The sequence below is a fragment of the Mastacembelus armatus genome, chromosome 12, assembly GCF_900324485.2.
Source record: "Mastacembelus armatus chromosome 12, fMasArm1.2, whole genome shotgun sequence".
NCBI lineage: Eukaryota > Metazoa > Chordata > Actinopteri > Synbranchiformes > Mastacembelidae > Mastacembelus > Mastacembelus armatus.
Window position 1 is genome coordinate 5,067,106 of NC_046644.1, and position 144,179 is coordinate 5,211,284.

At 40.9% G+C, this 144,179-nt stretch overlaps 1 protein-coding gene across 1 annotated transcript; it reads right to left on the reverse strand.

The window, feature by feature from the left end:
• Positions 1-11,662: 11,662 nt before the first annotated feature.
• On the reverse strand, positions 11,663-79,530 carry LOC113125038 (ephrin-A5b-like). Its single transcript, XM_026298294.1, has 5 exons — positions 78,732-79,530; positions 22,057-22,349; positions 14,447-14,512; positions 14,231-14,311; positions 11,663-13,771 (listed from the first exon to the last, which is right to left on the reverse strand). The coding sequence occupies exons 1-5, from the start codon at positions 78,857-78,859 to the stop codon at positions 13,647-13,649; spliced, it is 693 nt and encodes a 230-aa protein (XP_026154079.1). The 5' UTR covers positions 78,860-79,530; the 3' UTR covers positions 11,663-13,646.
• Between the last annotated feature and the right edge of the window lie 64,649 nt (positions 79,531-144,179).

The following is a 144,179-nucleotide window of genomic DNA, read 5'->3' on the forward strand; positions in this document are numbered from 1 at the left end:
CCACAGTTACTCATTCATCAAATCACGCAAGCAGGCATATAGGCCACCTCACGACGATACACTTCTGATCCCCAGGCTTGGTTAGTGGCACTATACTGTACATGGGAAACAAACCACATGTTGATTCACTGTAAAGCTATGCTAATAAGCCAAGCAATAAATCCATTCAGGCTAATTAACAAAGAAAAGGCAAATAAAAGGGAAGAATGTCAAACAGAAGGGAAGGAGGGGGCAACTCAAACTGCGACACACAAAGGAAGGAATGTAGAGGACCAAGCACCAGCTGAGAAGTGGGGGATTGTGGGGTTATTATATTACTCTGTGTGTGTGTGTGTGTGTGTGTGTGTGTGTGTGTGTGTGTGTGTGTGTGTGTGTGTGTGTGTGTGTGTGTGTGTGTATGTTTGTATATGAGTTAGAGGTCACAATGTCTGAGAATATGCACTTTATTGGCTAATCACAGCCTCTGCCATGTTGGGTACATCATTCAGCCTTTTTTTTTTTGTTATGTGTCTGTTTTCTTGATTCCTCTGTCCTTATATTTTTCCCCTTGCATCCTAGTCCTACCTATGTAAGAAGGAAGTGAGGGAAATGTGGATGCAATTGACCTTCACATATTTCTGTTTTCTCTACTTTTATTTCACTTGGCATTGACTCCTCACCATTTCAATAATCGTTATGAAAGTGTGGAAACGTCCCACACTAACTACCTTCCTACAGTAATTGACATTTGCTGACAGGCAGAAGACTTTTCTCCAGGCTTTTTGAATTTTCAGGCCTTGAATTTTCACTGGGTCACAGAGAGCTAGACACATAGAGAGAGGTGATAAATTCCAGCAACCAGACTCAAGACACAAACCGTGGACTGGCTGTTCTTGTGAATATGGTGAGCCCTAAAGCCAGGCTGATATCGGTAAAGCAACAGACAAAGCTTTGGAACAATCAGTTCCTGTCATGGCCATAAGTGCGTGAGAAATGCCTGTTTTGTGCATTTTTTCCAATCCAGTAATCACTATCACTTTATTGAAATTACCTGGTTTAAATACAGTGCAAATGAGCTGTTGCAACTGTTATGCCAGAGTGTGTTATTGAAAGGCCAAAGTGATTTGGACTAATTCTCTAAGGACAATGAACATATGTAGAACATTTACTGAGATTTAACCTTTTGGTTGTCGTAGAATACCCTTTATGTTATCATCTTTATGTTATCTAGTAACATTTTACGTCTCCATTTTCACAACATTTGGAGCATCTGCCAAACGTGTGAAGTAAATCTGGAGCAGCCGATTTCATCATATCATCAACTTTGCGATTTTGCTTATTTTTACAGGTTACAATGCATTACCTCTTCAGTTTTATTTTACCCAACAGAAGTTGTGACAGGACAGTGTTTCTCCTCCAGATATCACACTTTAAACCAACGGTCCAGCAAAGTTCGCTGTTGGCATGCTTTCCTGTCAGAAAGCTTCCTGAGGCCAAACCCAAACCAGAACAAGCCCAGCTGTAACAATGTAAAGTAGTAAAAAAAGATTATAAAACGTAAAAACAGGAAGAACCTCAAGATTCCAGCAGAAAAGTGTTTACCAGAATTGGGGTAAAGACCGAAAATACCAGTGTCAGACTGTTACACAGCATCAGACAAACAGGCTTTTAAGGCCACACCCATTGTAATTCACCTGTGTGGCCAGAGAACACGTTGGGAATCAGTGCAGCTTTTTCTCCAGCATGTTAATCATTATCGGTCACATTAGGCCATTTAGAGCGCTGCTCATAAAAACTTTCAGCCTGTTATTTGAAATGAGGCATTGCGACAGATAACATGAAACTTTATGAAATGCAAGAAGCATAAAAGCTATATTCCTGCCTCAGATTGTTTTGCTCTTGAAATATACAATATATAGGGAAAGATAAGAGAAATGAGATAAAAACATGCAGACACATAGTTATGTCTCGTCTTCTATGATGACAATTGCAACCACTCCAGTTTATCTTGCCACCTCATAGTGCCTCCTAATCCCCAGATCAGGGACCACTGATTCACACATTATCAGATGAATGTGACATACAGGAGAAAAAAAATATAACTGAGTTCAACTTCAAGTTTGAGCTACAACTCTCTAAGAGAAGGAAGAGCTGGTGGTGCAAACCAGACTAGACTATCAGGGCCTTTACCTGTGCCACCATTCATTTTTATATTGCCCTGCTGGTGGGTACACAAAAGACGTATGTTTAGCAGAGAGTTACGAGACAAGAGTCAAATATATTGTTTACCAAAACATTTCAAACAGTAAGTCTCCAGACACACCTGTGATCACTTACCATGACTGCAGTTGTTTGCCTGCAGGTGTGGCCTGTTTGCTTCCTGCTTTGTAAACCAGCACTGTGCTGTTTAGGACTTGTGTAAACTCTCTAATAAACTCAAACATGTGCCGAGTGTTAGATTCACGTTCTCTGAAAGTCTTTTTTAAACTGTGTTGCTCTCAAAGAGAAATATGTTGCATGAGGTATCACTGCACAACCAGAAAAACCTATTCAAACAGGAGTAAACCCTTTTACAGCGAACAACACCCTCTTTATTCATGTTGATTCTTTCCTGCAGCTCACAAGGACCTGTGGAGCTGTTAAGATCCTGAAGTGCCCTTAGAGTTTTGTCTTTCTATTACAGGGAAAATAAATGAACTCCAAATGGAAACAAGCATTAGTCCTAATGAGGCTTAAACAGTTAGAGACAGAACAAACACAACTGTTGAAGAAGGAGCTGGCGTTGGAGTGATGTAATTGCCAGTTTGAAAGCAGCGGCACGACGGGCCAGCTGGGGCAGCATTTATGCTAATGTAACCCACTGAGTTTTTGTGCATTTACACAACTAGAATCCTGTGTTTAACGCGAATGTTTACATATTTAAGAAGCTTTATTTCCACAAAGTGCACAGTCACTGACAAAGACCAGTACGAAGTGTGTAGTGCTATGTTCATGCAGATCCTGCACAGTGTTACAGCAGCTCAGTACATCTTCAGTGGCTCAATCCTTTTTTCTGTGGTCTCCCTGACAGATGAAGACCTCACTAGCAAATAGTCTGCCAAATATTTAAATGTAGGCTAAAACTGTTCTTTTCCAAACTGAATTTTTGAGACGATGATACTTTAGACATTGACAAATCTTATGTTGACTGCTCCTGTTAACAATAACATGAAATTGAAACCGTGTCACTGCAAATTTGATTATGTCGCTGCAATATTATTATTGTAGCCATAATGCTAAACTGTATCATTATAATATTCAAGCTTTTCAGAAGTACTTCAGTTAGAGTCACCAAGCAACCTAATCACTTACAGGTCAGTTGTTTGGTTTGACAATATTAGTCAAGTTCCATTTGAAGGCAGCAGCTACCTCAATTAAGGTAAGAAATATGTGTCAAGTTTTTTTTTAGTGCATGAATAACTTACAAAGCACTTCCAGATGACTGATCCAGTTACTTTGCACCACTGTGTACTAATTCTACCAGTGCAGAGGACGACTCCTCAGCGATAGGTTGTGAATGCGTGTATGTTCAAATGTGTGTTATTGAGCTGCCCTGTCTGTGAACTGGCTCCTGGGATATAATACACTGACATTGTTACGACATGTGTGCCTGCACACAGTAACTGTGTGCATAGGTGTGTGTGTGTGTGTGTGTGTGTGTGTGTACCTGAGTGCCAGGTGGTCTCATGGGGCTCCGGGCTGGGAGAACACCTGCCTCTGCACCACCTGCAGCACCATATGTCCCATGTGTGTCAGCTTTATGTTGTTGTTGTGTAACAGTTACTGTAACATGCAGGCAAACCATCACTTGCTTATACTTCATAAACCCTGATGCCACTAGAGGTAAAACTGTTTCTATCATTAACATTTCTCATTTTCAATGTAACGTCATTTGAAGGACGTGCCTCCGTGGATGATCTAGACCTAATTATGGACAGTTTGTTAAGCGATGAACTTAAATGTTTTATACATACTGTGCATGCAAAAAAGTAGGTTGTCCATTTCATATGAATTATTGGTGTGATGGTCATTAGATTTGACAGGCAGTGACAATGTTGTTCTACAGTTGGTGGTTCCAGATCAGTACCAGAACACTCAGAGGGGAAGCTGCAGTAATTTAGCTCTTTTGTTGTTTAGGTGGGAGGAGATGCTGTCCTACTTATGGCAGATGTCTGATAAAAACACAAGTAAGCAGCTACAGCAGGAATGCTATTGTATGATTGGTTTAAGTTACATGGTGATGTCCACCACAACTAACCTTAGATAGTTAGTACATAGCAGAGGCTACTGGCTACAGACTATTTTGTTTGGCTATATAAAGCTACAGGACTGTCCTACCATATTAGCTAGTTAACAAGAGTTAAGTAGTTAACAAATTTCCCTTCTTACCATTTAAAGTAACGTTAGCTAAACTTAAATTAGCTCACCTTTTCTATCCACATCGACAGAAAAATGTTCCTTTCGCTGTCTCCTTCAGTTTCTCCTCAGCTTTCTGCTGTGTCTCTTTGTTTGGCATCTTCTCCACAGTAAAACTCGTGTCTGGGTCATGACGGAACCAAACTCTCAGCAGTAAAACAGGTTGCTAATTCGGCATGCATTTTGGTATAATTTCATGTCACAGTAAATTGCACCAAATATTTTTTTTTTGCACAGGGTCCTTACCAGCAATTAGCCTATTTTCGAATATATTGTGTTGCCAACAGTAGTAGAAGGTTAATTGGAGGGGGGGCACTTATTAATTACAGTAGATTTATCTCTTACACAGTTTGGCTTGGGAGGCCTAAACACCTGACCCATTTTCTTAACTTTATCTTTAGTACAGATGTGCTGCTTTAGTCGCAGGTTGCTGTAAGACTATGTTGTTTCAGCCCCAATGTTTAAAGCTTGCTGTGTTAAAACCACAGCAGCATCTCTCACTACAAAACACATCCACTGCATCAAGACATATTGCACTTATCCTGGACATATACATAGAAGTGGCTCAACTGGCTTAACTGTTTGTATTGAAGTATCCCATAAAATAAAATAATGAGACTGATGACAGCCATAATAACATTGTTTGGGGGCACTATTGTAGAGAGGGTTAATGAATAATCACAATGCTGATATGCTGCACTAGTACAAGAGGCCATTTTGCTAATAGTGATTTTTTCCCTAAAGTACGGCCTTTATCCTACAATGTGTGTATGTGTCTGAATAATAGATTTAGCCCATTTTAACGGCCTTGAGTCAATCACAGAGCAGTGCTCTGTGTTTTCCCTGGCTCAGCTCTCTCCTTTCAGAGATCCTATTCAGCTTGGAGCCATCTACAGTGAGAGCAGAGAGCAATGAATATGTTCTATTCCACTCAGTCTTTATTTTTAGGTTTGAGTAGACTTACAGATGGCCTACATAAAATTGAATAGGGCTTCATTTTAACAGCGGGGCAGAGAATTGGCCGGCATGCCATTGTGTGGTCTCTATTATGGGAATACGGGGGTGTTCGGTAATACAGCCTGTCCTTCTCTGTCCACACACACCGCCAACATGATTTTCCATGATGATTTCTGAAATGGGTTTGTCCTCGGGGTTTGTGGCTGTGCCGCCACACGGTCGAAGGTCATCGCCTCCAAAGAGGTGGTGCAATTGTTTGGCTGCCGTTATAACATCTTACTCCACCAAAGACGATTCATTTACTGTGGCTCGTTGACCATTTCCATCTGTTCAAGCCTTCAGCTAAATTGAAGAGGACATAAAGAAACGTTTTGAAGAGGAAGCATCGAGAATTAAAGTGAAGATATTACAGGGGGCTCTTCCTGTGAGAGCAAAATAACATGATACTCATGAGATGTTCCTAAGACCAAGATAACAGGAAATTAATCAGGAAAATGAAGGATTATGAGTTAGGTGTCAAACTGGTAACATACAAGTTTATTAAGTGTGCTGGGTTTCAGCTCAGTCTTACACATTTTGACCACAGTGCCAGTCAAACTAAGCTCTGATCCTGAAATCCACATCTATCATCTGTCTGATTTCCCCACTACCTTTCTCCTGATACCTGAACTACACTACACAATATTTTTGTCTTGGTTATTGTGTGAGATCAGGTGATCATACATTCAGTTCTTGCTATGTGTTGGCGGACAGACACAGACTGACCAGTCATGGCTTGCTTGCCTATTATAACTTGCATTGTATAAATAGCCTAGTTAAGGTGGTAGTTGCCAATGCAATTAACCATATTCCTACAACCACTAGAAGAGCAGGAGACAGTGTCCACACAGTTATGGACTTAGTGTATCAGACCCACTGAGCTCCTACAGTAGATCTACAGTTTTCCCCCTGCTCTCCCAGATCAAACAGCAGCAGCAAACAGACTGCACTTCCTGCAGCTGACATTTTCTCAAGGTGGCAGGTTTCTTCACAGCTGAGTTAATGAAAGTGACGCGCCTCTCACCTCCCACTAAGGCATCTGCTGCGTGAGGCGCACTGCAGATGGAAAAGCTGACAGAAAACAGCTTCTAGGCTTTTACTGTTGTAAAGAAAATGATGATCCTTCTCACCCTAACTCTCTCAGGTGAGTTAATGCAGGATTACACACAGATGATAAAGCATAATAGTCCCATGATGTCACACCAGGAAAACCATGTATCTCCCAATTAGGTGATTTTAGAAAGGATTAAATAGTTGGTGTTGTTTTTATGGGAATTAAAACATATTCAGAGGGTAACAAAACCCTTAAAACATCTAAATCTATTGCAGTCTTTCTTAAAGTTGGTGTATTGAAGTCTTAAACTGAACAGCAGAGCAGACACAATGACTCTGTCTGCGACTAATCCTGAGGCTGTGAACAGGTTTCTGGCTTTATCCTCCATAATCTTACATTAGAAGTTTAAACAGGAAAGGAATCCCTCTTGATTATATCCTCCAGAGAGAGCATGTTTACTTTATGACACTATATTCATAAAGGTTTACTGACATCACTACAGACAAGGCCACAAAATCATGAGTAGAGCAGAGACAACAGGAAGTGGACGTGTCCGACAGATACATTTCCCTCAGACCCAAAACACAGATAACAGGAGACTGGTTATCAGTGGGAAGTCTAATTTGAGACATTCCCACAATCAACCATCTGTCAACATGAAACATGGACAAGAGGGAGCCAAAATAAGAGAAATGGCTCAGGGTTAAAAGACTGTGACTCCAAAGCAGCTTGGTGCCATACAAACTCATCTCTAAAGGTGTGTTAGTATGACAAAAACCAATTAGGAGGCCAATTCTGTTGTTTGACAGGTCCGACAATCAGTGATTTACCAAGGGAGTTTCCATAACAACAGGGGACAAAAGTTTAAAGTCCTTCCATCCATTATTTATACCTGCTTAGGCTCACAGGGATCTGCTGGAGCCTATCCCAGCTCTCTCTGGGTGAAAGGCATGGGTCCACCCTGGACTGGTCACCAGTCCATCACAGGGCCACATAGAGACAAACAACCTCACACACTCACACTCACTCCTATGGGCAATTTAGAGTCACCAATCAACCTGACATACATGTTTTTGGACTGTGGGAGGAAACCAGAGTACCTGGAGAAAACCCACACAAGCACAGGGGGAACATGCAGACTCCACACAGAAAGGCCCCTGATGGGTTTAGAACCAGGAACCTTCTTGCTGTGAGGCAACAGTGCTAACCACCAAGACACCGTGCTGCCCAAAGTTTAAAGTAAAAACTGTAAAACATTTAAAATGTCAGAGTGAATATTGTTTGCTATTTTATGGTTGCATATTAAATAAATTTGAAAGGAAAGAATTTATACATAAATTCTTCCCTTTTATAATTTTATACTTTATATTAATGTGTATCTTCATCTTTTTCTGTGTCTTTGCACATGGCAAATGGTATATTTTAAATTCACTATATAATTGTTTCTGGTTAAAAATATACATTTAAAGTAACTTTAATGCACCACTATAGTGTGCTGCTTCTCTGTATGTGGATATTGAATGTAGTGTGCATGATTTCATCCAGCTATTTTCTGAAGTGCAGGCAAACAGTAAGACCCTGAAATGATTGGCTTTAGTGCTGGTCTAAATTAGGTTTTGACCATCTTTTTCCATAATCCCAGGTAACCCTGCCTCCTAATAACGACATTTATACACAGCCACATTTCAACAGAAAATACATTTTAAAAGAAATGTAATGCTGTAATGCTGATTATGTTTTCTATTGAAATTATTAGGAAATCTAGCAGCAATGTTGCAAAAACCTTAATAGTCAGTGTAATAGTAAAATGTTAACTGATAATGTATTTCACATTATATGATCTTTCCCTAGGAAAGGAAAGGAAAGATGATGCAATTAAGACAGAAAAAGGCTTTTGTGACTTCAGACATCCAAAACCATGATGTTTGCCTAACATTAACCAAAGTGCTTTTATTGCCACAGCCTCTGGTGTGACAGCCCTGCATCTTGTCTGTGTCTCTGGTGTGATACATAAATACTGCCTCACTCATACAACATTGCCTGTGAACATAGTCCAGACAGCACTGATGTTTGTCAGCACAACATAACTGGCAGAACAATTTATTGTAGTAATGTGTAAACCTAATTTCTATGAGATAGGGTACTCACAGAATATTGGGGTAATACTTAATCCCCCTTCTCTTAGTTTAATGCAATCAGATTTACAGATGTTTAGTCTAGCACTAAGCCCTTTCTACTACAAATTATGTTTTACAGAACTGTACTGTTAATTAGCTTTTAAAAGAAAACATACTTGCTTCCTCTATTAGATTCTGTGGCAGTATCCATCAGAGCTCAGTGGGCGGTGAATGGTGGTCAAAGCAGAAAACAGGAGTCAAGTCCTTTGTCACATGTCTTTGGGCAACTGAAATACTTAAGGTTAAGATTACTGCTTAAAGTCAACACGTCATGGCTGGTGCTTCAAGTCTGATTTCAAGTGAAACCATCTTTCCCACAGTGCCTAAACATAACCATAAGGAGGTTCAGTAATGCTGTAGTTTGTAGAAAAACTAATAACATGATCAAAACTTTGCTAGTGAATGAATTTGCAGATTGGTTTGGTACCAACCTTGTGCAACTTATGTTAAACATTTTGTTACTGTCCTAGAAACACAATCTGTCATAAACATGAGTTCTATATAAACATAATTTCTAGGGGACATGGTTACAAGTATCTAAGGCCTCTCATCATCCTCCTTTAACTCCTGTTGTATTGTACTGTGGACTGAGGTATCACCAGTTAATGATCAATCACAAGGGGAAAAGCTGCACCCTCCAGCACCTTCTCCACTTCCTCCTCACCTTCTCTCTACTTGCCTTCACCTACAGGACATTTTTCAGTTTCACACACCTCAGTTGCACATTATTGCTGTTGATAAAACAGGTTATTGTATTTGACCAGCAAAAAGTGTCCCTGACCCTTCTTTCTGAAAATCTCCTACCGTGTTGCCGACAACGCAGCCTAAGTGCGTTGATATATCTCAAGGTTTTTGCACCAGTTCAGTGAAAGGTGGAGAAGTCACAGAAGAGACAGAGGGAGGGAAAGAAACATTGAGACAAAAAGTGAGAAATTGAAGCAGACAGCAGGAGAAGGAGAGTGGAGCGAGGAGCAAAAGAGCGTGTGAGACGGAGTTTTCTTGGCAGCGATCCCTGAAGCGCTGCACATTCTCGCAAGATTAATTGAAGCCGTATCTGTTTTTGTTTTTTCAGCCTGTGAATTACCACCAGATCACAGAGAAACAGCTGTTCGCCCACTTTCCCCGGATTCAGCCAGTATGATTATGCATCGAGTGACAACCAAGACAAACATGAAGCGCTCGCTCGGGCTGCTCCGACAAAGCCTTCACGCCTTTTTGATGTTCTTTCCATTTCACAAACTGTCACTCATTTACATAAAGATTAATAAAACAAATCAGACATGATAATTACAACGACAAAGAAATATTTATTAAATCTTTTTTTGTTGTTGTTGTTTCTTTAGTTAGTCATAGCTGCTCCAACACGTGTATTTACAAAGAAATAGCCTTTTTGTAGAAAAGTTGAGTGAGGGCTTGAGCAGGAAACAGACGTTAGAATAGTTCAGTTGAGTACAGGAGAGGATGGGACTCATATAGGCACAAGGTACAGTTACTACAATGATCAAGAAATGTGCAGTTTTGTGGCACATCCATATCTAGTTTAGGGGGAAAAAAAACACCCACACACACACACACACACTGCTGTGACTAAAGTAATAGAACTTTCCCAATGCAAGATGCGCTGACAAAATTGCACATCCTTTTGTAAGATACAGAAGACAGACAATGCAAACCAGGGACACGGTGGTGTTAGCGTCAGGCTACATGGTACCAAAATCCTGCAAATAGGACATCCTTAGCCCTCTCTCTAGCACAGTTTGTTCAAAAAACATGAAACATCAAAATTTGACACAAACACACTGATCTTCTACACCAATAAAAATCAATTCTGAACCCTCCAACGGTATTGTGACCACCATGTTGCCCACAGCTTGGCTTGGAAACAGCTGGAAGTGAGGGTTAGCGAAAGACTGCAAACAGAAATGAAAGCACATCCTGCACCTTACAGACACTTTGGATGTGATGATACAATAAACAAAAGGAGAGAAAAAACTATTTTCTAGCTCTTGGAGATCCATCTGTTCTTCCTTCAGGCCCTTTGATTCATGATTGTGACCCGAACCACACTGCATGTTTGATATGTGCCATGTTTGCACAAATACATTTACATATAGAGGGTGCACTGTTTCTTGTATTTTATATAAAAGACATATAAAATGAAATAAATCATTTTTATATCAAACATTGACTTTTTTCTTGTTAAAGAACATTAATGTGTCAGTTCAAAAAAGGTGTGGAAAAACAGAGAAAGTATCTAACACTGTATGTTACAACAGGCAAATTGTTGGATACACAGTATCCACAGAACTGATTGGTTTTTTCTTATTGTGGTGTGGCTAAAGGCAATCATTTCAAAAACAGGAGACTTTTAATGTTGGCGGAACCCAACTGTACGGAGGCTGAAAGGTGTCAGGAGGAAAAGATGAGTATTATCAGCATTCCCTAAAACTAATCAACGTTCTAAATGTTCACTCAAAAAAAAAACAAAAACAAACAAAACAAAAAAAAAAAAACTGAGCAGTTCTTAGTTCTTACTATCTACCTACTTAATTTGTTTATTATTAAGTGATTAATTATTCCCTCAAATGATACACTAAGTTTCCACAAAGGACAAAGTTTCCTCAATGCTACGAGTTTTGGGTGGGGTTGAACTGTAAGTCCCGAACTTTACACATGTGACCCTTAATAGCAGTAAATCCAGAGGTTTTCCTCCCTGACATCAAGCAGTCTCAGTACTGTTACAGAGCAGTAGAGCCACAGATAAAGGAAATAAAATTTGAGATTTCAAGAAATGAGAATACACTTGTAATACTGTAAAATATTTTTTGTAAACGTGCAGTTTTAATTTTGATTTTCTTCTAAAGTGAATATTTAATTCTAATATTATCATAGTTATTCAGACAATATGACTTCGATCCCCTATGACTTGTTTATAAAAATATGAGAACATTACATTCATATAGATTTCTCTTAATTAAATATGACTTTTTTACAATTATGCCTTTTCTCATTATAACTTTTTATACTAAAATGATTAGTTATTCTTGAGCTCTGATGTTTATCCCTCCAACTGTGGCTCTACACTTCTCTGCACTCTACCAAATGAGCAGGTCCCTATAGGGCTTCTGTTTCAGCGTAAAACTAGCAGGGCTGTAGTTTAATTTGGCAGTGAGTGCATGTGAAGGTAACGGTGCTTTTGAGAGTGACGGGTGGAAAGGATATGTTTACTGCATGTTCCTGCTTTAAAAAAAAAAAACAAGAAGAAGAACATGGGTATTGATCTCAGCAGGAGCACTACAAAGCTTTACATCTCACTCTCCTTTTTCCCCCTCTCGGTTCCACCGGTGGTAGAATTTCAGCTCGCCTCCCAGAGAACAGGACACCTCGCTCTGTTTATTCCATCTCTCCTGGTGGTCGATTTTTCATTCCAGAAATAACCAGCATGAGGCTGCCCCCAGTGTATTTTCTGTACAGACGCCACTTTACACGACATCAAAGAATGCAACTGAATCGCACCCAACCCTCCACCCGACCCCGCACACACCACTACCACCTGCTCTGTAACTCTGTTACTGTCTCATTGAAACATCTTCAGCCATAGAAATCTTGTGCTGATTTATTCAAGGAACCCTACTCCACCCCCCAATTAAAAAAAGACTAAAATAATTTTTTAAACCACGTTAGGCATGGACACATCCCTGAACTTTGTAGGACATTCGCCTCTATGTACAATAGTTATGTTATGACAGTGATTCACAAAAGCAATAGTGTAATCGTAAAACTACATTTGTGACATTTGTTAAAGACAAATTTCTTCTATTTCTACACCCTGATAGCACATCAGTCGTTTTTCTTCCTACACATTGTTAAAAAAAATAAACAAGTAAAAACCATCATCAGCGATCGATCCAAGCAATACATAAACCGTGAGTGTTTTTGTATGATTGTATCAAATGGTGTGTAATATGAGCTAAAGTAATGGGTAAGTGTCGCTGTTTTTTTTAAATTGCATTTCTACTGTAATTACAGACTAAACCAGAACAGAAAAAAGCACAAGGACTTCACAATAAATAGGAAAATACATTTTGCCTGGCAAAATATCATATCCACTCCCACACTGCCTTCAAATATTTTACTGTACACCTGTGTTGACTGCTATATTGAATTATGTGATTTACATTTAAAAAAAAATACATTAATCGATCATTAAATCCAAACACCTCTTTTAACTTCCTTTTTTTTTGTCAACATGGGTCCTCCATAGACTGAGACGACGCGTCCTTTTTAACCTGAGAGAAAGGTTAAGTCATCAGAGGCCCACCCTGTACCTCCACTTGGCAACAGTCTCCTAGCAACAACATCCTTCTTGTTTTCCTTTACGTTGGGCCATATGTGATGGTTCATTACCCGGATGTTCTTAGAAATCTCTTCCAGTGTGACATGAGATTTAATCATGCTACATGTTGGGGGGGTCACGTGATGTTCATGAACATAAAAAAATGTTGCATGCAGTAAAATGCAGTATGTAAACCTCTGAGGGATCCTGCTGTGCTTCTGTGCCATTCGAGCTAAAAACTGTGCTGATTGTGTTCAATGTGTGTATATGTTTAAAAGCATGAATGTGTGCATGTCTTGAACACAAATAAATGTTTAACATCTGCATACTGTGAACACTAGTGAGGCAAAAAGCAAGAGATACTTTCACCTCTGGGTGCCTTGACTATCAGCACCCACTGGAAAGTCAAGAATCACGAGTTGGCATTTTGCAAACTCAAATAACAACAAAGGCTTCAGTGTTGAAGTCCACTCCTCTCTCTTTTCACATAGAGAGATTATCATTGTTTGTTTTTGTTTTGTTTTTGTTGTTTTTTTGTTGTTTTTTTTTTTTTTTTTAAAAAGTGCTCCTTGAGGGGAGGGGTTGCAGGGTAGAGCGGCTTGTGGTCCAATCAGGACAGTCCATTCTTGCAGATTTCTCACAGTGGGCGCTATAAAGAGAAGATGTAAGCCAGAAGGATGAGAGCGGAGCTAAGCAGAAGGACTGAAGTCTGGTGCAGACCAGCAGAGTTCACATCCCTTCGAGCTGGCTCTGGAGACTCATGACCGATACCGTCTGGAGGGTGAACAGATGAGCATTATCATTAACAGGAAAACCAGCAGAAATACATGAAACAAAACAGTGGTTCTTCAGTAACTGAATCAAACTTGTCAATCACACACAGCAATAAATGAACTCAGAAAAACACAGACATTCAGAATTGTACAGCAAGGCTGGCTTACCAATCAGGAAATGCCTGCAACTGCCCCCAAGCCCCAGACTTTCACATTAATAACAATTTCTAATAATATGCGAGTCAGTTTGGGGTGAATTGAATAAATTTGCTTGGGCTGGTGCTTAAACTGAAATTAAAAGGGCCTTAAAGAGCAATACAACCCCCACTTGACTCCCAGCAAAATAGTGAAAAGAGAGGATAATACCAGCATTTATGAAATATTAAAATTCTATTTGAATCCCACCCCCAAAACACACACACACACACATACATACAGGTTGTACTGTTTTGCCACCAACCTCTGGGTTCAAGGGAGTTAGGGCTGTTGTCGTCAAAGTCGACCCCTTCCTGCACACTCCCAGGGTTTTTCACACAATTGTCTTTGAAAAACAAAAAGCAGAGAGGAGATATAAAGATTATAGAAGTCAAACATCATTTATCTGCAGGCCGATCACAAGCCACTGCACCACAGCATGGAAAAATGGACAGAGTAGACAAAACAATCTGAGACTCACTCTGAGGCCGGACGAAGACTTTGAGTCGAAGGCAGCTCCTTCTTCCCTTGTCGTCAGTGATGGAGGCTGTGGAAGCAGGAATAACACGCTTAAACATGTTACCTACACTTTTCCATTTCAAAGTGTTTTCCTTGATCCAGTCAATAATGAGATCATGATAATCCATTCATATTTGAAAACATAACAGTATTACTGCACTTTAACAATTCAATTTGCCAGGATTGTCTTAATTTCCACACTTGACTTCATACACATACAGTGTAAAAGTGAAGTGCTTCAGTTGTTCAAACCTATAAATGCAACGTAGGTATTCTGCAGCGTTAGCATCTCATCTAAAACCTTTGGTCACCAGTCTGATTTTCATAGTTACTCACACATTAATTTCTGTGAACTGAGATTAAACAATAATTACAAATAACATGAGCTACGATTCACCCCAGGAACATGTTAATCATGTTAACCACCTACAAATGTAGAAACAAGGCAAGGCACATAGAAAGATCCAGCTACCTGACTGCCAAACAAAAACTCTTCAGCTGAGGACTCAGACGTGAGCTGGATGGGCCTTAAGTGGAACTGACTGTTGATTGGTCAGAAACCAAATACTTATTAACTTTCAGATCAGTTGGTGCTGCTTTCGCAAATTTTTGATTTGATTTGAAGAATTTTATGTTACTGAGGCAAAATTTTTGTGCTGTTGCTTGTGTTAGGACAACTTTTGGTTTTTCAGACAGTCCAGAATCACCACAGGCACTTACATTACTGGCCTGGCGGTAATGCAAGTGCCTGTAATGTAATGTAAAACCCTGGTTTTCCAACGATCCCTGCCCTTCCAGTTTCTGATTGGCTGAACACACCTGATACAGGTAATTAGCAGTGGGTAGGGCAGGGATATCTGGAAAACAAGCAGGACAGTAGCTCCTGAGGACCAGGGTTGGAGACCACTGCTCTAAAATGTCACAAGTCTAATTCCACCATAATCCAGCATTGTGGTCCTTGCTTTGCAAACCCATTCAAGAGTCTCACTTTCACTTCCCTACTTCACCTGAGACCTCTTCACACTCTGAAATATACCTTCATTCATAAACATCAGCTCAACAGCAGAAACATATAATCTGACAAGGTCAATTTGTTTCTTCATCAGTGGTATTCCACACTTACATCTTTTAAATACAGTCTGAAGAGCTTTATCTCACTGAATTTCACACTCATCCTGATATAAAAATGTGCTCCATATCTTATGTCAATGTCACCTTCTTATTTCCAATCATGATTCACCCATGGGCAGTCATTTCACCAGTTGTGTGGTGTGGCATTAAGCTCACTTCCAAAATTTCATTTCCTCTGTTTCCTGATTTTAAAATGCAAAGATATGTGGTGGCGGTGGTGGATTGTTTTGCAGAGCTAACAAAACTAATTAGTTTTCAAGTAGTGCTGGGGACCATGTTGTTAATAAAGCAGTGAGGGGGTGTCCAGCTGTGACAAATTATTGCAACTTCTTCCTGCATTCTCCTGAAGACTATTTTCATGTTTTATCTGGCCTTATCGTCATCCCACAATAGGTTCTCCTCATTTCCCTCAATACTCTGACCTCAGTCTTTCCTGTAGCCTGCCAGGTCCCTCAAGTCTCTCCATACACAGCCTTGAGTGTGTTTGGATATTCATGTCCATGTGTTGGGTATGTGGGCGTGCATGTATGTGGTTGTGGTTTGCCGAGTATGCCCATCTGTGCAAAGACGTGTCCCTGGTTTGTTCACAGACACACCTCTATGCTTTCACCCAGATGCTTTGTGTGATGGATTCTGGCCCAGCGGTGAATTCCTGATAAAAGTATACCATGTCAATGTTTCCACTGTGTGCCGATGACTCAGGCTCTTATTTCAAAAGGCACTTTATCAGATGCCATGTGGCAGTGAGAGGAGATAAAAATCATCTTTAAAACTTCGGCATGAGAGGAATATTGGAAATAAACGCGAGAGAAACGGTGTCAATCACGCTGCTTCTGTCTGTGTCAGCGGGTATCAGGTAACTTACCTCACACCCCGACAGCAGTGGCAGGAACAGACAGGAGAACTCCCTGTCTCAGTATCTATCGCTGAAATCGACTGGCCAAAACTCTGTCTTTCTCTTTCTTTATGTCTCTCATGCTCCTTCTGTCTCTGCTTCTTAGGCTGTTGTTATCTTTCTTTAATTTTTTGTGTACTAAAAGTACTTCTGCACTCTGGCAAGGCATTATTGGTAATAAGAACCAGATTTCTGGCTAATCTGTCATTTAGTTTATAAAATTTGACTTTGGTGACCAGTTAGCAACACTGGTCACCAAAGTCAAATTAGATTTCTTCAGTCACAGCCGTTTATCTGCAATGGGGCAGGCTGTACGCTCCAGTTCTCCAATCAGATTTAAACAAACCTTGCACATATGCAACGTTTCTTAATGTCAGTCTATCTCTCTATCTCTCTATCTATCTCTCTATCTATCTATCTATCTATCTATCTATCTATCTATCTATCTATCTATCTATCTATCTATCTATGTCAAAAAGGTGAACCACAAAAACCAAAATGCTTGGTGATTTTTTTCTGCCAGTACTTTTTTTTTTACTAAATCAGTGACTCAGACCAAGATACAGTATATTAAACAGAGTAACCAAAGCAACAATACATATGCTTCACACTACATTGCCAATTAACACCCCGCTGAAAAAGATGTTTTAAACTGTGTATGTTAAATGGCAACATATTGAAATTGCAGCCACAACAAACAACAGCCTGCTCTAATTATCTTAATGAATAATTATGAATGATGAAAAAATGAACTACAGTTAACAGCCATTGACTTGATACTAAATTGGATTCTGTAACTGATCTGTGTTATTGATAAAATCATTACTACTGACAAAAAACTGAATCCAAAGTTGTTGAATGTGCTGACGCCAGGCTTTTTGAGTCAATCTGCTAAATCAGACCTGCATTTGAGTCTGTGCTGCCAAAACAGCCATCATGCAGCGACATTAACAGCAACACTGGCAGTGAGTGTTTTTAAATGGCACAAATGTTTAAATTTAAAGTATAAAATGACTTCATCGTCCAGAGAGATAAACCACAGCTGCTCTTGTTTTCCTAAAGCAACCATGGTATAAGCATGATAATGCACCCTGAGGCGTCATATTACTAGAGATCATCATGCTGCATACTGATTTTAGTGGCTGGGAGCAGTTCTTCAATGTGTTTGGTAGATTAATTATACATTTTAGTATGTGTTCAATATTTATTGTGGTTATGCTTATGTTGGCCCATAGTTTGTTTTTGGGGACGTATACTATGTTGGACCTGAGGAAGAACCATCACCTTCCAGACATGTTAATAAAAATGTTCTTGCGGAATCCTTTCTTCCTTCTTTCTCTGGTTTTTCCTTCTCACTCTTCTTCTCCTGTTACATTGTGTCACACTGTCTTTTCTCTCATCTCACTTTCTCATCCTCTCCCCGTACCACTATCCCTTTGCCAACACACACACACACACACGCACACACACACACACACACACACGACTACCCAAATGTCTTTTCTCCTTTCTCTCATGTTTGCCACTGAGGTCAGAGTCTGGGTTTTCTATCCTCAAGCAACACAGCCGTGCTTCACTGTGACTGTAACTCCAGCTCTGCCTGCAACTCTAGACCCCAGCATTAGTCAGGTCATCTGGCCGCCGCCTCAACATGATGGTGGGACGACAATAAACCCTCAGTTCACACACTCAGACACACTTTACACATTTGGTCATGTGCTGCGGGGACTTGTAATTGTCGCAATCGCATATTTGGCAACGTTGTCAAGTAAACAGGCTGGGACGCCGATAAGGCTAGGGTTTAGTGTGACTGTGAATCAGACAGATCTTGATATAAACACAGGAGTGTCAGATGATTTTCTTGTAATGATCAGTTTATCCTGTGGAACAAAGTGCTTTGTCTTTGCCCAGCTGTGAGAAGCTAAAGGGAAATTGTTGGGACACTGTGCAGGCGAAGATTGTGCCACTATTGATGTAGATCTGCACTGGCTGTGCTGAGCGGGACCCGGGTGTGTGAAGCGCAGGGGTTTTACAGGGAGACAGCAATCGCTCTCACACAGGGAGAACCAGACTCTTAACTGTCTCCTCTGAAAATTGGATTTCTATCCCCTGAGATTAGGATCAGGCTTTCCCTTCTCCACTGTGACTCTATTAGAAAAACATGCTGCCCTCTGAGGCCATGAGTAGCTCACTGCGCAGACCTCTTCGTCATCTCCATGACCTTTGACCTTCTATGACAAACCACAATCTTGATCCTCAATCAGGGTGGCTTGCCTTCGGGTGTCTGTCTGCCAGACGGACAGGCTCACAGCCAACTGCAGGTGTCATCTTTTTGACATGGCCAACCCTCTTTTCCCCCTGCCCGGGGCAAATGATGATCAGCACAAAGAAGCACAAAGGAGTGTCTATCTTCACTGAGGCAAGCTCTCATAAACCCATCTTCAATATACAATTTATGTGGCCACTTAATAGATTCCCAAACCATATTATGTACAACACTATTAACTATCAGCTATTGTTAGGGTTTTGTTAGAGCAAGACACTGTCAACATGCAATTTGACACTAATACCAGCAGCTGATAAAACATACAGTAGTTTGCTGTAATGCAACCAGAATTCCTGGATGTGGATGTTGCTACGGGCAAAAAGTACAAGGGCCCAGCTGGAAAAATATGTTTTCATGTGGGTCAGCTATACTTACATTCTTAAATCAATATTAGTCTCAAGGCTCCAAGAAAGACTCATTAGGAAAGTGATGAAATAAGCATTCAATAAAAATAAATTAAAATGAGACAGAAATGATTATTTTTTCTTTCTTTTCTGAGAGACAGTTGGAGCACCTCAAGGCTTAGACTGGCATGAAACCCAAGTAAGCAGCTGCCTTTCTTACACAAGTCACAGGTTAAGTCTGTGGTGAAAGCACATGAAAGCGTTTTTGGTGCATTCGGTCACTAATAGTCACTTCTAACAGTGAGCTAAAGCTGTTTAAAACTGCACTGATCAGCATTTTCTTTAATTAACAAATTAAGCCGCTAATGTGAAATAGGTCGCTCACAATGAGAAATACGCAAAGAATTATCAACAATTATGCAGCTGTAGCAATAGCAGAAGTGTTTTAGCGTCTTTTAGATAATTGTTTTATTTTTTCAGTTACATAGGTGGCATATAAACTAGCTAATGTCACTACAGGTGTTTTCAGATGAACCAGTTCTAGGAACTACCCCACAAAGGAACCGGCCCATGATTATACAGTCCTTAAGGTTCTTTTGTCTCTTTGTATTCACACCGCCAGTAGAACCGTTGAAGTAACGTGAACCATTTAATGGCTGGCATAGCAAAGTCAGTTCGACACAACAATCAACAGCAGCGAAAGAATTGTTACATTTCACTTTGATCAATCAAGATCTCTCTGAATTTTCTCCATCATGTAGGCTCAATAAAATGTGGACATGGAGTTGATCCATTTGAGAGTTTTTTTCCATGTTGAAAGCTACATTAGTTGCAATTTACTTTTAAAAATGGTGGTGGCTGGTTGTACACTGGCTTAGTGTTTGATGAATCAATGTAAACATAGGTCGCTCATGGTTCCTATTGTACTGTAAATGACCTACTCTGAAGTGGGAGCAAAGCAAAGAAACAAGTCCGTGTGTCATAACTATACTTCTTATAGTTCTCAGTTCTGCAGCTACACAAAACATGGGAACTTGGGAAGAAATATGAAAAATTCCTCTTGTCTGAAAGGCCTTATAGTGTAGTAGAATTCAGCTGCTAAAGATTTGCATATTTCCCTCTAAATTTTAATGTTATCCAGGTGACTCCATTATTGTTCTGTTGAGAAACGCAGGTAATATAAATAAAAGAAAACAACATTTAGAAACTATATATGATGAGGACAGACAGTATTATGTGAAATTCTGTGACTAAAAGACTTTGGTATGTTCCTGGAGGTGCATTTTTCTTTTGTTATTTCATCCTGTGCTCAGATCCTCAGATCCCTAAGTGTCTTTGGTGAACAAGGGTCTGATGGATGAGTCAAGAATCTGAGTCAGCGAGAGATAGTCCATATGGCCTGAAACTGCTTGAAGCCATATGGACTGCCTCTCTGCCTCTCTCTTTGGATGATCGTCATTAAAGTCTACAGGAACATTGTCTTCACTCTATTTCACATCAGTCAGTGATTGCCTAATTCTACTTTATTTGGTCAGTGAATTTATCTATCCATTATTTTTCCTATCAACGTCCAAGGAGTTGTAAAAAATATCAGCAGTTCCCTGGCATGGCTAACAATTTCCTTATACAGTGCAGTCACACTCTATGCAACAGAGCCAACTACACTAGCCAACAAACAGAGAGATCCAACAGAAACATCTAGTGAAGGGTGATACATCACAGCACAAAATAGTGCAACAAAAACACACATTTACTGTTGGTTAAACTCGCATGAGGACTATCTTGATGATCTTGTCATCCCAGATGCTAAGCTTGAGGCTGGAAGACCAGAGAGGCAAAGACAAATATGTTGATTTGGTGAACTTAAACCAGCCCGTCTCAGTCATTACAAACCCATTACAAGCCATTTTAGTTTTTAGTGGACTTTTTCAGACAGAATGCTATTTGCTGAGCTAGATATAAGATGATGCACATCACATGTAGAATACAACCATCAAATCTGTTGTGCAGTCGTTTTGTACTTTTTAAGATACCTCAAGGGTGTCTTCAAATGGTTAAATAAGGGATCAGCCCCCTTTGAGATTGGTCAGATGCCACAAACTGTCTATATTTCAAATTTTCAGGCAGCTTTCCGAAACACCTGCTCCTAGAGCTGGAGCCCAAAAATCTTCATGGAGAAAAACTACACATTTCCCCTAGATCAGATATCTTGATGTACTTTGTTGTAACGCCAAAAAATTACTCTCTTCTCACTGACTTTGGACTTTTTATTTTTTGGTTTGTGTTAATACCTATGTATCTCATTTAGTCCTGCTCTTCTGCCCCTGCAGGGCACTGACTTCACTTACAAAAACATGGCTTTCCAGCTGTGTGTTTTCCAGAGTCTTCTCACGACGAGGCGAAAGCTGAGCTCAGCCTGTCAGCAACAATAGACACTTCAGACAAGACCTCGACAGTAAAGATGTTTTGCTCCCTCTGGCTCGTGTTTTGGCTTGGCCCTCTTTCCAACGACTTGCAAAACACACTGCTGCTGTCTTCTTGCAATACTCCAAGATGTAACTGATACTGATCTTTTGATGTAATTCATAGTTAACTTTATACATTTTTCTACATGGCACCTCAATTATACCAAAAGGAAGAGAAATCAAACATTTTTTCAACAATATCCCTTCATCTAGCAAAAAAAAAAAGCCAGTGCTATATAGTGGTTGAAAGGTTTGATTTATCTGATCAAAACCAAGTAAAAACATTACAAATCTGACCATACGATGCCAGCTTTCTATGGTTCAGTGAGTTTTCTACACCAAATTGAGTTGGATCAAAACCATACCAAAACCATTTCTGTAAATTATGCAGGAAAGTAAATGCATACTCACAGATGTAATAATACTCTCTGCCAGGGCGAAACTCAAAGCCTAGGGAGAATGGAGTAAATAGCTGGAACTTCTCTGAGAATTTGAGTGGTCCGTTTGGCGACAGAGGCCTGTTGCACTCCCAGCGTTTGAAGCCCTTGGCAGTGTGGTCACAGGAGCTGTAGCCATCATAGTTTACCATGTAAAGGACATAGCGCTCGGCCCTCTCGTCGGAGACCGGGCCACTGTAGTGTGGACAGTAGACATCAAGGTAGTCATTGATGCAGACGTCAATGTGGTAATCACCCCGATAAAACCTGAAAGGAAGAGAGAGTGAGAGAGGAGGAAAATTAGAATATATCCAGACCGGTTTGTTCAGAAAAACACTGAATATACATATACAAATAGCAGAGCTGTTTTTGTGGAGCAAATTCAAACTATGTCTCAGCTTTTTTATTGTTGCAGATTGTAAAAGGTCAAATTACAGTTTGAATGTTTTTGTTTTCAATTATTAAGTGAGTCTCAAGTCTAAAAGGCCTTGTAACTTAAAGATGCCATCAGGAGAATTTCACTACTAGTAGCTATGGAGCAGTATTTTTATGTGTGGGTCACTGTTCTGTTTTTGTAGACATACAATCATGTGGGTGACACAACGCACATTCCTGACAACGATTTCACACTGTTACTCTGATTGACAAGTTGGCAGTAAAGTGCACAAAAAATGCAGCTGTAAACAAACACAACATGAAAATACCACAGGGCAGCTTTAATTTTATATTCAGCTAAGGCCCGCAACTTTCTGAGATACGTGAATAACATTGTGTTTCGTTTTGTTCAAGTTTATACCACAGAAACATGTGACCAATGCATACAACTGATGATAACCATTCTACTTCACAAAGATAAATCCTACAACAGCATCATCATCAGATCTGAATGAATGTGATCATTCATTCATTGACCTTTGACCATTCATTGAGTATGCATGCTCTCTGCAGTCTGCTTTGTGGTTTGCACACATTTAACATTCAGATCCTCCTGAAGCAGCACCTTGCTCAAGGGTACATCAGTAGCAGCTGCTTAAGTGGAAAGAAAGTTATTCATTACTTTGTTTGGGGGAGTCTCTCACCATTGTGCTCCTTGAAGATGTGCTCTCTACGGAGCTATGAGTGCTCCAGAGCCAAATGACAACAGATAATACTTTGGGCATATTAGCGAGGCCACAGCTGAGGAAAAAGTTACCATATGTGCTCAGAAACAGAGGCTGAACTGTGAAAGACACATCCAGGATACAGCTCGTATGGTTTTGTTCACAGGATCTCATCATGTCATTTTGACAGTCTGAACCTCTTGTGAGACTCCACCAAATCCCCCTGCAACACACACACCTCAACAGAAACCTCCTAGGACATGCACTAGCCAGTCCTAAGCCATATATCAATGCTAGGGCTCTGCAGTGATGACTTATGCCAGTGCTGAAATTAAAGTCTCCTAGTGTTGCGGGGCTAATCCCCTGGTTAGCATGTGCCTTTTGCAGCTTTAGGAGGATCCCATTGTAGAATGAGATTTTCATTAGCCCACTATGACAGCTTGACGTAGGAGCCCTTGTGGAAACTCTGGAGTCTGGGAAAAAGGGGCACATTCTCAAGCCTTGACTTGAAACATCCCCAACATTTTTCGGCTGGTATTTACTATAAACTGAGTGGACTGAGGGGCAAAAATGTGCAAGATATGCCAGGTATTCATTCCTAAGGAGTGTGATTGGAAATACATATTCCCATAGGCGCTGTATAAGGTTGCAGTAGTGAGGCTTTTAACAGAGAGAAAAAGCTAAGACGGCTGGTTGTGTCTCTGTAGCTGCTAATGGCCTGCGGTGCAATATCACTGACATACTGCGGATGTCTTCAATACTCCACCATTGTTCAGTGACACAGCAAGAGCCACCAAGGGAGACAAGGCCAGGGACTATGTTAGAGCATGCAGCAGTGTTACAGAATGGCCACGGATCAGATATTATGCCTATATTTGCTCCTTCTTGAGTGTGTTGGAGTACCAGTCAGCTGATCTGAGGGCGGGTGAGACAGAATGGGGTGGGGATGGTGTGGCTGAGAGACAGCTGTTGTCACTGACATGTACATGATGGGGCTTTTGGAGGCATGAGTAGCAGAAAGGGAGATGTGTGCTTGCCACGGCCTGCTGGGGGTATCAGGTTGTAGTTACACAGATTGTAAATGTGCAGCAGGATTAGTGACCATCCTACTGGGTTTGCGGGGGCCACATATAAGGAGATGTGTCTGTCTGTGTGCACGATAGTGGGGTGTGTTGGGGTCTTGTGAAATTGTCAGCTCAGCCATATTCTAATCTTTTTCTGTCTCTAATTATACTCTGGTCAAACAGGAAACCAAATCTCTTGTTTTCTCACCCAGTTTTTTCACTACGAGGTGAGGGCTTTGGCTGCAGGCAGGCACATCATGGCCTCTCGCCTCAGTTACAGAGCCGCTGGCTGATGTTATGACTACCACGGGTCAACCAGCTCCACAGTATCATGTGATCAGCCTCTGTCCACTTGTGTCTTGCACTAAGTGTTGCTGGCTGTCAATCACACATCAGTACAAGAGTAAAAGCTTAGTCAGGATTACAGACAGTTTCAAACTAATCCCTTAGTGGGAAAAAGTTTGTGGAAGTGACAATGACCATGTTCATACCTGGACACCATACATACAGTATACATATGTACGTGTACTGCCATAGATTTAGATTGTGCCAAGGGTTTGGACATAAAATTTAAAAAAAAAAAAAAAAAAAAAAGTCAGTAACCATTTCTGACTGGATTCTAATTCCACAAAAATACATAAAACATATTCATCCAACATTTTAATTTGAGTTGTTCTTAAAACTTGCAATTAAGAAAGAAGTTGTTCTTCTCGCTGACATACATCAATGCTGTAGGATTACTCATAGAAACTGCAGCACTTTACTCCAAGTGTGCTTTAACTTGAAAGCTCTAAATGGGATGGAGGGAAGATTCTCAAAGATGGTTATCTCCAGGCCTGGGCTGTCCCTGTTGACACCAGGGATACAGGAAAAATGGAGCATTTGACATATAGACAGTTTCACACTTACCATGTTTAAATATTAATGAAAATGATGGTGAACGTAATGTAACTTTATGTATTTTATTAGAGGCTGCTGTACCTGCTGCATTATAATTGTTATGCATAACGTGATTATTCATTCTTGTTAAACCAATTTATATGTGAAATGTTTTTATGATATAGCCAATAAAACTACAGCATCACACTACATTTTTGCTCAAGGTTTTCATAATGTGCTTGTAACATAAGCTGCTAAAATACGAAATAATACGCTGTGATAATACGAAAATAGCGTAGTGAGGATAACACAAGATATACTAACACACTGACAGGAAAGAGTTGCCCCTAATGACAGTAGTACTACACTTTTTATCTTTGGCTGATAGCTACATTTAAACTTTAAACGTTATGGAGAGGTTGTCAGAGCTGGGTCCTAACCTTCCTGCAACACCAGATCAATACAGACAAATAACTGCAGGACACTATACAAAAGAGTATAGGAAGCCATGTGGAAAGTTGGTGTCACTTACAATAATTACAATGAAAGAGATGGAGGCAGCTGGGGGCAGAGAGAGGTGGTCTGTACGTGACAGATAAAAAAAAAAAAAAAATACAACTACTGCTCAGCCAGCAGGGGGTAGGGGTGCTTTGTGCTTTGAGAAGGGATCCATGATACCCACCCCATGAAAGTGAGCCAAAGTCCCCTGCTTTGTGACAGGCCTTAAAACAATATGCATCCCCTTTTGAGCTTATTCTTTCCTTAGACACATCATTTTTGCTGCTCATTTGTGATCAACCCACTGGATATAGATTTGGGTGGTGGTCCTGAAGAGGGCCAAATGTGACAAAACATATGCAGAAAAGAGGTTGCATATGGGTTGTGTGCGTTTAGTACAAAATACAATAAAATGAGAATAGCAAGACAGTTCCAGATGTTTATCCGGATGGACGCTAAAAGGAAGTCTCTGAGTGACTGAAAAGAAATATTGATACAGTCAGACACAGTGACATAAATGTACAGCCTGACTCAAGATGTCATTGAATAGATGACTTTTCAACTCTCTCTGCCTTCTGGTTTCTAGTTTAGAGCAGACTGACCAGAAACTTTTCCCTGTTGATCTCTATTATCTTCACACTGAGGCTCTGGGCCTATCCGTTAAAACCACTCCAACCTGCCTCCGCCCCGTCCCGCCATGGGCTGGACTGAAGCGTGAGAAACTTCATTCATTTACCATGCTATAAACCTTCGGAAGCATTTGCAATCTTCAGCATCAGTGTTTCTACATTTTCATTACCAGCAAGATTTATTCATGTGCTTTTCCTAAATGGCTTTGTTGTTATAGGCTATTTAGTGAGTCATTAAGCCTTCACAGGCCTGATCGAGGCAATTTCAACAGTTGTGTTTTTCTTTTGGACCAGAGCAGCAGGAGGTGGTGAAGGCTGATCGAGGTTAGAGGTTTTGATAGCAGGAGCCAGAAAGAACAAACCATTGCCCAACTCAAAATAAATAAATAAATAAATGCATAAAACAGCAAAGTTTAGCAGTCTCAGTTATAAATGTGCTATTAACAAAATAAAGGCACGTAAATCCTAAATCCATTCATCTTGGGGATTAATGATCCCTGATTGGCTGAATTACTCACGGCCAGTTAGAGGGGCTTATCAATGAATCAGTAACTGGAGCTCTTAACAAAGCACACATCTATGGATAATCCCTCTTTTCAGTCAGCTTCCCCCACTTGTTTGCTTTCTTTATCCCCATCTGGTGTGTTTGACCTGGCACAATTAAGGTAAGCCATAACCAGCATGCAGAGTAACCGACAGAGAGAGAGTTCGGTGATACGGTTTGTGTGCATTCACAGCAGCAGATATGAAAGACAACTAAAGGAGGAGAGTAAAGAGTGGGAGTGAGTAGATGAAAACAGGCAGAGAACTATACTTTTTAATTATTCAAAATTTTTGTATTTAACACATGTATTTATTTGTTCAGTTTTATTTTCTGCTGTTTTCTTTTGAAATCAGCAGGTACTAATCTCAACATAAATCCCTTAACTCCAACGAAAAGGGCTTTGTTTTTATTTACCCTGTATTTAGTGCCAGATTGCAAAGCTCTTTCCAAGAAAATCTTAAAGGAAATTATTGGGAAACCGTGGAACTTCATTTCTTAAAATGAAGGTCTAAATGCTGTTTTAAAGCCCTCTTATTGTTGCCAAGAATTAAATTTAGTGAAGAAATACAGAATTTTTTTATGTATTTATTTTTTCAAAATTTTGTTGGCATGAATAAAAAATGAAAACCTCCAGCACAATGTCTTAGTTACTGCTAGTATTTTTTTTAATCTTCTTTAAAATGGTTTATCTGTTCAACCTTCATCACATACCTGACATAATTGTGCTGTTCTCCAAAATGTTCAAGAAAGAAGAGAAGAGACGAGGAGAGAAGAAAAAAGAGAATAGAAGACAAAAGAAAATGGAAGAGAGGAGAAAAACACAGGTCAGTAGAAAAAGGAACAGAAAATGAGAGAAAGAGGTGAATACAAGAAAAAGGGAGAAGAGGATGGACATGACAGGAGGGAATAATGAGAGCAAAGGAAACAAAAGTGGATAAGTGAGGAACAAGTGGTAGAAGGGGAACATAGACAAAACAACAGGGTTGAAAAAAGTAAGATGGATCAGAAGAGGATAAAATCTTTCTGTTATTTTCTTCATGAACACAGTCGGGTCAGACAAGGGGCAGCTTCCCAGGGTTATTCCAGAAAGAGAGAAAATAAGAGATGCTTTCAACCCACAGAAACACATGATGGTTACACACACATACACACATACAATGATAATGCCTGCACTGACAGGCTAAAGAACACACAAACCACAGACTGCAGACCTCATGCTACTTCTATATCAAATCCCTCAAATTTACTCCTCCACAAACTTCATATGTACAGATTTTTAAAATCACACCACTGAAATCTGCAGTTCCTGACATCAGCCTCTAGGGGGAACTCTTTACGGGGCCAAAAAAGGGTTATCAGACCCTAGTAATTTGATGTGATGTCACCAGATGGGGGTCTGTCCATCCCGTTGCCCTCGGGTTGGGAGGTCCTGATTACCCTCCCTCCACCTGTCCCATCATTCATAGCGTTTTGCCGCTGGGAAGTTAAAGCCATTATTACTTAGCTGGTTAATTATATACACACGTCTGTCCATGGACTCAAACACACACATACACGCAAAATGCATTTAAACATATAGTGTGTTTGCCAGGGGGCTGAGGCGGACTGGGTGCTGACAGCAGAGATGGGAAAAATGGAGCCTGTGATGTATAGACAGTTCCATGTTACTGTGTTTTTTCTGCTGAGAATAAAACCAGGGGAAGTGAATAATTGGTCTCAGATTGAAAACATATTGGCGCTTGTAAGAAGGTACCTCAGATAGTTGAAAAATAAAATAGGAGGCAGAGACCAGTAGAATAAGAGTGGGAGGCCTACTTCAGGATCCTGGTGGTCCTGACTGTGCCAATCGCTAACTCGTCCTTTGATGCAGCTGCAGACACACTGTGTGCCAGGCTAACAGACAGACAGAGAGCGTGTTATGTAAAGCTTCATGTATATTCTGATGTCTGTCCATTTGCAAATTAGGTCCTATTGTTCCTATACATCGTGTGCCAGTATGCAGAGAAACTACTGTAGAAAATGACTAAAGTGTTTCTCAGCAACTTACTGTTTCTTATTTCTCAAATGTTAAACACAACATTTTTTAGTTTAGTAAGACTTTATTACCAGAGTTTCCTGAAAAGATTAAAGTTTAGTGGTAAACAAAATTTCCTTGAAAAAAAAGATGCACGCAAAGTCCAGCAAACTCAGTATTGTATATAAAGCCTGCTGATTCGAGTGAAAGAGAAATAGTCAAAATAAAAACCCAGATAACATCACTATGACATCTGAGTTTAGACAGTTCCTACAGAGCCACTAAAGACATTATACAACTGCTTTCACAGGCTGACCAGTACTAATCATGACAAAATCCCTTTAAAAAAGTACAGGTCTAGTCAATATTCATTTACTATTGGAAACTTTGCCATATATGTTAAAGTGTATGCTAACCTGTAAAATTCACAATCTTACACATCCAATTGATGTACTGTTTACTGAACAAACATGATTCGTTTTAAGGCTCAGTACTACTGATATCACGATTGCAGTAAAACCTTGTAAAACCTAACTTTACAGCTATAAAACAAATGAACTGTTAATTCCTACTGGACTGACACTGTGAAGCACTACATCTACTTAAAAGGCTGTGATCAGGCTGTGAATAACTTGGTTTGAGTGGACTGACCCTTTTTGGATATTTTTGACAGTGTGCAGACTGAATGAGACAAGTGATTCTCTGCCTGTCTTACATGAAGAGGCCAGGTTAATTACTGACAGCCCTATTCGGGTGTCAAGGAGGTCAAAGCAGCAACAGCAGCATGGGGGTGGTGTCAGTCAACACACACACACACACACACACACACACACACACAGCAAGGCTCCATCATTCAGTCGGTGTAAAACCCCGAGGGGTTGACAGACTGACTCTTAAACCCACTCTGTGCCAAAGATAGTTGTTCAAGTTGCCATGACACCGGTTTACAACACAATGATCCGACCACAGAATTGGCACTTTCGACACAATGCATAATGTTCGTACCTGCGGGAGAATGCGAGCAGGCACACATATACATGAGCCCAGACTTTCAAGAACACACACATTCCTTTTTGACCACCTCATGAATCCAGGAGGCCCAGAGCAGACCCTGTTAAAAAAACCTCACTGAAATATGTCCCATCAGCACCTGCTGGGCAAGTGTCCCGAAGATCAAACAGTAGTATGCTGCAGTGCACTACGTATACATGTGATTCTGGTAATGATCATAAATATGATCAATTCATTTTTGATTTAACTTAGAATTCAAACAGAGCACACCGCCAGTGTACCCCCTGGGACAAGCTGAACATCCCAGGTGACTCCTGTCAGACGAGTGGCTTACTGTGCTTGGCTGATATTGATCTGACACCTAAGACTCTGTGCTGAGGTCAGGGGTTAGTGACAGCCCAATTATTCAACCTGAGAGCCAGTGTTTGGCCAGTGTCTGAGCCCAGGTGACAAACTGACCTTGCTGTCGTCCATTGTAGGAACTGCTGGAAGGTGAAGTTTAGAAAGTCTGTTAAAAAACACAATTCCTCATTTAATGCTTCATGAATCTCTTTTTCAGACTCTGTATTTTCTTTCTGTAACCCAGAGCCCTACTCTGTGTCTTTCTGCTCAGCTTGCATCTCATCACCACTAAGAACTACTCAAGCTTTTTTTTCAACATGTAGATCATTTCAATCAATTGTCCCACAGGAATGGGTGGACAAAATCCTCTCACAGTAAATGTCATTTTATTTAATTAATTGATTTGATCTTATTCATAAATACTGTGATATGCTGCAGTTCCAGCTCATGGATAAAATAATCCAGTACATTCAATACCTTAATTAACACTAAGACAAGAATCCATTACACTGACGCAATGAAACAGTGCTGCTCACTGATTTGCTGCAGCACCTATCATATACCAACACAACCAGATATATTAACCTGATAACTACCACTTGTCTGACAAATGTCATGTGTTATCATCATATTGCCCAACACTACATTTCCATTTATCGGTTCAGATTCCTGCAAAGAACCCTGTTATCTGCAGAGCCAGTGAAGAGGAAAATATAGCAACAAAAACCTGAAAGGAAAGAAGAAAACAGTTGCTGTAGTAATTATGAAAACAAAAATGTCAGGTTCCATTAAAACTGTGGCATCATTAATTTATTTTCAAACCAGAGTTTGTCTTTAATTTACTGTTATTTACTTGTGAAAACAAATATATTTTTCTTTCATACGTGTCCTTGCCAATGACCATGTTCAGTTGAGTCTTGCTGTGCTGGTGCACCACAGCTCCATGTTGCTCTGTATACCTTCTTATTCGTACATGCCGACTGCACACATTAATGATGAATTCTGCTTGTTGCATGTTATTTTTAGGTTATTTGTTTCTATGACTATGTTTTTTAAAATGATTTTCCTTTTATTATTTATTTTTGATACAAAAGTGTCATTTAAATTCAAGAGCATGCATTTCTGCTGAGTTTATTTGTACTATATATAAATGTGTAAATGTATAAATATGTATTATTTATTTATTGATTAAAGAGATAAGAACTGATTACAATGAGTACACAGAAGAGTGTGCTGAGACAAACAAGTGAGAATAATAAACCTCCCACACACAAACACAAAAACACACACACAGAAATCCAGATGAGGATCTAGTCTAAGCAGCAGCAACTGCAGGAAGGCCCCACCTGAAGCATGTTTGACTAACATGGCCCTGATCCTCACTCGGCAGGGCCAAGACTCTCACCTCTGACCTCCATCCCCAGGGGGTGAACCGAGCCCCCTGCACTGCCCTATCACTTTACTGCACCCCAGGGAGCAGTGGTCCCCGCCCACCCAGGACCCAACACACTCTGAACCCACAACCGGAGGGGGTGAGGGGTGGGGGCGGGTTAGGGGGACGGCGGTGAAGAGAGGAACCCGCAACGTCTGGACTCAATCATCCGCCCATGACAAGCTTGCAGACCTCTCTCTCTCTCACACACATTAGTGCTGCACATAAACACACACATATGCAGACACACCAACACCAGCATTTATCCACCAGTGAGGTCTCACACACATCAAAGTGCGGTGGAGCTGACTTGGTTTGAGTAATAGGCGTTCTGTGGGGAGATGGTGAAATGCTAAAGTCTCAGACTCGGAAAATCTGTTGTGTTCAAGGTTCTGAGAAGAGAGAGGGGATCCCATTCAAGGCTTGATGCGATAGAGAGGAAGAGGGGGTGGGAGGGTGGAAGAGTGGGGGGGCAGTGGCAGAGTGAAAGATTGACTGATGAGAGAAATGTGAAAGAAAAAGCCAAAATGATGGGAGAAAATCTAAGTGATGTGAGAAAGGGGAGAGAGAAAGAGCACATCCTTGATTTAAAACTCCCACAGGTCCTGTAGAAGAGCTAGGAGGTCTGTGTGTTTATTTGTTTGGCCCAGTTGCGCATACAACGTCTCAACAGGTTGTTCAGGCCACACAACATTTCGAATAAGACGCTAACAGTAGAGGAAAATAAAGAGTAGTGTAGTATCCCTTTGCATGGCAGCACAGACAGGGGCGACAACAGCGGTGACCACAACATGCAAGGTGAGGGTGGGATAGTCAATGTACAGAGCTGAAGTCGTCAGACTACTTGTATTAAATCAAAATAACAAGTGGAGGAGTCAACACATAATAAGAGACTATCCAGCCTCTCATATTTCCCTGTTATACCTCATTATTTTCTAAAATTACTATGACTCACACGTCACTGTGGTCCGTCAAGAGTCTGCTGGTGAAATCTGTTGAAAACACTTGAACTCTTTTAAGGAAATGCAGTGCAGAACCCCTGTCAAGTTCCCAGCTGAGTGACAAGAGATCAGAGAGGACAATGCTGTACTCCCACCTACTTCTTTATCCCCTTCTTAACATGCTTACAAAAGACTGTTAAGGAAAGGCTAGCGTGGGTGCACCGGCACAGGCATATTGATACGTGTACAGAAGATGACGTAGATAATGCAGAGGTCCTACTGAAATGATGGTTGGGGCTGCATTGGGCAGTGTTATTATGTGTCTAACAAAGTGAACACATGAGGGAAAGACTTCTGTAAATGCACTGAAGAAACAAAGGGAGAGAAATTCAGAACAGAGTTTGAAATTCAAAGTTGTCATGGTTTGTGAAAACAAAAACCAACTGAGTTCACTGAACTTGAGAAAACAAATTCAATACACTTGAAATATTGAATCAAGTTGAATCAACAACCGTTCAGAGAAATGGACAAGCGTTGCGGTTAGCTTTGCTTCCCAGATACACTCTCAGTTGGATAAGTCTGTTTTACATGTAACACATCGAGCTGACTGCTGCTGTTGGAACCATGTTTTCAGCAGAGGTGGTATGAAGACATTGCAAGAGGCTGCACACTGTAATTTTGCTAAATTATGAGTGTTTATGGGGGTAGGGACTGAAGTGAACTGTTCACTGTGTTTTTATTACTGCTGGTGGAAATGACTTAGCTTAGTGTGTATTATAGACCCACAGTGTGTTTTCATAATGTATGTTCTTTTAACACAGCCATGGGGCTGTAAGTTAGAACCAGAAATCCTAAGATGAACTCACCCGCTATATATTTACATGGAGTTAATAAGACATTGTATTGTATATTTTACACTGCATGTGCATATTAATGTTAATGTCTAATAAAATGTACTAATAAAGGAAGTCTAATACAAAATGCTATAACAGGCGCAGCTCTGTCCATTTCACATCTTGCAGCAGGCCAAGAAAAAAACAGCACATGTAACATCATGTAAGGACTAAACATAGAAGCGCCCTCTGAGTGCCCTGCATGCCAGCGCCAAGCTGTACCACCTGGTCCACTCAATCTGCCCCCATGGAGGCCCCTGTATCACCCATTCACCCCTTCCCCTTGACACAGAATGTCTATCAGTCTTGTCCATCAGCCTGCAAAGCAAAGACTATCTCAGATCTGCACATACCAACTTAAGAGAGGTATGGCTCGGATTCATACACACCGCCTTTAGAAGTCCTGGGCTCAGATTCGAGAGCTACCTAAAGAGGCCGTATTTCATATTCACACCCGCTGCAGCATTCCACTGTCAGCGCTAGTGGAGGCCATGTTCCTCGTTCACATATACAGCACAGTGCAAGGCGTCCAGTCAGTGAGGTAATTGCCTGCCTTTTGGGACTTCCAGTGGGCATATTTCAATGCATATAAAATGCATTCCCACATCTAGGAACATAAATGGACCTGAGAGGTGCTACACAGTTTTAAGCACATGTGAATGTACAAAGTACATGCACAGACACATACACACACATTCAGGCAACTGGAGCTAAAAGTCTCGGAAGCTTTATTTGTGACTGTACTGCTACTGGTTTCTATCCCTGACCGAATAGGAAAATGTGCGAGGAGGAATAATGATAAAGCACTTTCCTTTAGTGAGAACATTCTGTCAGACAGAGCACTCTATCAAATCTAAAATGGTTATATTTTTACCTATTTCAAGTTACAAAAGTTAGTCTTTTTTTTTTTTTTCAAATTTACAATAAATTGTCATGAACTCAAAAGTAGTAAAACTTGATAGTTCTGCCTCAAAAGAGGAAATAAAAAGTGGAGACTCAGGGTTACTGTAGTTCACCCAAAAGAAATAGTTATTCACTTAATTAACTTCTGTTTAATTTTCATCTGAAACGAGCAACTCTAGCTATATCCAGATGCAGCTGTGATATTGGTCCTGGTATTACACTGATATTGAGATTTTCAAATAAAATGTTTGGAGCAGCTGAAGCTTCATTTACCTGAATTGTATTGAGGCAGACATCTCAGAGACTCAAAAACACAAAACCAGCTCTAAGGAACCAGCAGTACAGTATATGTAGAGTAAAAGACAGTTATGGTGATAACTTTGTGAGTGTAAAGCAGGGTGTTGCCAACAAAAAAAAAAAAAAAAAAAAAAAAAAAACCTCCCCTGGATAAATAAAAGTTAAGAAAAAACACACACACAAATCCATCCAACCACATGTAAATGGACTTTGCAGACACAGGCCATATAATTCTCAGCAAAAGGCCAGAGAGAGCAGCATAAATCTGGCACAAACGAAGCAGCTTGGTCCGAGGATGTGGACTGGACAAAAGGAAACTCACCAGCTGCCATTCAACAGCTGATCAGCATTAAACCAGACCAAGCCCAACTCATGCAAAACATGCCTTTCCAACGTTTGAATAAACTCACATCCGCATCACATCCAAGAGAGAAAATGTACATGTCCACCTCTTCATATGTTTTGCAACACTTGACATATTTCCAGTCAATTCACCGCTCTCTGAACTTCCCAACTGACCCCAGATCAGCTATCAGTCTGTGCTGCATTGTGATGAGTGCCACCTCCGCTGAATCCAGGCCAGTTGTGAAACCGCTAGATAGGAACCACATGTCAGCAGCTGCATGTCAGTTTGAGGAGGGATTTATTGCTTCGACGTGATGATGGAAAGGGCCATAAAAGAGAGATAGAGCTGCTGTTGATAGATCACCTCAACGCCGGCCAGTTTCCATCTTTGAGAACACAAGCAGGCGGCTCTTTCACCTCCACACCTCACCAAAGGGAAGGACACAAGACAGATGTGTATCTCTTTTTCTGACGATCTTAGTATCGGAAACTTCATTTTTTCCATTCACAATCCACCGCCATGTACAGTATGTGCCTGGGTTAAATTAAGCATTTCGTGGCAACCAAATCCTCCCCTCTGCCAGTCATTATCGCTGTGTTAAAGGAGCAGACTGCAGTGATTAGCCCCAGCCGCTGAACTGTGGGCCACCTCATTTAACACACCACTTGATGTAACTGTTATTGGAGTGGAGATACTAGCCTGCTGTTCAGACAGCAACATGCAACAACACTTCTCTCCTCCCTGTCTAACTCTGACAGTTGCAGGCGACACGGTCATTGACTGCCCTTGTTTGTGAGTCGGAAAATGAGAGGAAGAAAAAAAGAGTAATCAAGATTTGGCAAAAGTGACAGAGTTCTACCAGCGAGTGAAAAATGTAGGAACGGAGGGCAAAAATGCAGTTAAAAACTGTTGATCCAACAGCATGTGAAAGAGTTAGATATCTGTACAAGTAACTGCGAACCAGAACTGAAATGTTTTGGATAATAACCTGAAATGCTGGTGAAGTGATAACTATACATTACTCAGAGGACTGCAAACATTTCTCACCACAGCTTCTTCTTCAGTAAATAAAAAAAAAAATGGTATGGCTTTCTAAAGTTTTCAAAAGAATGACACATTACAAACTGTGTTTAAAAACTAATAAAATGCGCAGCTGAAGGGCTCATATAACGTGCATCAGTGGAATATCACTGGTGGTTCACATTGTGATATTAATTTCATTAATGCTTCCTTGGATAGACCAGGGGTAGTTTCAAAGACACAGAGACAAAGGGAGAAGTGAGTGCAAAAAAGGGGAAAAATGAAGTGAGAAAATTGAAAATGAAAGATTTAACAGAGGAAAGTGAGAAAAGAAAGAGCTCAAAGGGCTCTGGAAACATATTCAGTGGGAGTCTTGGAGTGGATAACTGTACCGCCGTGCACTGAATGACAGGCGTCCTCATCTCTCATCTACCCCCTGGGGAGACAGAAAGAGCGGAGCAGGGCTGGGCCTGCCATCGTAACCCTTCCTCTCTGCTCATTTTACACTACAGTGCTATTCCTTTCACTCCTTCCCCTGGCGCTGAGGACAGCCATCTTAACCCTGCATCTCTAATCGTTTATATACAATCCCTAACCCTCTGTGTCTTTCCCCTTCTCCCTGCCCTTTCACTGCTATTACCGACCCCTCTCTCCAATCCTAAATGGCATGTGACTGCCATTATCGCCTTGTGGAAAGAGCGGCATCATCATGTGTGCCATCATTTTCATCCATAACCATTAGGAACATTGTAAAAAGATACGACCACTCACACGATGTCTTCAAATAATGGACTGTAGGCACGCGGTTGGACTGTAGCTAGCCGACAGCATCAGCAGACGCTGTCATTACTTTTTACGACTTTGAGTACTCTGGCCTTTAATGTACATCCTTCCTGTCCTTCAGTGTTTCAACCCAGAGGAGGAGGGCAGATTAGTGGTGGGAGAGACCATCCGGTTATCAAAAGAGCCACAGGTTCAATCTGAGCACCAATTAGCAGAGCGCTGTTTTTAAGCTGAATCAATGCTGACTTTATTTGACCGGGGAGCGGCAGCAACACAATAATATTAGTGGTCATGTTTCATTAAAATCAAATCATGATGTAGTACTGAAAAGAAATACTTAATATTCAGGCAATTCAATCAGGTTTTATGCTTATTGTGTTCATATGAACTCTCTATCCCCATCCTATAATATACACAATGTTCAAACACAGTAATGCTAACATGGTGCACCTTCTGTCATCAGTTGTGCCATGAAACATACTCTCATGTTAAATCAGTGGAATGTTTAACATACAAGCTTAATAATGAGTTTCTGCATTTAATGGAGGATTTTGATGAATGAGGGTAACACAAAACTTTATTTTCACCTTTTGTTGAAACTGGTACTGATTCAACTTTTGTTCCTAAGATTGTAGATCACAGTGTTGCTGTATTGGCTTTTCAATAGAATACAAACTAATTACACAGGAAAAACTAAAGGTTCAAAATGTAAAGTCTAAAAAAAAAATAACCCTAAAAAAAATACTCCCAAGGAGCCCAGGCTTAAACATATTCACTGAAAGAATACCAAGAGGTTTGTGGCAAAGCTATTGCTTTTTCAAGCTATCATATAAATTCAACCAAATCCCAGAGCTGCTGAGGTCAGCGTGACACATGCCGTTTCTGCTGATTGGTCAATGTTCAGTTACCAAAACATGAACCACGACTCCTGAAAGAAACAGCCTGCATGCAAGCCAGAGAGCATTTCAGTGAAAGGGCCAGAGTTTAAAATCATCCTGAACCAGCATCAGTTAGCACACACACACACACACACACTGCACTCATCACGTTAACACACAAACAGATAGAGCACTTCACAAGCTCAACACTTCTCAGATAGTGTTTACCCTCTGAACAACAACCAATTACATGGACAGGGAGGCTTTCAGCAGCTACATCAGCACCATTATAATCACAGAGACACAAACATTTGGACATATTTCATGTTATTTTATACAAAGCCTTCTGGGTTAAATTAAGTCAAATCAAATTGAACCACATGAATCGGTAGAGAATTAAATACACCGTGGCCTTTATACACGAACTGTTAAACATACTGAATTCTGTCAATGCTAGCGTTTATCAAGTCTACTCTTTTCTCTCATATTTTCACAGCTTTTTAGAAATAAGACTGAAAGAATTGCACAGTTAACTATGCAGGCTGTTTTTGTACAGTAGCCTACATAAAGTAACACAACACTTTTACTTCTTTTATTGCAGAATTATTTTTTATTGCAACATAAAATAAAGTGTTAACTTATGGTCACTGCAAAGATGAATCTCTTAAAATCTGGTTTTACAGTAATGTCTACTGACTAATAGCTCATTCCCCATAAAAAGTGACTAACTGTCGAGCAAGGAGCCTAATGACCAATTAGTTGAGTAATCGACTGAGAGGGAGCAGCCCAAGAGATCAGTTTAAATATGCTACTTTATATTTTTGGATCAAATGGGTGTGAACTACTGTCTGTGAAGGCGCTGCACTGGTAGCAGTTCTGAGTCTTTCCACCGCTATGGTCACAAACTCAACATTACCTCTGCAAGGTCATGCACACGGGAAACCAGTTATGTGCTAAAAGTAAAGATGTCATCTAGCACATTCAACCTGTCCGATCGCAGAGCCGGGCCGTCAAAGTTGAGAAGAGGTCTCAGTTTAACACCTACAGGTCATAGAGTGCACCTTTCCGCTGTCATTAGGCATTACCTGAACCAAACCCAGGGAGTAACCCGAGCCCTGGTCCTGCAGGCAACTAATCCACCTCAACAAAGTCTTCCTGCTGCTCTGACATCCCGAGCGATCATCAGTCAGGTAAAGCAAACTGCTCCGATCTGACCACTATACACACAGGTGTCTTTACTGACCGCTCTGTGTGTTTGAGTAGGTGTGGATTTGTGTGTGTACTTGGGTGGTATGTGGTCAGTGGAAACATATTTGATAAACAGTATGTCCCTGCCTCTTTGTGCGGCTGTATTTGTGTGTGATTCATTCAGTGTGTGAGATCTGTCCGAACTAGCTCTGGACCAGTTATACACAACATGAGACAGCGACCGACAGAGACGCTGCAGCTGTCACAGGGTCAGGGACTGATGAGGGCGACTTGTCTCTGGGCAGGTAAAGACTCAAATCCCCATAATCCCCTGAATGATTAAGCTCAGGTCAGGACTGATAGCACACACATGGGCACTAAAACACTTCTTAATAAAGCTTGATGGCTCATTATATAATAAGTAATAGAAATGCAAATGTCATTTAATAATTGTTTAATGACTACGTTGATACCAGGGATAAGACTGGTGTTATTCTGTATTTTACCTCACTGCCAATAAATGCCATAAAAAAAAAAACTTGTGTTAGGCCCTTGAATTCCCTAACCTGTCTGTGACAATCAACCCCAGGCCTCTTCATTCCTACTAGAGGATGTAAACCATTGACCACAAACATCCATCCATCCATTTTCTATACCCCCTTATTCCTTATCCAGGGTCACAGGGATCAGCTGGAGCCTATCCCAGTTCTCTTTGGGTGAAAGGCAGGGGTACACCCTGGACAGGTCCCCAGTCCATCACAGGGCCACATAGAGACAAACAACCTCACACACTCACACTCACTCCTATGGGCAATTTAGAGTCACCAATCAACCTGACATACATGTTTTTGGACTGTGGGAGGAAACCAGAGTACCTGGAGAAAACCCACACAAGCACAGGGAGAACATGCAAACTCCACACAGAAAGGCCAGGTTGCAAACCCACGACCTTCTTATTGTGAGGTAACATTGCTAACCACCCAGCCACCATGCTGCCCTTGACCACAAACATATAATTTTATATTTTAAAAAAGTGCAGTGACTTCTTAAAACTGCATTTCCCTTTGGGTGAATAAAGTTTATCTTATCTTAAAACAGCTGGTGTAAGGGTTTGGCTATTGGCCAATACAATGGTAGAGCTCATAATGCAGACAGATCATACAGGGATGGAACTGAGTAAAGAAATCAACACTTTATTCACACCAAAACTAAATTTATAAAGCTAAGAGTGCCCAGGGAACAAGGGAAAAATAAGGCAATAGTAGAAATCCATAATAAAACCAGAACCAAGGAACAGAACGGATCTAATACTAACAACAGAACAGATAACTACAGAGAAACCTACGAGGAGAACACAGAGAGAAACGTATATGGAGGTATACGTAAAGCGAAGCACAACATAGGAACCAGGTACATAAACCAACATTCTACATGAAAACACAAAACTACAGAAAACTATCAAGAACACAGGAAATAATTACAAAATAAGAGTCCCAGACTAGGAAGTCCATGAGCACCTGGACAAAGTAGTTTTTTTTTTCAGTACTCAAACACATTAAACAAAGTGTTCTGAGGACTGTTTTCATCGATGGATTAATCCACATTTGGTACATTTGGTAGGGAGTATTTACAGCAGCAGGGTGGTGTATATGGGATTGAGTCAAAGGAATATGTCACCCAGTGCAACAATGTGGCTCATTGATGTGTTGTTAATAGTTTCTGGACAACAATGGAGCTATGTAGCACAGAGAAATAAGCTACACAGACAATAGTTTCTGTCCACATCAGTTCATTGTTGATTTTGTTTTTTTCATTGTGTTTGTTGACAAGAAGAAATATGTACAGACATATTATTTAATATGATTTAAAGACATTTCACATTTGCAATCACACTGCAACGTTTTTCCTTTAGTAAGTTTCCATAGTATATGCTCAGTAATGCCCTCTGATATATTCTGGTTAAGAAGATAATAGACATCATTACACCCCCCTCAAAACAACAACACTTTCTGATGTAGGAACATTTGCATTATCCCTTATGTACATGACTGACAAATAACTATTGAGATTTTCTTTGATTATTTGTCCTTAAAAACATTCTGTACATCAAATCCTACCCAAAGCACCAGTTTCAGGCCAGTTTTTAAACATCTAGTGTTTATGACATGGACTATGATGTATTTAAACAACTAGTCAGTAAAGAAATTTCAAACATAATAAATAATAATTAAGAAGCAAGAATAGTCAACTAGGCAATTTGTGTGATACAAAAATGAAGTGAAAGGATTTTTGTTTCAGTAGGATGGTTGAAATTCTCAAAGAGACGCAGGTTAGCCAGAGGCAAACAAACTAGGAAAACAACAAGAATTGCCCTCAACAAGGTAGTGAGAGCAATTCTCCCATTCCTAAGATGTGCATGGAATGAAATAAACACACACACACACACACACATGCAAAGGGTGTGTGGCGCATTCCTGTGTGCCTCCTGGCTCCCATCCCTCCACACTTGTCACTGGACAGCACACAGGGCCCTGCAGTGTGTGCCGGCTGGCCTGAAGAGGCTCTCACAGGCCTCTTAACATGCAGATGGTGTCAGGTGACAAAAGCCGGAGCTGCAGGACGCAGATAGAGGCCAGTGGCTGCCGCAGATGAAAACCCGGCAGTTTGTTTCCAAAAATTCTACTGCATCTCTAGGGGGAAAACTAAGTAACATAAACTCAACATTCAGCATCCAGGACTAAAGTCTGGTTTCTAACAGTTTTAAAGAAGTCAACAGAGGCTTAAATAAACTGCTCTCCTATGCCAAATAACACATTTTAACAATTGGGCATTACCAAATACAATAAAATCATTGTCTCAAGAAGTGAATGATGCTGGTTATTTGAGGCTAATAAAGAACAGTGACCACATAATGTATTGGACTTACTACAAATGTACATTTTTATGTGATTATAGCTGCCTTCAAATTGTGAAAAAAATAATACAATATAATTCATAATTCCTTTAGCCCCACTGCCATCAGGCTCTACAACACTTTAGCCAATGGCAGATGACAACTGACTACTGATTACCTAACAAAAAAAAGACTACCAAGACTACCTGAATTTCCCTTTGGGGATGAATAAAGTTTATCTTATCTTAATTTGCCCTTAGCAATAGAAAATGTATTCAAACTGTTTAATTACAGTACAGACAGACAAACAGGGTGGACAAAGCCAAACTCAGAGAGACGGACAGACAGTGGTGATGTGTGTGTTGCGGGGTCTTAATTGGGAGGAACAACATTGCTCTTTTCACCTCAGCAGCAGATGTGGGGCAGGTTTCAGACAGACAGCACATGAGGGGAATGTAAATGACCTTCCTGACCTTTTTCACCTATCAGTCTGGGATGTCTGTCACCTCTTGTTTTTCATTGTCACAGCTATGCTCCCTGACCAACGGTATCATAAAGACTGATTCTGTATCTTTATCAAAACTCAGGTACTGTATTGCTGCTGACGCTAAGACCCAGTTTTGCTAGTTTGGTATCAGGTAAAACCTGATCGCATGACTTTATATCAAACTTCCTCTAGGAACCAAAATTCTGGCACCTGTGTCTGCTTTCGTGTCCAAGTATTGTACTCGCTGTGAGATGTTGTTGCGGCCTGAGCTGAGGTACAGACAGAGGAGTGTCAGAGCGAGGTGTTTGGGGGTTTCCAGGATGAAACAAAACCCCTGAAGGGTCACAAAGCAGCTGTACTCACTTGGCTTCATATCACTAAGGACAACAGACGATCAGAGGCAACAGAAAAATTACATGAGGTTACAAATGACTGAGCAGAGATAATTGACTTGTTCCGATTTATTTGCAGATTGAAGTCTTGTCAGCTAAAATATTTATACCATCTAACTACAAAATCCACATAGTTAAAGAATAGTATAGTATTTATATACATTAGTGTATGTGTAGTCTACTCTGCATTGTACAGTATACAGTATATGTTCATGCCTTTGTATATTCATGTAAGATCTTGTTTATATTTTACCATATGTTTCAGAATAAACTGCTGTCAGAAAGACCTTGTGGCAGCGCCATTAAGACAGATTCTTGCCAATTTAATGTTTCCTGATGATTAACTTTTTCTTTAATTGTTAAATGCTCAATTTTATTGTTCTCAAATATAAGCCATAACAAACGAGAAAAAGATCACACTATACAGATGATTAAAACAGGAACACCAGAACATCTTAATAACATCTAATGAATCTCTAAGATGGTCTTTAATTTTGAAATTCTTACAAGCATCGTCTCATCGTTTATTTGTCTTCATGAAGAGGAATTTCCCGTTTAGAATAAATATTCACCTCTCTGCTTCCTCTCTTCGCGGCGATCATCTGACACCGGAGATGAGAGCTCTTACTCGAGTCACAAACATACACACCTCCAGGCTGTTCTGCTTCTCATTAACACTACGGTGAAGTTCACAGATGTATGCATACAAAGGCACACACACACACACACACACATCTCCAGACATTTGCATGTACACACACACAAACACACCGAAAGCTTGTGAGTTGCAAATGAGGCTTCTTTCAGCAGAATCAGCTTGCACACTACCCATTATTTGACACAATTCTTTGCTTCTGACACACACATCACAGAGGGCTGCGTTCAATCACTCGCTAACCTACTCCCACAAACACTCCTGGGCTCTGCCAGCTCTGCCTCTGGGCCTCTCGTCATGACTGAAGCACTCACTGCCTCGCCGTAAATGGATGAGAGCACCAGGGTGGCCCAGCGGTCAGTGGGACCGGCCCACAAATGATATGTCACAGATTCAGTGCCAGCGATGGCCGATATGCGCAACTGTGGCCACGCTAAGTGGATGGCGTTGACAGTGAACGCTCCACAATAAGATGATATTACATTCGATGAGTTTTTAAATGGCCCCGGGTGGATTTCTCAGCATAGAGCATCAGTGTTTGCCCAAAGGTTATTCTGACACCATGGAGTCACATGGTTCAGAGGAAGGAACAAAGTGGCAAAGTAACCAGTGATACAGCCACATATGTTTTTTTGTTAATGGTATAGATTTAAAGACATAAAGGTACATTACAGTATTAAAAAAATGTACTGGAGAAGAGTTATATCAAAAACTGTCTAGTCTATGTTAGATTTTAAGATTAGAGATGCATTAAAATGCTACTGATGTCTGGTTATCCTCACATTTCACCAACTGTCTGATGCAACCACACTGCACAAAGAATGTATAATGAAATGGCTCCCAATGTGATTTCACTGCAGAAAGTAGAGTAATATATTTATCAGTGATTATTCTGTTACTTTTCATAAATTTTGTAGCATGTTAAATACCAAAATTTACTTTAAGCTGCCCATCACAAGTTTCCAGACAAGGTCACATTATTTGAATGTGACAGATCAGGAAAAGAAAAATTTTGCTTAATTTATATTTATATATTACTTATATGTTTTGTCCAGTTTTTTCCACTAACAAAGCTTCTAGAGGTATAAAAGGACATGTACTCCTTTCTCTCTATAAAACTTTTCACTTTTGTTTGTGTGTTGTAATTTCAATATTAGAGCATGAGCGACTGGTCACATTGTTGTGAATTCAAGAAATTGGGTTCAGGTCTCAGATTTGTGTGCATTGTTGCACATATGCATCTTTTAACGCTAAATAAAATTTTGCCAAAATAAAACGACAATGTGTAATAAAACAAATGTGACAAATAATTAGTTTATCTCTCATTTGTTTTCAAAACATGAACATTTTCTAACCTCTGCCCAGTGTAAAAGTCTTTTTTCAAAAACTGGTGTTTCAACATGTGAAAATGCACATAAAAACATGGGAATGGAAACACATGAAGTTTTTAAATATACCAATCTGCATGTGATAATAGTGGGTTTGGGTGGATTCTTTTCTTGAACCTATTTGGGCATTTTTGGAAACTTGCTGTACCATCTTTAATTTAAGTCCTGAAGTGCCAGTTTCTCTTTCCATTCATTTAAAAAAGACCAGAATGCCAGGCAATTTTTTTTTTCTTTTTTTTGTGACAGCCGTGATAAATCCTACTGTACTCCTAAGAGTAAGGATCACTGGCTGATTTAGGTGGAGGTGTAGTGGTGGACGGGGGGTGATGGGTGGAAGTCATGGAGGAGGGGCTTCATGGCTCTTCACTAAGGCTCTAATCCGCCTGGGCTCAAGAAAAGGTGTTGGCATGGAGAGAGGGCCTGTCAGCACCCAGCGAGTCCATCCATCATTATATATCCTTCCATTCATCCTTTCTCTTTCCCTCCATCGCTACAGTCCCACATTCCTCAGATAAAAGGACAGGTAGAGAGGAAGAGGAGGGAGGGAGAAAGTTGAAGGGGCAGCTGTGGCTCAAGACCGTGTAGGTGCACTGGGTATAGCCCACCACTGAAGCCCTGATAAGCATATCTCACTGGCTCGTGTGCCAGACAAAACTCATTTGTTTCTCATCTGTTCCCCCGATTTGGGCCTGACAGTTCATGGTGAGCCGTGCAGGACTAACGAGTGATGGAGAAGACTGGGGGAAAAGGAGAAAGAGGAAGCATACCTTTTCTCATACCTGGTTGCTGGTCACGTTGCTGCCTGTTATAGTCCACCTCTGACAGGACTTTGGTGGGACTGGATATCTAAGAAGGTTTAAAGACGGTATAAAGGTCTGTAGAGCTGAAGAAAACTACAGATTCAGGTTCCAAATCCGCCACATTACACAGACATTTGACCCAGTGCTGCATACAAATTACAGACCAAAACCACAACAGACCTGTGGTGCAACTGTAAGAAAAAAGCTGGATGCTATTCTAATAATTTACAGAAGCGACTGCTGTGGATGAGGACTAATGAGGAGGAAAGAGCTGTGTGGTCCTGCAAAGCCCGTGTGGTAGAGCATGGCACCGTTGCAAATAGGGGGGCAGCGTTGAGGAGGGGGCAGCTGGTAATGCATTCCCAGCAGAGCCAGCAATGCTAAAAATGTATGTATGCATGGTACAGCGAGGCATGGGAGAACAAAAGAGAAGAGACAAGAGAACACACCTGCTGGTAGTAAATGCACTCTCTCACTGTGTGTTTCCCCTTCATCCTGTTTTGTATGGATGTAGGTCTCTCATCCCTCATAATCCTTTCCCCAAACAACGATGAGTAAGCCCTGACACACAGCCACATTGCCACACTCGGCCCTGGCTTCTGGGGATTTACTACCTAAATAAACACTCCACACACACAGACACACACACGCACACACACACACAGTCTCACACACACATAAAAAATAAATTGAAGCAATAAATTCACACTGTCATCTGTTACTAGGGCTCGAAAGGGTTGGAAATTTTTTGATTCTACTGCCGATAACTGAGATTTGGTACCGATAGCAAGACAGTATTTTTGGTGATTCCTTACTTTCAGTGACACAAAGTTATTTTTCTACATGGACCTTTATCCTAGCTAACCCAAGAAGCCAAAGCTCTGAAATGGGAAGTCTTATCTTGCTACCAGGATTTACTAAACAATGTCTTTAATCTCTTCTCACTCTATTGCATTTTATTATCAAAGGCTGATGAAGAAAACACTAATGTTAGCACGTTTCTCATTTTTAGCTGACACCATTGTTGCTGTCATCTGTTGAAAAGACAAACATCATCGGCAGAAGATTATTTCAGCTGCAGCTAACAATAATTCCATAATGGCTAAAAAGCAATTTAGTGTGTTAATGTGTAAAGTGTAAGGTGGTGTTATGGAAGGTGACCTGACCACATTCACATCACATGAATTTCAAGCTAGTCTCCACCAGCACTGCCATGCATATCATATCAGCATTTTAAGTTGGCCAAACTAATTAGTTCCTAATTAACTTAATCAGACGTCCAATTTGGACCAAGTTCCATTTTATATTTTCCTCTACGCTATATTTTCATTTTCATGTTGTAGCTACATGCTGTGAAAATTAATTAGGTGTTACAAAAAAACTTGTTATAAATATACTTGTTTCTGATAAGTACATTTATAGCTTTACCAGATACCAGATTTCAATGGATGCAAATAGAAATTTTACTAAACATTCGTTGCCATTTATTTATTTTTTTGGTTTTTGTTTTTTTCACAGCTTTGATGCCATAAATGTGCTGAGGTTCAATACTATCCATTATTCTTACAGATGAAATAGCTGTTGGCAGAAAACCTGCATTCACTTCAGGTTTCCAGAGTGTTTAGCAGCCTGCACCTGAGATGTCACACTGCCTGAAAGAATTTAATTAGCATCAGTCTCAGTGGAGATTTTTAGTGGTGCATCAGCTCGATACTTGTCCGGGGACCAACATTAATTTTGGAGCGGGACCTGGTCTAAAACAAAGCTAAAATCTCATCTAAGACAATATAAAGTTTTATGTTCCTCCTAATGTGATACACAGAGCTGGAAAGACAAATGGTTCCCAAGAGGTTTGGGTTTCTCTCACAGTCTTAACTTCCTCCTTCTTCCCTCATCTTTTCTGCTCGCCCTTTTCCCTCTAATGACCATGCCGCTTGCTGGCACATGGCCCATGTCGATCTATAACCACCCATCTGGCCTACATGTGCTGTCTGTGTGGGTTTGCGATGAGCCCATGATAAATCTGAAGGTGCACACGAGGAACAAATGTGTGTGTGTGTTTTCTAGCACACCTGCTTCACGTACAACTAGCGTGAAGCCTGTTAGCTCCTCTCAGCACTTAGTATTGTGCCGTTTGGCAGCATGGCGTGGCTAATCTGCAGTGTTTGGGGTTGGCTGAAGGCTATCGCGCTGCTGTCTTTACAGTTGTGTGAATGGGAGAGGAATGTGGCACAGAAAGCTGCTGTGTGGACCTTGGCTTAAATTTGGCTCAGACATGAACTGTCGCTGTACTATCCTGTTACTCCATGTTAAAGAATAAGGAACTTTTATTATGGCACTGTTGTAATGCTGTCTAGTTGTACTTTGTATGAAGCGATGATTTTCTTGTTAGTTTCATGTTCAGATTTGCTGTGAAAGCTGAATGTTGTCAGGGGATTTCAGCACTGATACTAAATACACTGTTGTTTCAGTAGTAGTTATATAAGTTGATTTCTTATTAAGTTATTTTTGTTTTGGTTGATTATAATAATCATTGTTCAAAACTGACTGTAATTTGTTGCAGTGATGTCTGACTACAGTTTAGCGTTATAATGCATTATTGTTTTGTGCTCGTGCTTTATTTATTTTATGTACATGTACACACACACACACACGTATATATATATATATATATATATATATATATATATGTGTGTGTGTGTGTGTGTGTGTATCTGTTCATTGACCTCAGTTTTGTCTATAAAAGACTGAAAATCATTTTAGCCTAAATGCGTGACTACTTCTTCACTTTTAATTTTGTTGAAAATGTATTTAGTGTTTCAGGAATAGCTGCCATATTTTTTCCATGTTGAATCTCAGATGGAATAGAAAAATTCAGGAACCTTGTCATTTCAGCTATGGTGAAACAATGATTATTTTGTTGGCTTACATCATTTTCTCCCATGACCTAAAGGAAACACACACCAGTAGTGTGTCATGAATCAGAACACTAGCTCTCTTCACTGCTTCTTTCTGTATGATAAACGCAGTGTGTGCTGAGAGCATAACATTACACGACACTGTACGTGACACAGCTGGCATGTGTTGCCTTGCTACTGGCATGCTGTAAAAGCCTTATGGGAACTACAGTTGTTGGACGCTATGCTTTGTTTCTTTCTTGGTTTGAATGCTAGTAACTACTAATAAACTAATCAACTATTACTAATAATCTTTGACTATGAATAAGAACTTTTTTTTTTTTTGCTTGCTTTTAGTAAATGTATTTCAGACACATACGATAGTTGAAGACTAACTTAGATAGATAATGGGATTTGTAGTAAAACGTAGTGTAGTAGTAAATATATACTCTATATATATATATATATATATATATATATATATATATATATATATATATATATATATATATGACCTCCTATAGCAATTATTAACAGTAGCAGTTATTTTAACCAGAGTATTAGATGACAGTGTCTTCTTTGTTCTGCTAAAGGGCACTTCAACACAAATGGACGCAGTGACTCCTGCAGGACTCAAACTACCTGCTGTGACTCTGAAGCCACGTGCCATCAGGCCATCCCAACACTCTTTGCATAAGCACCAGTCCTGTGGCTCTCATAGCTTTCTAAAAAGAAAACATGCAAACAACCTCAACAGTTATACAATGAGGCCATAACTCTTCCTCCCTGAAAGGATAGTTATTATGACAGCAGACCCATTAGCTAAATGGAGAAAAGAGCATGTACAGAATGTAGCTCTGGCTATATAAATCTACATCCCTCACCCTGACCTCTGGCAGGAGTCAACCTGGGATAATTCCAGACAGTTCATGATAGCCTTCCCTGGGTCAGGTCACCGTAAATCTCATGCTGATCAAGACCAAGTGACACTCAAGAACGTCCCTTTTCCCCAGGGCACTGTGGGATGAGTGGTCATGAGGTATGTCAAGGACCTCATCAAAACTAAAACTAAAAAGCTTGTAGCTGAGCAGCTGAGTCACATGTCCTTGCTGTTAGTTTTCCTCTAAGGATATTTATGTGCCTCTCGGTAGGCCTTCAGCAGAAACAGAGAGCGAATGGAATTAACTGTGGCTAATAGCCATGTTAGCTAACGAGTCACACGTGCGTAGGGGTTACTGAATGACTTCCCCTTCGTGCTTTAAAACAGATGACTGCTTTGACCACACAGTCACACAGTAAAATACAGGACGTAAATTAAGGCCTTCTCTTTCTCCTCTGGTGTTGGGCGAAAATAACAGTCTTAAATCAAACGCGCCTTCATCCAGCTCTGGGAAGCTAGACCTCAGAAATCCAAACGGCAGATTCATACCAAAGTCATGAGATGGAAGTTCATGGACAACAAATCCCAGAAGTGATGACAACAGCTGAGCTGATCGGTTTCTTTAAAAAACTGTTTTTTACAAGGGTTTCTGAGGCAAAAAGACAGCATCGACATACATGTTCTGAATTTGACTTCTGTGCATCTAATGCATGTAATATAATTACACAGAAATGGATCCATTCACACAGCAGATGTTTGCTGTGTACTAAGGCTCAGTCCCTTTATTTGATCGGCTAGAGCTGTAGCTATTAAATGTAACCATTTAACCAAACAGTGATTTGAAGTCTCTCAGCAAATATTAAAGCTTATGCACAATGTGTTTTAGTTTAAATTTTAATCAATATTTTGTTTTAAAAAACTGCAAAGGTAGTTTGTTTCATCTACACAAAAAGTAGCTATATGGATCAACCTACATTTACAGTATAATACTGTCCTGTACAGGATCCTATTTTAACCCCTTAACGACATACTACAAGCCCACCAGCACTGTGGGCTCTCCTCTCTAAGTACTTACGGGTCAATGATGGGATCATCCCACTCCAACCACCATTTAGATGTCCAGTGTTTTAGTGATAGCAGCTGCTTGGGCACCTCACCACACACTGGCAGGTATCCTGTCCTCTCAAAGACCACGACTGACCGAAGTATTGAACTGTTGTGGAGCATTTCATCTGGTTTTCTTCGTTTGGTTGTGTGCATGTTTCTATTGACCATCTTGAGAGCTGAAGAGGAGGATGGGATACAGGAGGCAGAGACACTGTGATAAGGTCAGGCCTCCTTATGTCTCTGTGTGCTGATAAAGCAGCACAATAACACACACACACACACTCAGACGGCCATTCCAAAGCAAAGACTGATAACACACCTCTGTGTTATCTTCCTGTGGTTTGTCTCTGGTACTGCACTACACACACTCCTTCATGTTTTTTTTTTTTGGGGGGGGTTAACCCAACTAGGGCAGTGTGAGGCTTCAACAGGGTGAATCCATCTCAAAGCGTTTACAGGAGATCAGATAGCTGAGCAGCAGAAAGTAAAGATAATGCCGTTTTTCAAAGAATTTAACTTCTCCATTTAACCCCCTTACTACTGTCAACACGTATCACCAAAGCATGTACGAGCATGTAACATTTCTATTTATGTGAAAAATGTTAAACTACCAAATGATACAAGCTCTGTGCATGGCAGCACAGAAGCTGCCTCATGAAGCAAAGTAAAATTGTTGCAGTTTGGACCTCGATATCTTGGAAATTATGATTATCTTCTCGAAGATAGGAGCATTTCTTTGCAAATGACCTTTAATAGCTTGTACAACTTTTATTTGCAATAAGAAATTAGAAATTCTGAGCTTATCAAGTCCCTGTGGTGGAAACTCAGCAATTCAAACACAGGCGAGGTAAACTGAAAATACTTGGGCATCTTGACAAAAGCTAAATCCAGACAATAGTCTTATCCCTCATTCTGTACAAAGCACATTCATTTGGCTCTTTCATCTGCACAAGCAGGGCAGGGGGGGACAGAAAACATTTGATGAAGCCAAAGTTAATCCTCCAACAGTTTGAACTGGCCCAGTTTTTTCACAATGGGACCTGTTGAAGGATGTTCCCTCAAAGAATCACAAAAAGAAAAATATCTTTTCAGTGTTGTCTGTGCCTCTGGGTGTTATTTAATGCCAAATAAATGTGAGAAAATACACTTTGGTGTAATATTATATCAAAGTACAAATATTTTCTCATCTTTGTATGTTTTCTTTGCGCCTTAACTAAAGATGCACTGATTGCAATTTTCTTGGCCAATTCCGATTTCCAATTTTTCAGTAAGTGTGACCTGCCGATTCCGATTTTTTTTTTTTAAGAACTGTAGTGAAAGCATATACAGAAATATTTTCTTCAATGAAATTTTTTATTTTATAGTAAAAGAAATTATTAAACATTACAGGATCTTCTCACAACAAAATAAAATGCTTTGTGCCTTGAAATGGGTATAAATGGGTATCTGTATATAACTAACACTAGATTTATACGCTGATATAATGTATTTTGGACTGAGGTAATTTATCAAATTTGAAAAATTAGGTTTGTTGTTCCAAAGGTTTTTGTGGTTGTTCCCTCACGCTGTATTTGTATGTATGTTACAAACTGTGATCTCTGAGTCATCTTCAGTCACAGAAAAGAACTTCCACACCAACGACATGTTTACACGCGGCTGTGCGCGTGGTTGTGATGTCATTGCCTGCGCCGGCTCAGAATTGGCAAGACGTGAGACTGATCGGCTGGTCACCGATCCGGGCAGGTCATGCGAAAAATCAGCCGATTCCGATCGGTCAATTGGTGCATCTCTAAACTTAACACTTGCACTTGAGAGCTATTATAATATAAAATGATATTACATATTTTGGGGCAATCTATTAAACACCTACCAACATGCACTGTAAAAGGTGAAAGAATTAATTAGTAAGTTATAAGTTATAATAAGTTAATTTTATGTGTAATATGTATGGAGCTCACAGATGCAGATGTGAAGCCATTCAGGCCAAAGACTGTAAAAAGAATCAGGAAAAACAAAGTTCTGAATAGCAAGCTTATAATAATCAATCAACCCTACCAGTGTGTTTTAGACCAGATTATATTTTACTCTACTTTAGACAGAGAAAAAAGACTAAAGGAACAATGAAATGCATTTTAAAATTTGAAGTCTTTAGGGTAATATATCTGTTATCTGATCAACACAAGCAACACTTAGTATTAAGAGTCAAGAGAGAGGCATTTGGGTACCTTTGGGAAACCTAACCCTGAGTTGCATAAATAAAAAAAATGTGTCCAGAGCAGTTGAGAAGGGCATCAATTTAAGTTCTTACAGGGTATGAAGTAAATAACTGGGCTGAACTCAATTCCTCAGGCCACTGGCACACAGTGCAGCAGCACTACCCGATCCTGGAGCCGCGAGCTCCGTCGCCGTAAATCAAGAGGGATCTGAGACACTGAGCTCGCGAGTGAGACGAAGACGAGACCACAAACAGACAGACAGGAACCGCCAATGTGTGCTGCTGATAACACACACTCATATAGGAGACACACACACAAACACACACATAGATTTAAGCATTTCCCTCAGCGTTCCCCCTCAGCTTACAATAGATCCCCACAAACAGTCGAACAAGAGGAGATCACAGAACAACTGACATAGTTGTGTACACACTAATTAGGCACACTGGCACAGCCACAATGAGCTTTTTCATGGCTTGCATGCACAAATCACACATACACACACATGCACGCACATAGGATGGATATCAGGCTTGGGATCTCTGCCATGTTTGCTATGATACCCTCTTTGATCTAGGGTGAGAAGTTCGCTAGCCTCCACAATAAAAAAAAACAAAAAAAACAAGACAGCTGGGTTTTTTGAGAAGGTGGCAGTGTTTGACAGTCGCAGTGTGAACGGAGGATGCAGTGTTTTGTTCCAGCTCTCTATGAACAGGCATTTGTTTGCAGGATGACATTTAGACAATGACTGCAGGACGGATAGGAGGAGGGAGGGAGGGATGTGTTGTTGGTGGCGATCATATGAGCGACGTCTTAAGCTTTTCATGGACTCCTGAAAAGCAGAAGGTCAGCAGGTCAAAACTGGGTAACCCTGTGCTGACTTCAAGGAACAAAATGACATGAGGGAAGAAGAACCAATTATGGCTTTATGTTTGTTTTCCACATAATGCCGTTTGATTTAACATCAATCTCATGTTGCCGTCGACCAGCCATATTTCTTGCTGTCATCAATGCCCTGACCCTCGCATAAAACTCACAACTTCTGTGTTGTTCAATTTTCCTTTCATTTATTGGAACTCAAATCATAAATGTCTCAAATGAAAGTACAATTTATGCTGGAAACTGCTGACATTTTACAGAAAGAGTGAAGTTACTGTACACACAGTTATAACCTGACAGGGGCCCAGTTGGGATTGAAATGCTGAATCTTTCATTAAATTTGTGGTTTGGCTCTACTGCTAAATTAATCCTAATACTGCAGTCTGGTATTTGCATTTTCATTAGATTTTACAAATCATGATGCTTTCAAAATATAAGTGTCCCTAACATGGCAACCAGTGACCTTGTTTAAATGAATAATTTAGCATGTTCGCCTTCTTGTAGAGTGTTAATGACAGGATCAATAGAACTTATGTTTATACAACAAATATAAGGATAAGAGTCTTGTAGGTTGATTTTCTTGACTTTATACAAAATCAGAGTAGATGTTTCCCCATTTCCAGTCATTATACTAAGGTAAGCTAACAGCTGATGGAAGTAGATTTACATTAACTTTTATTTTTTTTCTTGTCGTGTTAAGTAGCTGCTTAGTGTCACCTCCTGAACAGAGATGAAACCAATTACAAGATGGTGTCAACCAACTGTCAAATATAGCAAAAATAGATATAATGTCTAGAACGAGGCAGATGTAAAAGTGCAGGTTAGATTCAAAGATAATGTTGTCAGGTAGAAGGAAATACTTTGCATGGAAGCGTTAAACAGTTATTGCACTGCAGGATAACCCCACACAGCCAACTGAAACATCACCACAAAATCCAGTGTGAATACAAGTGCCAGAAAGTCTTTTCTGCTGCTAACAGAAGCCAGATGTCAGTACATTATCAAACCTGACAAAATCTCACAGATACAAAGAACATACAGAAAATAAATATATTATTTCAGAACTGAGAAGCAAAGCTTAACTTTATACATGCATGAACCATCAAGTGCATTCACTAAAGAGCATGCAAAAACCTAATGTGAGATTAACCACCACTTTCCTAACAACATCCATTCACACTGAGCAGCTAACACTCATGTACAGGAGTCAAACCCCAGCTGTGCATGTTGAGTGACTTCCTGCTGGCTGTTTGTCCTCTTATCTCCGAACCAGAGGCAGATCACTGTGATAAACACACACCAAGTCATTACACACATATTCAAACATTCAGGTGACTCCAATCAAGTCTGTGTTGTTGTGTCACAGTTTTCTGCCACAGGTGGTGACTTGGACAGGACTACCACTGATACTACCAAACACACTTCAGAGTCAGCTCGTCCAAGACATATGCATACTAAGAGACTGAGCACCATAGGTGACGTGGCAGCCGACATAAGATTAGGTTGTGATTCGGCCCACATCGCGGGACCTCTGACACCCTCTGCTGAGACTCAGCATCTCATTTGACAGTGTTGGCACAGTTTGAGAAGGAGAGTCAGATCAGAGTGGAATCACTCTTTAGGTGCTGCTCTGCCTGTGTCCTTTCTCCCTGCTATCCTCCGCTCTTTCCCTCTTCCTACATTTATTCCTATCCTCAGTCACTACATTTGAAAGCATGCAAAAACTCACATTAGATGGGAGAAAGGTCTGATAAAATGGTATTGTCGCTTTTCTTTGCTGGTGCCACACATCTGTTGGATTGGGCCATTGACCTATTTATTTCCCTTTTCACATCAGTGTAAAGTTGTAGCTATAAGATGACTGATTTATTAGTCAAACAAGAAAAAACTACTACTACTAAAAGCTTCAAATTCAATATTTTTCCCATTTCTGAAATGTGAAAATATTCTCATTTCTCTTATCATTGCCTATATTATAATAAAATCAAGATCTTTAATTCACCTTGCCTTCCAGAAAATTACAATGGTGATTGTTTTAAGTTTTCTGACCAAACAGTTAATTAATTAAATGAAAGAACTGATAATGAACATAACTGCTAGTTGCAGCCAGCTTTAGAGACACCTTAGATTTAATTATTTTGAACACAAGAATGAACCACTTCACTTTGATGTCATCTTGCCAACACTGATGTCCCAGGAGATACTGTCCCTATTCTTGTCTTTTTTTCAGCACAAAGGTGGCTGTGTGAGCAAACTTTTGTCCTGAATATCCTTAAGAACAATGTCTTTGAGAAATTAGTCATCAATAACCATGTTATTTTACTGAATCTTAAAATACTGACTGCTTGCTCTTCCTCTGACCTCTCCCTTCATTCTTTCACCCTCTCTCCCTTACAGAATTCAGCAAAACCCAGTCCATCAAAGGTACAGGTCCTCCCTTTATCCCCCCTGATTTAAACACCTCATCAAGGCGGCCTTACACCTCCCCCAAATAGACACTTTCCATAGATAGTAAATAAACTAAACAATTGTCTCTGCCTCTGTCTCCAGTGTTGCCTGCCTGCACAGAAAGGCTCTGGGCTATCAGCTGCTGCAGGGCAGCAGTTAAAAAGAATCACATGTTTGGCCTGACATTAGAAAAGTCTGTCAGATGAACAGAAAGAAAGACAGTGAGAAATATGTGCAAGAGGAGTGACTGGTTTCACTGGTTGCCTTCCAGCCCAACTTCAACTTTCAGCTCCCCAAGCTCTGACCAGCTCCATGAGGTAAAGAGAAACAGATTTTTATGGGAGGTTTTAGTGTTTGTAAAATATTGGGTGTCAATAATGCAGCATGCAGTTGTGAGCCTGAGAAAAGAACAGAAAAGAAAAGAGCCTGAGTATTATTTTTGGGATTAGTTTTCCCATCAATTTCACTTGAGTCTCTAAAAGGTCCATTAAGGAGAGTCGAGTAGAACAGCGACAGAGGGCAACCTGACATCCATCACCTCTGCTGCTTCACATACTGCAAAGAAAGCTAATGAAAGAAAGTTGGTGAACTTGGGTGTGTGTTGTGCGCACACAAGCTAAGCGCCTTCTTTTGTGTGCAATCCTATCAATGTCACAAAGGTTACGCTCCTTCAAGTTAACCCACGGAGATCGCCATGGGCTCTGGCTGATTTTTTTTTCAATCCTCTTTTTTTGTGATTAGGTGTCAGCAGAATTTCCTTGGTGTGCAGACGACGGCTTTCATGTTGGGGATTTCTCATGGTCTCATTGACTATCAAGCTGCCCATTCAAACACAGCGCAAAGCTGTTGCAAAGCAAAGTATACAATGTGTTTGTAGTCTGGTTGCTCAAGCATAAATCCATATTTATTCAAGCATAAGAACACTAACTCATGTACTTTCTGATGTACAAGACATACTGAAAGACATATAAAATATAAAACCAGCATACTGTAGTTTGCAGTTAGGAGTAATCACATGGCTTGAAACTTATAAGTGTAAAAATTTTTAAATTGGAAAGACTGGAGAAACTGATAAAATTACAGTCTTATTGTAATCAAGGTCTTCTGACTGAAACCATATCTACATATTTAAGGAAGAGGAATGTAACAGGAAAACTTTGAGAAGGAATAGATGTGGCAGGACCAGCTGAGTTCTGTTTGGCAAGGATGCAATCTCTGGAAATGTGATTTGTTCCTCAGCCACCACTTGGGTGGACTGTGGTTTGGTTGGTATATACTTTCCTTTTTACAAAAACTTCTCATTTACTGGAGTAAACATCATGAAAAGACCAGAAGTGCTGCAGAGAAACCGGGCTCAGTATCCAATTGTAGTCACTGGTCTTCAGTTACTTTTATTATTTACTTTAGACTTAAAAATTGTGTTGGTACCAGAACGTTGACCAAGAAGATTTTTCCAAAATGTGTTCATTCTTTACACCACAACTGTGATGTGTAACGTTCTGTAGTCTGATTTTACATGTTGTATGAACCACGATTAAATTTACAGTAGCAGAAAACAAAGGTTCATCATCCGCAAAAAGACTGAACCTGGTTTAGCTGTGTTGCAGTGCAACTCAGTGTCATCTGCAAATGCAAAGCACTGATCAAATTCTATTATGTGACGACACATCCTTCTACATGCTAGAATTCGTATTATTATTAATATTAGGTATTATTTAAAAATGTCTCATTCTTTCTTTCAATTGCTTTTAATTTTTAAACTTACATGCAATTTTCACACACTTACACACTTTTTGTCTTTCCTGAAATGATGGTGACTTAAGGTGCCTTAAAATCTTTCAAAATGTGAATTGTTTTCAGCCTTCTCATTGCTACTCATAATGACACTAGTACAAGTATTATGTGTTTTTGATGTAGTGCTGTTGTGGGTCTCTCCCATAGTATTTATAACATTCTGGATGAGGCCTGAAATGTAAATGTGATGGTGATTTACCATGGGAACCTCATTGCATTCTTCTTGTTTTGGAGGACTGTGAAAGGAAGCAGACTTGAGCCAGCTGAAAAGAACAGTGAAGTCTAACAGCCAAGAAGTGGCTGCAGTGAAGCTAAATTGAGAACGTCATATAAATCTTGGCTTTTTAGAGGGCAACATCAACACGCAATCGCAAACACAACCACACACACACAGATAAAGGCATACACTCCAGCTCTGCAGTGACAACTGTTTACAGCTGATATGTTAATGGTTCATCCCAAGCTGGTTTGCAGCCAGCATGCCAGCACTGGGCTCTGAAAAGCCCCAGTTCTAATGAAGACCACTTCACAAAAATTCATTTACACACTGGGGATAGAGAAGATACACTGAAGGGTGTCCTTTAACTCAACACTAGCCTGCCAGCTAGTCAGTGTGTGTTCGATGTGTGAAATGTGCTAAAAAAAAAGAGAGAGAAGACGAAGATGGTGTTAGATGGTGAGAGACAATGATTGAGAGAGGGAGAGCCATCCCCACCACTAATGCACACCTTGAGCAGAAATGTCAGAGAAAAATGGGCGAGGAAGGAGTGCGGGATAAAAATGTGGGAGAGTGTTAAAAGCAGTGCAGGAGTGAAAATGGACTGAGCTGGATAGTTTTAACTAGGAACAGAGGAGCAGCTCATCTCAGTGCTGGAGGAGTGTGGAAGAGCGGGTGTCAAAGAGGGTGAGGGAAAGTCTAATGTGTGGAAGCTAGTGGAGGGGGAGAAAAGGGCATTTCCTGGATTGTGATATCACAGGGTGGAGGCCTCAGCTATAAAGCTGACCCCTGACTGCCCTTGCCTTTCTGATTGTTATCACACCAGTGGTGGCACAACACAAAGATCCAGACTCTCACACAGACTGCTCTGAGCTGTACTTGGGTTTGACAGTTGTTATTTTTGTGTATATGAGGGAATACCTTTTTTATATCCAAACCCATTACTGGGGTACCCTGGATTTTGACTATCATAGAATAAAACTGGGCTTAAGAAACAAAGACAAGCTCATAGTCATATTACCATGAAAGCAATTTTGTTCAGACTGTAAATATGACCGGCCAAGTGAGATAAGCCATGTTGTAAGCCTTTTTGTAATTACAAGTATGAGACGTGGTATTTTCTACATGGTGAAGATCGACCAAACTAGTGGTCAAAATATATAAAAATATCGTGCAATTAACACAAAAAAACAATGTCCATGGCACAAACTGGACCCACAGGGAAGTCAGAAGTGGCCAGGATACAGGTAAAATCTCATTTACAATGGTCTTGGATTGTACCTCATTAGTATATTAGTATATAAGACAAGAGCATCTGCCATCATCTAAACAAACATGAACTTAAGATGTCTACTGTTTTGCAGTGGGTGTTTTTGATGTGCATCATATGTTGCCAATGTGTTTTAATACCATCTACGCTGCTAATTAAAAAATGCTATTTATTCCTTAGAGTCTGTTCATACAGAATCTTGTTTAAATTGTTGGGAAGTAGTCAGAAATTTCTGGCAAGATTAAAAAAAAATCTTATTTTGGCTACTTTTCTATCGACATCGACTACAGGTTATACACTTTGTGGTGATAACCACGTTGAAATAATGTGAAACCATATGAATCCTCCCAGGTCATAATAATGGGATGGTCCTTTAACATTTTTCATCTTCTGAAAACACGATGAAATTGGAGCAATGATGAAAAGTAGAAACCAACATACTAAACTCTTGATGAAGGCCAGTGACCAAAACCTTTACACCGTTGTTGTTGCTGCCAATATGTGCAGAGATTCTAACTCAAGTAAGTGCAGGCAAATACTATTTTGCTGGAAAATGTTAAATTCACACTGACTACACCACAAATGGTACAGTACATAGTATTCTTATGACAAACTGGAGTTATTAGATAATTTTTAACGGTAATGGTAACGTGATGATTATAAGTAGACATGACATGGTAAGTAATATACTAAATCTATTTCTACCTCAGCCAACATTATCTTTTTTCCACCGGCTTTTCACATTTTTTTGCTGAACGGCAAGATGATGGCTAGTTTGGCTCCTTCAGGCTTCTAAAACCTATTCAAATGAATCAATCACAAAAGAAAAATTGTTATAGGGATAACAGACACCATATTAAACTCGAAGTAAGTCACAAGCACTATTTCAAGATAATGCAAAGAGATTGATTTTAAGTACTAAATCACAAAAAGCTGAAGTTGTATATATGAACAGGTAACCTCAGTATGTTATTTAATGGAGTGTGGTCCAGATGCTGCATTTGATCTTGATCTTAGATTATCACACAGAGTCTATTACTTTTTGTGCCTCTAAAAGAATAAACTCTTAACAATGTTATATAGACCCATCATTAACATACTTGTGTGTTTAGTTCATTAGACCAGCAGAAGAGTGTGCTACAAATTTCAAGGTTGAGGAAATGACCAAACACAAACGTGACACTGCTGCCACTTGTTTATTTACTTCCTTCTTTGGGTTTTCCTTTCATGCTCCAGCTCAGTCAGCACATGCTAACTGCAGGCCAAGGCCAAACACCCACAAGGAGTGACCCTGTCCCCGTCACTGCTGCCTAACACATCATGCAGCTTCGTTCTGCCTCCCACTTAACCCTCACCACACACATAAATATGCTTCCCACTGCCCAAAGGAATGAAATATAACAAGAACAAATAAACATGTATAACTGCTGAGATACTTTACAAAAATTGCATGGATGCTGAAGCCAGGCAGGCTGAAGCAATGCTCACACTCAAACTCACATGCAGGTCTGCAGCACAGCGAGGTGTCAGAGCCCGTTAGAAGCCTCTGGCTGGACACAGCTCCAGAACAAGCTAGACAAAAGCATTGCCTGTCTCCCCTCATTAAGTGATTTAAGGTCCCGTGTTCCCCCGACTCCTTTCATCGCCATCCAAAGTGAACATACTTAAAAAGCCCAATAAGAATGCCAGGACCTGCTGACATGAATAGGGTGAAGAGGGGCAGGAAAGCCAAGTTCATGGCGGAGGACCAGGGTCTAAAGCTGAACTACACTAGCCATGCCTATTAGCCTGCGCAAAGATGGAGGGGGGCCATCTAGCTTGAATAAACCATGGTACGGTCAAGGCTTGGCCCCCAGGTGGGGAACAGCGGCCACTTATTCCATTAACAGTTCTTCCTCCACAGAAGAAGCAACGTTTTCCCATGAAGTTTTAGTTTAGCAGAAATGTGCTGTTTCTACATTCCTGGCTAACAAGGCAGCGCTATCTGGGGAGGTGGGAGACGACGGAAAAATGGAGGAACTGGATGGAACACTGCAGCTGCGTCCAAAATCAACCTCGTGAGAGCTCTGGTTTGGTTGAGTCGTGTCATAATTATGAGTGATTAAAGCCGACTATCATATATCACACAGTTACCAGGATCCGTTATGAAAACTGCATTACTGCCTGTGATCCGAGTTGAGTCTGGATTTGTCAGGAGGGGGAGGATATACCAAAGATTTTAGCAGCTGCTGCAAAAACACCTTTGGCTTTTCAAGCCATTTTGATATATTGCTGAGCACATACTTCTGGTTTCAAGATTTTAACAGAAATAAGAATAATGTAAATGAACAAGGGGAAATGTGCCATAGTCAAATCTTTATCTTCATCGTGTTTCTTAGGAGTCAAAAAAGTGTCTTTTCACACTTTTCTAATCAATATTTTGAAACTGACAGAAAAACACGTGAAAGGAAATCTACAAAACTAAAAATTCTCCAACTCATGTAAATGTCCACTAAGACGTTTTATTTTCAAAAAACACAAAAAGTTTTGATGTTTCAAGAACTTGAAATGATAACTGTCTTGAAACAAAGCAATGAAACATTCTGAAGCCAGAATACACCTCCTCAAGTCTTGTCTAGTCCTGTTTTGTTAAATATGTGAAAAAACTTCTAATTTCTAATGACCTGCTGATCCTCAAAAAAAAAAAAAAAAGTGGGGTGATGAATCAAAGGTTTTTGGTGAAAAATAATTTATTTCCTAAAACAAGAAATAACTTGCTTTAATTTTTTTTAAAGCAAGTAAACAATCTTAATGTTGTTTCAATATTTCTAGAGATTCATGACAGCTTCTTGAAACTAAACAGAGAAAGGCTGTTTCATTAAAATATTTTGTTAAAACAAGCTGAAAAAACTATTTTCTAGAAAAACATCAAATTTCTAGATGATCGCTATCTTAAAACCAGTCAGACTAATGCAGCAGAATAAAGAATAAAATAAAATGATCCTGTACATAGCAAATTGCCAAAACTGCTAATATGTACATGAAACTAGTTCAATGCATTTTACGTCAAAAGGTTTTCAGGTCTTTACAAATACACTAGACACAAATCACTTAGATTAAAACTTTGGCATCTCGGTGTGTAGAGGTCAAATTATGGAAAAAGATACACTCAGACAGGTGCGCGCACACACACACACACACACACACACACACAAAGACATAAACATAACACACACAGCTTCATTTAACACCTTAAAGGCAGAAGCAGGCTCCTGTGGGTCATTATGTCATCTGTTAGCATTTAGAATTAAACTTTGAGATCGCCTTTTCACATCCATCACCCTGCCTGGACTGCACTTAAGAAACAACTTTCTAGAGCCGCTTTGATGAAGACAGAAATGTGGTTGATGTTGGCCAACTCTCTGAAAGATGTGACGGGCAGAGGAGAGCCCCTAACTGAGCTAAGATTCCTATAATTCCGACTTGTCTGATACTTGCACAGTGCTGCTTTAAAGAGATTGCATGGGAAGAAATCATTAACATGTCCATTAAAAGAAAAAGGCTAATTGGAGAGTGAGTGTGGTCTGAAGTGGACAGTGTACAGAGAATGAAGAAAATGTACTTGAATTTGGAGGAAAAAAAGCTCCTCTGAGCAGCCAAGGTCCAATTAGTGTGGTGTAGAATGTGGGATCCAAACATTTGTTTACAAGGGGCTGCTTTTTTCCCTCCGCTCTCTCCCTCTCAGAGACAAGGGACCCTGGTTGGATTCCACAGCAGGTCCACAACAGAGTGGGTGTGGCTACGCCGCACAAACCTCAGGGCCTTTTGACATTACACTGCGCAACCATGAGGTCAGAGGAAGGCTCTTTCTTCCTCAGCACAAAGGAGTGATTTTTCACTCACCCCGTGAGAACAGCAGTGCATAATGAACTCTTGGGCCCTTGGTATCACGTTCGGTTTCACACGCGTCAACTCCATTCTGAAGCAGAACAAAAGTGCAGTAGGAGAAACATTTGTGGGGAGGGAACAATGTGCCCAGGGTATGCTATGCAGGGTGAGTTTGATGCTTTTTTATGGTATTTTAATGGTACTGAAATGGTCTCCGTCAGATCGATACAGAAACATGCAAAATTCAGAGTACCAGACAGACAAATGTCCAGGTATTGTTCAACTTGAGGCATAACGAAGCAATACAGTATCCATACTATCAAGGTTGCACAAAATAAAGGCAAAACAGAAAACATTTATCAAACATGGCACTCTCGGTCCGGATTATGACATGATGCTTGGCCAGGCAGGGGAGAGCTTCCATTCACTGGTTAACGACTGTAGAAAAAGATTCTGCCTGCACAGTGTAGTAATTTTAGCAAGTTTAGCCTCAAGCTGATTCAAAGGAAGAAAATTAGGAAAGGGCAAATGTTTATCGCTTATGGTTTTCACCAGAGAATATTCAGATTTTTCATCATTAACTGCTTTTCACCTTAGATTTTACAATATGTCCCGAGGCCTACCAGCACCAGCTTCTACTACAGGAAGGCGCTGCAGCTGTTCCCAAAGTCCTCTTTTGGTGAGTAGGTTTTAGAAAACATATATATATGTAATGAAAATTGAAAATTCAAATTTTTGTTTTATCTTTATTGATTGTCCCAATTTCTGTCCAATGTTCATCCATAAATTGATGACAAACACGTCATGGCATTCGAGGACGCAGAAGCAAGCAAGCCTTCCCTGAATACGAGTCTAACAGCTTCTAAGGATCTGCAGTTGTTGACATGATGACAGCATTGAGTTTTCATATTTATTAATATTCATTTCTCCAAACTCCTGTTGGCACACCTTGTATTCATCAGCTGCTGTTTTCTGACACGTCTAACTGCCCCTGATGGTTGTTTTAAAGTAAAAAGTAAAATGACCTGAATTCTGGAGCAAAAAAAAAGATTCCCCAACAACTCAGAAATGTGTAGAAATGAAGAACTGTTGAAATGTGAGGGGAGATGCAGCTGAAAAATAAAATATGCACCATGACACATATTTAATCAGTGGGGCAGGAATTTATTGTGCTCAAGACACAACTGGGACTAAAACGTGCAACTTTCCAGTTCTAAGACACTCACTAACCAGAACCAGCACCGGCAGCCAGCCACCCCACTCTGTGTCATCTGCTCCACGGCAATATAAAGCTTTTGCGAAAGGCCAGACGGATTAGGCTGCAGTTAGTCTGACATGAAAAGCTGCACTTAATTCAGAAGGTCTCATGGCTGATTAATCACAAATTATGATCAAACAGCTGACATACAATATAAACATACGACACCCTGCTCATAAGTCTGCGTCTGCTTGTGTGTGTGCAGGCATGCATGAACTCTGTATGTGTGTGTTTGCGATCACACTGTCACTCCAAAGTCTGCAGACTCATTTTCCACAGCAGATTACATGTACGTCTGCACCTACGGAGTGCACCGCCAAATTAAAGTTGTGCAGCATTTAACCCTCTCTGTCCAGGATCACGACCAAAGTAATTATTTTTTTTGAAGAAGATTTACAAGCTGCCCACACTCATAAAACTGGTTTGACTTCTGAAGAACACTGCGTTGTCTGGGGGCTGAAGGAACATTCAGAAATAAGTGCAGAAAGGTGTGGTTACATTAATATCAACCTATAAGAAGTGTCAAGCAGTTGTACATTACACATAATTGACTTTACCGTAAACATGGCATAGTTGAGAAGTTTTTTTTTTCATGGGGGGGTGCTACAACAAAACTATGAAGTCTGAGAAGACTTTATTGCCCTTCTCATATCTGAAATGTGAGCAGCAAGAGTCAGCAGCTGGATGACAGACATCTGAACAGCAGGGTTCACAGAGCTGCTCAGGCAGGACGTGAACTGTTTCTGTGAACTGTTTGTCATTATACATACAGTAGTTAAATATATAGCCTACTCCTTGGTTGTGCTAAAGGGTATTAGCTTGGAAAACATTTGAAATTTCGGGGGTAGAAAATTGTGGATATATATATGTATGTATGTTCAAACAAATAACAAATTTTGGGTTTGCCACAACAAATGCTGGAATTATAACAAATATATGTTGCATTACAATACAATTAGAAAATAAAAAATAAGAAACCCACCCAAAGGTTTCAGCGCTATATATAACATTTTTTAATCCTTAAAAAAAAAATGCATTTTGTGAGTGTTACATCAAATTTTGTATGCCATGTTTCGATCACAGCAAAAAAACTATGTTGTACATACATGTTTTTTCCCTTTGAGCTGTTATACCACTGTAGGAAACAGCAGGATTTTCATGAAAATGTATTTTTGAGGGCAGACTCTCTTATAGATTTTGACATTTGTAAACACTGTACCATATTTTAAGGTTTATAAAGAGAAACTTAGAGAGCCAGTGTAAAACATTTTGAAATGATGATGAGTTACTAATTTTGGGGAGGCACTAACTAGATTTTGGGGTTTGTACAGATCATAGGTTTTGCGATTATAACAAGAAATTTTAAGGTTCCTATAACAACTTGTGAAAAATTTGGCAGCACTATACCAAAGATCAGAGAATATGGGATATGTTGTATCGTTTTGACAGCAAAATGTGGGATGATATAGAAACTTTGGCATCGAAATAAAACAAACGGCGACAATACCAGAGTTTAAGGGTTTAATAAATTTGAGAAAGATAAGAAATACCCCCGACCTTAAATTCTTATCTTGTTGGGTGTGGGTGACAAAAATGCTTAAACTTCTTTGGGGGAAAAGTAACTGGAAGTCTTAGAAACACAGAGAAATGAGTGTCACTGGAAGAAATAATGAGGAAGCAAAAAAAAGAGAAAGCAAAGTCAGCTTCCTGTACCCTTCTAACAGTTATATTATAGCAGCAAGGACACAAACTGGGTGTGCTTCCCTATGCATAGAGACCATACAGATAGTGATTTATTCAGATAGCATTTGGCATTTGAGTTTGCATTCCCCAGAAAGAAGCAGTCTGCTGCAGCATGATTTCAACATGCTGCATTAAGAGCTTTACTCCCTTCAGGCAACAGGAATTCTGGGTTATTTCTACCCTGGTGTATCTGGCACAGTTTTGGTTATCTGTGCTCAACGGGCCAATGAAGGCACAGCTGCTCTACGGCTCATTGGCTGCTGCTGGGTTAAGGGTTAATCCTGATTGGTGACTTACTGGGAGGACACACCTCTGAATTTTTAGTTTTTTTTTTTTTTTTTTTTTTGGCTTGGATCAAATTTGCATATTTATTCAGTTTCACTGTAGTGTGGAGGATATGTAACCTAATTTTTGAACAGTTGGGACTCTAAATGACAAAGATGCGATTTCACCAAACGTAGAGAAGACCTTTCAGCTGGTGCTTCAGCCTGCTTAATTACTCTTCAAACTCCTAATTAAGCACAGGAATAGCTATTAAAAATGTTTAATCACTTCAAAACAACATTTATGCTAACATGAAGTCTTATATCACCTTGCTGTACTTTGAAGGAATCAGAAAATAATGTGATTTCTGAATGTAAAAGTCTAGAGGTATGTCAAACTGTGGTGATGGGGTGCTGTGGTGCAGCACCACAGCTCCCACTACGTTGCTGGGTTGCTGGGCAAAATATAGAATGGGCCTGCCTCCATACAGGAGTGGCTTGGTGGATGGTAAACGTAGATGACGTCTTAGCCGGCATGTTTCTCTAACCCCCTTGTGTATCGCGTGTCTAGACCTCTCCCGCACTACTTCTGTAAGGACCACGTGATCCAGAGAGGCAGTCAAAGGACTTCAACATCCACACATCAGGCCCAATTTTTTCTTTTTCTTCTCCAATCAATTCTTCCCTTTTCTTCCAGCTTATAATCGCACAGGCTCAAAGGAGTAAAAAAAAGCAAAGTGGAAAACTGCCAACGACACATGGCTGCATCAAAGCCAAGTTCGACCCTGCAAATGCCAGTTTGCCTTTGAAAACAGATTTCCCATACACACGTCAGACTAAATATCAGGTTAATTTTCAAAACTCATTTTCAAAACGCAAAACATTTATTAGTAATGAAAGAAATACATACAATTACGGCATATTTAATGCATTCACTGCAATTATTATTTGGAAATATTTTCTTTAATTTAAAAACTACTGGTTGATGAATCAATTCAGTACATTTTAAGACAAAACTCAAGAAACTTAACGGTACAATCATCTTACTCACTGGAAAAGTTGTTAGAAAACTACAATACTAACATTAGTTATGCATATACATTTACATTTGTGTCGTGTGCTATAAATGACTATAACTAGTGATAAATTAAATCTATGGGTTTAGGTCTGTCATGGGGTTATGTTTTCTTTATATTTTTATGCAAAAGAAAAGTGTGATTCAAAATAAATAAATTTTTTTCTAAAATAAAATTTTTTTTTTACATATTTTAAGAATAAAATTATTTTTACATCTCTATAAATTAAAACAATTTTTAAAATGTCCCGTTCAATAGACGGCATGGTTAGAATAGAATTTATTATACTGCATATCATATTTTAGATTAAAAATTATAACGATGTAGAATTCGTGATCAAAATACTTTTCTAAAAAGTCAATTTCTGCTTGTGTTTGAATTTTCTCTTTTATATGAAAAATATTTTATTACTCGTCATAAAATCAAACTTTCAAACAGACACGGTTATTTCAAGGCATCACGTGAGAGCCAAGAAAAAAAAAGCCAATTAACAAAAACAAAAAAAAAATAATTAGTGAACTTTTGGTGACCAGGCTTTTGCTACTTAGAAAAGTACACTAAAACTTAATAGTCACCTCCATCCAGAGACAGAAATATGAGCACTTAGCCATAAAGACTTCTGATGGAAACCTAAGCAGCCGGCACACTCAGGAAACAAATAAAACATCTTTATGAGCAGGATTTTATGATCTTAATAGGCACAGTCCCGGTCCAGTGGCCTCTAAGTGCTCCGCTGGACATGTCTGTGTTTTAGAACTGACTTCAGACACCAACTACTGTCTGCACAGTCACACACAAAACTGCACAACTTACTGTTTTCATTACGCTGGGCTGCTGGATAATTAAAAAACACTTTCTCTGCCCGTGAAATTACAATAAATTCCCATTAGCTGTGTCCAATGCACATTTTGCACATTAACTGAGAATATGAGACTAACTGATACACAACAAACACTGTCTGAAGAAGCCACACAGTCTGTGTAATAGGAGATAAAGTGAAGGAAACAAGAAACATTTTTTTTTTAGCAATTTTCTTTTACTTTTGTTTTATAGTGTGTTGATTATACTGCAAAAAATATTTTCCATTTCACTTAATTCTAAAAAAAATCTTTTGTTTAAAACAATCTGTTAATTAGGTGGAATTCTTTTTCCTAATAGTACAAAGAAATATGTTCAATAATGTTACAGACCAAATAGGCCAGAGTAATAACTAGAGCGTTTGATGTTTTTTTTAAAATCAAACTATTTTAACTGATCAGGCAACATTATTCACATATGTATATAGTTTTACAGTGATTCAGTATTTGTCATGTACATCCAGACATCATTAACTTATGACACATTATTTTAGTTTTAAAAACAATGACAAAGCGAAACTTTGGGTGAGGCAGACAGTGAAACCCATCTTTCCTCCTGTTTTTTATTTGTTCCCTCAGAGTTTGTCAGTCTCTTTGAAGTAGGACGGGACAGGCCGTGATGTGTGACCTTGTCCCTTTTGTTAAACAGACAATACAGGTTTGTTGAGTCATTAGTTTCTCTTTGTAGGTGCTTGTCTAGGTGTGATATCCACACTGCTGATACCACAAAGGCAACCTTAAGTATGCAGGGACAAAGAGAAGCCTCCTGAGGCCAAAAAGTACCTCAATGTAATTTTACTAAATTCCTTTCAAGTGGAATCTCACATAAAATGTGAATAATCTCAAATATACATATGATTCAATATTAAATTTTAATACCACAAACAGGACAAAATATAAGCCGAGAAGAGCCCCCAGAAGCACCAATAACCCAAGAGTCCCTTCTCCGATTCATGAGAACGTAGTACTCTGCTCAAGTGGAGACATCTTATTGGCGGGGAAGGGGAGTTCCACGATTGGCTGAGGCCGTGACATATTCTGTGTCGACTCAGAGCTGGGACCTGTTACACCAGATGCCCTCCTCTCGTCCCCTGCAATGTTTTCTGCCCCACGCACGCGATCCCTCGCTCTGCTTGGCTGCACCCTCTCATCGCATTACTTCTGCTATTCTAACTCCTCCATCAATTATGCACTAGAATAACTCAGGGCCCTGATGGAGCCAAGACATAAAAAGGGTATCATCAGTGTGAGCGCTCGCAGCGTTTGCCCACGTGTTCTCTCCATGGTGCTGCTGCAGCCAGTGATACAAGCACCAAGGTACCAACTCATAAAAGGCAAGTAGTGACGGGACACACATGACAGCCTGTATGAAAATTATTGTGTTAGTAGGTCAATCAACTAGGAGATAGTCTTTACCGATTAAGAGAAAATTCAGTGAAGTCATAAAACCCTACATTATAATGACTGTTTACTTGTCCAAGAAAAATAAGCTTCACGAATCATTTATGTTGGATTACTGAACTTTTAATGTAATTGGTCTGAAAAGTGGATTATTTGGTTGTTGCATTCATTTCTCAAACACTTACTCAGAGCAAACAGAACGGTTTTAGGGACTGCAAGAATCCGACCAATTAGCTCAATAACTTCTTATTTGAGTGGAATTAAAAGACAATGTAGATTCAAGAACCAATTTCTGAAGCCGCTTTTCTGATGTCAAGCCCAGAGATTTCAAGGTTGCAGACTCTTGTTTTTTTACTACCAAACATGTGGATGACAAAGTTCAGTTTTTTGTTTTAAGCGCTGTTCCTTGTTTGGTCTCAAATGCATCGTTTATGACCTATCGCCCAGATCATTCTATAATTATAAAAGGAGGCTAAATAGATTATTTGCATCTTCAGCAATGCAAAATCATAAGACATTTTGCTTTAACCCAGTCCTAAAAACACAACTTTGCACAGGAATAATATTTAGACTTTGACCAGTTTGACCTCTGCGTTTGAGCCGTACTGATAACAGAAATATTTTAAAAACCTTTATAGCTTTTTTGATATTTTAAAAATATGACTTTAAGAACTTTATAGCAAATACAAAACCCCTCATAAGAAGGACAGGTTTTCAGGAGTTGCGTGTCAGATCACAAAGATGACAAAAGACTCAGTGACATCCCAGGATTCGTAACCTAGATATTCCCTGAAACAAAATGGAGTAGAATTTGGAAAATGGCTGCCTGTGCTCTCCGCTCCACCACACACCACAAAGAAAAGGCGAAGAGGATTCAGCCACGTCTATGGAAAGTGTACAGATTCTGGCTGTCTGAGATTTCAATTAATGACCCTGCAACTCAAGTTGCACAACGATAAAATACCAAAAACAATTTAATCGCAGCAATTCATCACCAAAGAAACACAGACCAGGAAATGATTTGGAAAAAAAAAAGAAAAAGCTGACATAATGTCGACCTCACTGTTTAAGTCATGACGGTCCTGACCTGGATTTCTCCTGGTTGCGTGTGAAGGTTTGTCCAGGTTCTATCGTGAGATCACAAACAGCTTTTTTAATATTTCATGGGTCCCAAAGCACCAAGTATGCAGAAATCCAGCAGGAGGAAACACTTGAGTCTCAGCAGAGCAGAGAGCCACACAAAAGGTCCCGCAAAGTCACACCAAGTTCATGAAACAACAACTGTTCTTCACACAGATAAAAAGCATTTGTTCTTTTAATATTTTTCACCACGGGTGTCTGAGAGTACAAAACAAGCTCAGACCTCTCCTTTGTTGTGGTCTGAAAAACACGGCTCCAAGCCATCATCAGATAAACCCTCATACCCAAATAATTACATGAGACATTTGAACCCAAGAAACAAAAGCAATTAGACAGCAGCAGCTAATCCCACAAAAGCATATTTTGCTTCATCAGAGATGTTTTGGTTTGTCTTTGTGACTAAAGGAAAGAGTGGCTGCACAGAGGGCTTCGTCGCTCTCTGAATCACACGATCAACTCAGTGGAAAAGTAATACGCTCACACATCAGCTTTGTCTAATTTCTTCCAAGATACACAGAAACCTAAAAGTCAGCAGCCCTTTAAAATCAGGAAATTCTGCACTGATGAGGAGGAACACATACTTTGTGTTTCAGGCCTCCCTCCAAAGCCGCAGTGACCCAAATACAATTCCAGAGACATTAACTTCGAGGTTTGGCCCCCGCTGTCAAAATGTTCACGTTTGCTTTTTATCAAGCATGTATTTCAAGCCAATTTGCATTTCAGCTATAATGATATATGATTTCACTCTATTGATGTGCCAATTTTCTCATTGCCTCAATTTCTCTTAAACCAGAAGAGACAGCAAAGTCCTTCCCAGTCAGGATATCCACATCAGGTAATAAAACTACTAACATCGCCACTAACAAGTCAAAGCTGCAAATTCTCAACTGATAGTGTCAAATAACACTTGAACAAAAAAGTCCTTCATGGTTCAATAAGACAAAACCTTTCTCCTAACATGGAGATTTTAGACTGATTTCTTGCACAGAAAACCTTCTTAAGCACATATAAAAGAGCACAGGAAGCACCTCCTTGCAGCTGCAGGGTTCTCTGCAAAAACTCCGTTTTCTTGGACTCAAGTTTACACAGCAGGTTTTCACAAACACTCCAAAATCATGTTTCACTATTTAGCACTGTTGGGGAGAATGTAAAGTGCACCCGCCCTGCTATATGTGTGATTGTGTGCGATGCCCTGCAAACAGCAGCAGGCATGTCCAGTCTGTTAGCAGCTTAGTGGCTCTTTAGGACCATTTTGGAAGCACTTTTTAGAAGCTTTACTGCAGTCATTAGGTGCTAAGGCTGATTAATGTGAATGGTCAGGCAGGGCCTGGCTTTCTGAGAGAAGAACAGAGAGGGGTGAAGGGTCCCACAGGAAGTGTTTTGTGTCTCCTCACAAAGGGAGGGTTGACCTCTTAAGCCCCTTAGATCCTCTTTGCTAATACCCTCACCGGTGCCTACAAAGACACAGGGGATGCCATTTCACCACTCACATTTAAACAGCACACACAGAAAAAAACCCCACTAAGATTAAAACGGCAGAAAAGTGAACCTCTGTGCAGCAGAGTGAGACTGTGAGATTAGGCCTGAAGAGTCCCCCGCTAATCCATTGACTGTCGCGCATTTCAAACAGGAGATGCCATACTCAAACAGTAACCAATCTGGATAAATGCATCTTGTCAAATCTTTTTTGGCAACTGCTGAGTCATTAAAGTTTTATAAAAAGTTTTATGAAAGTGTGCAGAAACTTTATTTTAACATTTCCTGTGTACCAGTGAATAAGGTGTTCTGCCTGCTTGATGCTCAGACTTAGCTTGAGAACATTATTGAAAGAAGCTGATTTCTATTTTGAAATGACTAAAGTGATCACACCTCCCTGGCAGTCACTTTTTTAAATCATAGTGTAAGTGTAATTTTACTGATAGTATTATCATTGGAAATATGTTGAAGATTTGGACAGAGACAGCTTTATTTTCATTTCTATGGAAAATGTGTACATTTTTTTCAAGACAGATATATATATATATATATATATGTCTCTCTGTCTCTCTCTATAGATATATATAAAATATTTATATTTCTCTTTCTATATCTATGTAGATATAGTTTATATATCTATATAGATATAGTTTATATATCTATATAGATATGGTTTATATATCTATATAGATATATACTGGATAGAGTTCATAATGTCAACATTTTTCAATTGTTTGTCTGCCTGCTATTACGATATTAAAACCAGATGACTTACATTGGAACATAAGACTAGACAGTATCTAGATTAAGGGACATTTTATGGACTCCACTGTGGCAATTTACCTTCATTTAGTCTTGTTTTACACACTAGAAAAATCAGTTGATTAAACATACACCCAGTGAGCACCCCCATGTAGCACCAATGCAATAATGGGTTGACATTACGGGTGGTTAAATGGGTGGTTTGGGTCATGTCCTAGGATTTTGTGTACTGGGCACTATATTGACCCAGTGACTTTTAGTGTGTATGATACTGAGACTAAATTTTAGAAAACTTTTGGAAACAAGCTTTTGCTTGCTAGAAAATTGCCAATATAAAACCTCACAAGATGGAAATCCTAGCAAAAGAAAAGAAAATGGACCACTTTCCAGCAGTTATTGTAACTGCAGTACATTTCATATTCTAAAGTTTGAGAGACTTATTGCCTTAAACCAATAAACCTATATCCCTTAAACTGTCATCACTAGTTCCTGTCAATCATGCCCTGGCAGCCTGAGGCCCTTGCCTTATTAGTCAGAGCACAAAGGGGGTTCTGGACAGCTCCTCTCTACAGGAAAGGTCACGGAGAGCAGGAGGAATAATGGGCGTTTCTACCAGGACTACTATTCCTCTCTCTACAGAAAGCTGAGCACATGAAACGCACAGCTCGACTGACCTGAAAGTTCAGGCTTTTTAAGTACATTGTGTAAGGCACAAGTGATTAAAGTGCAGCATGGTAGGAAGCTGGCACGATATGAAAACCTGAATATGGGAGATCTCCTATCTCAGATGTGACACACTGTCATTTCATGCACTAAGAGATGTGTGTGCTGCGAGGAGGCTTAATGCTCCCGCACTTTGTAATAAAATGGAAGGTAAACCTCAGATAAGAACCCTCTCATCCTCAGTTTATTGACAGTTTCCGAAGCCCCCTGTGCAGGAAATCACATTCAGTCAGCTTTCTTTCATGCCTTTTAAGACTGACACTTCCTCAGGGTGGAAACACTGGTTCTGACCCTACCCTGGGATTCTGAGGCCTGAACACTGTTCCCCTGTCACAGCCTCTGGCCTCTTGTGCGGAAGTTTCTCTCACCCCCAGGACTGTGTTGTCCGTCATGTTATAATCCCCCTGCCCCACCTTAATAACATATGCAGACTCTCCACAACCACCTCTCCCTCTCCCATCTCGTCCTTCTCTTAGTCTGCCTCTTCGCATAGCTAAAAGCCAGCTATGGGCCGCTGAGTACAAGCGGAACAATAGCGGCCTTTCAGGCAGTCTGTGCCGGGCGCTGGGAGAGGGCTGCAGTCCGGAGACCCAGTCAATATTTGGACATGGTTGCTTTTTTGTGTCCGTTCTTAAGCCAAGCGGAACCGAGCAGCAGGGAGCCGGGAAAAGGCTGAGAGGGAAAAGCAAGGATAAACACTGGGAACAATGCAAATGGGGCACCTCACAATGCCACTGGGAAACTATCACAACATCAGCTCGCCACCGAGTGAAAAATAGAGCATTGTTTCATTAAGTGGAGATTAAAAAGAGAACAGTGTAAGAAAAACAAATAACGGAGGTCATTCTGCTATGAGAAGAGATACACACAAGTGTCAAGTCAAGGAGCTTCCTGAGGTACTGCCTCCCCTAAAAACAATCACGTTTGTGCAGACACTGAAAGGGAAAGCATCAGAGAGGTCTTGAATGTCAGTCACCATACTTAAACCTAACATGAACACAGGCCACTAAAAAGGCTCTTTTGACTGTCTTAAAGAGAAATATGTTGCATCTGCTGGGGAAAGCTTTGGATGGGCATTATCAGGGATTAAAGAAAACCCCTGAGGTGACAGTGCTCTCCCTGAATGCTGCAATCCCTCTCTCTCCAGCTGTCAGGTCGTTAGTCCCACCCAATGAGGTTCTTTGATGACGAGGGGTATCAGTTTCCATGGCGTCTGAGACACAAACAGCTTGGGAGATTAGGGACGGAACTCAGCCCTGATTCTCTGTTTATCCCACCTATCAGCAACAAATAAACACCTTGGACCACGGCTATGCCTGTGTGCGGACCATATGGACTCGGGTGGGTTTTAATGAAGCAGCTAAATAGCTGGTGAGCAGGGAATTTGCTAATAGCACCTTGTCAGAGCTGCAGTAAATACCCCACTCATACATTTTATTCTATCATTTGGTTACCAACACAGACGGCGAAGCTGACAAAGAACATCTGTGGCTCATTTTTCTTACATGAGCTTTTCCACCACAAAATGCTACACTTTTTGTTCCAGGCTCTGATTTCTTTCCTTCATTTGGGATATTTTCTACTATAATCTACTTAATACAATTTATCTATGACTTTATTAATGTTTAACACATCAGTTAATAATTTTTGATTACACAAGCAGCACAGTGGTTATATATCTAATTTACATGCTTTAAAAGGAACTTAAGTTGTAATTAATTGCTTCATTGATACATTAATAGATCATTTATTATTACCCAATAGATTATTGATGTGCTAGTAAAATAGATTAGTTAGGGTTGTGTACACACTAAAAATGATTAACATGCACAATGTTGTCATAAGCAATACTTATATAAGACTTCTAAATCACTTTTAATAATGTTAATAATTCAGTTATTCATATAGATCAGACACTAGCAAGCAGCTGATAGTAGGTTTTCTAACAAGCCAAGGGATGTGAGATTGTAAATATTAATAAGTCAGTTCTTCTAGTTCCAGTACAATAATCAATAAAATCTGCAGTTATAAATAAATTGTTCATATAAATGGGGTTTAATCTAGATGTTCTGCAGCCCTTTTTCTAAAGGTGGTGGGTTGAACTGTTCATTTCACATGTCAACCTTAATGCTCTTCTGAACTCCTGACTTCTGACAACTGGTTCATCTTGATTCATCAACATTAATCATTATTAATAAACCTCCCTGAAAAGTATGAGTCATCACAAAGTGGCAGCAGGCATGTACAACTCATAAACTTGTACGTACTGCTAATAACGCCTTGTTGTTATGACCAGGAAATTATACGGTGGCATCTTGGTCCTACACCTGGAACAAATCAAACACATGTATGACAAGTGCTTGGTATGAAATTTCTATATTTTTATAGCCAAATAAGTTTCCCAGACTTTCTAAACCTGCCTAGTAGCTACGTGAACAGCTTACGCACAGAACACTCTCAGACTAATGGACAGACTCTGAATAGACTGAACAATGGAAAAGATTTTAGTGCAGCCTCTGCACCCACAAAATTATATTTAACTGAAAAATACTGCAATTATCTGAAGCCATTTTTTCTTTTTTAGGGAATTTGGCATCAGCATACATCTAGCCTGTAAGTTCTTGCTTCAACTGTATCTGTTTTTTTGCAACAAGATTCCCTAATACTGGAGATTCATTTATTTTACTAAGATGCTAATACGAGCACAGCTACTTGCTGTCACTGTGGAAGCTTTCAAACTCCAGGCAAGGCTGAATCATCGTCAGGGCTGTAAATCCCTCCTCCACCACTCTGAGTCCCACTCATATGAGCCTAATCAGCAACAAGCATCAGCACAGATACATGTTTCCCTGAGATGAAAGCATAGCAAACATGAACGCACATTTATCTAAATTACAAAAAGCCTCCTTTTGGCCCTTTTAAAACAATAGAAAACTATGAAAATGTCATTGCATTTCCATTTTTTCACGACTCACTTCCCATTTCAATTCCAGAGCTCCTGTAGGGGATTTCATGAATGGCTGAGTGTGGACTGCTGCTCCGGATGCCATTTTTCCCCACTTTGGTCAAATATGCAGCAGAGAAGCAGAAGAGGGGGGTATGAAAGCTCATCTGGAAGTTGAGACTGTTCCACAGCAGGTTCCCAGGACTCCAATACTGAGTATGGTTACATTAAACAGCAGGAATCCAGAGCCCATGAGCTTTTTTGGAATACTGTTAAGATTTTGCTGAGGGTCAGGGGGCCCACGGATTTTAAGCACGCCCCTCTCTTACATTATACAGCTCGGGTCAGGTTTAGATTAAAGTCATGAATGAGAAAAGGAGACAGTCATTTAGAGTTACTCATTTATTTAGCCCCCATTCTGCCTAGACAAAGCCGTGGCAGGGCGCCATACCAGGACCGTAACAAGGCCCCATGGCTGATGGTACTGCCCCAGTTTTGACCCTGACAACAGTCCCCTCTGTGCTGCTTAACCCGAAACTTGCCTGGTTACTACCAAGTGTGTGACCTCAGCATGTGTGGATCTCTCACAAGACGGAGCACCACGCTGTGCCTTGGCCACTGGTGAAATACCCCTGTGTGCCCCCTCATTGTCTGCCCCAGCGTGGGCCGGGAGGAGAGCAGAGGGGGCGGAGGGGACACTTGGATGGAGGAACATGGCAACCAGACTTGGGAACAGGGGACTGCATGAAGGCCAAGTGAAGACAAAAAAAAATTCCTGCAGCCTGTGAGTGGGACAGAAAGCTGTTATCAGACTCAGATATCTGGAGCAGGAACTCCATCAGCCTTTGATGTCACCACATAACATTTGCATTTGTATCATTACCATTCTGTCAGTTCACCTCCTCTGAAGCAAACTCTGTGCACACACTTTGCCTCAGGGTCACCGTTTGAAAGACACACAGCAACCTTGTTGTGTGTTTTGTCTTTGAAGCCCAACAAACCAGTTTCTCGTCACTGAGCAAATGTTGATATGTTTTCTTGACTCATGCTGATACTGTAGTTGACTAATACCAGTAAGTAAAAGTACTGCAGTCCAACCGAAACAAGGTGACACACGCTCATTATATCACAATGCGCTCAAGTGCCAAGAGTGAGGCACTGAGTCACTAAGGGAGGCGACCTGACACCCACAGGAGGAGAAATGTCACTTTCCAAACTACCAAAATCTGGGATCATATCCAAACGTTTTTTTCTTAATTATTTATTCATTAATTTTGGAGGAAAAAAAAAATCTCGTGATAATTCCAACCATGTAGGAGCATAAAGATTTCAACAGCGGGTTTTAAGTCACCTAACACAACAATAACTGCAATTAAATAAAACAGTATGCCTTCGAAGATATTTTCACAAATAATAAACAACATAAACTCGACATAACTTCACACAGAATGTCTCCAAACTCCATCTGGGTGCATATCCATTTGGCCCAAAAGCTATTCTGTCTATTCTAATCCATGACAGCAGACTGGGAGCGACTCAGCATTATGTTCACTCAGCAGGCTCACGCTCAGCCGAGTCCATTTCTGCCTGGATTGTAGCACTTCTCGTTTATTTCATTATCAACCAGAATGTGGAGCTGACGCTGAGCATCGCGCGTAAAAGATTCAGACGTGGGGGATTATTACGCTGTAATCATTGCAACGACCCGTCAGTGAAGACGACAGTCAGGAGCGAACCGAGGGACAAACACTGAATTTGCTTTGTTTGCTGGTAATTCAAAGCAATTGTTACATCATGACGGGCACGATGACAAAGCGATGTAATATCGTGTTGTTTTTTAGAGGTATATGTATTTATATACTTTAAGAGTGTTGCTTTGAGTTTCATTTGAAACATTAGGTGCCAACAATCAAAGTGCGCCCAGTCAGCGCAACTGTAAAGTGCACCTTCAATGGGGCAACGTCAAGGATGAAGTCCGCCGCCTCCTGCGGGCGGAGGGAGCTCCTATGTGCCGCTGCGTCCCCGCCGGGAGAGCGGGCGACCGGGTTACTTACTTGGGGTTGGTCCGGTTCCAGTAGACGGCGTAGCGGTCGGACACCACCTTGGAAGCAGGGTCCTGGCCGTACACACACATCCCAATGATGAGGAAGAGGAAGATGAGGATCATTTCCACCTGCGGCATATCTGCTCAGGAACTCCGATGAAACTGACTACAGTCCGTGCTGGTTTAGGGGTTCTGATGTTGCGATGAGAGTTCACTTATTCCGGCACCGACGTAGCTCCTTACTTGGTGTTTGTAGCAAAACGAAAGCACAGGACTGTCACCGTTCACTCGAAGAGATTAAAACCAGTTCTACTTAAAAGTAGTGAAGAGACAAAAATCCACAATCTTTCTGTGGCTCCTACTCCGCCAGGCGCAGCGAACAGTTTCTCCAACTAGCGCTGAAATGTCCCTGACAGGACGCAACGTTGTGCACCCAGAGGAACAATATAAAAGCAGGGAATAAATGTTCCACAACGCAGCTATGAGGAGAGCAGAAATGCAGGACTTGTGCAGTCACTGTCTCCAGCTCAGGAACTGTCCTCCTGTTCAACGCGAGTTACCAAGAACCAAGAAGGAGACTCAAACCAGCGGCTTCGGCTCCGGCTGAACCCGCAACTGCCCGAGCGCTCTTGTTTCGCCGAACAACAACGCACGCAGTAAATCAAACCTCCGCGCGTAAACGCACACGGTCTCCGAGTTAAATGTCCCCTGACGAGCGGCTCCGCCACATAACCGAGAGCGCACGAGATGCGGTGTTGCCAATCTGGAGGAACCAAACCAAGTCAGCAGCGATGTGGCTCCCGCGGCCATGCTCTCCCGGACCACCCCCTCCTCCTCCTCCTCCTCCAACACCTCCACCCCCCAGCCCCAGTCCCTCTCCCTCTTCCTCCCTCCTCCTGGGCCAGCCGGGGCACACTGCAAAAAATGTTTGTCTTGACTGTTGCGGCGTTTATTCTCGGAGACAGCTGAGTTTGCTCAACAGAAATGAAGAAGAGTGCATTCACCACTTCTACTTCGTTTCCACTACAAGATGTGTGTTTCACGAAGCAGATCCGTTCACTTTGAAGAGACAACAGAAATTCTCCAATGCACACAGAGAAACGTCAGGCACGCTGTTGCTACCCTGGGTGTTTCTGAGGGCAGCCCTGCAGCATGGTCTGTCAGTGCAGATATTTCTTGCAGTGGACCGTTCCACGGTTGCGCACCGTCTCATTGGTTTGGATTTTGAATGACGGGCGTTTCGCTTACAAAAACAACATCCCTCCTCCTGGGGTATCTGTTCATCCCAGACCAGCAGACAGGTCCCTGATCAGTTCATAAACACGCTGCACAAGTCTCCTTTCACTGGCTGGACCTTATTTTCACTAAACAGTCAGAATCTCACACTGCCAGGTATCATTTTCTAACACGTGTCCAGTTAAAATGAAATAGCTGTAAAGTTTCCTTTAGGAAAAAAGAGCCATGACTAACCTGACACTACAAAATCAACTCGTACTTTTTTCTCCCAACATTAATTACCTTGTCAGTCGAAGCAGCACTCTCCTATTGTTCTGCACTGCCTGAAAACAGGCTGAAACTGGTTTCAGGACACTTCTTTGATTGGTGAAATTCCCCCGAAACCAGTAAAGGTATGACAAGTATCTCAGCTGACAGCAGAGTTTAAACGTGTTTTTTAAAAAAAAACTACTAAATCATTCTTAGGTTCTTAGGTCCGAGAACAGCCCGACATGTATTGGCTCCAGAAACGCAACACAGTCATTCATTCACACATTCATAACACAGACATTATAACATTTTGTCTCCTGCAGGTTTCAGGGCTGCTGCTCTACAGTGTATGACTCAGTGCGCCACGTAGTGGTGGCCAAGTGAAAACCATCAAAGTGTCTCTTCTGCAGGAATTCACTGCTGTGCCCATTAAAGAAGAGACAATCTTAACTGTCCCTCTGCTGGATGGAATTAGGTTGTGGTAACTAAAGGAATATAAGTCTTTAGACTACATAAACATCACCATGTGGAGTGTGGGGACTGTCCATTAGTGAGTCAGCACAGAGACAGACAGAGCTGGGCCTGGTGGCTGAGCTAATCCTCCTCATAACAACAGTACCACTGAGGAAGCTCGTCTGGAGTCTACAAGGAGATTGTAAACTTTACTCAGACACTGAACAGTCTCCTCAGACGGCAGCTTCTGTTCACACAGCTTGATTTATTCCACTCGAACAGGCCCGATGAACTCAATCTCATCTGGTTCAGAGTTCCTCTCCTGTTCGACCCTGGCGTCCCAGCGGGTACTCTTACTTTAAAACTGCTAGGATTCTCCAAGCTCAAGTTGAAATTGTTTTAATGGAAGTAATAGTTAAATGGTTGAGTCTGAATACTTTTTCATACAGTGAGTTTTTTATTTTTTTTAACTACTTTACCAGGACCCAGCTCTGGGGCAAGCACCTGCAAAATGAAGTGAAAGAATGTTGAAATAGAATCAAATACTTTATATATATATCATATCAAATGCTTTATTGCCTGTGACTGAGAAGGGCAGAGCAAATTTAACAGCAATAGGTTTGTATCCAACAAAGACCTTTATAGCGATCATGTGCACCTATGTTTGGATTTTGTCTCTCCAGAGCTCCTGTTGCATCTTCAGGCTCCTAGATGTTTGCTAACTCTATCTCTCTGCAGTGTGCAGCTGGGAATGGGTGTGTATAGAGTTTTTATTAGCACTTGATGCTCATATGCGTTAAAAATGGTTCATAGAGGTTAATAGACACATAAAATGAGTTGGGGATTACAATAAAAGCTAAAGGGTGTTTCATAAAGGTGGATCATAAGAGCAGGGCTTGTTGTAAAAAGTGTGTTTTAAATGCGCCAAACAAACTGAAACAGGATTATAGTGTTTCAGAAAGCCAAGTAAGAGCTGATGGTATGAGAAGCCTTCGTCACATCTTAATGCAGCTCTTTTAGTGTTGTCTAAACGACCGAAATTCTCAGCATGTGGATTATTTTTCTCACAAAGACAACAGAGGGTTTAGTTTTTATTTCCAATTATCATCAGAAAATGGCTGCAGTGGTGGAAGAATGCAAAAGTATCTAAACTGTTAGGTGTTCTTTTGGGAATGAAAGAAATTTACACAACAATGCAGTATTTCATTGTATGTAGTAAACATTGCAAACACTGTAGCAATGCAAAACAGAACTTTTAGTTCATGCTGAGGACTGCTGGTGAGGCCTGGCTGTGACAAGTAGAGATGAACTCAGTCCTGTTGGTCTTCTCTTTAGTGCAGTCTGTTGTTGCATGAAGTCGTATGACACTGGGGGTTCAAATCCTGCACAGCCACTGAAAGTGAATGAGCTCTATCAGAGGATGTTTTTTACAGCAAGTTGATATAACAGCTTCAATATGGTGATTCTGTTTATATAACCTGCATTGACCGCACCCTCTTAATATTTTTATAACAGTGGTTAATCCTTAGGAGACGATGACCCTGGAAACTACAGTAAGCAGATCCAGGATTTTCTGAAAGGATGGGTTTCCACCAGACTTTTTAAATCTTATCCTTTATGAGCAAAAGTTTTAGAAAATATGTCTGGCTTTGAAATAAGCCTGGTTTTGCCAGCGATCTGGCTTTATGAGACACACACCTGTACCTTTAACTGCCCCAGAACCAACGGACCATACCAGCAAAAAACATAAATCACAGTGACATGCACCTGCTGAGCACCACAAATTCTCAAATCATTGGTGAGCAAGCTGAACCCAAACCCAACAGCATCGTGATCATATTCCTGTGGGCTTTGTTTACAGTAAATCCAGCTCACACTGTGTTTGTTTGGGTGCCATGGTGAGGTTTTTATGTGAGTGTGTCTCCCATAAATGTGTGTATTTTAGTGTATGTGCAACTGCGCAGGCCTGAGTGTTTTGCATGTGTATTTATGAGCTTCAAGGCAATGCTTCTTTTGTGTGCATGTGTATGGGTGTGTATATGTGCGTGTGTGTGTGTGTGTGTGCGTGTGTGTGTGCACGGGCATCAGGCTGATGATCCACCTCACCCAGGCAGACTAATCCATGAGCTGTAATCACCTCATCTCCCCAGCTAAAGTGCCTGTCCTACTTCATTTACGCCTGATATACGTCTGTGTTCCCCAAGACAATGGAGTCATTATAAATTAGGGTCAGTGGGGCTGCCAGCATAACACACAGTCGTGCATCTTAATGCTTTTCATGGCCTTATGAGTGGGCTGTCACACACTCAGAGGCCTGACGTTCCAATATGACATATCTATCAAACATGGTTTTACCCCAGCACACCGACTCACACATTTGCTCCATGGCAAACATAAGGGTAGCACCCAGTGCTACAGATTGTTCAGATTTTTTTTCTATTGGTAATGAATGCAATTTGTAATAAAGCAGCGCCATCAAACTGCCACTGAGTGTTTATGTTGTGACACAGGCATCACAGTCCCTCAGTCCTCTTCCATTAGCAGCTGGTAAACAGACTGTAATCACAGTCTGCAAAGAAAATCCATTTCAATATTTCATCTTGCACCGAGTACTGAACTATTTGTTTCTTTTTCTTAACACAAGTTAAATGTCTGCTGTAACCACGACTTGTTTATATTGTGTTGATTAATTAGAGTTTTATCACAATTTCACCCAAGATCTTTTGGTGCAACATAATACACCAAGTCCACTTGGTATTAAAATACATGTAGAAATCAGTTGAGAAGTCATATTATTTAAATATTACAGAGGATGATTAAAGCCACAAAATAACAACAAAAATGATTTATGAGCTCAGACCTGAATTTTCTCCTAGGTGTTGTTTCACATGTTTTTTTGTTGGTTTTATTTTGATGGTTGATCGTGTAGTCCTCCAAATATAGTTTTTGCATTCAGGACACATATCTATGTAGAAAATTGGGTTTTTTTTGTCACAGAACCTTTATAAAATTATAATGACATAACTAAATCACAAATAACAATTACTAAAGATACTAGCTGACAACTTTTGTTAGAAAAGTTTTCCGTGTGATTATTTGTACCTTTTAAAATAGCCAGTAATTTTCAAATTATGCCAGGGCTATGTATATTTATGAGGAAAATGTATGTCTTGTTAAAGTGGGCCCCAGAATACTAAATACCAAAAAGTCTTCCAAACTAAATGCTCACGTCCTCCATCACCATCCGACTTGCTGCAGCCACAGCCAAGGACAAGGCCAAGCTGTAGCAGGTCATCCACTCTGCTGAGAGGGTGATCGGCTGCAGTCTCCCATCTCTCCAGGAGCTGTACATCTCCAAGATCCGGAGACACACAGCCAAGATCTCATCCTGGGCAAGAACTCTTTCAGTCCCTCCCCTATGGTAAGAGACTCCGGTCGATCAGGACCGGGACCTCACGCCACAAGAACAGTTTCTTCCCAACTCATAAACTCACTTTTCTGTCTATAGCATTTATTTTAATTAATTTTTATAATTAATTAATTTTTATTTTATTCTTATTTTTATCTACTTTTTTCTAAAATTGTGTACATACCCCATATCTGTATATTTGGTTGCACCAGACACCAAGACATATTCCTAGTACTGCAATGTGTCCTTTGCTGTACCTGGCAATAAAACTGATTCTGATTCTGAAAATACTTAATATCCTGTTGAACAGGTTTTCTGATCTGATACCCCTGATGGGCCAACATTCTCTGTCTGTGCCTTCCAAAACCATTACAAATCATTGTTCAAAAATAAATACAATGTGACAACACTATGATTAAGCTTCGATTAGATTTAGGCATAAAAACAATGTGGTTAGGTTTAGGGAAACATCAAGGTTTGGGTTAAAATGACTATTTTGTTAAGGTCAGGGGAGTTTCATTGTAATGTCGGTAATATTAAACACATGGTCAAGGTTATTTAACCAGCATGGTCATGCTTTAAAAAAACAATGTTGATTGTTGTTTGACTGTTGGTTTAAAGCTAGAAAAAGGCATATTTGAATGGGAAATACAGCATGCTCAAAATGAATTAGCTTGGACATGTTTATTTCATTCACCCACATCTGAAGCCAAAAATGTTTATAGTTGTTCCAGACATCAGGGTGGAAAGCCTACTGTCAAAGAGAGAAGCAGGACGCAATAACTGTTCTCCTGGGGATTGTGGAAAATCTTTCCTCAAAGTATATGTAAAGTTTTACCTGCACATATAAAAGTGACAGATAGCTGAGTGGAGAATAAAAAATAGCACTACAGATTTCAAAACCTGCCTACTTTCACAGCCATGCACACTGGGCCAATCAAAAAGTCAGTGTAAGATGTGGAGGGAGGGGGTTGCAGATGAAGCACGTTGACTTGGTCACACAATGTATTTTAGCACACCTTAACAGGTCTCTTCAAAGATACTTCTAATTTGTAACTAAAGACACATTTATTTTCTTGTGATTAAGGAAACTCAAAGCACTTGGTAAAGTTAGAGAAAGGCTGTTCCAGTTTAAAAGTCAGTGCTGACTTCAAGACAGGATATGTTTTTTTTACACTATTCAGGTAAAACTACAGTCCCTAGTCATAACAATACACAGAACCACAACCACAGCCACATGCCGAACACAAGGCCACAAACCTATCTAGCAAACACTCAACATCCAGGGACCATAATTATATTCAACAGCAATGTTTTCTTCAGCAACCATTATCTAAAAGATTCCACCGACTGATACAGTGTCAACACTTGTTTTGAAGTTGCTAACATCTAGTGAGCAAAGCAGTGTGTTGATTCATTATCACTTCCTTCCAGCCTTCCAGGCAAAAAACGAGTGAAATCTATTCACATGCATTAAATTAACATGTTTTAGAACCCAACCATAATGAGACACTTACTTGGTGTATACTGTATCAGATGTTTTAGCAATGTTTTAGCAATTTGCCTACAATTTCAGTTCCTGGTGATCAGACTGGGCTGCTATATAAAATGTTCATTTTAAACAAATCAAACCTTGCTGTGCTTCTTCCTTTGTTTAATCAACGTCCACAATGCGTTCTGCTAACATGCCCAAAGTGCAGACTAATGTCTGGTTATGGTTATGCTCCTTAGCATTTTATAAGCCCTGCTCTGCTAGGTTTCAAAAGGTTATTGGAAAAAATCAGTCCAGGCACCATTATTGGAATAAATTGTGCGTTAACCACAGATTGATGAGTCATGCACTGAGCTTCCATTTCAATCTACCTCTTGTCTATTCGACTTCCTCTCACTTTCTCACCTACTCTCTTTCCCACATTTCCAACTCCTTGTAATGCTATTGCCATCCTCTCATGGAAAAGTAAATGTTTATCTCTTCCCCAAGGAAGCGGTTTATTCCTCTCTCTCCCATCGTCATCACTCTGTCTAAAACTCCAGTGTGAACCTTCCCAGCTGGCCTTGCATGCAGCCCCGTACAGGACATAGATCTAGTTGTTGAGGTTAGAAGATGAATATCCTCTAAAAAAGGATTTGGCTGTGGCAAAATACCGTATACACAAATTAAATGAAATAGGAGTTGAGAGTTGGGGGGTGTGAGGAAGATGCATGATGACAGGACAACTCAGACCCAGAAAGACGTGGGAGGTCTGAGGTATTCCTGTCGAATCTGCACTTGTGGGTCTGTGTGCGGCACCTGGTTGAACTCTTTTTGTATACATGACCTCTGCAAATACAAATACACAAACTCACACTTGCACACAAAAGCCTGACAGTGTGTGTGAGCTCACAAGAGGATGTGCATGCACACGTACCACATGTTTTTATGGAGAAAAAACATCTCTCCATCCATGTTTTTATAGTGATGTTTCCCTGCATGTAGGTAAGTAATGCCTGTGACCCGTGGAGTCTGCCCTGCTTAAAAGTCATTCAAACTGAGGGCTGCAGACACTGGAATGCTAGCAATGTTGGTGGGGGGAGGTTCTAACCAGATTTGTACATTTATACCGTGGGCATGCATCGCAGGTAATGGTTGGGCGGATTGTCCCTTTTTTGTAGCTTTGATATACCCAGCTTATGTCTTTGTCCTAGGCTGGCACTTTCATGCTTCATATTTGCCCTATTGTTAGTATATAATCTATTTAGGTCATCTAAGTGCCTTGTTAACCGAAGTGCATCTATACCTCTGCATTTGTCCTGAATGTGCTATTTGTGTCCATACCTGCAGTCAAAAATCCCCCTGACATGTGCCATGTTTCTGAAAGAGGCAGCACAAATGCCTCTTTGGTTTATCCAAGTGCCCCTGTGGTTGATCAACTTGCCCCTTCCCCTTCTAATCAGCCTAAACGCCACTCTAGTAACCAACATGCCCCAAAATACTCTTTTGCTGAAATGAAGTACCTCTTCAGGTTGACCTTGTACTTAGCTGAAGAGCCCCTGTGGTTGCCTTTTTGTGTCATAATGGGCTGAACTAATCCCCAAACCTGAGGAGGATGACATGCCCCTTTTTCAGTTCCCCTTTGGCTTTATAGAGGGGATCTGTGCATGGTCATGAACCATACTATTCACATGGAGGATGGAGGGGCCACCCCAGAATCAGAATCAGCAGTCTTGATCCAAAGCACGGACTCATAGCTGCAGGTGACTGCGACAAAGACTAAATGAGAAGGTGTCATCTGAATCAAAGCCAGATCTGCCTCAGGGTGTTGGACACTGTGGAGTTGGAGGTCCAGCAATCATCTGCTCATCGATCGCCCCTTATTGCCCTTTCAATCAATCCCCTCACTCCAATAACACAATTGTGCCAGCCTGAAATTAGCTTATTTCTAAAACCACAGGAGTCAAGATTAGATCTGGGGAATAAAGACAGAATGGAAAATTGCTGGAGAGATTTACATATATTGAGTTGAATGCTGTCCCGGTGTCTCTGTCTTAGACCCCACTTAAAAATCAGAACAACATCCTATACAGTGTGTGGGGCTTATAAACAAATGCAGAAATCAGCTTGGTAAGAAATGACCCTTTGAAGTAGCTCTGTGTGTTCATCTCTGTCAAAGTTATAGATGCCACATCTACATATTTTAGTTCTTGGAAAAGTCTGGAAGTTAGCTTAGCCAGCTTTTATTTATTAGCCTTTGATCTAAGGCATTTTAGGCTGAAGTGGGTACTTGATCACAACAGGACATTTGGGAGCTGTGAATTGGACTGGTAGAACAAAATCACTGAAAGCACAGTAAAATTGATCTGAAGTAATTGACCGAAAGGATTCATCAGCTCATGTGTCTCTGTGGGATGACTGAGGCAGGAGGGGGTGGATCATGTGTTGGGTGGGTCAAGATCTTGGCCTGAAAGAGTCCTGGAAGGGATGGGGGCTGTGGCCGGGCAGAGAATACATTGTCTGGCTCTGCTTCCGACAGATATTTGATCCACCCCTGGGAAGGTCTGTGTGAAAATGAAACAGACACTTTTAAATAAATCTGGTGGCCTTTAATACAGGTTTTGAAAATAACTGGCTTGTACTGTGGTCAGCTAGAGGAAAATCAAAGAGGAAACAGCTAATAATTTGAGGACCAATTTCAAAAAGACCAAGCACAGACATTCAATAACACAAATAAACTATCCAGTTTGAAGTGTTGATGCATACGATTCATATAATGTCTTGAGATTCAGCAGACTAGCTATTACAAAACAAACTTATCTTCCCTACTACTACAGACTACAGCTGAAACATTTCATTTTCAATAGATAATATACAGTGCACACCATATACACACCAGCAAGTCCACCTCTGAATGGCTGAAGAAAAACAAAATGAAGACTTTGGAGTGGCCTGGTCAAAGTCCTGACCTGAATCCAATTGAGATGCTGTGGCATGACCTTAAAAAGGCGGTTCAGGCTCAAAAACCCTCCAATGTGGCTGAATTACAACAATTCTGCAAAGATAAGTGGGCCAATATTCCTCCACAGCGCTGTAACAAACTCATTGCAAGTTATCGCAAATGCTTGATTGCAGTTGTTGCTGCTAAGAGTGGCCCAACCAGTTATTAGGTTTAGGGGGCAAACACATTTTCACATAGGGCCATGTAGTTTTGGATTTTGTTTTCCCTTAATAATAAAAACCTTCATTTAAAAACTGCATGATGTGTTTACTTGTTTTATCTTTGACTAATATGTGTTTGTTTGATCTGAAACATTAAAATGTGACAAACATGCAAAAAAAAAAAAAAAGAACTCAGGACGGGGGCCAACACTTTTTCACACCACTGTAAATATCTTCTCAATTAATTACTAGCCTACAAAATGTCAGATCATGCTTTCCTAAAGTTTCAGTTGAAATAAACAGTTGGATTGTTTGGTTTAACAGCTTAACATTAACGCTACATTAATACATACAACATGTTTTATTTAATGGCTCTTACTGTACCATGCACACAGGAACCATGTGAAATGAGTTCTGAAATCCACTTGCCTTTTAGCTATGTAGAGTAAATGTAGCCTGAGAATGACATTACTGCTCAAGAGGGCAGCATCACGAGCTGATACCAGAGCTGCATATTTGCATTACAATCAATAAAAGTGGCTGACCAGTTAGGAACCATTAGGGCCTGAACAGCAGCTAGCAGTATTCTGTTCACACACATCACCTTAATGACAAATTAATAGTTGTTTAAATGATGTTGCAGTAGTATTGTTTCTATCCACCCATTACCTATACACAGGATTCAAACAAAATCGATACACACACAGGGAGAACATAAAAAACCCTACAGTGCACAGAAAGCCCCCAGCTCAGTGTTTGAACTCAGACCCTTCCTGCTGTGAGGTGGCAGTGCTAATAACTGGACCACCATGGTGCCTGTATGGTTTCTATGAAAGCATAAATTATCTCATATTTAGATTTTAAAATCTTACTTGGCTTAGAGTCTCTAATCATTCCTGTGCAAGATTGGTTGTCTTGATTCAAGGAAATTTCTACTTGCTTAATTATCTATTTTCTCTCATTTGGTTTAAGTTTTGCTAGAAACAAATGACATATCTGTTTAAAGACCTCTGCTATGTTTTAACACCTTTTATGAGGTCTAAGCTTCATGGTAAAACATTTAAAGTTTTATTCTTCTGTTAATAAATTGGGACAAAATACCTAATTTTAAGACTTTAAATACATCATCGATCTATCACTTAGCTCTAGATGTTATTAAATGAATGTAATGAAGAGAATCTCTAAGGATTTTTTAAAACTGCAATATTTTAGACCTGCCAAAGACCATTATGTGAACTGAAACACAATCTAATCAAATCCAAGTAGCCAAATTAGTTGTAAGCCGTGTTCTTCCTCATTTGTGTATTTGTGGCTCTCCAGTTTTGGAGCAAGAACACCAAAAATTCCTGCACAAACCAAATTATTAAGAAACTTTCAACCACCAAACAGGATCCAGCTGCCAGATAAAGCGCCGGTGGTATTTCAACAATTTCTAGGACATGGAAACACCAGTGTGTAGGGGATGGAGAGTGTCACTCCAAAGTTTACCTGAAAGCTCCAACATTTACTGATTTCTCTGCTCAGTGATGAATGTCAGGTGGTTTTACCCCTCAAAACTGTGGCCCTGTGCTCAAATTTCCCAAATCCAACATTAAAAGTGTAAAAAAAAATGTATGCATTCATATATCTAATGGAACATTGTGCTTCATCCTGTTCTTAACTTCCAGCTCTACTTGTCTTCTGAACTTAACTTTTACATTTCATTTTAATTTTGTGCTTTTTCCAGTTATCTCATTTTAGGACAAAACTTTTGATATAACGGCATATTTAAACATCCCCTCACTGAGCTAAATCTAAAATATCACTGCTCCATGTTGGGCGCATATGCATAACTTGTAGATGTTATTGCACTGCAGCTACTTCACAACTCTCTGCTTCTCCTAATTAGCAGACAGCCTGCGGGGAAGTGTGGGGCTGAGGTGACTCTGCATTGGCTGAGGCTGGTAATGATGGATCACAGGCGTCTGTGCCAGCCCAGCAGAGCGGCAGGACTCAGTGGAGAGAGAGAGCTGCAAAATATCTGCATGTTAGCTACTCCTTCTATCATTTAGTGAGTAGAGGCATCTTTATTACCATCTCAGGCTTTTTTGAAGAGAGTTTTTAAACACAAGCAGCAACACAAGATGTTATTTCAATGCAGATAATTTTGATTTAATGTGCATCAATCAATCTGTGTAGACTGTATGGCTCCTGTGTGAAGTTATTGCATTATAAAACTATAACTTTGACTGGTCATGGCCACATCTCTCACCAGTATGACTTACTTCCTCATCATATGTCATTCTACAAATGGTGTAAAATGCTGTTGAAAACTTATCTCCTGGCCATTCAAATTAATGCAAGAAAACTGAGTCATTATGTCATTATAGTATATGGACTAAATTTCACTCAGCATCCCTAACTCTGGCTGACTTCCAGGCATCCCTGCATTCATGGACACGACTTCACTAATGCATTGCTTCTCTGATGCATGCTTATCAGGGACACAGGGAATTACGCTACAGAGGCAGAAGCAAGTTTAGAAACTTTTCAAATAATACGAATATGAAAGAACACCAAAAAATAGCAGTTATTTGTAACTCCAAATACCCTACAGCAATGGGCTGACTGTTATTATTATTGTTATAAAGTATTATGACTTCTATTCTTGTAATGTCTAATGTCTGTAATCATGCTGTCATTCACGCCAAGCAGGCTATAGTTTTCTGAAGCAAAAATTACATATGGAATGACAGACTTTACTGCCAAAAAACCGGCCGTCACCTGGGACCCTCATCAGGCACAGGCCCCCACAAAAGCTGTATATAGCATTTTAGCCACAACGTTTTCCTACCCAATATTTCATGAACAATACTGTCCCATTAACAGAGCTGGCCATGCCAGACCGATGTGACAGTTGACAGCAGTTGTTAAAACCGTTACACAAAGTACCAGTTTTAACAACAAAACAAAGAATTTGAGTGAGGCAGAGAAGATATACAAGGAGAAGGAACTCAAGAAGTGAAGTGCTAAAATCACAAAAAGAAATATTTCGTCTCTATAGTAAACTGCTGAAAAAAAACATAACAATCCACTGTAACAGGTCACTGCTACAGATTAGGTTCTCCTCCCCTGATGTCACACATACACACACACAACGTTGCCTTTTAAACTACTCTTTCATTGTTTTGTCCAGACCTGCTTTGCTGCAAGTCTCGTCTTGATGTGTCCGTAAATCGCTCGCTCTCCCCTCCATCAGACCTGCTCCTATATAAATGGAGAGACAGATTGTTAGCCCTGATGAAGAGCAGATGGCCAATTTTCCCTCCTCCAGCTACTGCTCCACAGCTCCCCCTGTAGGGGAACCTGCTGGGAGAAAATGGCCCCCAGCCCGCATGGTCTGCCGGGTAAGAGGGATTGAAAAGTTAGGAACGTGAAGTAGCGGCTTGCCACAGAGAGCTTGTTTTATCCTCTCAAATGCCACCTGACACTGCTGCATCCACTGGACCAGATCTGAGGCACCTTTACGGGTGAGGTCAGACAGTGGAGCAGTTAGGTCCATGAAACCTGGAACAAACTGCCGGTAGTATCCAGCTAATCAGAGGATCCGCCTCATGTCTTTTTTAGTCTTGAACGGGGGACAGGTCCCAATGGCTACTGTCTTTTCTACCCGGGGCCGCACCTGCCCCCATCCCAAGTGGTACCCCAGATACTGCACCTCCCTCCATCCAATCGCACACTTCATCGGGTTAGCAGTGACCCCACTTGCCTCATTGACTCGAGCACTGCACCGCACCACCCAGGTGTTACTATGGATGATGACGTCATCCAGATAGGCAGCAGCATATGCCATGTGCATCCCCAGCACCCAGTCCATGAGGGATTGGAAAGTGGCGTGAGCACCGAACAATCCGCACGGAGTGGAGAAGGCAGCATTTTCCTTGGACACTGGAGATAAGGGAATCTGCCAGCAGCCCTTGGCTCTTGGTTAGAGCCGGTGCAGCAGTTCATCAACCCGGTGCATGGGGTACGCATCAAACTGTGAGATCCCATTCACCTTCCGGTAATCCACACAGAAGAGTATCGACCCATCCTTCTTGGTCACTAGAACAATGAACAATGCACTATGGGATTCTTCTATTATTCCCATCTCTAGCATAGACCTCAATTCTGCCAGAACTGTTTTTCGCTTGTGTTCTGGCAGTCTATAGGGCCGTGATCACACTGTATGGTCCGGAAGTATCTCTATATGATGTTGAATGAGGTTAGTGTGTTGGGGGAGAACACATCAGCAAAACACTCCTGCAAGTGGGCCACATCTGCTTTCTGGAAGGGTGAAAAATGGCCATCACAAGGGACCGGAGAGGGACTGGGGTCTTTTGGCACCTCCGGCCCCAGCTCATCTCTGTCTGGCACCAAGTTCATCAGAGAATCAGGTACCGCCTCTCTCCATGCTTTCAGGAGATTGAGGAGGTAAATCTGTATAGCCCTGCCCTGTCGGAGCATGCTACCTCATAGTTGACATCCCCCACCCCCGTGTAACCACAAAGGGTCCTTGCCACTTGGCAAGTAATATTGAGCTAGATGAAGGGAGCAATGCCAGCACCTTGTCGCTCGGTGTAAATTGTCGGAGCTGTGCCCCTCTGTTGTACAGGCATTCCTGACATTCTTGAGCCTGGAGCAAATTCTTCTGTGACAATTGCCCAAGTGAATAGAGTTTTGCTTTCAGGTCTAAGACATACTGAACCTAATTTTTACTGGCACTTGGACCATCCTCCCAGCTTTCTTTAATGAGGTCCAAACAGTAACTCAAAGGAAGAAAATCCCGTGGAGGCCTGGGGTACCTCTCACACTGCAAACAATAGAGGGTCCAGCCATTTATCCCAATTATATTCATCCTTGTGAATAAACTTCCGAATCATTGACTTCACTGTCTTGTTCAGCCATTCTACCAGCCCATACATCGGTGGGTGGTATACGCTGGTTCAAACAGACCTGATGCCCAATGACATGTAAAGTTCCCTAAGTGTGCAAGACATGAACGAAGTGCCCTGGTCTGTCTGGATCTCTTTCAGAATCCCGGCGCGGGAGATGACCTGAAACAACGTCTGCGTGACACTCTTTGCCGAATTTCTGCACAGCGGCACTGCCCCGGGATACTGTGTTGCGTAATCCACCACAGCTAGCACAAAACGGTACCCTTGTGTGTTCTGGTGGAATGGCCTGATCAAGTCCATCCTGATGCACTCGAATGTCACCTCCAATAGCAGAAGTGGCCATAGGGGCGCTTTCAGAATGGCCGCTGGATTGACCAGCTGACAGTCTGGGAAGGCTGCGCACCACCGGCACTGTCGAAATGCCCAGCCAATAAAACTCCCCTCCCCACACCCCTCGAGCTCCTCCTCCTCCACTGAGTGCAGTGCACATTCCCCCTACGTCTAGCTGTTGTGAACGCACCCCCACACATTGTCTTACTAATTCATTAAACCCTGGCTAATCGGTCCCCAAGATCAGAGGGTGCACCTGGCACTGGCACCACCGGGCATTTGTGAATATCCCTATGTACACACCTTATATCTACCCACTGCGCTTCCACCAGTGTCCCGGGTTGAACCAGATTCTGGTGGATCAAGGTCTTTAAGCAGCCTGAATCCACCATCACCTGTTATTCCTTACCGGAATGCTATATGTCCCTTCCAGACTGGGAGAGGACCACCCGTACCACCTGTCCCACCTCCATCAGTGGGCAATTCTTCTGCAGGTGGCCAGGTTGCCCACACCGCCAACTGATTGCAAGGCTGAGGAGAGAGCAGAGGGTTAACGGTGGAGTGTGTAGATCCTGCTGCGGCTGGCTGCTGTAGGGACACAGGGACGGGAGGATGTTTTTGTGGCACCAGCACCAGGCATCCACTGGTGCCTGTTTGTCCAGCCTCCAGACATCCTATGGGGTTGACAGCCAGAAAATCCTTGGCTGACATGATGGCGACCTCAAGGGTTGCTGGTCGATAGCAGTGCACTCTGTCTGAGGCCTCGGTCAGTAGTCTGGACACAAATTGCTCCAGGAGCACCCTCTCCAGCATGTTCCGCTCTCCCAGGCTCTCCCTGGGTTCAGCCACCAAGCCCTGGCATCTCTCAGGCGCTGAGCCTACAGGAATGGCTGGTCCATGGGCCTCAGAGCATCCTACTGGAAATGGCGTCAGTAATCCTCCGGCGAGAACCCCATCCTGTCCAGGATTGCTTGGCGAATGGCGCCAAAATTCCCCTGCACCGTCGCTTGGAGTCTATTAGTTCGATTAGTTCATATTCTGGCATATCTGGCTATTAGCAATTACCTGGATAACTCTGATGCTATTTGTACCTATATAATGTATTTTTTTTCCTTCACACCTCTACATCTGTGTTTTGGTCATTTAAGTCCGTGAAATTCTTCTGGTGTTGGATCAGATAATAAAAATAAATATTTGCTTTGCAATGAAACAAACAGAATGGAAAACACCATATACATCAGCAATGATTATCAAGAAATTATTAATCCAATAAATTATTAAACTGGTGGAACTGTATTAAGGAAGTTGCTGTGAGAAGCCAAATGTGCCATCCCTCACACTTTCGATGTCCATTAAGTCTTTAGCAGAAAAGGGAAAGGTTGTACATTCCAGAGGAGTGGAGACCTCTGGCAGCAAGCAAGCAGAGTTTTTCCACTTTTGCTCAAGGACACCTTAACAGTGACACAATGACTGCTCTAAAGATGAAATGTGTGATTTTCACAGGATGCCCTCAGTAGCTATCAGCTCATCCTATTCTCACAAATGGACACCTTGGTCTCATTTATTGTCTTTATTTCCCTGCACAGAGGATCATGCCTCACCAGTCTCCTTGAAGACAGATTCAGCCTCCAGAGGTGATATATTTGTTTGGTCAATCTCTTTACAATCCTGAAAGCTCTCGCTAGTGAATTGTGAGCAAGGATTATTGGTTAAATCTCTGAGGGGCTGCTTGGAGTAGGTTTTTTTTTTTTTTTTTTTTTTTTTTGAGGCAGAGGAGGAGTCTTTTGAGTACAATCTCTTCTATCTTTCGTGAACTGGTTATCAATTTTAAAAAAAAGGAAAGAAAAAAAAAAAAATGTTTCCTATTTCCAGAGAAGCAGACACTGACATTTACCGGACAGCAGAAATGCACAAACTGAGTGAGTAAATTCCTCTCAGTCCCTGGTTTGTGTCACACAATGGATATGTGACTGAAGTGATTCATACAAAGGTTGAATGGGAGCAGCAGTGATAGCTCAAGGTAATCAGCATTTCACAACACTGAAGTTCCTGGTTATTGTAACCTTGTCATGAAAAAACAAAAGATTCTCATAATGGACCAAACTGAGCTGGGTTATACAGCAACCAATCTGTCCCATCTACAAAGGAATGTCTGTGGTATGAAACCATTTGAGCAGCATTAATTTTGAACTTTTTGTGCTTCAGAGTGAAAGCTCATCATATGGAGCAATAAGGACAAGGTCAGGCACAACTTAGCAGTGATGAATGATGATTAGTCTCTATCGTTACCTTTGCTATAATTCCCATAAAGAGAAAGGACTCACCTGTGGCTCCATTATGTCCATTTAAAGAAGCTGGAGTAGGGCTGAATGGCTACAGTATTTGTCTTTATACTGAAATATCAGAGTGCTTGAGCAGCTAAAGTACAGCACTGCCAGCTGTATCATTGTGTGTATGTTGCAGTGTAGTAATTAAGACTGAAACAAATTATTAATTAAAATATCTCATCTAATTTAGAATCTTTCAACATTTATTATTTATTTATTATATGTAATCATGCATATGTGTAGACTTTTTGAGGTAAATTATAAATTTTAATTTTACATAATAAGTAAAACAAGTTACATTTTTGAATTGGTTTTTCGGGGCTTGTGATTTTTGTCCAGTTCTTTTATGACAATGATTGAAATTCAGGAAAAATGCAAAAATACCCATGCCAGGGTTCAAAGCATTTCATCTATCTGAATAATATGCCTGACTGCAACCATTAAGGCCAACTCTAAATAATCATTTGTCCTTGAGAGTCTATTTTTGCAGTGAAACAATGAGACCTGCTGTGGTAGCAGAGCCATTAGTTTTGTATTTCCTCTGTCTCTTATTGCCACTTTATGAATATGGTTTATATTTCATTTGCCAATTTGGTCAATGACTGAAATGACAACAAGCAGTTCTATTGTTTTTGTGCCTCCTGACAAACAGTGATGAAATTCAACTGTTCTGATCTGATGATATTGTATGATTGTTTTTCTGTAACATTATTGCTTCATCATAGTGTAGGTATAGATGTGGATGTGGTCATGAATACATGCATTCATTGTATTCTTATGACAATATGATTAGTGATCACCTGACACTGTTAGAGCTGATGATGTTGACATACAGGGCTTAACAATTTTATTAGACCACCACCCAGTGTTAGGTTTGTTCCACAGCTGTCTCAAATTAACAGTTTTTATGTGTCTGTGGTTAATCCACATGAGGTCTTTAGTCACAGTAGTATTTCTAAAATATTAATATATAAAGTGTGTTGTTATCTATAAATTTTTACAAGGTATAAGGTTTTACAAGATTCACTCTCTTTTAACCCTTTTCGGTCTCCACCACGTCCTTAGTGAAATGTTTGCTCTTAAGCCGCTATACGCACCACTATATTTAGCAACTGTGTCTCCTTATTCCTTGGTGCCAGAGTTTAAAAGCTTTTTTGCTATAAAGAAAAATGTTGAATCTGAATCAAGTTTTAGACTGGATAGCTAAACTCTAAACCCACTATAAACCTCTGGAAATCCATGGAAATCCATTAGCATAGTCACTAATATGACAGGCCCCTTTCACATTGTTGTTTCACAACACCGTTCTACATTGTTTCCATCTACTGCATTGTCTATGCATGAATATCACGCATAGCTGCTTTAGCTCAAATGAACTGAAATCCAGCTTGGGCTTTGAGCAGTCGGCAGTGTATCAGAGAGGGCTGGGCCCAGCTCCCACCACTTAGCTTTAGCAAAGTGACAGAAGTCGAACTCGCTAGTGTTTGGCAACCAAATGCATTCAGTGCTGACCCTGTAAGAAGCTTTTAAGCTCAAGGCTGAGTGTTAATTCAATTCCCTGTCTACACACACACCCCATGCTGTGACAGTTTTGCTACCACTGCAGCCACCAGTAGTAGTTATAGTTAAAGCACTGTTATTATTGAATTACACTACCAATTACTTACTATAAGTAGGAAATAGTGGGGGTTCATTAATAGTTGTACTGTACATACTGTAGAAATGTTTTAATTAGTGTCTCATGTGCTGCTTCTGTGTAGGTTTTAGTGTGAGTATGTTTTTACACCCTGTGTTAGCATATTAGTCTATTAGTTGCAGCAGAAAGTGTAAAGTCACTGATAGAGATATGAATCAACCAATCTGTTTTGCCTCTGTAACTCTACACCACTCTGTGAAGCTTTTCATATTGCCTCTTCAACCGTCTTCCTGTGTAAGGGTGACAGATAAGTGGAGAGCAGATGAAAGATGATGATGATTAAAATAATACGCCTCTTATCATAGTGCAGAAAGCGTCTCTGTGCCCACTGAAGAGCGTGTTTCAGATGGTCGATATTGCCTCTGTGTTAAAAATGAAAAGTATTGATCGCATTTACCTCAAGCCGCTCAGCTGATTGAGCCTGAGAAAATGTGTATCAGCTGCCAACCCTCACAAGCGGCCTGAGAATGATAAACCAGACGAAACGCCTCAGAGTTCATCTGAGGGGACCACATTTCCTGTCAATATGATTTCAGGGAGGAGGGCTGAGTTGGTTGTCCCAGCCAGACTTGTAAGTCACACTGATAACAGCTTTATCTCTGAGATCCATCTGTCCTCCATCACACCTGCACATCCTTAAGGTTTAAGAAAGACCTGGATGTATTTAGGAGGCCAGGCATGACCCCTTATTTACACTTACATGTCTAATCGGAGCTGCTGATGTGTCTAAACTGAAGCAAAGGCAACTCACTCCCACAGTAATCAGTCTGGGAAATGGCCACAGGCTATCAGAGTCAGAGCAGACACAGCTTGTCATTGAGCCAGAGGTAACATGGTGACAGGCTGTGTTCTGTATGAGGACTACAGTCCCTTTCATAAACGCCTGCTCACTGAGCTCACAGCTGGATGATTAGATTAGCGTGACCTGTAATCGAATGACAGGCTCTGGTGACAGACACACACACACGTAAACACACACTGGAGTAAATTTTCTGGTCTTCACTCCATATCGCAACATCACATGCACATACCAATACACTCAGATATGTCGGATAAATCTGGAGAATGAACACAAACACAGATGTCCTGAGTGAACTCTACCCTTCACTGTGTCCATGTGTTTGCTACAATGTGAGATAATGAGAAAGGCGGAGAATGAGACAGGGATATAGAGGTCACCTGCTCCATACTAATGGGGAACACTGATCATAGAATGCTACTTTCAATCTATCAGATGCTAATGGGTTGGGATCATGAGGTTTAAAAACTTTTTTTTTTTAATTTTTTGTATCCCAGTCAGCCTCCACAAAAGAATAAAATCTATTTTCTATTATAGCAAAACGTATTAACCACAAACCAAAAATCACACACTTATAAATTAAAACCAGTCCTAACAAAGGACAATCACACCCAGTGCTGCTCACTATAGCTGGTGTGCGAGTCAAGTCAAAGTACAATCAATAGGCCAAATATAGTTCACAACTTTTGTGAAATAAGAAATTAGTTGTTTAGGTTGATTGATTATTTTTAAAAAATGCCACAATTTGCTTAAAGTTTTTCCAGGGCTGAAGCAACTGGTAAGTAAAATGGGTCACGAGTGAGTAGAACAATTTTATTATACTGAATTTTGAGTTTCCATTAGCTGTAAGTTATAATAATCAAAATGAAAAGAAATAAACACTTCAAATATATCAGTCTGTGTATAATGAATCTATATAATATATGAGTTTCACTTTTTGAATTGAATTAGTGAAATAAATCAACTGTTTGATGATATTCTTGATATTTATTGAGATGCACATGTAGTTCATGTGAACTTCACTGGTCTTTGTTACAGAGATTTTGTGAAAGCGAATGCTTGGAAAGAAGCTCTGTTGCAAAGGTGCTAAACACCTTGACATCTCTGTGTGTAATATTATGACCAAGGTGATGGGTTCAGCGCACAGCAGACCCAGTTATACATACACATCCAGTGCAGTGAAAGGTGTTTACATAAAGGCTGACAGGGCCTTGAAATAGCACCAACCCATGCATACAAAAATCTATAAAATATTGAGATTTATGCAAAATATGAAATTAAAGCTGCTTAAATAAAATATCTTTTGGCTTTTTAAAGTTTAATATATGTGATATGCTAATTTACCTCTATTATTTTATCTGTCATGGAGTCATGCACCTTATCCTTAACACACATGTTTATAAGCAAGAAAAGAGATAGCAGCCTTCTGATTCAATAAAGATATTCAAGCAAGTACAACCACTTTGAGTTAAAAACATTTTTTTCAAGCATTCAAGGAGTTTTGTAAGGAGTAGTACTCCTCTAAAGGTCTCTGTATGCTGTATGCATACAAGATCATAGGACCAGTCACCAAACCAGACCTAAAAGCCGCTAAAAGCAAAGGTTATACAGTATATCTGTTCTGAATGGCCCCCATTGGAGACAAACTGGTTTTGGAATATTTCAACAGTCATTAACAAAATAACATTAAAATATTTTTTCTTTGTCTTTAAAATAAACAGCTGCTGTTTTGAGCATATCATTTTACTACTGAGCCAAACAAAAATAGCAGAAACAAGAAGTGCAAACTCTGGTGGGTTAAGTTAGCATATACCAACAGCTCTGCACAGCCATTTGAAGGTGAGACACCCGGCAGAAAGTGTGGTTACAGTCTGCAGATCAATATTTAGTGGTCAGCTTTGTTGCCTAAAGAAGTAAGTTTGATGATCGATGTGCAGAGCAAACAATGGCCGTAATCACAAAGATGATTGCAAAGGACATGCTACCTATCAGCTTTGGTCTGGGAGAGAGGTTTGGAAAGTTTGATGGTATTAGTTCAGCTAGAGTATACGGTTCCATCAAGGTAAACTGTATGATGATAATGTATGTCAGCTGTGCAGTCGCAGTGTTAGTGAACACCCTTGCGCTTTCAGATTTGAAGTAACTGGACTTAGTGGGCATGCAGTGTGTGTCTGTGGATGGGGGCAGGGTAGTTGGTATGATCTTCAAATAATTGTCGAATAGTTCCCAGCAAATATCAAATAGCATTTTAAATTGAAATGACCACCACTAGTTTTTAACTTGGCTACTTTTGATATATTAAGTTTGTCAATATGTTCTTTTGTTTTTGTTACAAAAAATAAACATATTTATAATTTCATCTCACACTTTGTCCAGCCTTGAACCAGCTGTGACTCAATCTTGCGGTTCAGTAAACAGTGGAAAAACAGCGTTCATGTTGCCAACTAGAGGTGTATGCATACTCCACAAGAAGCAAGAAATGTGTTCTCTCTCCTCCAGCACATCTGGGCAGAACTTTTTTCTGCCCAGATGTGCTGTTCATCAACTATTGTGTGATTGGTCAGAAATTTGAAGTGGGTGCGGTTAACAACACAGGGCTTTGCTGGTTGACACCACAAAAAAAGTTGACCCAAATGTAGTTGTTTTTCGGTATGACGCAGGGTCATTTTTGACCGTTAGCACTTTTACAAGCAGGGAGAATATTAGTGTGAATCCAGCCGTAGACAATCCAACAACAGTGCATTCGAAACACACAGGCCTTTGCTGCTGATATGGAAATACTGGAAATGCATTCCTGACATAATCCCTGCTAAGAAAACTGGGACTTTTTAGATATTGGCCCCAAAAGTACATTTCATGCACATTTCAAAATATGTAACAAAAGTCATTACAGTTTGTTTCATGGTCCTGCCACTTTTGTTTTTCTATAGCTGTTTGCAACAGGCACATAAATGACAGAGTGAGCATTAATGTGCATTGTAGGAGAAAGAGAATGAAGAGGAGGGAAAGCAGGTGGTAGAGCCCTGTAACTGCTGAGAATGATGAATGAAAGAAGGAACAGCAAGAGGTGGAGAGAGTGTAGAGGATAAGGGGAGAGAGGAGAAGGTGGTAAATGAGTACAAAAAAACAGGGTGAGGAGAGGAAGCAGAAAGAGGTTGTAAAATTTGAGCTGAAAGGAGGAGAAAATAGTGAATGAAGGATGAGGAACACAAGAATAAAACGTGAGATAAATGGCAAGATAGAAGTACTTTGGAACGGAAGAAAAAAAGGATGAGGAAGGTGACAAGAAGTTTGGAGGAGTATTAGATTGGCAGTGGGGCTCCAGGCAACAATGGCAGACCTGCCTGCAGGTCATAGAGGCCACAGCTGAATCCACAGATGCTCCACAGTCAAGAGGATCTAACGATGACCTGCTCTCTGAAAGAGGAGGTGATTTATCAAAGAGGCCATAAATCAGCATGTCTGACCTCCCCTGCATGCAGCTCACTACCCGAGCTGTTTACTCTGCTGCCCTGGCTATCCATTATGGAGCAACTGTCAGATTCAGCAGCAGCAGATACACTCATGATATACTGGTCATCGTCACCCTGGGCCTTAAAGGGGACTGCTTTACATGCCGTACGAACCGAAAAGTTCAACATTGTTTATTTTCTCACAGTGCTAAATGCAACTGAGCTCTAAAACCTGCAGAGACACCTAAGAGGACCTGGACACCAGCACTCCAGCAATTTCCACACATACTGTATGATCAAAATCAAAGAGTACCAGACTCCTGTAGCAACTGATTCATGATCATTTCAGCCACTGAATGAGCTGTGTGGGTGTGACAACACCGATCTGTGTTGGTGATGGAGTGGTCAGTTAGAGCCCATGGGGACGATTAAACTTTTGCAGTTCATAAACATGTGTCTGCGGTGGCTAGTGGTTAGGTCACTGATATTAATGCTGTTACTGTCATTGTGTTCTTCTTCTGATGTTTTTAGCAGTTACCAGACAACTTAATGTGTGTTATCACCTCTTTCTGGACTGGAGGAGGGTTGACCTTGATTCGCTTATGGGTGGGAAAACCAAAATTTTAAAACGTGAAATGGGATTATATTTGTGATCTGACCAAGAGAAATGCAGATATGCAGCTAAGTGTCTTAAATCTTAAATTTGTTTTTAGCATCAAATGTCCTTAGGAGTACAGAACAGAGAAATATATATATATCATACCAAAGTACATTTCCTAATGGATTACAATTCTGCGTTTGGTTCAATGAAGAATAACAAAAATGGCTTAACCTGAATATGATATATTCCATTGACACATTTTGCTGAACATGAGTTGTTGTAGTTACATATGTTAATGTATTCAACTGAATTCTAGTGACAGACGCAGAAGTTAATAAAGTACAACTACTGGAGGATACTCTAGCTGTCTGCTGCTTTCCCGTAGTGTTAGTTTTGATAAGCTAACCTCACATATTTGAGCTACTGAACCTACATTATCTGGAAAACTGAAGAATGTGAACAGTGATTTATCTCATGGTTAAAGAGGCCAAGTTCGCTTTCGAGGTTGTGAATTTTTCTTCCTGTTGTGGGTAAACACTCATGTGACCCGTATTCAGAAACATATTTGAATACTTTTTGTCATTTTTGTTAAAATGCCATGAAATATCTCAGTGGATGGACTGGTTGGAAATATTCCCACCACCCCTCAGCATGAATTGTAAAAGCACTGGTGATTCACTGAGACCACATCATGTTAAAAGCTTCATTTATCCAGAAGTTGCCCTTGTGCAGTATAAAAAAATATTACTATTTCCCTCTTTGTGTTATGATGACCTTGTCAAAGTTCTGGCATCTGAGCTTCCTGTATATTACCATTGCTGTAACTGTTTGTTTTGCCCCCAGGCAAGGTACTATTGTCACCTTTTTCAGCTCATTTCAGTTGGACACATCAACATTAAACCAAGACTTCTAAGTTTACATATGCACTGTGTTAAAAGTATCTCAGGTTTCAGTTACCAGAAGACGACTTCTAAGTGACATACACTTATAGTACTTTACTAGTTCCACTTCAAATACAATTGGAAGTAGCCACATGAGCTCTCAAAGGAGAACATAGCTTAATGAGAGATTACATCATCACTGTTTCCTATGACCCTCAAAAGGAAGTCATAGACCCCTATTCACCCTACAGTACAGCACCTCCTAGTGCCTGAATCTCAGAAGCACAGGGTGGTGTGAGTTCACATGATAATGAAGTGTAATCAAATAATCTCGATGACATACCTGGAATCCAGTTAGTTCAAATCAGAACAGAAAGACAGTAGTCACATTCAGATGGAGAAAATTAAATCAGAACTGCACAGGGCCTGGGAGAGTACATATGGTTGCATTTAGCCACACACGCGTTCCCTCATACAAATGCACATACTAAACAAAAAGTACCCACATGCCATACAGATACATATGTAAATAGATGGAACCAGTTTTATGATGCTACAGCTCTAACATCAATGAATGAATGTCCACACCAAATGTAAAGTATATCCAGCCTGTAGTTGTGTTCAATGGCTTTGGTCTGCAGCAGATAAACAAAATGACTTAGATTGACTGTAGTACTGTTTACCACTGTTGGTAATGAGCTGAACCTGCTACTGCATTTGCTGCAACCCACATTCACAATGCTGGTCAAATTCCTAAGATACAGTGTATTGAGTAATTTCATTTCACCTTGTACGTCTCCCACAGCACGAGGGGTCTGCATTCCAAAGACCAAGCTCTCCTCACACATCCAGACAGGGGTCCTCATTAGCAATGACCTCTTTGTTAATAGCTCTTAATTTCACATGAGCGTGGCAACCTTTACCACAAGGGGGTCAAAGGTCCTGGCCTGGCTCTCGTTAGCTTTATGAGAGGACACTGGTTACATTTTAGATCCTGGTGACTGAACCCAAAGTTGTGGCTCATCCCCATTTCAAAAGACTCTTTTCTCCCTGTGAGTTTACTCAACCCTAACGCTTAGCTCTGCGTAGAGTCAAACACCTTTCAGAGAGACGGATGCAACCCTACGTCTAAGCTGGCCGGCTTACAAAAAATGATGCGATGCCGTTGGCAAAATTACGGAAAAATGTGAATTAATGTGCATTTCTATCCATTACTGCCTTCCCCGGTGGATACATCCTGATGACTGAGGTACATTTCCTCATTGGGTTGATATTGTTTTGACATGACAGTTGGTGTAAATGTGTAAGAGTGGTTAAAAAAGCACAAATTAGCACAATATATAATTATTAAAAAAAACCAACCAGGGAATATTTCTCTTTTTGTACTGAACGTAAATCTTCAGGACTGACGATTCTTCCAGATGAAGTCATCATGAGACTCACGGGTGTAACAGCAGAATGTGCAAGGTGGAGACCAGGCCAAACAGAACTTTTCACATTCAAAGAATGTAAATGGAAAGTTTGAGTTACTGAAAGCAAGCAGGCAGTCAGGCTATATTTTGTAAAATAAACCTTTCCCTTGGAATCTCTTAATGTTTTTGCAGTTTGATCAAATAAATGGCAGATTAAGTTAAATGGAGAGAGAGAAGAACAGAATGAAGAAAGTCAAGTTGAGTACACACATCCAGCCAGTTAGTTGTACTTTACTTAAATACTTATTCTGATTCAGTTCTACTCCACCACATTGTGGACAAAAGTGTACTTTTCATTCCCCACTTTTATTTTACAGCTGTAATTGATTGTTACTTTGCAGTTAAGAATTTACAAGAAAACATTGATCAGCTTGTAAAAGCTCACTTATTTTAGTCTTTATTGTCCCATTTTGTGAAATTAGAAATCTCATCCATTAGTAAAACTGAATAAAACTGTTAGAAAGGGTAAAACACAATAGCAGTAAAAACAGTAATTGTTCACAATGGGTAAGGACAAATTAAAACAGGTACTGTAAAAACCAATAAATATTAAAAAAAAAGTAAACAATAAAATGGAAAATGTCCTGCTGGTAGCTACAGAGGGTGCAAATTCATTGTTGGAATGCAAATTAACTGACTTTACTGCACATACAGAAAAGGGATGGTTGTATCTGCACCTGCACCTGACTCCCCAAGGTCAGGTGCAGCCCTAAAGGAAGGAGCTCTAATTATTTATTTATCTATTAAGGATGGTACAGACTGCTGCTCACTAATAACCCTACTAGCTACATGCAGGATTTAAAACTAGCTCTACCTTAACCTGCAGTCATTTAAGCATATGCAGATTATATTAACTGCAATGAAGTATTTTAACAAAATGCTTTTACTTTAGTAAATGATTTAAACACAGCTGCACTAGTATGGAGCCGAAATGCTGACTTTAAACTTTGGCACTGATAAAAAAGCATTACAATCTGATTTTTTTTTTTTTTTTTTCATCTTCAGCTTTCAGAGAGGAGGGGTCTGAGGGGCGGAACTAGGCCATGTAGTTACTACATCTTCTGCATATAATTTGCATATTAAGGAATGAACAGCCCAGATCATGCATTGCCATTCGGTATGACTACTATGTTGTAAACCATCATATCCTACTAGTAATAATGTTATTTTGGATATCTTTAATTACCATTCTGACTAGAGAAAGTATACATTTGACTAGAAGAAATACGATTATGGATATCTAAATTGTAATTAATAGACAGCAGCATGGTTCCTTCATATGATAAATTGGCTTGTCATATGACTCTCGCTGCCTAGCATGACTGTAGACCAGCATGAATTCAGCTGTAGCTCCCAAACTGCCAATAAGTAGTCTTTCTTTGGCAGAGGTCTGCTGGAGCAGGTACACAGCAGCAGCCACATGAGCAGCAGGACTGACAAGTACAAACCCTGAGCATTAACTATGGGTGTTGAGGCATATTTTTGTTGGTACAGTTATGAGACCTTATACAGGACCAGCAGTCACCCTGTCCTCTGAACTAAAGCAAAAACAGTCACCACAGGATGGGAGACTTAACTAACTTGAAAAAATAAAAACAACAACAGGAAAGATCCCTGTGGTTTGGGAGCTCCAGCTGAGCTTATGGACGCCATTTACTATGGTCATGAACCATGAACCATCAGTCTGGACAGTGGTGTGGAGCCAGATGTTGTCTCCTTACTGTGCAGATGCAGATGAATATGAACTATATAAGAAGACTAATACAGCTGATTTGACTGTTATCTTACTATTGAATAAGTGTTATCAGCGTACATCAGTCCTATTTATATAGGCCAGTAAGAGCCTACTACACTTACTGGAGGCAATGAGAGTTCAGTAGCAATTAGTTTTAGCAGCTGACATAAATGCACGTTTTTAAGTTTTTATATCACCCAAACTTAACCAAGACATTTTATTTCCTAACCCTAACCAAGACCTTTTAATGCCTTAACCTTACCAATATGTGTTAATGCCTAAATATAACCAAGTAGTTGTGCTTAAACTTAAAGGTACCCCCTTATTCAAAATCGACTTTTTGGTACATTGATATGGCTCTCTGGTGTCCGTAGAGACACACCAAGCGAGGTAAAGATACTCCTACTTTTGTTTTTCTTTGTTCCTGCTTTTGAAGAGAAATCGTGAAGCAAGTCCCTCCTCTGGCTCTGCCCAGTCAGCGCCCAATGTTACAAAAACTTGAAAAAACGTGAAAACTTTTTGAACGTTTATACTATTTAAATTAACCAATTGCAGATTAATCACATATATATGCAGTTAAGATACAGTTTATTATTTTATGTATTTGTACTTTCTTTGTGAGGCAGCCCATCTTATTCATTCAGCTTTGTTAGATATAGCTACATTTTTTAAGGTCATTCATACATTTCTAAAACATTATTTTTAATCATACAGTTTCCAAAGAATTGGTAATAACAGCCTGTCAGACTTACTGAGTTAATCCTTTTAGACAGAAGGAGTCATAGTCAGCCTGATACATTCTGAATGTCTTCTGTGACACATTCAAACACATGTTCCAGCCCCAGGTGCTCACCATGATGGTAGGTTTAGAAGCTGTTCAGCTGTCTTGGTCCTATCTGCAGGAACTGGTCGACATTCTGTGTTCTGAGTTCCCCAAGACTTATCTGTGAAACTTTTTTTTCTAAAAATGTACATTTTTTTAGAACTATATATATTATCGTAAAAAAATAAAACATTATTATTTGGCTAGCTGGTCATATTTATGTATTCACGATAAAAAATCTAAAGCAATAATAATGAAAAACAACAACAAACACAAGGGCCACAGAGCCAAATAAGTACATTATTTCCATCTGAGACCAATGAGAGCATTCATTTACCCACAATTGTGTTATAATGATTAAAATTACCCTGCATCTACTGGCAACACAATAAAAAACATTTTTCTCCTCTTTGAAAGTATTTTTAACAATTATGCAAAATAATGTCAACGCAGTCATTAAGTCGCACCATCATATGACAACGAAAAAGTAGTGTCAAGTATTCATGTTTCACACTTTGAAATGCATTAACAATCCATTGTTACTTAGCTAGCTACAACTTAGACAAAGCAGCACGTTCAAAACTAATAACAGACATGACATTTCCCTAAGTTACAACTGTTGCACATACCATTGACTAATAGCAGTAATAGCTAATATAGCTACTTACATTAACTAGCACTTGTCCTCCAGTATCTGTGTAATTTTTAATTATCTCTTTACAACTGACAGATGAATAAATGCATTAAAACACATAACTACCAATACCAAATTGGAAAATCAACTAACAATTCAGACATGTCTTGTTGCACTCGGGACGTCATATCCCCCCTGTAGCAGCAGCCATTATGTATCAGATATCCCAGCAAAGATGATCTGAAAGGTATTTCATCATGACAATACAACAAACATATTCAAATGACCATGGAGCCTAAATTGTTTCTCCCCAAAAAGTGTATACTATGTCACCTTTAAGGACGTAACTTACATAATGTACATAATGACGACAGTGAAGATCTGTAGGATAAAAACGACCTACTGAACCTTCCAATAGGTTCCAGTAGGTGAGCAGGGACTTACTGACTCATAACTATAGTGTGAAGGGAAGCATTGAATAACATGACAACAGTCTGTATGGGTTACTAATACCACTCTCACTTATGATGAATATGAAAATACTGTATAACTGTCAGTTTACTGTTTTACAGGGGGCTACGTGCCTGGCTGAAACTACAACAATTTTACATCATTGTGTTAATGGAGTGATCATGCAAACATGCTGCTGTAGGAGCAAAGTTATTTTGTGAGGTTGTCACTGTCAGTGCGGTTTTTCTTGGCTCACAATTTCATAAATTGCGGTTTAAATTTGTCTTGATTGCCAAAGATAGTTGAAACAAAGACTGAAAAGCAGATTGAGAAGATGTGGGTAGATGAAGTCTAACTACAAATGCACAGAAATAATAAAACAGCATGACATGATCACCTCAGGGCCTGTCAACAAAGATGTCAACCAGGACAAACATACTGAGTTGTCTACTAAGGCCTAATGATAAACAAAGGCTTACACACACACACACACACACACACACACACACACACACAGAGTGAGACTTCATCAGACTGGGAATTGATGCACGTCTCAGCTGGCGGTGTGAGAAGAGACAACACACTGTTCAAACACTGATGGAGAACATGGTGTTGCATACTCTCTGCTGATATTAGCTGGCGCCTGCTAACACCTCAGCACAGCAGGCAAAAAACACCACTAATGATTTTTGCAAATGTAAGTGGCAAAGTCATTAAATATTGTGACAAATAATGTTTGTTCTATTCAGTGTGTATGTATCAGATATTTGTTTTGTTGTTTTTTGAGATTTTCTCTTCGACTCAAACTGTTTCCAGGATGAGAAAAATAATAGGATCAGATGATTTCTAATTAATGAGATGGCAACAGCAGTTAAATATATGGGACTGGTGATATAAGGCTGATTGTAATGATTAGTTTGGAAGTGGTAACAAATATAAAGGAAAGGTGAAGACTGCAAAATAAAGCATCACCATTTTCATCAAACTTTACTCAAAATTAAAAATGAGACTTAACATACAAGAACATTTACCAATGCTATTCTCAGTGTTTTATTTTACTGCACTTCACCACTTTGAAAATTTCATTGTTTCTGAACTACATCCATGAATGAACAGTGTGGGCGCATTACTGCAGGTGATGTGACGAGACCTCACTGTTGCATCTGCTATGTATTTATCGTTGTATGGCAGAGGGGCTATCCTGTACAACCCACCAGCTGATAAGTGATGTTCTCCAGGTCTCTGCTGGATCACTTCACTCAACAACTCAATGTTTCACTGATTGCTGTTATAGCACAGTGCATCCACTGTGTGTGGATATAATTGTTACCAAGTTCAGGTATTTCCAGTGGTTTTGGTCCTATCTGTAGGAACTGGTCAACATTCTGTGTTCTGAGTTCCCCAAGACTTATCTGTGAAACTTTTTTTTCTAAAATGTACATGCTTCCTTTAGGCCCAATTCTGTAAAACAGTAAAATCAAACATCCACCCTATGTTAATAAGGAATAGAATCAAAATTGATAAAAATAAAATATGTCATTAAGTCACAAAGAATCTCTTTTGGTGCATTATTATTAATGCAAAGCTCTCTCAGTTATCTTAGGGATATACACATAAACCTTCAAAGCCATGATTTTAAGGAGCCTATGACTTTTCCTTTCCTTTTCTTTTTTCTATTCTATTATTGTGAAAAGAGAAAAAACATTATCATTTGGCTAGCAGGTCATATTTATGTATTCACGATAAAAAATCTAAAGCAATAATAATGAAAAACAAAACACAAGGGCCACAGAGCCAAATAAGTACATTATTTCCATCTGAGACCAATGAGAGCATTCATTTACCCACAATTGTGTTATAATGATTAAAATTACCCTGCATCTACTGGCAACACAATAAAAAACATTTTTCTCCTCTTTGTAAGTATTTCCAACCATTATGCAAAATAATGTCAACGCAGTCATTAAGTCGCACCATCATATGACTGATTGCAGCTGTGCTGCAGGGAAATACCCAAGCAAAGAATGAAGAGAAGCACATGAGCTCAGGAATTCAAGGACAACAAAGCTGTGAGACTTTTTTGGGCACACAGCACAACTGCAAATATATCCTTCATCGGGTATTTAACATAGTTTAAGTCCAAATTGTTTCATAAGTAAGATGGAAAATGGGAATGACATTAAATCATTTCATTTGCCTTGACTTTAAATAAGTTGATATCTAAGTAAGCACTGTAGAGGCTGTAGGAAGACAATAGACCCGGCCGGAGAACTACTGTATTTACCACTTGCATGTAGACCAGTGTTGGGCAAGTTAACTTCCAAACTGTGATCTGTCACAGTAGAGAGGGCTTCACTGAGATCTGTAAAAGTGACATCCTCATCACTGTCCTTTTCATCCAGTTCAAAATCTGACTCTGAATCAACAGGCTGATGCATTTTAAATGCCTTTGCAAAATTTGATAAATTATCTGTCACACAACACAGATCAGGTCCATGTAACACAGTAATGTAGTGTTATGAGGAAACTCACACACACACACACAATCACAGACATATACACACAAAACTAGTCAAGTTGTATTGATCAATCTGCTGTAAGTCAAACAGAGCCTGTATTCATTTATGCAACTCTCTGTGTGATATACTGAATCAAGGTTATTACAGCAACTCAAAACTATAAGGCTTGAGATAAGTGTTAAAAAATACAAAAAGGAAAATACAAATCAAAGTACAATGGTTAGACTGTCATAGCCATGGGGTTATGACACCATGACTGGTAGCACAACAGAGACAACATCCATGAATTGTAACATTTGGAAATAACATGATTAGAGCTTGCTGTTGAAGGTATTAAGATACAGTATGTTAAAAAAGGATGAAGGCTGCAATGAGCAACACAGAAAAGAATAGAAGGTCAAAATACACACATGCTTGAATAAATACATTTGAAGCAATTTAAACTGGCAACAAAGGAAGGCAATCAACCATAGAGCACATTTGATCAGATACTCTAATACAGCTACCTCCGCGGACTGACTCACAACAGGTGTGGACTGACTGGCACTGTTACAGACACCATGTGTCCTTGATTACAGAGGCAATAATCAAAAGCTTAAAGGATGCTTACATCACAGGATTTAAATATCGCTGGCCAATCTCTAAATTTAATCTTCTACACATTCTTGGTTTCTCAATGTATCATATGTTAAAAATTATAACTAAAGGCAAATTATGATTTTATGCATGTTTGCTCAAACCTTCTTGCACTGTTACACATTTACTCTATGAACACACTGTAACTTTATGAGCTATTTAACATACAGATGTGAGCATTTATAAAAGTGCATGTGCATATATAATGCATGGAAAACTAATGAGCAGAGAGCTGCAGTTACGTCACCCTCCCCTCTGGCTGCACAAATGATGCTGTATGGATACATGTACCTTTGTGTGGCTCTTCTGTGCAGCTCTGTGTGTGTGTGTAATGGATGACCTCCGCCTGGCAGCTGTCAGCATATTCTTATTATTAATCCTGCTGTTTCTCCACAGGCCCTTTTGTAGAGGTGCACAGGGCTTCGTTAAATCTGTTCCAATATTGCTCACATGCCTCGTGCCTGGGAATATCCTAAGTCTGGCTTGCATGTAAAACAGATTGGTTATGTGTTTACAGGGTGGATGTAAAAAACTATATAAAATAATTTATTGACAGCAACAAAAAGCTTTTGCAGCTATAGCCTACTGAGCATTTAGTCTCTTAGTTTACCCCTAAAGTTTCATTTTTGCTGAATATTTACTGTATAATTCAGTGTTGGTGCTCTCATCAACCTAGTTTCCAAGTTAGTGACTAGCTGGTGAAGTAAAAATCTAGAAACTAAAGAGAGATATTTTCTCAAAAGTTGGTGGAGACCAAAACAAAGCTAAAAGGTGAGTGACTTTTATACAGAGAATGATCAGAAAGGCTTTAAATACAGCTTCTTTTTTGTATCTTCCTTACACTGAAGTAGTAGTTCCTAGGCATGGGAACCAAGACCCGGTTCCAGTTTAGAAGCGCTTCCAAATTTTCTAATCCATAATAATCGTACGCCTCCTTGCTTATCAGTTTCTTATATCAATGCCAATAATTGTGCGTGCTTGATGACCTTAAACTTTGCAGCTCTGCTTTTGTAAATTTGAAACAAGAAGGAGTCCTGGCAGAGAGAGAGAATTGGTCCAAAGCATAGTTTCATTTAATGAAGAAACATGACAACAGTGCTACTTGATGTAAATCAAAGTACGTGCAACATGTTGAAGCATCTTTTGAAGCAACATATGGATTAATGCCATTGCTTCTCAACAGCATGTCCATTACTGAGGGAAAATATCATGTGCAAATAGTCTCATTTCATCTATTTTAGAAGATGAGTCTGTTACTACACATAGCTCTGATGTCTTTACCAAATCGTTGCGTGTGTATTTCATAGCATCTTGCGTGAGACTCGTGTTTTGTGTTTATACCAAGCTTGCATTCAGTCGCACACTGAAAACACTTAGCTTACAAAAAGCAGGGCAGAGGAGCCTGCAGAAACACCTGGGACAAGGTAAACTATGGTCTAAAACTCCAACAGAACAACAATACTGTAAGCCATGGCTGAGGGGATTTGTGTTAAGTGGAAATTTCTAACCAATAAAAACACAACTGTGATGCTACAAACTGTGATGGTACAAAGATACAATTCGATAAGTTGCTTTCGAATTTGAAGTGGGCCAGGATGAAGGTGAATCCAGAGAAATCAAGTCAAAATCAAGTATTTCAATAATAAGAGGTGTGCTGGCAGGCAAGAGGTTTCGTCTAGATGGGGAAGCAATTCTGACAGAAAAACCAGTCAAAAGTTTAGGCAGGTGGTACAGCACAGCTCTCGATGATAGAGTGCAGGTACAGGGCCTCAGGCAGCAGGCGATTGATGGCATTAAGAGAATAGAGGTATCAGGCCTTCCAGGCAACCTCAGACTGTAGTGCCTACAGTTTGGTCTTCTAACACAGTTGTTATGGCCCCTAACACTTTATGACGTGCCTATTTCAAGAGTAGAGAAGCTAGAGAAAACATTCAGTGTTTACATTAGAAAGTGGCTGGGAGCTCCATGCTGCCTAAGCAGTGTGTGCCTGTATCATAAAGAGATTTTGGAGCTCCACATCCATCCATCCATCCATCTTCTATACCCGCTTTTTCCTGGTTCAGGGTCACGGGGATCTGCTGGAGCCTATCCCAGCTCTCTCTCGGGTGGAAGGCAGGGGTACACCCTGGACAGGTCACCAGTCTGTCGCAGGGCCACATATAGACACACAAAGACAGACAACCTCACACACTCACACTCACTCCTACGGGCAATTTTAGAGTCACCAATCAACCTGACATGCATGTTTTTGGACTGTGGGAGGAAACCGGAGTACCCGGAGTAAACCCACGCAAGCACAGGGAGAACATGCAAACTCCACACAGAAAGGCCGGGATGCGAACCCACGACCTTCTTGCTGTGAGGCAACAGTGCTAACCACTCAGCCACCATGCTGCCCTGGAGCTCCACATAACAAGTTTAATAGAGGAGTTTAAATGTGCTAAGGTTAGACTGGAGAGGACTTTGTCAGAGTCTAGAGATGTAGCACTGCAGAGCACAAAACCTACAGTCTTAGTGGCGAGGAAATGGAAACCAAAGGAGGCAGTTTTGCAGGCTCAGGCAGCTCTTAGACATAGGGATATTGAAGGGCATGTCTAGTATGGTTGCTGTGGAATTGGTCTAAATACATTGCAGGTTACTCTAAATAAAGCATCAGCTTTAATTACTGTCTTCTTCCTGGGCTGTTGAGAGGGCGTCTTCATCCAGCAGCACTCTTAGTTCTACCAATGTGAATTTTACTTCTAGCAAATGCAAAGGCTAATAATGTTTGGTGCATAATACAGGCCTGAGGCCTGTTAGGCTGGTCTCTGCTTCTAGATTAGTTTGTTCTGCTGCTTAACGAGTTGTCCAAGCCGGCAGCAATAGTTAGTGTTATTGAATGGTACCAGCTACCAGCTTAGTTTCTGCTGCTAAACCTGTCCCACCCAGCTGCAGCGTTTGTTTAATAGTACCAGGTTAAGTGTATGAGGCTAGTTTCTCTTTCCTTTAGTTGCTCTAAGGTGGGCTCGGTGCCTTCTAGGCTGGTTTGGGTGTGTGGGTGCAGTCAAAGAGGGGGGTGGTTCTCCGAAGCTGGAACACACTGTTGAGCCTTGTCAGTGTCGTGGGCCCAACTCAACAAAACACTGTTATTGAGAAGATTCATAATGAAATCATTAGCATTATTGGGTCAGTGAAGAGAGGGTGAAAAACAAAATATGATCTATAATGAGACCAGGTTTAGGATAGGGAGGGTTGGAGCACAATCTTGTCTTTGGGCCTTGAAGATTTATGATGCCGTGGCCTGATAACACCCTCTTTGGGGCCACATGATGGGGAAATCTAGATAGGGAGCTTCCATATGAAGGCTCATCCATTTCTTGGCACATTCCACTGTGTATTTTGGTAACATTGTTTAAAAGAACTGTATGTTCAGTTGAATTAATATGATAGATGATAGATCATGCATTTACTTAATGCATTCATTTTGGTGGAATTCTGTGGAGCACTGTGTTCAGAGATAACATCTGCACTGATGCTTCAAACCTGTGTAGGTCTAGCTTTTCTTTTTAACACAGAAAACTGATCAGGAATCAGTAAGGGAATCCATCAAGAATCAAATCGATAAGCAGAATCAATATATTGGTATCAATAAAATCTTATCAATCCCCATCCTTAGTAGATATTGTGCAAGTGTATATATTAAGGCTCATATCCGCAGTCTCTGTGTCATTGACACATGCTTTTACACTATGTAATCTCTCAGTCCCTCTAGCTTGTGTGTCATTATTATCTTCTGTGAAGCCCTATTAGGTTTCAGGTCTTTGCCAAAACAAACTCTTAAACAGTTATTGGTGGCTGAAGCAATTCTTATCATCATAATATTATTCTCCCTGAGAATAAACAAAGAGAATTTGATATTTCATTTTTGGTCATCTCTGTTTTATTATCAGAAGTCCCACTCATTGTTAGAAGCACTGACTAGTAAAAAAACACACTCAACACTGTAACAGATATGTTGTTTAAGGAATATTACTTTTGTCCTACAGACTCCAAAGTCAAACAACCTCCTAATTGCATTTTTTTTTAAGTCTCTGCATTTATGCTAAAGGCCAGATGCCAAGCAGTGATTTCTGTGATCTTGGAGGCAAGGGACAAAAGAGAGATCCCAGAAGCTACTGTAACAATCTTCTCAACAATTACTCACATCATGCATACTGCACAATGAATATTTTAATCCTTGTTTTCACAATTGGCAAGTAAGTAGAAGAATTATGCCAATTACACAGCAAAGTGATTTGCCAGGAATGAGTGCTTGCACATACTGTATTTGATTGGCCAAGTCAGTTTGTTGCCAGATGTCGCTGGATTGTGTTGCAGGAAAAGTTGAGCCAGGTTCAACTTGTTTGCAGAGCGACCTTGCATTTTCTCACCAGAGCCTTTGCGTTGGCACCACTAGAGTGGCCACACAGTGGTCTCAGTGATTAAGGAGTCTGCTTTTCTTCACACAGTGCTAATGTTAGTTCTCTGCCTTGAGACTAGAAGCTTGGATTGACAGCATTTACTGTTGCCAGGTAGCTAGATAATGAACTTTAGGGAGCTGCAATACAAAAGAGTTCAAGAAAACAACTACTTCAATGTTTATTTCACTGCCAAAAATATGACCGACTCTTTCAGACTTTATTCTATACACAATCTACCTAGTTGCACCCCAGTAGGGTCAGTACATAGGGTTGGTTATTTTGCAAAACCACAGGAATATGACAGATTCAGTATCTTGCTGAAGGGCACTGACAAAGACAAAGTCAACACTATGATTTTGGAGCAATGGGATGCTCTTAAACTACCAAGACACCCTCCTGCATATTTTTGTCTGTCAAGCCTTGAGTCTTTGCTGCCACTGTGTTCTTGACCCCATGGTCATGTACTTGTTGCTGTTCAGTGTGAGCCATGTTTGCAGTGGTCTCTTGTCTTTGTTTTCGGAAGAATGCTACTGCATTCATGTGAAATGACCTTCAGATGATTATTCTCTTTGGCCATCCAACCCATTCAGTCTGTATTTCCTTCAGTTTTCTGCCTCTTTATTCTTTTACAGGCACCCCTCCACTGAATTGTGACTCCGCTGGCCACACCGTCCCAGAAGCCCCTGTAAAGGGCAATCTAACCTTGCACAGGAAACCAGTCAGCCTGTTATTGCTGGCAACCAACAGAGCAGCCATGTTTTAATATTTGTCTACCAAACCCCTCATACCACATAAATCAGAGGTGCGGAGGGGCAATACTAGACTTCACCCATTATTACAAAAACCACAAACATCCTTAGACAGGAAGAGGAGGTAAATAGTTGAACAGATTGGCAGAGAGGACAGACCCAGCAGTGCCAACAAAGAAACTGAGCATGAACATCGATAAATGAGGAGAGAGAAATTAAGAACTTTCCAATGTGGGGAGAAGAAAAGAAGGATGTTCTGTTCTTGATTTAGACCAATCAGAATTGCAGTTAGTCCCAAAGATAAAAAATGACAACAGTTTGCCTCCAAGACATTGTTGTAGACTTTCAGACAGCTGAATATAAATATACTGTATGTCAGTGTTCAACAATATCTTTCAGTATATGCACTTTCCCTGGTACATCAAGTCAAAGAAAAATGGTTTTATGTAGAAATAATGCTCTATGTATTGTGGGGATTTTATAGCTCTTCTGTTGTCATATGACATACAGCATAACTAATGTGTTTCTGTGTAAATTCCTTTTGTGACCCTCACACAGTGTCCATAATCACATTTCAACAGACAGGCCAGACTGAAAAGGCAGCCAGGAGCAACATTCCCATAAGCGCTTTGAGGTTCAGCTTCTAGTTCACAAACTTGAGTGTCACAAACATGCAGAGATCAGAATAAAATTGTAATGGAATAAAGTGTTATTAATAAATCTCTATCTCCGATGAATCCTCATCAAACTCACAGCGTCATCAGATTCCCAGGCTGAAAGTGACAGCTGGATACTGTCCGTCACTTCCAAAACCAAGCCAAATCCAGAGCAGGGGCGTAGTTAATCCTGGTGGGCCAACAAATTGCCTATTATCTCTCCTCCAAGGAATCAACCTGTCAGATCTTGCAGATAGTGCTCATGCAATGACATGGTACAGTGCACACTGTTTAAACACATAAATCCATTAGCGTGTCATGTTAGAACATTGCAGGTCCCTGAGTCCTGTAAACCTCGTTTCAGCCAGGCATAGGGATCAGCTGCCCTGGAAGCATAAACCGGCACCCCAACATGGATCCTGTCACCAGCTAATACGTTAGTCATGGTTTTTTAATCCTGCACTTAAAACAAGGGAAAACACTCAAGTCATTCACTTCTGACAGAAGCTTGAGAAGATGCTATTCTGTTGCAGAAACAGATCACCAGTTCAGTGAGAGGCCAGCATATCAGAGAATTCCCAGAACTGTACAAATATTGTATTACACAGTGTAATTGATAAAGAATACAGGCTTTTTAAGTTCTTAGTTTTTCTCATACATACACTGTAATTTTGCTTAGGAGCCTGGGCAAAAGTGTGCAGAAGCACAGTGCACATTTCCCTCATAAACCCTCAGCCTGGCAAACACTGGGGCGTTCGTGCATATTTCAGCCGGTGGAAAAGCACAAAGCCGTTTCTAGGTGTGCTTAAAACCCAGCGTACAGGGAGTATCAGGTGTCAGGTATGCTGTACGGCTGCATGCTCAGCCCTGCTTGCTTTTATAGAAAGCCCAGATGTTTATTAGATTTCTAAGCAGCTGAATTGCAGCATGGAGCCGATGCTGTGTAGCAGACGGTAGATTTGACTTTGGCACACTGGCACTGGCATGCAGGTTGCTAATTCTTTCAGGAGCATGCATTTGGAAGAGGAGGTATATGGAGCAGAGAAACGTAAAAGCACACCTGGGGCTGCTAAAGTCAAAAGCAGCCTTGATCAAAACTGCTCTGATACACTGAGAGGCTTTTTTTTGTTTTTTGTTTGTTCTGAAGTAGGAACATGAGGTATTGAACATGTTGCTAGTTTGCCTGCCTGTTCATCTGTGTGGGAACAAGCACCCTCTTGAGTGCTTTTATCTGTGTAATTTTCTTAGTGAAAGCAAGGAGGAGAACAAGAGACAGAGAGAGAAAGAGGAGGGGAAGAGAGGCAGAGATTAACTAATGCTGTACAAGGAGACAACGCTGAAAAGAAACACAAAATATTCAACTCTGATGTCCTTCTTTTATATAGGTACTGTATCTTTACTTACTTTATTAGAGATCTCCCTAATGAAAATGGTATTATGGCCAATAAAGGATCAGAATGTGTTAAAATAAAGCCAATTTAATACTTTACTTTTAGTCTACTTCCATTGTTCTTAACCTAGAGGACCCTACTTCTCTCTCTCCTCACCTCTGGAGTGCCCTTCCTTTCAAACTGAGCTGCTCACAGAATAATAAAGAGTGCAGTGGAACAGAAAGGAGGTTAGCTTTTACTTTAGTCAACCACAATGCTCATTAACAGTATCTGCAACAAAACCTGCCAGTAATGGAGACAGTACAAGCAACTTATCAATCACCTGTTAAGCAAGCAAAACATAAACTTTCTTACTTTCTTCACTGATTTACCTATGACTTGAAGTAGGCTTTTGCTGAAAACATGTGTGCATTGCTAAAAATGCATGTCTTGTCAAAGACTGGAGTCTGTTTTGAGAAAGAGGTTTTTATTTTAATATTAAGACTTGTCATTTTATAACTGTAGATGTTTCTGCATTTGAGGGGACACATTATGTAGAGTAATATCAACCCAGGAGCCCATATGGTGACTGGAACTACTGGAATTTTAGTTTCTGATTTAGCAGCTAAACAGCCAGATATTTCCCCGAGGAGGCAGTGCAGACCACATCACAACAAAAAGCAGAGTAATATTTAACTTATAGCAGTCACTACTTGAAAAGAATGTTTTTAATATTTTTAATACACATTACGCTCACATGTAAAAACCACATACAGGAATTTATCTTGTGGTATCATCATTCTACATGTAAGACTTTTGTATAAAAAAAATCATATTTTACAAGGATGTTCTCACATTTGAGTATTACATCTGAAATATATATTTCACATGGTAAATCATTTATGCCAATGATAAATTCACATATGCTTCCATATCTGTCCATCTATTTCTCTAAACATTTATTTAGAAGGAAAAAAGTGATCATTTCCAGCTTCACTACCAAGAAGACAAAGAAAGGAGAAAAAATGGAGAAGAGATAAAAGAGATAAAAGGAAAGAGAGAAAAAAAGAGCTACTGGAAGAAAACAGAAGAGTCATCCTCAACCCAGGCATATCTGAGTAGAAAATGACTAGGTGAAGAGAATCTGTGTTGGCGGCTGGCGTGAGTGGCAGTGGCAGTAGTTGACTCTTAAATAAAATCAAATACGTAAATAAATAAAACTCTGTGATGGACTGGCGACCTGTCCAGGGTGTACCCCTGCCCTTCACCCAAAGAGAGCTGGGATAGGCTCCAGCAGATACCCATCACACTAAATAGGAATAAGCGGGTATAGATGGATGGATGGATGGATGGATGGATGGATGGATGGATCGATCGATCGATGGAGCTATCCACACAGAACACAGAGCATGACTTACATTGTTTGGTCCCTAGTGACGGTGAAGTGAAAAAAGTGTCGCAAAAAAATGTGACAGAAAAACAAGACACAAACAGACCAAGAGGTGGACAGGCCGCCAGACTGATGAAGACATGACTTACTTTGGAATATCTGTCATGTCACAGTTAAAGATAAACCAGGGCAGGATGAATGTGACTATTATTTTTATCCGAGATAGGATATGATCCTAATCTAATCTCCTCATAGCCAGGGGTAAAAGAACATGCTGAGACATGTGACGTAATACACCTCTCACCCACCACCTCTGAAAATATGGAGGCGGACAACCAAAGCCACATGTTCTTAAATCACTGTCAGACACATGGTCAGTTGATATATAACAGCATATGTTCCATGCTAATCAAATATGCACATTTAACATGGGTAGAGGAGTTAGTCCTGGCAGTGTGGAAACAGCAAGTGAATGTCCTTGTTTTTTCTTTTGCCTTTAAAATTGGACAAAAACCCACAGGTCTGCTTACATGGTGAAATGATAATATTACCTAAATTCAGAAGCAGAAAATGCTCTTTAAAAAGAGAGAAACTTAAAGACAGTATGCTTGACTCAGAGTTGCATTTTTTGACTTGTGACCATTTCTGCTACAACCATGAATAACATTTTAGTGGGAAGATACCATATTTAGCTGCAGCAATGATCACCTAAATCAAATACAACTGAATACCATCCATCCATCCATCCATCCATCCATCATCTATACCCACTTATTCCTTAACCAGGGTCACAGGGATCTGCTGGAGCCTATCCCAGCTCTCTTTGGGTGAAAGGCAGGGCACCCTGGACAGGTCACCAGTCCATCACAGGGCCACATAGAGACAAACAACCTCACACACTCACACTCACTCCTATGGGCAATTTAGAGTCACCAATCAACCTGACATACATGTTTTTGGACTGTGGGAGGAAACCAGAGTACCTGGAGAAAACCCACACAAGCACAGGGAGAACATGCAAACTCCACACAGAAAGGCCGGGTTGCAAACCCACGACCTTCTTGCTGTGAGGCAAGAAGGTCGTGGGTTCGCAACCCAGCCTTCCTGTGAGGCAACACTAACCACTAACCCACCATGCTGCACAACTGAACTCAAAGATGTAAATTATTGCATTGTAGAGGCACAATCAGAACAGAGGTATCTGAGGCCCTGTTTAGTATAAAATGCTTTGCTGAAATCCCATTTCCACTAAAAAAAACTAACCTAAACTAAACGCCTTTGGGTATTTCACTGTCAAGTGGTCATTTATTCGGCTCTATGTCTCCAATACATAATCAGACCTGGAAACCTGAACTGTCAAAGTTTTACAGATACCTGTACCTTCTCTCTCCTTTGGCACAAAATAGAAGCTTTATTTTTTTGTCTGATTCACACCTCAGCTTTTTGTCCTCCCCTCTCTATTCATCTTTCTCTTTTGCCTGCTCCACTCCCTCTCCAAAGTTGCATTCCCTCTATCCCATTATCAAAACCATTTTACCTTTCCTCTCTGAGATGAAGAGCCTGCCTTTCATAGAAAAGTGCTCTCTCTTCCATGAATACATGGTATTAATACCATATACCTAGCATGCAGCTTTCCCTGCAGTCTAACAAATGGGAATGTTTTGTAGTAAGGTGTAGCTCTCACATTTCTCTCAAAAGGAGTCAGAGGAGTTACGTGTCATGCCACTGGCAGTATTCAGATTTTTTTCAGCCTGTGGCTGAATTATTGATGACATTAGTCTTAAAAAGTGGCAGCTTGCTGATCAATAGTAGACCCTTAAGGTTCCATTAGCTCTATTGTTCAATAATGACTGGTTCTTTGGCAATGCATCTAACTGGCAGTAATGCCTCTTCGAAAGCCATATTATCTTTGTTCAACTTAGATGAGCCCTTACCCAGCATAAAGGCATGACATATGATGCAATGTTCTTTCAGTTGCTAGCAGTCAACTGCATTTGAACTTCATTGAACAGACATGATATATTTGGGTTGTTTAACATAGTTAAACCCCAAACTGACAGATCTGATAAGTACATAGTCCTTATAATATAAAAACATTAAGAATCATCATGTTGGGAAAAAAACAGCTTCTTTACCATCCAATTATTAATCAACACTATCAGTTTTCCATATAATGAAGCCAGTTTTTTAATTTCTTATAAACAATAAAACATCAATTTTTTATCTGGGTGCTGCTCTTCCAACATAATACAGTATATTCTTTTTATTCTGTAAGAATTAATCAGTTAAAGAAGTATACACTGACAGACTAGCTGAATGTCTTTTGCAGGCTGGCCCATTTTAATGCACGGGCATACCGGGGCCCGACAGCATAGGGAGCCCATACGGGGCAAAAAATCTACATATGGACTCATGTGTCACTCGTCTCGGTCATTCTGCTACTGTGCACGACTGCTTGCTGGGGAAGTAGGGGAGGGAACATTAATATCATAAGCCACCACGATTTGCAGCAAAACGTCAGTCTGGCATGACTGACACCAAGTCTGACACCAGACCCAACAACACAGAAGAGCTGAAGGCCACTGTCATAGCAAGTGCCCAGGTTGCTCTGATAATGGCCCTCAGTGTATGGAATGGGCTATAGTGTCCCTATAGTGTATGGAAGCCCATTCCACCTCCGCAGTGCCACAGACTGATCACTTCCACGCCACGCCACATTGCTGCAGTAATTCATGCAAAAGGAACCCTGACCAAGCATTGAGTGCTGTACATGTTCATACTTTTCAGTAGTCCAGTGTTTCTGTGTTAAATATCTTTTTTTTAATTGGTCTTAAGTAATGTTCAAATTTTCTGAGATACTGAATTTTGGGTTTCCATTAGCTGTAAGTTATAATAATGAAAATTAAAAGAAACAAACACTTGAAATATATCAGTTTGTGTCTACTGAATCTATATAACATATGAGTTTCACTTTGTGATTGACTTACTGAAATAAATAAACTTTTTGATTATATTTTAATTTATTGAGATGTATACTTACTTATTCCTAACCAGGGTCCCAGGGATCTGCTGGAGCCTATCCCAGCTCTCTTTGGGTGAAAGGCAGGGGTCCACCCTGGACAGGTCACCAGTCCATCACAGAGTTTCATTTATTTATTTATTTGAACCACATCCACTCACACTCACTCCTATGGACAATTTACCCTCTTGTTGTATTTGTTTCAGCTAGTACTCATAGTGTTCCCAGGTACTTTTGACTGGGATCATTTTATTCCATTATAAGTCCACAATAATACATATATTATCACCTAATGTTGTATTAGATCTTTTTTTACTTGTCAGCTCTTATCAGCTCTTGTGAACATTACAAGTTTTGAACTTGTATTTGCTGTGTATGTCCTGCAGGCCTCATTTATCTGAGCTCATACCACAAAACATTATATACTGTAGATATTATTTGGCAAAAATACTAAGATGAAACCTCTTGCACTATTTATCACAGAGTACTTCACTGAAATGTTTACTAAATTCACTTTTTTGAAACCAGTTAAATTTTCTAAACTGTGGCACAAAATAACAACTTTTGTGTTCCCAGTCAAAACTGACCGGTATGATTTATTTATTGAAAACAAAAGCCCAAATGTACACAGGGAAAATTGAACAATATTACAAAAGTAATGCTTCAACCATACACTGTTTACAATTTTCTGATGTAGCTCTTTAAAAAACAGTGCCATAGTGTCATCCCAGTGTTCCTCAGTTTTGTCCTCTCGTGAGCATGTTGGGCAATATATTGAGGTTGTTGCATGTTCTTTGCAAACATGTACACTACCTCTGTGGCACACAAAGCTTGTTTTTTTTATCTCTTGGTGCACAGAGTTGGCATCTTTTCTTTTGCCTCCTCCTTCTCTGACTGCCGTGGATGTTGCTTGCATGTCTCTCAGCAATGCAGCAGGGGATGGTGTTCGTGGAAAGTGTCAGTGCCCTTGAATGAGGGTCTTCACCATGTTTTGCAAAGTTCTTTAAGGAACAGTCTCCTCTTGTAGTTGTTGCCCTCCTTCCGGCCTGGATTGATCTTCCTCCAAACCACAAAGTCATTATAAGAGGATACATCAATGATACTGAAAAACACCAGCATGGGCCAACATGCCGTCATGCTTTTGCAGGAGTATGTACCATTAACCTACTAAAGTGCAACAACCCTTCTCCCCTCCAGGTTTGTCATGTTTATGACAATGGCTACAATAGAGTCAGTGAGGAAAAGTTGAAAACAGGACTTGATGTCATCCACTCGGCATTTGGCATATCGTGTTGGCCCTGGGGTCATCCTGATGACATTTTCACTTGGAAGTCGACCTCTTCTCAGGTGGGAATGACATCCAGGAAAAACTTAAATTTTTGGACCAACTGCCTCGGAGACAGGGTGACAAGAGACTGCCTCGACCCCAACCGGTCAAGGCAAGTGGCCGCCCAAACTGAGCCCGGTTCTGGTAGAGGGTTTTTTTTCTGTTAAAGGGAGTTTTTCCTCTCCACTGTCACCAAGTGTTTTGTAAAGTGCCTTGAGATGATTGAATTGTGATTTGGTGCTATACAAACAAAAACTGAATTGAACTTCAGCTGGGTCTTCTTCCTCATCACTGTCAGAATCTTCCTGCTCTGGGTTGTACTCTGTGTCATCCTCAACCTTTGACATGTCCTCCTCTAAAGCTTTCTCACTGTCAACCTGGCTTCTCTCCTCCGGATCACTGTCATGGCCAAAAGCTACATATCCCTGAGCTCCGGGAAATTTGTATGATTGAAACAATGTTGCAGTTTTGTTTTGCAACAGGTGTGCTTCCTGTGGGGTAAAAATTACATTGTTGATAGGTTCCCGTGGAGGTTGCCATGAAAGCCAAAAAGGTGCATAAGATGCGTGTGTGTCCACGTGCATGTGTGTGTCTGCTCAAAGACACCTGAGTGTCGAGGTGTGGGAAAGGAGTGTGGAAATGTGCTTGAACTTTGTTTTATACACTAATTGTAGTCTTACTCATTCATACACCATGGGTGTATACATGTTCCATAAAACACACACATTTTTATAAAAACATTTATTTTAGTTATTTTTAAGTTATTTTATGTGTTCAAATGCCATATGTGAACAAAGTCATTGAACCTCATGACAAACGGATGAAATTTATTGCTCTTTATTAGAAAGGGAACCTGTAAATCGGTCAGATTTGACAGGAACAGAACATGAGGGTTTAGAGTCACCAATCAACCTGACACACGTGTTCAGACTGTGGGGGGAAACCGGAGCACCGGGAGAACATGCAAACTCCACACATAAAGGCCTCTGCCGGGTTTCAAACCTGGAACCTTCTTGCTGTGAGGCAACAGTGCTGACCACCATGCTACCTAGTGTATTTCCTGCAGCTGAAAAAACATACACTTCATAATGCAGGCACAGTAAACCCCCATAAATCTAAGCCTAACAATAACTGTTCACAGCCACTTTAAGACTTCACCTGTGATCCTGTGGCTCAACCTGCCTCTCTTCTTGTTTTTGTTATCCTATGAGTACCTATTGTACATGCTCATACTAACAAAAAAGACACATACTTCTTAATAAAATCAGGTCTAAATTTAAAAAGCACCATCCATACAGCCATGATCTATACGTCTTATGCTATCAAAGGTCATGAATAGGCGGCGTACACCTTGGACAGGTCAGCAGTTTATCACAGCTACAGTATAGGCAGGTTACAACCACCAGTCAACTCAGCCTGCATGTGTTTGGACTGTGGGATGAGCTGGAGTAATGGGTAGAACACGCTGAGCTTAAGTCTTACATTTCCCTCACTGCTAATTTCTATTTCCTACTTATATAACCACTCTCTCATTCTGCTCAGTCAGCTGTAGGATGCATGTCTTCTTTGCACAGTGTGAAGCAGTTTTGCATTTTCAAGACATTTTTGGCTGTTCGACATACTGTTTGTTATAATACCCACATTGTCACCACAGTTACGAGCAAATCACAATTGTGGCATATTTACCAGTACAGAACATGGATCTTCTTCCAGTGTTCATGTTAGGTTCCCAAGCCAGACTGCTTTAACAAATGAGTCATAGGAACATGTTCACAACTTGTAGTGATGATTTACAAGAAACCAAACCAAAGGGAAACAGCCCGAGTTTAGTAACTAGTCTGCTGGTTCAGACAAAGGCAAATGAACTACAGATTTGACAACAGTCTTCAGAAGGTTTGTTAACAATGTTGTGCCAAAACTCCTGTGTATTCCTATTTTGTGTTTCCATTTCTGCTCTAATTAACACAGCATTATCTGGCCAGAATGAAATGGCACTGATTTGACTGGTGTGTTTACAATATTGCTTTAGAGAAGGAAAAAGTGAAGTCAGCAAAAGAAATGTGAAATAGACTGTTGAACAATAGTCTATGTGTATTTAGTTTTAGATTACTAAAAATGAGATTTGATCGTATTCATGTTAGATTTTGCTCTCTAGTATTAACATGCAGAACTGTTTGTTATACCCAGTTAATCTCTTTGAAGTTAGATTTTTCAAAACTCTTATGTTTGTGCATCATTTGGCGTAAAGCCTTAAAGCCTTACAGAAAGGTTGGATTTTTATCACAGAAATGACAATACATGATTTGCATGGCTAGTGGGCAGAAACAGCAAGTATATTCCAGTAAGAGGAATATGGAACAGATTCATGTCTGTTCATGCTTCTGTAAAAATGCAGTGTTGCAAGTACTGATCAGGACAAGGGTCATATCTGGGCACTCAAATGTCTTTTATTACTTCTATAATTAGAGTATGACATAAGCAGGAGATTCTGCTATAACAATGACCTCCTCATAGCTGGGAGGTTTCTAATTAAAGTGTCAGGCCTGTCTCTGTCTTCACGTGAGCAGAGATCTCTGTTGATGCTCGGAGAAGTTTATACCTTGCTTCTATTCGGTCATGCATTTTACCTGAGGTGGTTAACCCACTGCTACTTGCTCTTGTAACCATGGTGTAACCATGGTGAAGCAGAGTGGTGCTTTTTTTTGTTTTGTTTTGGTTTTTTTGTGCTCCTAACATTGACAAATCCATTTCTGGGTTCATTTTTCTAATGTATCCTTTGTAAAACTGATGGGTTTTTCTTTGAAATATGACATCATTTACACACCATAATCACATTTAATGAGCTGTGCTGGTGTTTTTCTTGTATTTTAGTCATTTTTACAGCTTTATGCAGTGGTGCACATGTCAGAACATGATACTCTGAGTAGCCATGTGTGCCATGAGCATGTTGAGTAGGACCTCTTCAGCCTTTTCCTTGGACCACTGACTGTGACTATCACAGCAGAAAAATTTCAGTCCTGTAATGAGTCAAAAATGAACAGAGTAGGGCAACAGATGTGGTGTCATCATGGTCCACGGTTCCAGCTTAATCACCAATTCAAATCCCTCAGCTACACCGCAGAGAGGGCATCATAGCCTGCTAGTAAGGTGATGTAGAACCAGAATGTGTAGATATAGATATATTAATATAGATATAGATATAGATATTTATTAATTTGTGTAGCATGGTCTACAGATTAATACCTGACCCATTCAATCAATCATTTGGCTGTTGTTCTGCTAAGTATTGCAGTCTCTCCAGTTGGGGAAAAATAAAAATGAGTTTGGGGTGTAGGTGCTGCAGCTGCACAGTGACTGAAATTTAAAGCATCGATCCACCATTGCAGAACAGTGCAGAAAGCTTCTCATCATGTCTGTGTTTATCATCTTAATAGCATGGACAAATATCATTTTCTGAAATAGGAGCAAGAAAATGAAATCCCGGTTTTGACACAATTTATGTGTGATATTTTTTTTTCAGTAAACCATTCAATGTACTTGCATGCTGACCAGTAATTTCCTTCACTACTAATGAAATCTCTCAGCCTTTTGTTTGTTGACATGACATGACATGACAGATACTTTATTCATCCCCATTGGAGAAATTCAGATTGTCCTGTAGCTTGTTGCCTATAATATTAAAATACACTTGCCATAACCACCAGTCCAGTAAAGTCAGTAAACTCAAAAGTCAAAATTAAAATGGCAGTTAAAGCATAGCCTCCACAATGTGACAGATTTGTGAGTCAAATCCCTCAAACAGAATTTGTGCGCAAGGATTTCACTGAATCCTTCAGATTTCATGCAATCACTCACAAGTGGGTAGGGCTTAGCAAATATGCAGCAATATGGAACTGCAACTCTGTAGGACACTACTGGCTTCCATCCACACCACCTGCACCCATGTTGTTAGATCAGGAGGAGCATGAGGTGGACAAGAAAAAAAAAGAATAAATGAGATGTTAAACACATTCTTTAAAAATGTAAACAATGTATTGGTGAACAGATATCCAAACCCAGAGCTCTGACTAATGATACTGCTCTAAAAGCCACAGCACAACAACCCAGAAGCTAATGGTCATGAATGCTTAATATGATGGGTGAGGTTAGCAAGTAGCTTCGAATTACTTTTGGGGTCTGGCCAAAACTGAAATCCATATTTAACTGGAAAACTAAAATAAAAAGGTTTCCTGACCCAGCAAGAAAAGCACAGGTACATTAGAAATACTAAATTTAACAATGACTGCTTCAGCTTCAGGGTCCTGTAATTGTACCTGCTGGCTCACTGTCGAACTGTCATGACTTACTGGCACAGTTGAAAAGAACAAAGCCATTTTTAATGTTATAAGTAACACCTGTTTCTACTATTGTTATTGAGTGACAGAATGCTCCGACCGAGATTGGACCCAGCGGACAACAACAGGACGGCGCGGGAGGAAGATTTCATATCGGGTCTCCTCCGTGCCGTGAGGGATGTCCTGCGCGCCGCCAACGACTACACGGCGGCGCTCACCATGTGCTCCCAGCTGGAGGAGATCGTTCAACCCCCTCCATACTACATCTTTAAAGGTTGGTCTGAAATATTGATCTCCCTTTTCACCACCCTCCGCACCTTGCTGGATACCGGCCTTTCCCACCGGTATCTTTTCCACAAGACTAAGCAGGCCTCCCGGGCCGTGCTCCAACCCGTGACACTGGTCCTCCAGCCTTCGGTGCCCGAACCCCCGGCCAGTGTGACCAGTCTGCCCGAACCCCCGGCCAGTGTGACCAGTCTGCCCAAACCCATGGTCAGTGTGACCAGTCTGCCTCCGCCCCGGCGTTGCCGCCGTCCGAAGAGGCAAAGACTGGAACCACAGGGGCAAGATCGTTGATGTAAGAGAGGCATCCCTCCAGATTGCCTCCCTGATCCTCCATGCCTCACCGCCGGCCTCCCAACCATTAACGCCGGCGGAGGCGCGTGCAATCTGGCAGGAGCTGAAGGCTAAGCCCCTGGCCCCCTGGAGTCTGGTTCCCATCTCAGCTGGCGATACTTCGTCTGCCCAGCCGGAGTCCCTCCTGTCTGCCCAGCACCGCATCAGCCTGAACCTCACTGCGCTGACGTATCCGTCCCCGCTGAGGTTCCACCAGATCAGTCTGAACCATTCGAGCCGCCAAAGTTCCTCAAGCCACCGCTAGCGTCGCAGCAGCTTCCTGAGTATCCCGCGTCGCAGCAGCCTCCTGACCATCCTGCGTCGCAGCAGCCTCCTGAGTATCTCGCGTCGCAGCAGCCTCCTGAGTATCTCGCGTCGCAGCAGCCTCCTGAGTATCCCGAGGCACAGCAGCAGCCAGAGCTTCCCGAGTCGCAGCAGCTTCCTGAGCATCCCGCATTGCAGCAGTTTCCTGAGCATCCCGAGTCGCAGCAGCTTCCTGAGCATCCCGAGGCGCAGCACCTTCCTGAGCATCCCGCGGCGCAGCAGCTTCCTGAGTATCCCGTGTCGCAGCAAACTCCTGAGTATCCCTAGGCGCAGCAGCAGCCAGAGCTTCCCGAGTCACAGCAGCTTCCTGAGCATCCCGAGTCGCAGCAGCTTCATGAGCATCCCGCGTCGCAGCAGCTTCCTGAGCATCCCGCATCGCAGCAGCTTCCTGAGCATCCCGAGTCGCAGCAGCTTCCTGAGCATCCCGAGGCGCAGCAGCAGCCAGAGCTTCCCGAGGCGCAGCAGCAGCCAGAGCTTCCCGAGTCGCAGCAGCTTCCTGAGCATCCCGCATCGCAGCAGCTTCCTGAGCATCCCGAGGCGCAGCAGCAGCCAGAGCTTCCCGAGTCGCAGCAGCTTCCTGAGCATCCCGCATCGCAGCAGCTTCCTGAGCATCCCGAGGCGCAGCACCTTCCTGAGCATCCCGCGGCGCAGCAGCTTCCTGAGTATCCCGTGTCGCAGCAAACTCCTGAGTATCCCGAGGTGCAGCAGCAGCCAGAGCTTCCCGAGTCACAGCAGCTTCCTGAGCATCCCGAGTCGCAGCAGCTTCCTGAGCATCCCAAGTCGCAGCAGCTTCCTGAGTATCCCGTGTCGCAGCAAACTCCTGAGTATCCCGAGGCGCAGCAGCAGCCAGAGCTTCCCGAGTCACAGCAGCTTCCTGAGCATCCCAAGTCGCAGCACCTTCATGAGCATCCCGCGTCGCAGCAGCTTCCTGAGCATCCCGCATCGCAGCAGCTTCCTGAGCATCCCGAGTCGCAGCAGCTTCCTGAGCATCCCGAGGCGCAGCAGCAGCCAGAGCTTCCCGAGGCGCAGCAGCAGCCAGAGCTTCCCGAGTCGCAGCAGCTTCCTGAGCATCCCGCATCGCAGCAGCTTCCTGAGCATCCCGAGGCGCAGCAGCAGCCAGAGCTTCCCGAGGCGCAGCAGCAGCCAGAGCTTCCCGAGTCGCAGCAGCTTCCTGAGCATCCCGCGTCGCAGCAGCTTCCTGAGCATCCCGCATCGCAGCAGCAGCCAGAGCTTCCCGAGGCGCAGCAGCAGCCAGAGCTTCCCGAGGCGCAGCAGCTTCCTGAGCATCCCGCATCGCAGCAGCTTCCTGAGCATCCCGAGTCGCAGCAGCTTCCTGAGCATCCCGAGGCGCAGCACCTTCCTGAGCATCCCGCGGCGCAGCAGCTTCCTGAGTATCCCGTGTCGCAGCAAACTCCTGACTATCCCGAGGTGCAGCAGCAGCCAGAGCTTCCCGAGTCACAGCAGCTTCCTGAGCATCCCGAGTCGCAGCAGCTTCCTGAGCATCCCAAGTCCCAGCAGCTTCCTGAGTATCCCGTGTCGCAGCAAACTCCTGAGTATCCCGAGGCGCAGCAGCAGCCAGAGCTTCCCGAGTCACAGCAGCTTCCTGAGCATCCCGAGGCGCAGCAGCAGCCAGAGCTTCCCGAGGCGCAGCAGCAGCCAGAGCTTCCCGAGTCGCAGCAGCTTCCTGAGCATCCCGCATCGCAGCAGCTTCCTGAGCATCCCGAGTCGCAGCAGCTTCCTGAGCATCCCGAGGCGCAGCAGCTTCCTGAGCATCCCGCGGCGCAGCAGCTTCCTGAGTATCCCGTGTCGCAGCAAACTCCTGAGTATCCCGAGGCGCAGCAGCAGCCAGAGCTTCCCGAGTCTCAGCAGCTTCCTGAGCATCCCGAGTCGCAGCAGCTTCCTGAGCATCCCAAGTCGCAGCAGCTTCCTGAGTATCCCGTGTCACAGCAAACTCCTGAGTATCCCGAGGCGCAGCAGCAGCCAGAGCTTCCCGAGTCACAGCAGCTTCCTGAGCATCCCAAGTCGCAGCACCTTCATGAGCATCCCGCGTCGCAGCAGCTTCCTGAGCATCCCGCATCGCAGCAGCTTCCTGAGCATCCCGAGTCGCAGCAGCTTCCTGAGCATCCCGAGGCGCAGCAGCAGCCAGAGCTTCCCGAGGCGCAGCAGCAACCAGAGCTTCCCGAGTCGCAGCAGCTTCGTGAGCATCCCGCATCGCAGCAGCTTCCTGAGCATCCCAAGTCGCAGCAAACTCCTGACTATCCCGAGGTGCAGCACCTTCCTGAGCATCCCGCGGCGCAGCAGCCTCCTGAGTATCCCGTGTCGCAGCAGACTCCTGAGTATCCCGTCAGAGTGTCCGTGTCCCGGTGCCGCAGCCAGCTGAGCCGCCGGAGTCTCCAGAGTCCGGAGTGACCGTGTCCTGCGCAGCAGCAGCAGCCGTCAGAGCTTCCCGAGCCGCCACCGCAGCAGCTACCAGGCTTTCCAGACCTGCCTCAGCTGCGACGGCTTCCGATCTGACCACAGCTACCTGACCCTCCAGTGCCGTCTCAGCAGCAGCTTCCCTGGCCGTGGCCGCCAGAAAGCCCAGAGCAGCCACTGCAACCACAGCTTCCTAAGCTGACGTGGCGGCTGCCGTCTCCAGAGTCCCCAGCGTCTCCAGAGTCCCCCGAAAAGCCTTCGCCGGTCTCAGAGGCCGTCCTCCCCGAACGGCCCTGGACCTTCGCCGGTCTCAGAGGCCGTCCTCCCGAATGGCCCCGGACCATCGCCGGTCTCAGAGGCCGTCCTCCCGAACGGCTTCGGGCCCATGTCTGCCAGCGAGGCCGTCCACCCGAACGGCTTCGAATCCACGCTGTCCTCCGGAACGGCCTTTGACTTTGCTTGCCTGTCTGGTGGGGGCCGTCCTCCCAGAAAGATTCGGACCTTGTTCACCCCAGGGGTGAGTTCCAGAGCAACCCAGCACTCTGCCCTGTCGGGCCTTATTATGGACTCAGCTCCCTCCCACCCTTCCCGGACATTGTGATGGGACCATTTGGGCCGTCTGGGGGGGGTGGAGTGAGGTTTAAGTTCTGGTTCTGGACTTTTATTTTGGTTAATTTCCTGTTTCAGTTCTGTGTTAATCCTTGGTAGCTTTGTTTCGTTAGTAAGATTGTTTTCACCTGTGTTTAATTAGTCTTGAGTTCGGTCTATTTATACCCCTGTGTTTCCTTTGTTCTCTGTTGGAGCATTGAAGTTAGTCAGAGTGTTCTGTGACGCCAGTGATACCTGTTTGCAGCAGTGAGAAGGACTTAGTTTTGTGCCCGTTACGCTGAGTGGCGTTTCTGTTTTCCACCTGCCTGCCTGCCCGCCGAGTGACGGAGATTTATGTTGCTTTTGCCCGAACCCTGGAAATAAAGTATTATTGTCCTGAACTTGGATCCTCACCTCTCCTCCTTCTTCAGCACGCCGACACCAACATGTCGTGACAACTATAATGAGTTTCTAGTTTGAAAAAGACGCAGAAATTCATTCACGAGTTATGAACTCAGTAAACCCTCTTATCAGGGGAGTCAGACAAACTATGTGTGTTAAATTCAACAACTACTAAATATATTAAACTACATAAAATACACACAGCGGGCATGTTGGTTGGGGCCCTGCTCCAGTGAGCTGTGCCTAGGGAGAACATGTAGGTAGAAACATCTAGATCATGCAAGGTTGAGTATGGCTGTTGTTGAATGGTCACAAATCCCTCAGACAGTCAGGATTTATAAGTATTTTAAATGTCTATGCATAACTGAAACTTCTTAAAACTAAGAGAAAAGAACAATAATTCTGCTTAGATTTCAGCAGTAAAAAGTTCTCTGGAGCTCGTCAGGCCACATGAGGGAAAACAGATGTGAAAGAAGCGGCAAGTTGCAAAGGAAGGATCCAAACTGAAGGAATATGAGATGGGATAAAGGAGAGAAATGAAAGGAACAAATAGATGAATAAAGGTCATTCCATAAGCGAAAGGCAGGGAATTCACATTAAAACAAAGCCTGGGAAGTAAGATCATTAAGTGTGTGTGTGTGTGTGTGTGTGTGTGTGTGTGTGTGTGCATGCGTGCATGTGTGTCATGAGGGAAGGTGAGCTGCCATGTGGACGAGGTGATTAGATTAGCAGCATCTGAGGCCGAGGTGCTTGGCCGGATGTCTGTTGGAGGGTCAGGGCTAGTCTCTCACTGTACGTTCAGCTGCTCTGTGATTAGCCACTGATGGGTGAAGTCACCCAAAACTTACACCACAGCCAACTTTTCTTTTTGGTAAACAAGTAAACAAGGTGACCGTGTTTCACATTTGCCAACATATCTCTGCTCATTGAAAAATAATGAGCTCCCAGCCATGGGTTTCTTGGCTCATGGAGATATATTTGTTATGTATACATACAGACAGACTGGATTGTCAGCAGACAATTAGCTCTGATTCATCTGCTCATCTCTCAGGGCATTTTTACATTTGTGCTGATTACGAGGATGGACAGATTATGAGACAATGATCCCCTGGGCTCAGATATATAAACGGCCCTTCACCCTTCTGACAGAGGAGAGAAAAACACCCAGACCCAAACATTTGTAGTCATTTTGTAAGTGAACCAGAACTCACAAGGGTAACACACACTGGTGGCATGTCACATGATGCCTGTAATGCATGCATTGGTGCAAACTGGACGTATTTGGTGTATTAGCATATTGCAGAGAGACAAAAGAGTCACAGTGAGCTACGAGATAAGGATTGAAAAAGTTCAAAAGTCTATAAAAAGTTTAGGCAAATTAGACTGATTAGGTATCACTAACATGTTAGAATGGATGTTTTTTTTTTATTATTGTGTATTATTTGAATGGTGTGCATCTGTCAAGCTCATCCTGTGGTTACTGGAGCAGGTGGCAGGTTGAACTGAGAGGGTAAAATGCCAGGCACTGGTCAGTAGAAGGAGAGCTGGTAGTTTGTTGTGAGACTATGGGTGATATAGGCCTATTTGTCAAGATTTGCTTTTATTAGCCATGCTAGCAATGTGACTGGGGATGTCAGTGTTATTCCCAGCTGAAATATCATAACCTCCAAACAACAGATTACCATCAAATTTATATGGACAGTAATGCTCCCCAAAAGCTGAATCCTTGTGACTTTAATGATTCCCCCTGACTTCTTCTCTAGCACCATGGCGATGACATGTTTAGTTTTTATAGAAATATATAAATATAATATTGAGCAGCATGGTGGCGCAGTGGTTAGCACTGTCACCTCACATAAAGAAGGATCTGAATTTCAGCCTGCAGCAGACCAAGGGTCTTTCTATGTGGCATTCACATGTTCTCCCTGTGTCTATGTGTTACTGACTTCCTCCCACAATCCAAAGATGATTGATTGATTGGTGACACTAAACTACCCGTAGGTGTGAATGTTAGACAGTCTTTATGTGTCAGCCCTGTAATAGACTGGTGATCTGTCCAGGGTGTATCCTGCGTCTCGCCCAATGTCAGGTGGGATTGGCTCCAGCCCTCCCACAAGCCTCTACAGGAGAGGCAGTAAAGCTAAATATATTCTTAGTGGTTAAATTGGGCAGGAGCTCCGTTTCCTGACAACCAAACAGCATCCTGCCGGAGCTCAGGTCTCGCATCTTGTCACTTCCACAGTGACCAAACAAATGTAGAATGCCACTTCTTTTCTTTGACATTACTTAATTGCTGTTGGCATGAAACATCAACACAATCGATGCATGTCTTCACATTAGGACAGCAGCTGTGCACGATTCAAACACATGGCACAGCAGCAGTAGGTATATTTAGATCTTCTGCTGTGACACCATGCTCCTACTGTAGCCTGATTAACCTAAATGCTTTTCTGCACAGCTAACAGATCATCTGCTGCACACAGATTTATCATTGCAGCAATCACTTGCTGTTTAGATGTAATAATATCTGCAACTTTGCTGCAGCCATGGTGAATTGAGTTTATTTTGTGGTGCGGCAACAATCCAAATCAACTGCATTCTACTGAAGAAGCAGCCTATAATGAAAACTGTTTATAGTTTGGGATGTCAGACCCTCCCAAATTTAACTGGAAAGGTTCTCACATACAGGCGGTTCCACCTATAAAATTAAATCAGTCAGTTCACTTTGTTCTGAGTGAGAGTAACTTAAAACAAGTTGCATTACTTGATCCAAAAATATTGGTCAGACGACAGTAGAGTAGCACATAAAACCCAGATGTGAGTTTTTACAACATGCAGTTAAGATGCGATCATCTAATCCAAAGCTCCAGAGGTAGTCAGTGGTGCATTTGGTTTCATTAACAAAAGTGGTCTTTGGAGCACATACAAAACCAGGAAACAAAAACAACATTCAGTTTAATCAGATAACAACATACTGTTGTTAAAATGGATTTTCAGGAAACTCGCGAATGGGGGAATAAACTCAGTGCTTCCTCTGTGCTTATTAAATTCAACGTAATGTACACTTCCACAGCACTAATGACATCAGTAAAACAAGAGAGAAATGTCATGGTCACCACTCAGCTGCTCCAAGTTTTTCTTCTCTGTTTTTATTCACTAATTATTCCCAGTTACTTCCATGTTGACATTTTTTTAGAATTCCATTAACTTCCCATGAGCCTCAGCTAAGTGTAAATTAGTATGCTAACGCACTAAAATTGTGAACATTACTGTACTTGGTAAAAATCTCCATGTTAACATAGTTGCTGTGTTTTAGTCGCTGAAAGAACCTGTTATGCCTAAATGCAGCTTCACAGAGGCATCAGCATATTTTACACATCTTTATGTTTTAGAAAAGTGGCCTAGAGAACATTTTTTGGGGGTGAATTTTTTTGTGCCCATACCACAGTTGGCTTCAGGCCTTCAGAAAGTCTGATAATGATTGCAGCGTGCACATATTTTATGAACATGCATGGGTGCTGTGATGTTACGTTTGCGACTAATCTGATTATTTGTGACTACTCTTTGGGAGTCATATTTGAGAGCTGTTATTTTTAACCCACTTTTATTTTCTGCCCAAATGTCACATCCACTCCACTTTTAAGTTAATTCTTTAATGGTAGAGTGAGTGGGATTTTTCTGAGAGAAATGGTACTCAAGTGAGCTAGAGAGTGAATGAATAGAGGGAGGCCTTACTGAGAACAAAGCAGTGAGTCAGAAAAATAAAATCTTATTTTTTGGCTTTTCATGTAGCCATCATTGGGCACACCTTTGCACAACCCTGCAGGGACATGCATGCTTGTCTGCTCTGCTGTGGCCTCTCTGCTCTGCTAAACATAGTGCACCCATGATAAAAAAAAAGAAATTATATTGGCAGATCTAAATCTGATCCAAATTCTACCCTATCATATCATTATCCTAGTGAATCTTAGCAACCCACATACTTAAAAAAAAACAACAAAAAAAAACAATCAGAAAAGAACAGCGCAATAGGATCCAGCTACATCCATCACAGATCACTAGTGCCTCTGCTCCAGTCTTCAGCAGCAGGCACATTTTTTTGTAGACCGACACAACAGCCAAGGAACCAACTTTGGACCTGTTTCTGTTATAAAGCACCTTTCTTAATTAAGAGCTGACCCACACCTGACACCAGTATGGAAAATAGCTAAGTGCATTTACCATATTTTCCAGACTATAAGTTGCACCAGGGTAGTCCCTTTTAGCAAAAACAGCCTTGTTGAACAGAAAAAACATATATAACATATATATAACAACAAACAGAAGTGCATTATGAAATTTATTCACCTGTGTCAAGTAATGTTAAACAGGGTAGAGGGAGATGAAACAGCATCTCCTCCTCTGTCTGGTTGTCTGAATGTCCACACTCACCCCAAACTGTGTTTCATCTGCAGACTTTATTACCTGCACTTTGAAGTCTGCAGTATAGCTTTTTCTTTTGGGCAGCATTTTCACTTGTGTTACACTACAACTTGTAGTTCAGTATGAACATAAGTGTTTTTATTTTTTTAGTGATACAGTACTACCTTCAATTGCGTTGAGAGTGCCATCTAATACTACTGACTACTCGACACAATTACTTTAAATAAGTATTGTACTTCCCATCATTCTGGTACAGGTTAATCTTAGTATCATTAGTCAAAAAATCTTACTCCAGAAGTGGGCAGCCTCTTTTAGGGGTTTTCTGGCAAAGCCCAGTCTGGCCTTTCTCTTCTTCAGCATTGCCAGTGGTTTGCACCTTGTTTTGAAGCCTCTGTATTCACATTCATGAAGTCATCTCATGAAGACTTTGACAATGACACGCCTACCTCCTTAATAGTGTTCTTGACTTGGCTAACTGTTGTAAAAGAGTTTTTCGTCACCAATGACAAAATTCTGTTGTCATCCAATTTAGTTGTCTTCCACGGTCTTCCAGGCCTTGTGCTGCTGCTGAGATTGCCAGTTAAGCCCTTCTTGATGCCTCTTGATAGCCTTTCTCACTTGCATTGATACCTCATGTTGAGTGTTTCAGTGAACAGCTACCAAATACAAATGTAACACTCAGAACCAAACCTAAGCTCTGCTTGATTTGACCTTGACTGATGAGGACACAGGCCATACCAGGTCATGAAACTGCTTGTCAGCCATTGGTCACCAAAAGTGAGTGTATAAAATGGCTACAATTCCTAAAAGGTTAATTTTAACTTTTGTCAAACCCATTGAATTAAAGCTGAAAGTCTTCACATCTGCATACACACTTACACGCCTACAAACCACAGAACACCGATGTGTTTCAGTCTGAGGCCTAAGACCTGCCAGGACAGGGGTGATACAATTAGCTGAAACAACTTTATTGGTCTTGTTGTCATTTTTGTAAAGTCTTTTAATGAGTTCAGCATTAGCTACACATTGTTGTAATATCTATAATGTTAGCATGAGGTCGTTAATGAAGTAGTCACAACCTGCATTTCAATAAACACACTGCATCTTACTCAAACAGTGTAGCATATATAACATATATATAACCTATAGATATTATACATGTGTTAATATGCTACCCGCAGTTTATTCAGCCTTCACATAGCTAACGTTAACCTCTATCACCCATAGCCCGCTAGCTTCAAACTAAAGTTACATCCCACCCCTTCAGCTTTGTGACTGGGCTGATAGATTAAAACACAACCCATAAAAATACAAACATGACATTACAGGCAACCTGTTGCCCTTGGGAGTAGATAGCTGGGTAAACACCCTACTTGTCTATGCACAGCAAACAACTAATTGTATTATAACTAACCTTATTAACAAAATGTGTAAAAGCCTTGTTTATTCAACTTTTACATTTAATATAAACTGTATTTAACATCCCAAATTGTTTATTGTAATGAAGAGTTATTAATCTTGCTAATTTATCTTTTTCCCATGTATAAATGAGATTTTAGACTGGACTATAATTATTTTACATGAGTATTTTCATATTACTACTTCTTACTTTGACTTCACTGTATTTTAGAGGCAGTGATGGTACTTTATTTATGTATTTTTACATTTATTTATTGTTAAATCAATTGTACACTTTTACTTATTTGTTCCAATAAGACAATCCACATGACTGACTGCTGTAAAAATGTTATTTACATGATATCTAAAGGCCCAGTATTGGTCATTGTACAACTGCTGAAAAAGCTGCCTATGCCCATCAATCACTGAGGCTTATGCACTAGATCTACTGAACATTCCTCTAATCCTACAATCTGCACCAAAAAGCTCTGCAGCTTCCAACCAAATTCCCTCCTCATACAAACTTTTACTTGTGTCCTTTTTCTGTCTTTGGTTTGTTGCTGCACACCTATAGCCTACAAATCACCCTTATTACACAGTTTTCACCTTACAAGCTGCTTAAGTCTGACTGACTGTCACACATCCATATTCAACATCCTACTTCCATCTTTTCTGAATCTCGGCCCGTCTCTGAGTGATACTCATCTCTCTCTCACTTTCTCCTCTCCTCTCTGTCTCTCTCTCTGTCAGTGCCTGGTTTGCCTGGCATGGCTGGCAGCCGGTTTACCCAGGTGTGGTGCTGGAGGTACCCAGCTGTGAGGCCACCAGCCCAGGCATGACTCATAACAGCGTCCCCCTGTCATCCTGTCAGTCACGGCTGACAGAGGCCTCAGCAGGACACGCAGCGTGGAGGATGACAGGGTGTCTGATGGCAAGTTTGAAATGTGAAATGTGAGAGGCCGTATGATTTGTATGTGTGTGTGTGTGTGTGTGTGTGTGTGTGTGTGTGTGGCCTTGGATGCGATCCAGAAGGTGCATTCAGGATGTTGTGTGCGTGACTCAGAAAGGAAGTGTAGCATCATGGACCAGAGAGGTGTGTGTCTCCAGACCTGCAGTGCATTATGGTTGTGAAGTACCCTATTGACGTGTAACCAGAGATGGGGAGAAATTGCCTGGTCACTCTCAGCGTGAACAATTCTCTCTCCTGCTCTCGCCCTCCTCATCTCTCTGTACAGCATAGCTGAGATGTGGTCAGTCCTTTAGGAGGAAAGATTAGCTCTGCATTCAACAGTTTCCAGCAGTTTTTTCTTTAGGAGTGACTCAACAGATTTCCATCCATACTTTATGCAGAGCTAACATAACGATAATAGTTGATGGACAGAAAATTTACTAGAATTTAATTTGATAATTGTCTGTGTAAATGTTTATAACTTTACATATGTTAGTGAGTGGATTAATTAGATTTTGAAAATTAAATTAAAAAAATAACAAACCCTTTTACAGAGCACAATCACTTTAACTTACCCTTGGCTTTTCCTCCATCACCATCTTCCTTCCATTGTCCTTCCACCTATATCACACCCTCTGTGTCTCATTTATTGTGTCCAGCCATGTGGAAGGGATGATCTGTGAGCCCACCCCTGAATGCATGTACTGTGAGAATGACCCATTATTCCACAGCCGGGCAGCTGCACACGACCGGGATGAATAAAAGACTTTCCCTGCTGACATGCCAGGTTCACACCTCTTCTTCTCATCTCACCTCTTTATTCCCCCAGCCTTTTCACACACTCCACCACTCATTATTAAAAGGAGATCTTTGGTGCATAAAACCAGGAAACAAAAGCAGCACAATGTACAGAGATACATGCACATAGTATACATATACTGTAGTAAACTGAAAACTAAATGAATTGGGAGAGATGTAGATTTTAATACTAATTATTACTAATCCACCATCATCCATCATATTTTAGTAATCCCTGCTTTCCTTGATTACTGTCTCATGATGATGCTCTTACTGCTAAATCAACACTTCATCCTCTTTATTGATTCAGGGTAATGTAAATTTCCACATCCCTAATTTCATCTGTACAAAAAAACATGTCGCCCTTCAGACAAAAGTAGCTCTCATTCAAATGCTTTCCACTTCCCTTTCTTTGAACTGACCACTGCCAACTGAGATTTAACCTTCAAAGCCTCCCAGCAGCTCAAAGAACACAGTACCTCTTGTTGCTGGTAGGCTTTTAACAATAATCAATAGGTTTCACGTTAACGTAGCAGTACCACACTGTAAAACACTTTACTACAAGTAGCTAGCTAGCATAAATAAGAAACACTTAAGTAATCAGAAGTACTGTACATAAAAATTGCAAGCACAGTACTTTAATTTGATTGCATATGTCATGAATCACATGCTTTTAAGCAGCTTTAATATAAAGATTACATGAGATCATAACAGGGTATTTGTATCTTATATAAAAGCAATGGCTGCTGATAGTTTTGGTTCAAAATCAAGTACTTCATAAATACTGGGGAAGTTCTTGCTTTTGATTGTTTTATTGCAACATGATTTACTATAGGGGCAGCATGATGGCTGAATGGTTAGCACTGTTGCCTCACAGTGAGAAGTTGCTCCTGGGTTCGCAACCCAGCCTTTCTGTGTGGAGTCTGCATGTTCTCCCTGAGCTTGTGTGGGTTTTCTCCAGGTACTCTGGTTTCCTCCCACAGTCCAAAAACATGTATGTCAGGTTGATTGGTGACTCTAAATTGCCCATAGGAGTGAGTGTGAGTGTGTGAGGTTGTTTGTCTCTATGTGGCCCTGTGATGGACTGGTGACCTGTCCAGGGTGGACCCCTGCCTTTCACCCAAAGAGAGCTGGGATAGGCTCCAGCAGATCCCTGTGACCCTGGTTAAGGAATAAGTGGGTACAGAAAATGGATGGATGGATGGATTTACTATAACTACATTGAGAGAGGATCACTTCATTATCACTTTCAACAGGTAGAGGAAGGAGACAGGAAGATGTGCGATGGTTAAAATGAAGCTGATAAGGAAAAAGAGGGAGCATCACAGAAAGACAGAGATTGTAAAAAAAACAGCCAGCAGATGTTGATCATTCAATGGTCTTGCTCCTGCTCCACAGGCTGCTGTTATGTTTGATACTGTATACCTTAATTTTAAAGCATCTTTGTTTTATCCTTCAGACCAGGAACCTTCATTCATTTGAAGGGAATTTGAAAAAAGAGCAAAAGATGTGAAAAAACACATTTGTACATAATGTTCTCAGTGTAGATAAATATAAAAACATATATAGTCTGGCAGTACTCTCAGAAATGGTTTCACCCTGAATATTAGAATTTACTCCAACAGGCAATTACAGGGGTTTGGGCTATTAGCATGAAATGTCAATCTAATTACAGTCACCCATTGTCTAGTAGGTAATCCAGGAGCGAGGCTGTCCTCTCTCTGAGATGCAGCAGACGCCACAGTGCATGACAAAATAAGGTTTCAAGAGGGCTCTTTGTTGTGAGTGGTCCTTGTTGCATCTGGAGAGGCTGCTTGGAAAAAGAAATTATAATCCTGTGGTGGCTCTAGCACAAGATACGTTTCCTCCCATTTCTTTTCTTTCTTTAAGCCCCATAGACAGGAAAATTAATTATGAGTACAAGGTTAGTGCCTGGTCGTTGCACTTTCAATTTATTGTCCTACAGATGGATGAATAGATAGTTTGCTTTGCAAATGGAAATAAGGTTTCTACATGTAGAAAAAGTACAAACCAATACACACTCAGGTACAGTTGGTTATGACCTGCTTCCATTTTAAATTGTCATTGGTGCAGTTTGCTGCTACTGTAATACAAACTCTGCACTTTATGTTTATCTATTCTCTTTTGGGTCACACTAAATATATATATCAGTGTATATCTGAACAGCACAAACTAATCCTACATAGTCACATCATACTCATCTATCTATATGAATCAGGGGCAAAATACAGTAGACCTCATTTACAGTAAAGGAATAAAACAATGCAAACTGGTTTACCACAGCTGTTGGAAAAGGTTGCAGTGAGGGCATTTAAACCTAATGTGGCACAGCTCCTAGCCAACTAAAATGCAATCAACATAAAAGCAGCATTTTCTATGATGATATGTTTTAATGCACTGTCTGTAATCTTAATGATTTCTGTGCTGAAAAACTAGTTCGACCTAGCTGTGAGTTTTGACAAAATTCAAATGCTTTGTCAAAACTGAGCAGAGTGCCTGCTCGTTCTCCACAGGTTATGGTCACGGTAAAACTAGGGTGCAGGTCGCAGACTTGGTTGTGAAAAAATCCGTTAATGTGCTATGAATGTAAATTTAAAAACAGAGGGTATGAGTTAGAGCATAGTCTGTCAATGAATTTTAGATTTTAATATTCTCAAATAGCCCTTATGCTATCAGCTTACCAGTATTCTTCACAAACCTGCTGATTACTCCACCACCCTTCACCCTTAATTGTTTAATGTTGCATGGCCAAAATACAGAGCACACTGGCACTAAGCAGCTTTCTTCTCCATCACTCTGTCTTGTATAACCTCAGATTCTATTAAATGATTTTTTTTCTTTTTGAGTGTGCAGTTGTTACAGTAACTTGACTACAGCTGTTTCATAATGATGATGATGATGATGTAGCTCTGAAAAGGTCAATGTGCCATACCTGATAGCAGCCATGCTCTGTCTATCCACTGTCATCTTCTGTAGCCAGAGCAGTAACCC

Bases quoted from the DNA above. Each gene is read 5' to 3' on its own strand.
- LOC113125038 (XM_026298294.1), bottom strand. From the start codon at position 78,859: ATGCCGCAGGTGGAAATGATCCTCATCTTCCTCTTCCTCATCATTGGG. The intron at 22,350-78,731 runs GTAAGTAACCCG...TCTTCCTTTCAG, and splicing joins TGGAACCGGACCAACCCCAA to GTTTTATCGGGGTGATTACC. The intron at 14,312-14,446 runs GTGAGTCTCAGA...TGTTTTTCAAAG, and splicing joins AGTCTTCGTCCGGCCTCAGA to ACAATTGTGTGAAAAACCCT.